This window comes from Carassius carassius, chromosome 23 (assembly GCF_963082965.1).
Source record: "Carassius carassius chromosome 23, fCarCar2.1, whole genome shotgun sequence".
NCBI classification, from domain to species: domain Eukaryota; kingdom Metazoa; phylum Chordata; class Actinopteri; order Cypriniformes; family Cyprinidae; genus Carassius; species Carassius carassius.
Window position 1 is genome coordinate 7699809 of NC_081777.1, and position 127438 is coordinate 7827246.

Below are 127438 nucleotides of genomic sequence, written 5' to 3' on the forward strand. Positions count from 1 at the left end.
GGATTTCAAAAAATGTCTAAAAGATACATTTTTAGGCTGTTCTGCCTAAACAACGCTCGTCAGTGGCAAAATTATTGAGATGGGCAATCGAGTCAAAGTAGACAGGTTTGCTCTGTACAGAAGCAGAGCACAAATTCCAGCATGAAGTGTCAGTTTTAACGTTTGAAGAGAGGGTGGTGAGATTAAAGCAGTGAAACATTTTAATATTTGACAACTTTTGTAACATTACAAATGTAACAACTGGCAGTAATATTTAAACTATTCAACTTTTTCCTCCAATATGACAGTTTTCATAAAAAATATAATATATGTTTTCCTGCGGCACAGTGGTAGAGTGTTGCGTTACCAGCGCAAAAGGTTGTGGGTTCAATTCCCAGGGAACACATACTGATAAAAAAAAAGAAAAAAGTATAGCCTGAATGCACTGTAAGTCGCTTTGGATAAAAGCATCTGATTAATGTAAATGCAAATATTAGAAATACAAATATATGCATGTGCGTATTTTAAAATATAACAGAGTTCAAAATGATTACTTGCCAACTAAACCTAGAATTTTAATTTATTTCCTTGCTTTATTAAACATGGTGTGAGACATGGTTGCAGTCTTGCCCTTAACAACTGATTAAAGTATCTTGTCACATGCATCTTTAGCGTTAGCCATAAGTTCACAATTCACAATGTTTTGGCAGGTCACAAGGTCAAGCAGTTACAAAGGGAGGTCACATTTTCACGTGGAGGAGGAGGACATAGAGAAACTAGAGATCAAGTGAGTCCTCTTCTCTTCTCTTCTCCTTTATTATTATGCTTTCATTGTTTTATCTTTTGTTTTGCTTTGGACTTTTGTTTTGTTTTATAAACAGCATATAACTGTACAAACCAACTGTTTGTGGATGACTATGGTAATCAGGGATGAATGCTTATTTGATTTGGCGACTGTATGTTCTGTTACAAATGTTTTGATGAATGTGGCTTTGATCTGATTTGACACATAATGTGCCACTCTGAATTGTCCCATATAGCCCTCTGCAGAAGCTGACAGGTAAGAGTAGGTCAAACCACCAGACGGCACATTAGATCATGACACTAATGTGTGTGTGCGTGTGTGTGTTTATGCATGGTTTTGGTGTGTTGTTGGTTTTTATTTTCCACTCAGATGCAATTTATTTGTGTGCATGTTTGATGCTTCATTCGATAGTAGAGAAAAAAATGACTAACCCACTTTGATGCAACTGTATATGTGCTCTGCGTGCTGAATTTCCAATTCAGTTTGACTGAAAATGGGAGAAGTTCAAACATGTGATTATACATTGATTACAGACCTCTGTTCGTGTTTGTTTATTAATATATAAATGAACATTTAGCTAATGCGTACTCTCTTGTACTCTGCCATGCAGGGTGGAGCTGTGGAATAATGGTAACTTGGCACAGGACGTGTTCCTCGGAGAGACACGAGTATCTGTGAAAATCCTGAGAAACGACAGTGTTCACAAAGCATGGTAAGAGCTCACATACTCCGGAGTAGGACTGGCCAATGAATTGAATATTCAGTTTTCTGGCGCTATAAATTATGCAAATGCGTGAACTTTTTTTTCTTTTAAATTAGCGTAAATAAACCTTGACATAAAAAAGGGCCCTCACATTTATTTTATTTATTTATTTTAAAAAAAATAGTATGAGCTTACTACATAAAAAATGTACTCCGATAAAAAGGGAAAGTGTACTAGGAATTTTCTGACAGGACACCATCCATTATTTTTACAGACATTTCTAACTTTTAAACAACAAAATTCAGCTAAAACACCTGTAAAAAAAAAAATCAATACAGAAAATACCTTCATTTTAATACAGTACAGCAGCATAGATTTAAATATTACAATTTGAAATAGAAAGACTGAAATGGTGTTTTCTTGTAAAGCATACTTTTTTGTCACATTAATGTGTTTTATAAACACTGTATGCATGCTAGTAAATAATGAGAATTGGCACTTTAAAACTTTTTAAAATAATTGTATCGCGGTATATACTCTTGATACAGAATTTAATAAACTTTGATAATGTTTGTTTGTTACTGTTCATTGTTAGTTCATGTTAGTGCAAGTCCATTAAATAATATTAACAGATTTTTGTTTAATAATGTAACAGTAATTGCCGGTATTAATGTTAAGTAAGACTGTTAAGTGCTTCAGAATTATTTTTATTTTTTATTATTAGTTATCTAATGTTAACAAATGGAACCCTTTTGTAAAGTGTTAACCACTTTTTCACTCAAATTGTAATACAATAGACAAACTGTATGAAATAAAGGTGTATAAAGGTGCCTGCTCACACTTCAATGCGGTACTGCAATATGCTGATCTCGGTGTCTGAGTGAGGTATACAGATGAGGAAGGGAGATAACAGCCAATCCCAGCTCTGCACTGTCCTTATCTGCCCAATCAGGCATGAGAGCAACACCTCTCTGACATCAGAGCTTAAAAGAATATAATACTTCAGCATTAATTTACTGACTCTAAAGGCCTTTGCTTAAAGCTACGCATTGTGAGATAATCAAAGACCGCTGACTGCAACAATCATAATATAAATTTCAGCTGCAAATTTGTCTTATCTCTGATAATTTTTGTCGAGAAGCGTTCGAAAGATTGTGGGTGTGTTTAGGTGTGTGTGTGTGTGTGTGTTTTGGGCGGATTGCTTCCGTTGCCCGCGTCTCTTGTGTCCTCAAACTGTGGATCACAGCGTCCTGCCGGTAGTGTTGTGTAAACATCATATCTGCGTGCATTTGTGTGTGTGTGTGTGTGTGTGTGTGTGAGTGTGTGTAGACAGAGAGGGAACTTGTTGATACTGATCTGCATGTTTTGAATGAGGGCAGTGAGTCTACTGCGTGGGTGAGCTTTTGCATGTACCTAGCATAAAACCAGCGCACGTACTCGCACACAGACGCTGACACTCTTAAATACAATCTTGCCACACTAATTCCTGTACTTTGTAGTTTGAGCAATGCAAATGACACTAAGGATAAAATTATATAGATGTCAGACATGCATATCGAAAGGATTAAGCTGCCAGGAAATTTTGTGGTTATAAATTAGCACTGGGCAACCGATCTAACAAAACTTGTATCTTAAAAATGTTCATCATTTTGACACCATTCACCATTTAATATATCTCTATTCAAATGTTTTTGAAAGAAGTCTTTTATGCTCACCAAGGCTGCATTTATTTGATCAAAAAAAGTTTTTTTTTTTCTTCTTATATTTTCGTTATGAATATATTTGAAAATGTGATGGTTACACTTTATTTTAAGGTGTCCTTGTTACAGTGTAATTATACATATAGCCTAAATACTGAGTAAATGTATTAATTACATGTATTTACTATATGGTTAGGGTTAGGATTAGGGTTTGGTTTAGGGTTACTTGCATGTAATTATGAATAATTAATTGTTATTATTAAAGTAAGTACATGCAATGTGTCTAACAAAGATGCCTTAAAGTGTTACCAATGTAATTTATTTTTACCAATACCAATGCACAATTGCTTAATATTTTGGCAGAACCACTGATACACTTCCATTCAAAGGTTTGGAGTAGTAAGACTTTTTCAAAATGAATGTGGACAAAGAAATTGATGCAATAAATTGAACAAAGTTGGCAATAAAGATGTTTACAGTATAATGTTACAGAAGATTTTAATTTCAAATAAATGCTGTTCTGTTATATTCATAAAAGAATCCCCAAAGAAAGTCTTGGTGAACATAATAGAATCCTTTCAAAAGTATTAAACAAACCATGATGATTCCAAACCATGAGTACCGGTTGTGTGTGTGTGTGTGTGTGTGTATGTATGTGTATACTATATAGTATGTGTATACTATACTATATATATATATATATATATATATATATATATATATATATATATATATATATATATATATATATATATATATATATATATATTATATAGAGAGCGAGAGTATAGTATATTAGTAATATACAGCAAGATTTACCTACATATATTCAACTAAAACATTTTACTATGTTAAAAGTCATTTTGTGAACATTTCTGGTTGATGACACAATGTTTAACCAGAATTTTCTGATGCTACATTTCCATTTCAATAGTTTGAACTGATTCATGGAAACTTTACAAAATGTTTTTTTTGTTTGTTTGTTTTTTAAATGTCACTTTCTTAACACCCGTCATTTCAATGACACATTGAATGACAGAATCCTAATGACTAAATAAAAATGACTTCATAATCATGTAATAGTCAAAGTGTTGCTTTTTTTGTATCACCAATGGAATAATTGTGAATGTATTGTTAATATTTTATATTACAGAGTGTGTAATCTAACAATACAACATATGAAATGATGAAGCTGTGCAACACAGTAAAATGGCTTATTAAAAAAGGGATATTGCTTTTGATTTGTGTTTTGTAGGTACTTGCTACAGCCGAAAGGAAATGGTACAAAGTCTAAGCCAGATGATCTGGGTTCTTTACGTCTGAAGGTAACATACACGGAGGACAACGTCCTGCCCTCTGCCTGCTACACGGACCTCCGCAACCTAATACTCAAATCCCCGGATGTCAAGGTACTATAGTGCCTTTTTTTATCTGGAAGACTTTGTGCACTTTGAAACAAACCACAACCCAAAAGTGAAAATTCTGTCATCATTTACTCATCCTCATGTTATTCCAATCCAAGTTGTCCAATACTATAGAAGTCCGTGGGGACACATTCTTCAAAATATCTTCTTTTGTGTTCAACATCCATTCACGTGTGGAACAACTTGACAATGTGCAAATGATAAATGAGAATTTTCAGTTTTGGGTGAACTTTCCCTTTAAAACCATCAGCCACACTTCAATGGAAAATGTCACTTCTTTTCATTTCTTATTTTGTGTGTGTCTCTAGCCGATCTCAGCATCAGCGGCTCATGTTCTGGGAGATATCTGCAGAGAGAGTGTGGGCTATGAAGCACTGCTTCCTGTGGTCAGACTGCTGCTCCATCACAACAGACTGCTGCCCTTTCTCACCTCTGTTGCTGCTCTGGAGCTGGAGAATACACAGTTCAGTATCCCATTCACACACAAACACTTATACAGTTTTGGTTTGGTTTTGTTAATATCCATATAATATTTGTTTTTATTTTTTGCACATATTTTTTTATGTGTGTATAGCTTTTGTTTAACTTTTTGTTTGATTAGTTGTTTTTGTTGATATGCATATCGTTTGTTTGTTTGTTTTTGCTTTCTCCATATTTTTTTTTGTTTTCTTAAAATGTAGTTTTTTATTTTTATTTTGTTAGTGCTTGTCTGTTTTGATATTTTTTTTATTTTTGTTTTGTTTTTGTTGTTTTGTTTTTTTGTTTTGTTTTGTTAGCAACCATCCCCCTCCCCAGAGTCTGAAAACACAGTTTCTTTGTCTGTTCTCCGTCTCCCTCTGCAGAGAAGCCAACACCATATTCAGAGGCAATTCTCTGGCCACCCGCTGCATAGATGACATGATGAAGATTGTGGGCAAAAGTTACTTGACCGTCACTCTCAAACCTGTTCTCAATGAGGTAAAACACACAAGATTTCGTAAGGTTTTTTTTTTCTTTCTTTTAATGTTAACTGAACATCTATATAAATGCATTGAAAGCTGTGGCTCAGATTTGCTACAGCTGTTAACTCAGACCAACACTGTAGAAAATTGTGTCTTCATTCTGCTCTTACAGATCTTTGAATCAAGTAAAGCCTGTGAGATTGATCCCGTCAAACTGAAAGAGGGCGATAATGTGGAAGTCAACAAGGTGAGATGATGTTTGTTTTTTGGTTGAATTTTGATACATAATTTGGTCATATATGTCAGTTTTTGAAAACTAAAAGGGTGACTCTGGAAACAAAAAAGCCACCAAATCTGAAAAATGTAGTTGCAATTAAAAATGTCCCTGTAATGACTTCTTCTGAGTGATAGCATCTGATATAGTTCTTAAATGCAGTTTTATGTCTACCTATGTATAAGATGATGTTGCTTTAATTTGACAGATTGGATGTAATAAATTAAGACAATAGAAAAATAATTGTCCTCCAAAGAGCAAAGTATTTTTTTTTACATATCATGTGCATGTGTTTGTGTGCTTAGGAGAATCTTCAGGGATATGTACATAAGGTTTTTACGTCTATAACACAGTCCAGCTCCAGCTGTCCTCCCCTCATGTGTGACGTCTTCAGATCACTCAGACAGTTGGCCTCTAAACGCTTTCCAGGTGAGACAGCACATTCACACAGACACACTTTCACTCTCATTTACTTGTGCAGGGTGCATGCATGTATTTTGTCCAGCTACATATTTAATGACCTCTCGCTGGCTTCTCCTGTATGCATTCCTGAAGTACTGTGTTGATTCACCACTAGGAGGAGTCAGATACTCAGTCATGACTAATAATCTCTCTCCGTGTGTGTCTCACCACAGCGGATCCTCATGTGCAGTACTCAGCGGTCAGTAGTTTCATATTCCTGAGGTTCTTTGCGGTGGCTGTTCTCTCTCCACACACCTTCCAGCTGAGAACCCATCATCCTGTGAGTGTGCAACAAGAACAGCCACGTCACACCACAGCTGTAACAAACTACCTAGATGAAACAAACAAGATCTACTTCCTTTTTTAAACATGTGACTCATTTACTTATGCCAGGAAAGACTCATTGAGACTCTCCAGTCTTTTCTTAGAATGCTTTCATTCAACAATGCATGTTATTTGTAAGAGCGTAAAGTAATTGCCAGTAAATGAAAGCAAGTGCTTTAAATTAAATATGAGTTGGTAAAATCACCTAACGTTACTTTCTCTCTCAGGACCCCGAAATTTCCCGCACTCTTACTCTTATCTCTAAAACCATCCAGTCTCTGGGCAGCTGGGGCAGCCTTTCCAAGAACAAACTGGTACGTCAGCTATTAGTCAGACGGTGTGCTGAAGGAACCAACCTTTGGAAAGTTTTACAATAGATATTGTAAAAAAAAAAAAGAATATTTGTACACTCTTTTTGTTTTTAATTCCTGTTCTTGTTTCTGTTGTGATGATTTGTATTTTTATTTTTCAGGCTAGTTTTAAAGAAACCTATATGTACGATTTCTTCAAATTATTTCAAGAAGATGACTGTATAGAAAAAGTTAAAAAGGTAAGGATTTTTTAACTAACCAATTGAGCGGTGTTGCTACAATCATATTTCTTTATATTTTGATTTTTTTCTGTTCCCAATAGATTGAACAAATACTTGTTCATCATGTCGAGTCATGTCATTGTGGGTCAATGACATTATTCTCTTTTTTTTGGTCCAGATCTAGTCATTTATCCAGAAATATATTTAAATGCATTTCTGTAATTAGCATGTTTTTAATTTCTAAATTAAATTACATATTTTTATTATTATTATTTTTATTGTCAGCATGATACAACTGTCTGGTATCATAATTATTATTTAAATTTTTTTATAAAGACCACTGAAGAAATTCATAGTTAAAAAAAATATATTTATATATATATACACACACACACAGTTATGTAAGTCCTATTTAAGTTTTATTTATATATATATATATATATATATAATAAAATTCAAACATCACACACTCACATTTGATCTTGTCTTGAAAATGCTGTAAAATTCCAGTAACACTTTACTTAAAGCCTTTATGTATAATGCATTATAAATGGCTAATAAAGGGTATATAATTATTCATAATGTCTATTGTAATGTATTAGATCTTGTCGTAAAAGATTACAACTGAATTTAAAAGTGTTATAATGTATTTATTGTGGTTACAGTTATTCATGAGACTGTATAATGTTTTATAAGCTGTATTACAGGGCATAATTAATGCATTAAACCTACTTTATAATGAATTATTCATAAATGCTTTAAGTGAAGTGCTACCAAAATGTATTTTTCAAACCAAATAAAACCAACATGAATACAAAGGTAGTACAGTACTTGTCTAGGAATTAGCATACGAGTGTAAACAGCATATTGTGTATGATGTCATGAATATGCTCGCATTGCCAAGCTCTCAATGTGCATGATTTTTTTTTTTTATTGGGCTTCATTTTGAAATAACCTTTTTTCTTCTGTCATGTTTTTTCCATTAGTTCTTAGATGAGATCTCCTCTAATGTAAGCAAGGAGTCCAGTGGAGTGGAGGACTCATTTGTCCTGAAGGAGGGGTGAGTGAAAGACGCCACAGTTCTCAGATTAGTCAAAATAATCGATTAGATTTAGAGTAGCATCAGATAACTATAGTTCAGTTTGATTGAGTTTTACCACATTGTTTCCAGGAAATCTAACAGTTAGATGTGTACATATGATTTTTAACAGAGAGGTGCATAAGCGGGCCCAGGGCAGAAAGCGAATAGGAAAGAAGAACTTTAAGAAACGCTGGTTACGAGTGACCAATCAAGAGCTGACCTATCACAAGCAGAAAGGTGAGTGATCCTGAACAGCAGTTTGCTCCATGATCCAAAGAGCTTTGTTTGTGAGCAGTCATCCAGTTCACATCTGAAATGTGGGTGTCCAGACAGTTGTTTTTGCTGGCGGTTTTTTCTATGCTAATGGAGTTGAAATAACATGAAAAGCATCCCTGGATTCTTTTAGCTTGTCCTTGGATTCACATTCTTGTTTGTGTAGCTCCTGTACATGAAGTGTGCTCGGCCAGTTCTGGATGTGAAAAGTTCTGTTTCCCCTTTTGATTTATGCAGTTGGCTTTATGTAATGGTCACTGATTTTGGTGGATTTCGTGGATTTGGCAACGTGTTTGAGCACTGAATATGTGTGTATCTGTCCACTGAGTTTTAAATTAGTGACCATTTCTGACAATAGGATGGACAGTGGCAAATATACTGCTGATATAATGGATGTGATATAGTTTAAAACCAGTGAGAGGTCAAATGAATGGCTGACATGCATTATTTTAAACAACTGGAAAAAGCTGTTGAGGCTGTCAGTAGATTCTGGACATAAAAGGGAATTAGGTCTTTAAATTATATAATAACAGGAAGGATATTCGATTTTATATATTGATCCTTTTGAATAATAAAGACATAGTTTTTAATTGAGGATCACTGGTAAGAATAATATTTGTATTTATTCAAATATTTACACTGCAATATTTACCTACAAACACACTGCCACTAAAAAGTTTGGAGTAAGATAAAAATAATAATAATACTTTTGTTTAGCAAGGACACATTAAATTGATCAAAAGTGACCATAAAGAAACAAAAAATATTTGTTTCACATACATTTTTTTTTTAACTTTTAACTGATCAAAAAAAAATGGTTCAATTATGGTTCTTGCCACCAAAATATTAAGCAGCAAAAATGCTTTCAGTGTTGATAATAATAAGAAATGTGCATATTTTTGCATATTAGCATGCTGGAGCAGTGTCTGCAGAAAATTTAGCTTTGCCTTTATTTATAACTAATAATATTTCGCAATATTTTTATGCTCAAATATATATGCAGCACTGGTTAGCATTAGAGACGTCTTTAAAAAATATGTGTACGGTAACTTCTCTACAATTTACATGCATTAGCATTTGTCAGTTTGATACATTTCCACATTCTTGAGTGGAGTGAGAATGAATCACTGTGACTGAATCTTTGTGTTTTACCTGGTTCACTGAAATGGGAAGTTTGAAAGAAATGATTTCCAGACATGAATCACACTTCCCATCTGTATCAGTATTTTTGTTATTGAGGTTTGAATGAGGAGACTATTACAAATATCTCTGTCAACACTCTCACACTTCCGAGTCATGACATGGAACAGGAAACATTCACAGTGTTGGTTAATTTTGTACTGCCAACAAAACTGATATAGTATTAAATAAACTCCAGTATGCAGGTCTCAGCTTCATTGCATCCTAACTACGTAATACCCACATTCCCTTAACGTGAGCGGTCCTGTGAAGCAAGAGCCATGTCAATTCCCAAGGTGTAATGTGAATTTCAAGGTCAGCGATTGCAAATCTGGATGTCCCCGCATGATCCACGTTTACCGCTGTTGTGATAATAAACATCCTTCAGCGTGATAGTCTCAAAAGAAGACCGCATGGTGGCTTCCTGCTGGACCGTCCACAAAGCTGGATTACTGTTGTTGTCTTTTCCTCTGTAGAGCTGAACAAACATACACGACTGAAAAGAAAGTAAGATACTGATAAAAAGTTTGGAATAATTAAGGTTAAGCCCCACCAAGGGAGCATTTATTTGATTAAAAATACAGTAAAAACTGTTAAGATTCCTGTCATGGATGAGCTAAATGACTGCAGAGTCAGTGTCACATGATCCTGCAGAGTCATACATATATGAGGATGTTGACTAATCAATAGATGTTCAGACGGATGAAAGAATTGGTTTGACTAATATCTCCTTTGCAGGTTTTTTCCCTGTGGATTTAGATTTATGTAACCGTGAAATCTATACAAATTAAGCATTGTTTTTTGTTTGTGTTCACACAAAAGGGAAAATTTATCATTTTGTTTCTTGCTAAAATTAAGACTTTTCTTAGCTCTTTTAGGTAAAAACTAGCTATTCTCCTAATTATACCAATAAAGGGATTTTCTGAGTAATATTTGTTTTATGGACAATGTAACAGGTCTTGTACAGCATCTGTATTTTCTAGCGACTTTATGTCCATATAGTGTCCCCAAAAAGTTTTTGGACACCGAAGTCACACTTGAAATGCAATAGTTAAAAAAAATAAAGAAAGAAGTGTTGAGACAAATGGCAGTGGATGTGATTCTACACACCTTTAGCTACTTTGCTAGGACACCCATGTCAAATTGAGGAGAACTGACTTCATACAGCAAAAATCAGTGTGTTATATAATATTCTGAACTTCATTCTTGAAGCTTGAGCTTGAAATTCACCTTAGGATCAGAGAGTGTAGGTTGTATTTTTAGTAGACAGTGTCTTTTGACCAAATGCGCTCACGTCACAGTTAAAAGAGGGAGAAAAGCTAATAACTCATGGTTTCATTTCTTATTTGATCAATGGAGGACTCATGAACGCTGAGCATCTGGACTAAATGATGGACTGTCCTCTGTAGACATGCAGCTATTTGTAAGTTTCCTCCAGATATCAGATCTGGGACAGTAGAGGATGTTATAAAGGTACACTGGCTGGCTAAACTCAACCTGACCTGTTTAATGGTTAGAAATCTCACTGGAAAGAAAATCACAATACTAAAAGTGTTTCACCATTTAACAAACATAAATTAAATACATTTTAAATAAATGTATGCATTTAGCAGACGCTTTTATCCAAAGCAATTTACAGTGCATTCAGGCTATATTTTATCACTTTTGAGGACAGTTTTGTCCCCAAACTACAGCTAAGAGCTTTCTGCTGCTTTACTTTAAGGAGCTTAATATGACATAGCAGAAGATTTTAATCTTCACCAATCTTTAATCTTTGCCCTTTCATGTTAGGAAGCTAAAAAGCATCTGTTTGTGGTGTTGCAGTGTTTCGCCACATTGGAAAACTGCAAAAACGGCTGTTAGAAACTAAGAAATAAGATGATAGTAAAAATATTTGCCAGTGGAACAGGACAAAATATATTCCAAATGTTTAATACCATGGCATTTTAATTCTCAGACAAATAGTGTAAGTAATAAAGTAAAGTTTTTTTTTTTAAAGTTTTTTAGGAACGCCTCACAGCAGCCTCGGTGTGTAACTGCTGTTCTAAACGTTTACTACATAATACAATTTGAATGACTCACTTTCGTTAAAATAATATTTTATTCAAGGAAAGATTTAGCCAAAAACTATAATCCCATCATCATTCAGGTTGTTGTTGGATTTATTCTCTATGTTCTGTGGAGGACAAGACAAATCATATCTGTACAATACAAATTTAAAGGAACTTCACATAAATAAACGAGAAAATAACTTTATACATTTTATAATTATAATATATATAATTATATTAGTGGTGGGCATAGATTAATTTTTTTTATCTAGATTATTCTCACTGTAATCTTGGAATTAATCTTTAAGATTAATCTAGATTAAAATGGCTCATTTAAATTCTGCCGAAGGCATTCAGAATATGTGTGCTACCCAAATAAAATAATGACTAAAAGTAACGTTAAGTCTTTTAGAACAGGTTTCTCAAGCTAGGTGGTGCATTAGACCAGGGGCTCATCTCCTGTTTCCAAAATGCATCACAAACTGCTTGAGAAAGCTGTAAACGAATTCCACATTGCAGAAGGTGCAAACAACCTTACGCCTGTTTCACACATATCTCACCTGCAGTGCGTATGCTTTGCGTATTTTTTTAAGCACCAACGTAAACGGATTCCAGCTTTCACGCGGTTGCGGTCCGTCAGTGCGTTCCAGTTCACGTTCATCGTTCACGTACCGAGTAGCGGACTGCAAACGTGTCCTGTGTGAAAGCACAATGAGTATGAGTCCGTGCTGCTTCTGCAACACATACGTAACGCACACGGACTGCATACACACTAGAGATGGAGTATGTGTGAAACAGGTGTGCGTCTTGTCGAGGTTTCCATTGGGAAGCTTCTTTAAAAAAAAAAAAAAATTCCTTGAAGCAAACCAAGCGACATCTTAGCTGCATCCATGTTAGCACCTCACATTTGATGTGGTAATTTCACAGCAGGCATACACACAGGTGCGAAGATTCGTTCTCGTCCAATACAGATTCTGCTAGGTGTACATCCGCACTACAATATCAAGGTGAAAGTCATCATAGCTCGCCTAGTATAGACCCAGCTCTAATATATATATAAATATATATATGTGTGTGTGTATATATATATGTGTGTGTGTGTGTGTGTGTGTGTATATATATATATATATATATATATATATATATATATATATATATATATATATATATATATTAGTGGTGGGCCGTTATCGGCGTTAACGTGCTGCGTTAACCTGAGACTCTTATCGGGCGAAAAAAAAAATATCACGGTTAATCTATTCTCAAAGTTGGGTTGGAAGCTGGGTCTAAGCAAGCTATGATGACTTTCACCTTGATATTTTATATAACCGACTGGCTGAGGCCAGCCTAAAAAAATGCTCAGGACAGTTGACGGGCCACTGCTGCGCATCGTCACGAAAGCTTATCTTTTTCACTTGTTTTTAAGCCTTACCGCTTGTCGATTTAAACATTAAAGCATCCAAAAACAAGATGCGGAAAGCTGAACAGAGCTGGTTACTCGCGTGCTGTGTTCGGTGCGCACGAGAGAGATCGAGAGCCGCGTATCACGGACAGCGCCACTGAACCGAGCTCTCTACTGCGAAGTTCTCCTCAAAGTCCTTCCTGCACCTGAACGAACAAATACAAATCGCAGTTTGAACAAACAAAAAGATGTGAAAGAGCCCAATTCAGTACTCGCGGTGTTCTGGTGTTCAGGGCTCACGCAGAGAGAGGCGTCTCAAAACACTTGAACATCGAATTTGCTTATTTTTGCTCTTGTGCCGACAAAAACATACAAAATATGTCAAAATATCCACATTGGAAATTATGCTCGAAAAAACTGTCAGTAATTTCTTAAGTGAAAGCAAACAATTGAGGAAAAAAATGGGATGTGTATTATATTGGATGCGTTCATCGTCTCTTAAAGTGACCGCGCCTAATTTAGCTACTGGCTGCTGTATATATATATATAGCAAAACTGTAATAATGTGAGAAATGTTGAAGGTGTCTGAATAAATGTAGGTGATTGTATATTTCATTTTTACATTGAAGACTATCCAGTGCTATTTTACATTTAATTATTTGGTTTCTGTACCTTGACACCTACAAACTTGAAAAAAACTTAAACATTGTGTAAATAGCACAAATAAATAAAAATAAACGAACATACAAATTAAACAATTTCAAACAGGGCCCACTGGTACAACCTTCACCGGGTCCCCGCTGACCCCAGCTACGGCCCTGCTCACGCCTGTTTCACACAAACCGCTACGGCCCTGCTCACGCCTGTTTCACACATACTCCGTCTGCAGTGCGTATGTGTTACATATGTGGTGCAGCACGGACTCGATGTGCCTTCACACTTGCGTTTGCAGTCCGCTACTCGGTACGTGAACGATCGCTGCACTGCTGCAGACGCAAAGCTCCTGGAACGCAACTGGAATCCGTTAACATGGGTGCGTAAAAAAATATGCAATGCATACGCACTGCAGACGGAGTATGTGTGAAACAGGCATAAGGTTGTTTGCACCTTGTGCAATGTGGAATTAGTTTACAGCTTTTTCAAGCACTTTGTGATGCATTTTGGAAACAGAAGATGAGCCCCTTTTCTAATGCACCACCTAGCTTGATAAACCCCTTCTCAAAGACCTATGTTTTGTCAATTTTATTTGGGTAACACGCATATTCTGAATGCCTTCGGCAGAATTCTAATGAGCCATTTTAATCTAGATTAATCTAGATTAATTTCAAGATCACAGTGAGATTAATCTATATTAAAAAAAATAATCTATGCCCACCACTAATATATATATATATATATATATATATATATATATATATATACACACATATGTCTAAACTCCTATATATATAATCAATATATCGGTTTAACTTACTTTAAGGATAAATCTTTTTTTTTTTTTTTACTGGAAAGACAACAATGTTTAGGGTCCTACAATGAGTGGGAATTAATTAATACATTTATTTATTTATTTATTTATTTATTTATTTATTTATCTGCAGTAAAGAGGAACAGGAAAAAAAGCCAGCCAGCCAGCTAGTGGCAGTACACACCTGATCAACGTTCGGGAAGAGAACAAGATGGGCTGACGTGGCGTGTGTGGCTCTGGTTCTCAAGCATCTGTGTACTTTGGCTGTTCTGTGGCTAAAATGCTGCACGTCAGTGGAGGAGATGAAAATAGGAATGTTTCAAATGTGTAGAATGTGCTTGAGAAACGGCTGTGTGTTTGTATTGGCGCAGCAAGTTGGTGTGCTATCAGCTCCACGGGCTCGGCCCGACTAGACCGAGTCATGGGTCAATACAGAATATCATGTGAGATTTAGTGTCTGTCTGAACCACAGTCCCCAGATGTTTGTTGATGTGTGTGTATGCAAAGACTCAAACAGTCCCAGCGGTCTACGCTCTGCATTTACATTTAGTACAAATTTAATGATGCATGTTATTTATCAATATCCTTACACAAGTGCAAAATTGTGTATTTTTAATTAATTAATAAATGTTTCTATTTAAACTGCATGTATGAATATATCTTTGTGTTTGTGTACAGGGAAAGAAGCACTGTGCGTCATTCCTGTGAAAAACATCCTTGGTGTCGAGAAACTGGAAGAAAGTGCCTTTACACGCAAAAACGTGAGTAGTTAAGTTGTATTTATGCTTTTTGTGTGTGTGTGTGTGGGTGTGTGGGTGGGTTGGTTGTTTATCTATGTTTCTATATCTCAACTGGTATAGTATAGCGCTAGCAACGCAAAGGTCATGGGTTTCATTCCCAGGAGACAAACATACAAATGAAATTGAAAATTGTGTGTTGCTTTTGATAAAAGTGTCTGCAAACTTACAGTATGTAGAACATCCAACATATAAAGTACTTTTCAAAAGTGGTTCCACCAGTACCTGTCTGAAATTGTCTGAATATAAAAACTTATTATAGTGATTCAGGATGAGCCAAAAACACAACTTGGAAAATGGATTCACAGTGTACTATCTTATTATATTAATTTTGTAAATTTTTGAACATAAAAAAAGTTAAGGACTGCAGCTTTAAGTTCTGGAAATGTGTATAATGTTTTCCAATATTTATGCTCACCCAGGCTGCATTTGTTTGACAAAAAAATCAGCAGTAATATTATGACAATTAGAATGATTTCTGAAGGACACTGAAGTATGTGTATATTATGTGTAATATCCCCCTTTACCACTCTTGTTTTGCAGATGTTTCAGGTAATCCACGAGAAGCCTCTGTACGTGCAGGCGGGGAACTGTGTGGAGACCAACAGCTGGATCGAGGTACTGAGTCAGGTCAGCCGCTGTAACCCGGATCGGCTGAGCATGTTTCACCCGTCCGCTTACGTGGCTGGATTCTGGTTATGCTGTGGGGATTCCAATGAGAGCGCCCCTGGCTGCAAGCCCTGCACTGCGTAAGGCATCTTATTAATACACACACATTTTATCGCTTTATCAAATGTGTTCACATTCTTGTTTTTGACGTCTGATTCTGTCTTCTAGGGCATTGTTGGCTAATATTCAACTGGACATCGACTGTGATCGAGAAACAGAACGAATCTTCTCCTTCTTCTCCTCCAGCCGCTGCAGACTACAGAAGATGGAGGGTGTGTATAGCCTAAAAACAGAATGAAATTGAAACTGGCCCCGTTTACTTTCTTTATACTCCGTTTGTCTGTTTGTGCATATGATTCATCAGTATATGTTTTCATAATATTTGACCAAAACGTACTTTTCTTCACTAGTGGAAAAGATAGTTTCTTGTCTATTGATGTAACAATGACTTATTAAATAATAGCTAATGTCAAATCAGTTCAGTTGATCCAGGATATTTCCAGCTCAATTTCCAGTTTCATTCCGAAACAGTGAAATGTTTGAACTCGTTTGAAAATGTTTTGTATTATTGAACACAGTTATTTTTATTACTACCAATTTACATAGCAATAAGGCTGGTTTATTTGTCTGTCTACAGATGTCTGTGCCGGTATGTCAGTGTATCTTGGGCAACAGGAGGAGTGTTCAGCCTTCACTATACAGGACCCTAAAGAGACCTTCCGTACTATTAAAGAGCTCGGAGAAGTACTGGACGATCTGCAGGCTCACCACGACTCAAAGGGAGCACTAACTGATGAACCAGGCACTATGTAAGACACCCAAAATCTGGTTAAATTGGCATGAATTAAGACATCACATTTGCAAAGTATATTATATTTTATTAAAAGAATATTTCGCCTAAAACTAAATTTTGCTGAAAATGTACTCACCCTCAGGCCATTCAAGATGTACAGTAGATGAGTAGATGTTTCTTCATTGGCACAGATTTGGAGAATATTAGCATTATATCACTTGCTCACCATTGGTTCCTTTGCAGTGAATGGGTGCCGTCAGAATGAGAGTCCAAACACCTGATAAAAACAACAGAATAATCCACCAGTAATCCACATGACACGATTGTGAAGGGGAAAGCTGCATGTTTGTTATAAATAAATCCATCACCATTGCTTCTGGCTAAGAGTCCTCTATCCATAGTATTGCTTTCTCCAGTAAAAAATAAAAAAAGGCTTCTTGTCTAAATCAGGAGAGAAATATGCTCAGATAAAGCACCATTTACAAGTGAAAACAGTCCAAAATGTTTTGGTCCCCAATTAGTTGGCCTTAATATGTACTTGCATTTAAGTTAGTCATTTGATACAGTGCCCGTATTGTATACATGTTTTTACATTGTACTTGTATTTAGAAATACCTTCATTTAATAAATATTCGTAATTACAATTATAATTACACTGTTTTTACACGTCCCTTAAACCTACCCATACCACCAAACCTGTCGCTAACCTTACCCTGTATCCCACCTAAATATTGCAATATGAAAACAATAATGTACTTATTTTTTTTGCTGTAGTAGTTGTGGCCACCTAATGTAAAGTGAGGTGTGAGGACTTTTTCAATAGACGAAGTGATATTATGGATCATGGACTCATGTTTTGGCAAGATGTGATGGTTTAAAATTAAAATATGAACTCTCTTAAGTGGTACTAAAGTTGAAATGTCATTGACATCTACCTTTTTCTTAAATTTACATATTGCTCTTGATTGCTTCTGTTGTCCTCATTTGGAAGTCGCTTTGGAATGTAAAACGTTTACTTATATTTAGCTTTGCTTCAGGGACATTCACCAGTCGAGTAATATCGATGACGGCAATGCTGGAGTGCTGGCAAAAACCGCTCTGGATATCAAGAAGAAAAGGTTGAAAAATAAAAATAAATTATTTAGGTTATTCTCTTTTATGTGGGTTGGCCACCGGGCCTCAGTGGCTTTCTTCTAGGACAGATAAAAGGGAGCTGGGACGAATTTAAAAGGCTCACAAAAGGAACAATGATATAACTTTGCCAACATTTTTTTTTAAATTATTATTCTCATAAATCAGTCAGTTAACCAAGTTGGAGTCTATTTCAACATTTTATTACTGTTTTGACATAAGGTTTGAAGTGCAGATGTTTTTTGTGGAATAGGTGGAAATTTTATTCTCAAAATATTATGACTTTCATCTTGAAATATTAGATTTATTTAATATTTTTTATGTGCCACTAAAATGCTGTTGTAAGAAACCAACTCGTCTACATCTCGGCTGGCAAATCCATTTCAAAGTACATTTTCAGCAAACATTTTTCGTTAAAAAGTACTAAATAAAATTGAGTGTGGGTATATGTGCAGTAAAGTTGTTTGACATTCTTTTTACTCTCATTTATAGCGAGAATCCTATAGTTGGAAAGACAGCGTAACATTGCGACTGCAGGACCAGGTGGTGCTGATAGAGGGCGCTGTGTTTGTCGACGTAGAGGAGCACGACCGTGCTCTGATTATGCTCAGAGAAGTGCTGCGGTTCCACATGGGACTGAGTCTTACCTCTCCAGCGATGGCCTGTTTGGAGTTACAGTGTACTTAGAAGAATTTGGCAAGTCAGGAGTCGAGTGGTGTATCCATGAGTTGCTAACATTGGAAAAAATCTAGCTCTTTTCTCTGTGTGCCTGTTTGGCCTCTGTCTTATATCAGTTTTTAAGATGGTTTAGAAACCTCAATCGCCAGTCCGCACAGTAAGAGAAGATTCCAGTCACCTCTTATTCGTTCCTAAACAGGCTGTGAAAGTCCAGACACCAGAGTTTGTCTGAGAAATTATAGCTGCTAAAATAGTCTTTGAAAGAACTCAACCTTTCTTTATAAACCATCAGTTGTCGTCTGATGTTTTGACAGGAAAAATAACCATGTCAAAGGGAATCTTAATTGTTCTTTATAGATATAGTATCATCCGTCTCACCCATGCTTTTGAGTGTGTGCATGGTTTTCTATCTGTAGTGGATAGAATTAATCTGTCTTATACTTACAATCCTACACTTGTGTATGAATTAGGGACTAATGCAGAAGCACTTTAGATATTTGGAATATTCCAGATGAGATTGTTTTAGATACGTCGTATCAACCTTTTTTCCTGATATCGATCAGTTACATGATCAACTCTTGTGTAATGTTCTGTAGATAACATTCATATCCTGTAGAGTTTTACCAGCTATTTTTCTTACGCCAAAGATGTTGTTTTGTAGGTTTTCATGACTTGAAAATGGTATACATGTAGTTTTTTTTTTTAAATACAGAACTTTTAAAAAAGGAATATGGCTCTCTGTATTTCATGGACCCACATTTTGGGAGCGTCCAACATTTTGATAAACATGAAGAAGATTTCATTCAATCGATCTTTGTCATTTTTCCCCATATAAAACAATGACAAATGTTTGGATATTTTATAGTATGCTGTAAACTCTTTTCCAAAAACCTAGTGAGCTGCCTACAAAGACGGCATTTTAAAACTCAAAAAAAAAATCTAATAATGGAAGGTCTGCCTCCTTTCCAGAGATTGCATTCCCATAATGCACTGCAACAAACTCAGTGGAAAAAACAATCCTATAGGCATTTGAGAAAATGCTTTATTTTTATACTATACTAAAAAAGGGATAAATAGAAATATTTCACAATATTGGTGTAAGCTATTTTGCTTGAGTATTTAGCTGTTAGCTTAGCAACATGCTAATAGCTAAGTCTAATTGTAATCATTTGGATTTAATGATATTTGTGTGTCTTGCAACACACCGTTTGGATGCTGAGGCAGCTCACTAGTGTTTTGAATGGAGCTTTAAACATAGATTGTTTAGTAAGAATTCTGTTTGATGAGTAACAATCACCTGCATCATGTTTGTTGCATCGTGTGCAGTTATGTGGTAGAATTGTCATGTCATTTCCTGGTAACTACCTGCTGTTTATTACAGGTCTACCGTTCACGGTTTTGTTTTAAATGACCCCGTTCTAAACTGTACAGAAGGGTTTTCTGTGTCTTTGCGGTTACATTGGAGACTGTTATGTTCTGCTTGGCATACTTGTGTTTTGCGTATATTGTTAGTACTCTACTCAGTGGTTCTCGACTGGACGGTCAAAAATATTCTAAAAGGGCCATGGGCCTAAATGAATATACAGTATGAAATGCAAACAATAAAATAGTGAGTAGTTGAGACTTAACTTTTAAACTTAAAAATAACACCCTATGTAATGATGCAAGAAATATATATAGGAATGAACATTTAAACAGTTTAGTTCTATTGATCTTTAATTATGAAGAACATTCTTCGGTTGCACTTTATTTTACAGTACGTATACTTACATGTACTTATAGTGTACTTATAGTGTATTTATATTAGAAAGTTCTGGTAATACAAGGTGACTACATTGGGTAGGTTTAGGTTTAGGGGTAGGTTCAGGGTTAGTACCTAGTTATTACATAGTTATGTAATTACTATAATAAGTACATAGTATGTACATGGGGAACAGGACTGTAAAATAAAGTGCTACCCATTCTTCTTTCAAACTATAGCATCACTTTTTCATTCTTTTATCATTTTTTGATGTAGACGAGTTTCCTGTTTGACATGATGATGTTTAATGTCCCCGACAACTTCTACTGTATAGTCCCATTTAGCCACTTGTTACCAACTGCCTTTTTCAAGACAAGATTTAAAGTACCTTGAGATCTTACTTCAGGCATTCAACCAAAAACCTATTGAAAACAACTCCTTGACTTCAGGATGGTGGAATGGGAAGTAATACAATTCGAAGTCATTTCTGAGTTTTGGCCTACAGAAATACATCATCACTGCGGTCTATAAAAGTGATGAATTCCGAGTTCTGATTCTGATCTGGGAGATGCCAACATGGACTACTCCCAAAGAAATTAAATATGGGTTGCAGTGAGGACATGGTTCGTCAAAATCTCAATGATTTGAGAATAATTTGCTGCTGAGAGCATGAAACCACTGAACATTTTTACGATACACAATTTTGGTACCACTATGGGTGTCCAATATAAACTCTGGGTCATGAAGCAAAACCACTTGAGAACCACTGATCTAAATAAACTAAAAACCTGTTGATATGTCACATAAAATTAAAGTGTACTTAGCATGATCATTTTATATCCTTTTAAAAAGACACCTTAGCGATATGAGAAAAGAACATGTGAAAAATAATAAGCTAGTCTTGCTTTCTTAGGCCTGGGCATATCAGAAAAACCTAATTGAATTCTGTCACACCTCAAACTCCACTGTAACATTCCATTCGGGAAAAAAAACACAAGTAAAACTACAGAACATGAGTCTACAAGTGATGTGCCTCTCAACCAGATATATATATATTTTTGTAATCGTGACATTTTGAAAGCTGAAAGATTGTATTGAGCATTGATAAAGAGGCTTGGAACACAATTTGCCGTTTCAGCACGAACAATTATGCAACATTCACCTTCCAGTTATGGTCTCAGAATATATGTATATATATTTGTATTCGGTCCATCAGATTTGTGTGTATTTATCTTTTCTCACATGTGATGTGTAGATGTTTGTAGCACACTGTGAACTGAGTGTCGTCATGATATGTTGATGCATTGGTTGAATGGTACGTGGATGTTTATCTGGTACTTGTGGCTCCAGTGAGCTTCAGTTGAAATGTGGTACTGATCATCCTCAACAACGAGCAGTGTGGGCTCGCTTAGCATTGCGGTGATACCGCAGACCTCCTCCATTCATTAGACCTGTCGGATTGAATTTAGTGGTTTCTGTGTAAAGCCAACCCAACCCCACCCATCTCTGAAATGGGCATATTTTCATCTCGTGTAAACATACAGGAACCATTACGACCAGCATCTAGTGGCCTTTAAGACCCCCAAATCCCCCGGACTAAAGGTTCTTCTTTAACGTTCCCAATTTAGCACTTATCTTTGAGTCGATGGAACAATGCAGATGATGTCATTTTCCTTTTCTTGAATGTATATTGGTACGAATCTTCAATCAACATATCAGAAGAACGTTTCAGATGTACTCCTGTTGTGATATGTGTGCTCGAAATTCCACCCCGTTGCTGTAATTGGGTCTGCAAGTCGCATTTTGAAAACCTTGTAGTTTAAATAATGCATTTCTTAAATTATTATATTTTTAAATCAGTAATGTAGGTCTGTAAAACTGCTATAAATATTTGCACAAATCTGACCACTTTTTTTTTTTGTCTACCCATTCCCATTCCTCTTCCAATGTATTACTAATTGTACTGGACATGTTTGCTTCATTTTGTTATTTAAATGTTTTTATACCATTATTTTCACAATACAAGCTCACGTAATTCCTGTTATTAGTTCTGTGGAATTAATTTGCAATAAATATATTGTTTGTGTGATTCTGTTTTGTGTGTGATTATCAGTGGCTCTGTACCAAAATTTAGATTTGAATGATTTTCACAGTTCAGATCAATAGCACATTGAGCTGTTGTGGCACACTAGTTCATTTATGCTCTAATAACTTTTGAATTACTGTTATTTATTTAGAAAAATGCAACACATCTATCCCCATGCAAAACATTTGGACACCTCAGTCATGATTAAAAAACATACATCCATATACATAAATCAGGAAAGAAGCCGAAAAGACAGAAGAAAACAATTTAACCATCACATTGTAAATAATATTAAACTGGCCGACTAATCATAAGAACATATGATGTGTAAAATCAGTTGATTTGTGTTTAAAAGAAAGCACATGTATGAACTTGGCACATTTGAACAAATTGTGACCATCAAGATTGTTCGGTTTCTCAACAGAGATGCTGAGAAACCTGTAAAATGTGAACTCAACTGGCAATTGTCTTTACAATGCACATGGTGGTTGCATGTGGATTGAATTGGAGACGTGCACAAACTCTTCCAGATTTCTGTAGATTTCTTGCACGACCTTTTCCCGTGGCCTTCAATCTATGGAAATTCAGTGCTGAGTTTCCCTACTTCTCCTTACATGAACTGTGATTAATCGTGTATTATCAGAGGCCGGGAACCGCTCCAGTGCAAATGAAAACATACGAGAGAGCATTGTTTGTATGTTTTCATCTCAAACGTTTGCTGTCAAGAATAATACGAGTGATATCAGTCGAATTTAAACATTGCAGAGGATAAATAGAAAGTCTCATTGATTGTAAAACCATATGGTTCCACTTTGTTAGTATCATGCAGTAAAATGGCTTTTATCTATCACAAAATCAGCAGCATGAAAATTAGCTCGTTTTAAGCACATCAAATCTCTGTACATCACTTAAAATGTTAACTTTGCCGAGATCTTGACCTCCTCGACCGTATTCCACAAATAAATTCACATAATGTCAGCATTTTGGCATCTGTTTGTAATAAAATAAAATAAATCTACAGCATTACAGGATGTAATTAGATCATTTTTACATTGCAAAATGTATGGAAAATCTAAGTTTAAAAACTGAAAACCAACATTTTAGTTTACACCAACTATTTAGTTTAAAAATGTGTGTTGACAGGTTTCTGAACTCTGTTCAAAGCTGTAACATGGTTCGATTTTTAAAAAAATCGAAAAGAAAAATATATATAGTCATATAATTTATTTCAACCTCGGGTTGGGCCAACATTTTTTGGCCCTGTTTTGTACCTGATTTTGTAAAATACAATACCTCTAGGGAGCCATAAAATGCTGGCGTCTAAATATTGAAATTCGTAATTGTTTGCCAAAGTTATACCAAAACAACCATGTTTTTTTCCAAAGCAGTGCAGTTTAATAGTTCAGTAAAATCAGAAATGATGACTTTTAGCATGTTTAGCCACCAACCAGTCACACAACTCGTTAAGATCAGTCCAATGACTTTTCATTGCATATCTCACACATTTTAATGGTCAAACCGGTGAAGGCCAGCAACAATACCTGTTCTCTGTCAAAGTAAAAAAAAAATGCTATTTATAACAGAATGTGGTTGAGGAAACTGCAATGCACACAACATGTTCAACAAATTCCTTCAGACCATAAACAAGACAGGAAGATATAAACAATAGCAGAACTGTGAATATTTATACAACTAGTTATTGTACAGTGAGGTGATGTAAAGTTTGTGTATATATAATGACTAATGACAAACAGATTTCTTAATGCAAAAAGTACATTTTCCTTGTGGACCTGGATTTAGGACAGCAAATGAATGAGGGAGAACTGGCTGTTGCTCAGCTTTTGGCCTGAACAGTGAGGTAACTAAAAATAAAGGTGGTCTTTCATTTCTATCATTAAACGGTTTCCATTGTATCATTCAGAGTCTATGTTTTCCATTGTAACTGTGTACTGTTCACAATCTTTCACAGGGCTTTCCTGTCAGATGTAAAGCCAATGCAGATGCAGACTTTTCATCGGAACATCAACATTTGTAAGATTCATTTCGTGAAGTTAAAAAAAAAAAATTAGGTTAAATTATCCTAAAACTTTGTATTTGGATAATAATCAAGTCAAACTTAGTCCACACATATGCAACTTTAGAGAAATAGCTGGGAAATTATATATTAAATTGCAAAGCTAAGAGATTATATATTTCTTACTCTGCGATGATAAACACAATAAAGGAGTTGAGAAATGCAATATAGATTCATTCTTAAATATATAACTCATATCATTTCAACCAGCTGGCTAATCATTGAATCTGAATTCATGATTTTTTTTTTTATAAAAAAGATGATTTGAATACATTTATGAAGTGTTCAGATAGATCTCTGACTAGAATTTTGATGTTTAATTTGTCATTCAGTTATATTTATAAAAAACAAATCTCACATTTACATCAACTAATAAATTCATATTTTACCTAAATGACACCTTTTAAATAATTAGAAAATGCCAAGTGTATTAACATATTCTACAAAAATCTGATTACATCTGGCATAAGTTTACCCCATTAAATTAGAAATGTATTTTAAGAATAATAATCATCATCATAATCTTATTTATGCATGCTAAAATCATTGCTTAAATTTTACAATTTAGCAGTTAACGCTCACTTTTCATAAAATGATTACCTTACATTTCTATTTATTGATAAATGTGTCCACTTTTATGATCATGTAATAAATACATTATGTATGTGCATTCAGGTTTATTTGAAAATGCAGGCCAGTGAGGAAAAAGATTTTATTATGTATAGTATTATTGAATTTATGTATCTATTATATTGTGTGTGTGTGTGTGTGTGTGTGTGTGTGTGTGTGTGTTATATTATATTTATAATATTAGATTAGATTATTTACTGCAATATTTTGGATTTTAAAACTCATATATCCTCTAGATTTGTTTGTTCGAATCTTTTCACCCATCAGCCAGAGCGATGAAAACACGTTCTCATTCCCAGGCCAAGTGTCCCAATGTCCAGCTGTGAGGTTCATGTTTGCCCTGGCATGGATCTCACTTTGAACTCAGTTTCTCTATCATTCCTTCCCTCGGTTTTCACTCAATTCTCCTCCGTGATCTTTGCTCTTGACATATTTTGTGTCTGTCTTCAGATCTCTCAAGGCCTGTTCCCTCCGTTCTCTCCGCTGCTCAGGAGCCCATTCCAAACTGAACAGCCAGTAAAAACTGTGAAAGACAGCTGACAATAAAGATGATGGTTTGCAGCTCAGAGACACAGTGTTTGGAGAGACGCTTACCCAATCCGAGATAAAAAACTTCCCATATATCCACATATAAACATCATCCAAACAACAGAGAACACACACGCACTTCCTATTAATCTAAAGGCAGCGCTGAAACACATGCTGCAGACAAAGTGAGCCCGCTGATTTCAGATAGAGTATATTTATTGGAGTTGGCTGGTATGTCATCACACATTTCGAACTGCCAAGATGCATTACTGTAGTTCATTAAACTCATGTTTCACATTTCCATGCAGGAGTTTCTCTGTTACTTGTTTCCTGACTGATGATCAATGAATCTGCTGTACACAGAGGCACCCAGCAGCAGGAGTCCCTGTTTTTCTGTGAACAATATATTGTGGTTTGTGTTCGCGGCTGTAGCTAGGTATTTAATGTTACATTATTTTAATATTTATTATGCAATGTACGGTACTATTACAAATGAACATTCTGTTTCACACTTACTCATTCCAAACACAGATGATTTTCTTGCTAATCGTTTAGTTAAATGTACGATACTTGCATTGCCTTAGCCTTTGAATGAGCTTCCGAATGCAGACTGGGATGAAAGGTTCGGTGGTGTAGGAGTCATGATCACCTTCTTCGGGATTTGAAGAGTGATAAATTCCAAAGATGTCCTGTCTCGATGGTGATTGGGAGTTTCTTCCCAGTGGAAAGAGCTAAGAGAAACATCAACTGAGATCTTAGGATCTTAGGTGAATGAAAAGTGAAGGCCGAAGGCCGATGACGTCCTCCTCATCCTCTTAGGATTTAAAAGAACTGCAGACTGAACTGAGGCAGGGTCCTGATGTGAGAGCTTTATCTTCTATAGAGGTCACACCTCTGGGATTTGAGTGAGCCAATGAGGGATGGTACCTTTTGAAGGGAAGTTTTACAACTCTTTGTCTCTAACATGGTGCTTTGCATATGAAAATAGATTGGGTGTTCAAGAGAAGAATCTTCAAGATTCTTATAATACTAATGTGTTGCATAATGGATCAACATATAATATACACTCTCATTTAGATCATGAAAATACGAACTCATAGATACCAACTATTGTATAGATGAGGTTATATTAACCAGTGATCTATCATAAGCATGCATAAAAACATACACAGTACACAAAAGATAATATACAAGAACAGTAACAACATACACAATGTAAGTATATGTGTGTTCATTCAAAGAAAGGTTTTCCTATGAATAAATCAGAGAAGAGTCCATTTTGCTGAGCATTATGTGTCTTTCCTATGGAAAATTGAGACTGAGATTGAGAACTCTTTTAGGTTTATCTGATCTGGCTGAGATCCCTTGGCTGCCATGGTAGCAGGGGCCCTGTGTCGTTCACAGACATCCTGGCACCCAGTATGTTTATGTTCATTTGTTAATATAATGGATAATTGATTTGTTAAATCAAATAACAAATGGTGTGTCTGATTGGTCGAGACACTTCACACAGCTGCACTTTGTTTTATATAAAGAGAATTTGCCAGAGCGCAGAATTCAGTCAGCGAATGCACACATTGAACAAAGCACCGGCATTTCTACTGACTCATCTGCACGCCTCTGATTGGCCATTGCATTCATAAGCTCAACAGAATCTTGTGTGATTAGTTATAATGCGCAGAACTCTAAAACGCGTCTGTCTCTGGGTTAGCGCCAGCCACAGCACAAGCGTAGATTTGAATTTGGCAGCTGATGATGTGCCGCACTGAACATTCTATTCAGACCAGTGTGATCATATCAAATATATAAAATATTATTAGGCTTTTTCTTTAAGGCTGCATTCAAAATCCACTTGGCTCAAAAATCGAAGGGGCATGGGGCACGTGGTCTGAAGGACCACAAAATGAAAACAATCCACTAAGACAAATACACAGCAGCAACCAAGCTAGGGAACATGGTATAGTTGAGCCAACTAGGTAAATTACAAACAGCTGAAAGCAATGAAACATGATAAGGTTAATGCAAAGGTTGCATACATTTGCATCAGTTAACCAGCTCCATATACCTATGTCTTTTCTGACGTAGGACAACTTGCTTGGTGGCTCACCTGATACAGCACTGCACTTGTGATGCAGTATTAATTGGTTCTAGTCACGATTAAAGAATTCAAAGACGCAGAAGTAACTGTTTCTCATATTTGGAATATGGATGATTTGGACTATACTGTTTGTGTCGCAGGGTGTTTTGTTGTCATTCTGAGTTGAATTAGGCAGTGTTGGGGGTAACGCATTATAAGTAATGCAAGTTACTTAATCAGATTACTTTTTCAAGTACCTAGTGAAGAAATGCATTACATTTTAATAAAAAAGAAAATATCTGAGATACTATTTCTAATAAGTAAAGCCAGTTACTTTCTTCTCCTGCATCTTAGTCTTCGTGCAATCCATAATGGCATAACTAAAAGATCAGAGTAAAAAGAAATGCAAAAGTAAAGTAATGCATTACTTTCCATAAAAAGTAGCTAACAGAACTTTTTAGGGGTGACACAATATTGTAATGTATTACTTTTAAAAGTAACTTTCCCAGACAGTGGAAACAAGCACATCACAATACCTGGAGGGACGCGGTATGATCCATCAATAATCAGTCAACAGCACAACTGGATCCAGTTCCTCCATTGGGATGAGGACACCCAAAACTCCTTCCGTTATCCAATTACAGGATTGATGACAGCAGGGAAACTTCAACACCCATAACCCATAATGCTGGATCCTGGGCACTGGGCAGTGATATAAAAAAAAAATTGTAGTTTTAACAAAAGCCCTGAAGCTGAGATTTGGGTAAAGTTCTGGAGAAAAATACACATCATTCATATACAATATACTACCAACACTGTAACAATACAAAGCTATTTTGGCCCAGCTATTTATTTCATATTCCCTCTGCAGTCATCTTTGATCCATCTATTTTATTATGAATTTGTATACTTAAAACTTAAACATATGTAGAAAATAACAGAATAATGATGGCCTATTTACAACATTTCTGTCTTCAGAGCTGGGTAGTAACTGATCACATGTAATTTGTATTACATGATCCGATCCCAAAAATTAGATTACTTGTAATTAGATTAAATTATATTTTAAAATACTCTAAATCAGACTACAGTTATTTCTTGTTGGTTACATGATTACATTTTATTTACTCAATAGCAATAAATTATTCATAACTTATTGATTCTTCCTAATTCTTCTTTTTCATCTTTTAAAATTTCCTTGCTAAAATAGTCCAGTGCTTATATCAGAAAGTTTCTAGTTTTGCAGACATTAAGAAAAATACCAGTCAGTTGTTAGGTGGATATATATAGCCTACACAGGATACTGAGATGCCACACTGCATTTGAACACTGGAGTTACAAAAATCATTTCATCTTTAACAGGGTCATCAGATGCCCATTTCCACAAGATTCCTTATGGTCTTAATGAAAAGTCTATAACATACTTTGGTTACAATTTCTCAATGGTAGTGTAAATTGACACCCTTTTACCTTGTCAAAAACAGCTCTGTTTTCAGCAACTCATTTTAGTGCATGTTCCTTTAAATGCTAATGAGCTCTGCTCACCCCGCCCCTCTCTTCTGTGTGGTGATATCCGCTCTCATGATTACTTTTGCCGCATTTAGCTGCAGAACTTGATAACTATAGCATGTTATTAGAAAAGGCGATTTACAAAGATTTATAAAAGAACTAGGGCTGTCAATTTAACACGTTAATTAAATGAATTAATTATGGAGAAAAATAATGTGTTAAAATTATTAACGCATTGCCCCGCCCCAGACCATCTGCCATTTCATACAGTCGATTGATGATTAATATGAGGCAGGGAAACAGTTTACTGCGTGATGAAGCCTAGAGAATATCCCTGAAAATCAAGATATGGGGCAAAATCCCCATTTGAAATTTTGTCTCATATTTACATCACATAGTTAAGAAATATCACACGAGAAGTAGGCTAAGTGCAATAGTGCAAATGTGATATCTTATACAACAGTTCATTAAGAAGTTAATATTGTGTTATTTAAGACACTATGTTGTCTGTTTTTCTCAATTTTGCCAACCAAATGATAAAGACAAAGCAGAACTGTTCATCCCCGAGCAACCCACAGAGGCATTTCATTTCTTAATCCACATTCGGAACGAATTTGGTAAACCATTTGGCTTTGAACCATTGGTCATAGTCACGTTGGCTTTGAAGTGGCGCTGCACAAACCATCGGTGTATGACATCAAAGTACCGCGAGACTGATTCAAAATCATAAGGAGCCGTCTGATCTCTCTAGCTCTTGCGGTACTTTGATGTCACACACCGGTCGGTCTGATGGTGATGACCCGCTTCAAGTCAAACAAGTCAAATGATTCAATGAAGCATTCATAAAGAACCATTTACTTCACTCCTGAATGAATCAGCCATTTGAACGAATCCAACGAACGAATAAATGACTTGATGACTTAATCATCAAGACATTTACCACCACCTACTGGCAGTTTTAGTTTATTATTTAGAGTATCATTTCATTAAAGAAATAATTTAAGATTTCCATAGTAATAATAATAAAATTAATAAAATAAATTTAAATTATAGTTCACCCAACCAAAATGACAATTCTGTCATAATTTACTCACATGGTCCAAAAGAGTATATGTAATAAATTTTATCACAATATTTCTTGCTGAACCTACTTTGATGCTTTGCACAACACGGACTTTAAATTACCTTTTAAGACTAATTTCTCCAGATTTGATGTGCAATTAATTATATTAATTTATCACCACATCATGTAATTAATTAGATTAAAATGTTTAATCGCTTACCAGCCCTAAAAAGAACCTTTTACTTCTTCTGTAGGTGTGACTGGATCACGAAAGATTTGTATGAACATAAATGCATTGAGGTAGATCGGGGGCATATTCCCTTCAAAAACAAAGGTGATCCACTGCGTCCACTTGAAATAATATAATGTTCATGCTCTTTATGTTGTCAGTAACAACAACTGGAATATATTTATATCGATATGGTAACATGATTATTCAATGTGATAAACGAGTTAGGTCAAAAGTAATCAAAAAAGTAGTTTGGTTGTAATACCGAAAATGTGCAATGTAATGGATTACATTACTGACTACAATTCTTGTCTTGTGATTTAGAATCAGTAACACATTACAATGTGTAAATAATCTGCCCAGCTCTGTCTGTCTTTCATCAGAAATAAACCATAAACTTCAATACGCTGCAACATAAATCAAAACAACATGAATCAAAACCTTCAAAAGTAGGTTGTCGCCGAAAAAAAAAAAAAAGAGGACAAAGACAGAACAAACAATCCCTTTCTGTTGTCTTTGCACATAGGGCTAGTGGACACATGTAATATGTATGAAACCTGACATTAATTGAAACGACATTGTAATTGAAGCAGGTAATGATTCAAAATGCATGATGTCAGCTAATGAGGTCCATTTGTGGAGTACAATGAGCAGAAAACTGACTTGCTGTCAGACTCGGAAACCTCGAACTGAACACTCTGCACTGTTCTGTGCTCAATACTGTACTCTCTCAAAATATAAGATATCCTTAATGCAGTTATTTAGAGTCTTTTGCTGCTTTTAACTTATACTTTTAACTTTTTGATTAGATGTCTATATAAGTCACTGAGGTCAAAAAATACTATAGTCTGTGGAGTTTCAATCTCAATACAGTACAAGAGTATCATTTGAATCATTAGATTCATGTCATGCGATTGTGTCAGTGAGAAGCAAAAACGTGTGTGGATAAAACAGCCTGAAATTTATTTTCAGCCTTAAAATATAGCTTTAAGAGAGTAAGAGCTGGTCCTATTATACTGCCAAGTACATAGCCTTTGGTATAAAATATAAACTGATTCTTCTAACAGAGCTTGCACAAAAATAAGACTTGTATAAAACTAAAATACATCAAAGTATAAAACCTTACATAGTGACAACAATTCATGTTTAAAGAAACATATACACACATCATATACAAACATCTAGATTACATTTTGAAAGTTTGTTCCTATCCCTTGCTTTCAAAAAGTGCTTCAAGAAAACCTCAATTTGTGATTTTGAATTATGGCAGAATTAAACAGATTGATGAAAATGAACATTATCCTGTGGAGAAGTTAGTTCAAAATGAGTCACAGTCTACAACTGATTGTAATGAGTCTCTAGAGTTATAGCTTTTTTAATTTGTTTTATAATGTGATATTTACTGTATAGCCATTGCAAGAACTAGACTTGGCAGCCTTATATGACTTTTAAAGACAACATGAAATGACATTAGCATTGCATTTCTTCAATAAATGTCTATAATATGGCATATTTATAAATGAAATGAAATATCCACCAGAAAACAAGGTAGAGCGGGGTTTGACTGGGTCATGAAAAGTAGAAAAATACAATTAGTTAACATTATTTTTTCCCATCCACACAAGCTTGCAATAGAAAAGACATTGTTTCACCATTGTTTTCATAAAAGTGAAGAAAATGAAAAGCCATTTTGATGAAAGATTATGAAAACAACCCATTTTCTTGAGAACGTGCTCAGATGAATCTTGCACAATAAGACCATGGACATTTATTCAGAAAGCAAACAGCTCATTTTGATTTCATGTTGTGTTTAAGGGGAGTGCAGTCTCAAGGGCTTGGGTTTGGATTCAGATGTTCTAAGCTGAGAAGCTGGAGGTCTTGTAGGGTAGCAGGTTGTAAAGGGGGGCAAAGGGAGGAGGGTTGGGCTGTGCATGGGATGCATCTGCTGATCCTCCTGGAGATACACTGGATCCTGCAGCAGCTGGAGATACACTAGATCCTGCTGGAGACACATACAGCGACAACCTCTGGAGAAAAGAAATTGTTTTAATAATTTAATTATTTGTAGCTTTTAAACTGCACATTTCACTTTTTCAAGATTTCTGGCCTGCACACTGAGGAGATGTTTTTCATCAGCTCTTTTTCCAGCAAACTATTGTCTTCAGGTCTGTTGTGTAACCTAGTGAGCTACTTCATTGTCTGCTGTAAATAGAGCACACAATAGAAAAACACTGGGTTAAATGGTGCATTTGATTTAAATGTAGATTTAGCAGTACTTTTTCAGTACTGAATAAAAAATGATAATGTCAGTTTCCTCAGTTTTACCCTGATATGACCCGTCCACAATCTTGGATGAAAGTTTTCGTTTAGATTGCCATGATGGATTCTGTAATTGGAATTCAAGCCAAAATGAGATGTTGAATAGGTGGGCCGCTGATTGATCCTTAGAAATAAAGATTTCAGAATGGGTTTTCACTGCGATGCTATAGAAGAATTGCTTGGTTCCTCAAAGAACCTTTCAGTGAACTGTTCCTAAAAGAACCATTACATTCCTAGTGTGAAGAATAATTTGGTAATCTAAAGAACCTTCAAAGATCCTTCAATGTTCAATGTTTTTCATGAAATCATTGATGCAGAACTTTTATTTTTAAAGGGAAAATTCACCCCAAAATGAAAGTTCTTTCATTAATTGCTCACCTTCATGTTGTTCCAAACCTGTACGTCCTTTGTTCATCTTTGGAAAACAAATTAAGTATTTCTGATTAAATCTGAGAGCTCTCAAACCCTCCATAGACAGCAATGATATTACCATTATCAATGCACATAAACCTAGCAAGGACATCAATAAAATAGCCCATGTGACATCTATACATGTATTCGGTAATGCGATATATAACGGTAATAAATATGCACGATATTGTTATCATGGGTACTTCTAAATACCTTGAATAGTTATATATTACAAATTATTCAGAATTTGGAATGTATTTTAAGAATAATTTTCCCATCAGCTGGTCAAAATGCACAACACTGCTGTATGCTGCTTGAAAGAGTGTGGCTCTGATGTAAACAAGAATGTATGAGAAGCACATGGGGGAACACAAGAGAGATGCGCTGAGTGAAAGCATATTCACTCTCTGACAGCAGATGGCACTAAACTACAGCAAATGCAGCCCTTACCCTGGAAACCCCATAAATAAAGCAGCTTCCTTACTTTCTAATACATATATATTTAAATAATTTTTAATAGCCATTCAGATTTCTGTATTCTATGATGCTCGTCACAGCGCCAAATTCTTAAATATTTAGACTAAATAGGCTATTTATTTTCAACCTTTTTTTTATTTGAATCTGGACTACAACATGCCCTAGATATTGTTTGAAAGTGTTTTTTTTCTTTAGTGTTCATTCACACTTTACATTAGGGCTATTTTTTTTTAAGATGGATAACATCTGTAGCAAATGTTAATGGTTAACTAATGAGGTCTTATTGTAAAATGATATCGATTGGTCTTTATAGTTCTTTTGCACTTTAATCTGTGTAAAACTTTTAACTTTATATATTTTTCTGTATTGCTTTATTGTATTAAAATTTTCTGTTATTTTTGTTATAAGAAGAAAGCTATTTAACCAGTTATACTGTATTATGACCACTTTTTTAAAACAAAATTTCATATACAATGTATACCATGATAAAAGCATTAGCAATTAATCACAACACGAAAATTTGCTCTAAAATTTCATATCCCAAGAGACATCAAGGGCTGATGGAGCTACGACAATTCTTTTTGTGAGCAAAGAAAACAATAATAACGTAATAGTTATTGTTTTCTTTGCGCATAAAAATTTTCTCGTAGCTCCATCAAGCCAATGTATTCTTGAATGTCTTACATGTTTGGAACGACATTAGGGTGAGTAATTAATGACAGAGTTTTCATTTTTGGGTGAACTATCCCTTTAATAGTGTTGAGCTGATCATGTAATAATGTGATAATTTTTCTCAGTAACTGTTATATGTTTAACTTATTAGGCTGTATAATCCTATTCTCTTAGTTTATTTGTTGCGTTCATGATGAGAACGGCTGATCAGATGCTTAGTGATGTGTGTTTGAGTTGGCCAGAGGAACTTTTGTGGTGATGCTTCCAAAAGAAACTTCAGATCACTCAGCAGGGGTGAGAGTGCTGGAAGATCCATGATCTGGGATTGGTTGGACTTCTGGCTGGCGTTCTCGGCAGGGCAGGGGTGTGATCGGGACAAGCCCAAGGATCAGTATACTTAGGCACAGTTTTATAAGAGAATGCTGTGGGATTTTGGATGGGGATCACTCTGTGAGCACACACCGCATCCTCAGGGGATTTGATAGGGACACTAATTTTATGGTACACAAAAAATCTGCAAGTCTCCGCAACTGAATCATACCATAAAAGACCATGAGTTGAATCTGTCTGTGTAAGTGAGCGTGATCTACTGACCGGGTAGAGCTGGTGTCCTGTGTGTGAGTTTGGATCCATTAGCAAGGGTGCAGTGGGAGAAGAACAGCTGGCCCCATCAAAAGAGAATAGAGATGAACCTCCCAACTGAGACACATCAAGACCGACCACCCCACTCTTCTGCTAAGAAGAAGAAAAAAGTATAAGATCCTCTCTGGCTGCCATATGCCAAAAAACATATTTACCAAAACAGTTTATCTATACAATTGCACCAGAAAGTATAGTTTACTTCTGCGTTCCAATCCCGGAAATGTGAAGAGGGTCCATTGTTTATTGGTATATCTCTGTTGCACCGAGCAATTTTGTGTGTTTGCATAAAAGCCAATGGAATCAAGTTTTAATTTGATTTATATGTATGCAAGCAATCTATTTTGTAGCTGATGATCCTTTAAGTGACATGCAGGTCTTGAATTTTAAAAGCTAGCTTAAAAAATATAGAATGGAGGACCACAGATGTAAACATAAAAGTGTGTACATTAAAGTTTATGCAGTCTTTTAAGCTATCGTAAACCCATTTTGTGACTTATGCCGCAAGCCATATATAACTCGACTGCTCGTCCTTGGGAAAAATTCATTTAGCAGCGGCTGAATTGGCACAGTTTCCCCCATTGCTGAGACACATTTCCTGAAAGCAATACCACATTAATCAAAACTATAAAAACAAAGCCAAAACCACCAACTCAGTGTTGCAAACCTCAAGCTATTAAGACAAAATTAAACACTGTGTTAAAATTTTTTTTCAATTCAAACACAAACCATCAAATACACTGAATGCAATTACACACGGTGAGATCTGTTTAAACGAAACAGTTACAATGGTTAAGGACACTGAAATGAATATAAGGTCGTTCAAAGAAATTCACTGTATAAAGTAACATTTCTACAAGTACATATAAATATCAAGAATTTTCTGTTTACAGTTGTGGTTTTGTGTTTATAGAGCCATAGTTTGTTGTGTATTTGCTATTGAGAAAACAGAATAAACATGTCAACTAGTAACTTTAAACCGGACACACAAATGGATTAACTGGTCACGAAGAGTAAAGATCCGAGTGATGAAGACAACACTGAAAGTGTCAGAGATATTTAGCTGAATCAGCAGAAAAATGTCCAAACATTTACAATGTCTTCACACGGATTTCCCAGTTGATAAATTATGCCACACATAAGCCCAGAAGTTTCTCTTCATTGTACTTTGCTGACAGATTTTTAAAAGCCTTTCCAGTGGTCCAACAGAATTGTGGTGATTTATGTGATACGCCATCCAATTTTGCCCCACTTATATGCCTCAAAGCAACGTTATTTTGACCTTTGTGAAAAATTGGACCAATAAAGGTAACTGTTTTCCTTTCTTTTTCAGAAGTGATTCCAGAAGAACATCTGTGCCTTCAGCACTAATCCAATGAGAGAAGCCTTTAAAACGTAGTTGGACTTCATCTGTCATTTCATGTATGGATTCTGAAAGATTGGAATCTCTGTAGTTATTACCAGGGTGGACGTGTCTGGATGTGGGTGTTACAGAAGGTCATGTGCTCAGGATGTGTGCAAAACATAACTTACTGAAATAAGACTTATATATTAATATTAATATTAATCAATTAGAATAACATAAGTTATTTTACTCAAGTTAGGTCCGCAAAATATCTTTAGCTTTAGTTAGTCTTCGAAGAACGGCAAGGTTGTGTGAGGCAAAAAAAGTAATTTGAATAGGATTAAAAATCATAAGATTTGTTTGTGAAACACAAATTTCCCATGAAGTCTGGTCCACTTTAGAGCTTATTATGGCCATGCATGAACTGGCAAGTCAGGTTTTCCAGTACTGTATAAACACCAAGTAAATAAGATATTCTTTTTGTAGCCAGGTCTGACAGGACCTTCGCAAGAGCATGGAACTGAGCTAACGCTTAACTTTTAAATTTAAATTAAATTAAGTGATTGAGAGCTTTACTGACTATAAAGGGAGCACTCTTTTTGTTTTTCTTACTTCTAACAGAATAAGCGCCCATGTATTATATAAAGTGTAAAGAGATAATCACATTTAAATGCAGCAATGAATTATCATTCCTTGTGTCACTCTCAAAATTGGAATGATTGAGAGTGATAATCATAGCAACAGATTGGACAGAAAATCTTATATGGCAAAATAGATCCATGCATTAAGTCTCACCGTGTACATGCAAATGCAAAAATGTAATGCAAGATTTGCCACAGCAATACTGAAATCCGAAAACAGAGTCAGAATAAGGTTAGAATAAGTTGGCATGTTCTTGCAAAGTTACTTAAAGTCTTTAGAAAGTCTGTTTAGGGTCCATCACAAGAAAGATTTAGCAGATATTAAGCAGACAGTTTACTAATACTCTAATGAGAGTTAGTAGACATGTTGGTGCAACATTATTTATTGTCAACAGAGTGTTCAAAAGGGACCATCAAAATAAAGTGTTAGCATTACTAGTAGGCATGCACGATAAATATCGACACAATATTTAATGTGCATCTCATCAGTAAAGGCAGTTCTGTAATCAGCGGTAAATCTCTACACGTGTGCTTTCACGTGGAGCAGCATTAACTACGCAGAGCCGTTGTTCACTGACAAGCTGTACAAAACCTGCGCAAAAAATGATAGTGGTTTTGCGCAGCTTGTCAGTAAACAATGGCTCTTTTTCACTAATAATAACATTTTATTCATTTATTTTAAAGAATTTTATAATAATATAATATAATAATAACTGATAGTTAAAGTGTATTTTCCAACAAATTTTGATCGTATAGAAATTGGTGCAAGTGTATTGGAAAATCGTACTGTTACACTAGTACTACATTACACATATTTAATGTACTAATTAAAAATTAGGTTAGTGTAGAATCTGTAGATGTGTAATATACAGATATGATTTAAAAATGAAAGAAAAATAAGTAGGCATAACCTAACTACCTTAAAACAAATAAATCCTTCCTCTCAGGTAACACATCAGTCAAACGTGGGGATGACCGTTTCTGTTTGTAGGAGGAACTAGAAAGCTTGTTTGTATCAAGGACAACATGGACAAAACTAATACACAAGCATCCTTGAGCAGAATCTGGTTTAGGCAGCCAAACATCTGCACATAAAATAAATAAACTACATTTCCCGTCCTTCAACACAGGAGGATTTTTAAAAAAAATTCTTTGCAGCTGTTTTTTCTTCAATCAATCAACAAAAGCAGAAACAAGAATGTCACCATAGATTCCCAAGAGATCACACACACTTTCTCTCTCTTTCATAGCTGAGAATGTCACTTTCAGTTAAACACATGCCAGATACCTCCCGGTGGGCCTTTAAACCAGCGTGACTATAAGCTCTGCAGATGATCCAGCAATGATCCTGGGCTTTAATCAGCCAGAGAGGACCCACATCACACCCCTCCTGATCTCACTCCACTGACTCAATGCAAGGGTTTGATGCTGTCTTCCAGGACAGCCACTGGAACAGCACCTCCACACCTCTGCTCCTGCAAGTTAATTTTCTATTCTCCAGCTTAGGTCACTGAATGAGCAATGCTTTGTTGTTCCTTCAGAATAAGGCTAAAATTTACTTTCCAAAATCTCTGTTCCTCTCCGGTGGAATGAGCTGAGGCCATCACTTCTTTTAAAAAGCAGCTGAAGACAGACCTCTTCCACATGTTAACCATCCCACACACATTTAAACAAATGCACTTACCAAAAAAAAAAAAAAAAAAATATATATATATATATATATATATATATATATATATATATATATATATATATATATATATAAAAATCTCTACATGTCTGCTTTTCTCTTGTTTGCTTCCTCGTCTAATTTTCTGATAAACCTGGAACTTCTCTTGTTGTCATAATCTTTGTAAGTCATAGATGAAAATTAAACTCAATATTGGCCAATCTTAGATTTTTATAGGATGAAAACACTGCATTAAACCATTGTAGATCTTTCTGGATTTTGGAAAGTATAAATTTGTCCTGTATAAAACCTGTACACTTGCAAATACAATCTCTAAAGTATTAGAGTTGTACAAAGTGCCCTAGTGAAAAATAATTATACCTAAATTTATTTGAAATACTTTTATTTTATGCTTAGTTTACTACAAAAACACACTGTAAACATATTTATGTACTTAATATAAATACACTGCAGTTTTACTTTTGCTATTCTAAACTGATATACTTAAAGTCCAGCTAAAGACACCTGTACAATTGATTGCGCTAAAGTATACTTCAGGTACACTTTAAATGTCTTGCATTTAAAGGCTGATATCATTCAAAGATCATACAATCTCATTATTAGTCACATTAAAACATATAGGCTTAATATTAATAAATGTGCATTGCTGCACAAGTAGTACTCCAAAAAAAAGTTAAATTATATTTTTTTCATCATTGAGTCTCAAGCGATGTGTCAGTAAATATGTTAATAGATTTGAACTATAGAATGAAATAATTAATTCCTTATTTAGAAAATTCAGATTTTAAGAAATGGACTTTTGATGACTGCTAGTTATTTGCATCCTGTTTGTTAACTCTCTGTGAGTTTTTCCGTGCCTCACCATGTCTTTGATACTGCCCAGTACAGCAGTTGTCAGGATTCCACACACGAAGGCCAGCAGGTTAAGTGTGGTCAGGACCCAGAGGAGAACATACAGAGAGAAGACCTCCTGACAGCTCTGCACACCAACAAACTCATAGTAATTGTTCAGATATCCTCCACTGAAAAAGAAAGCAAAAAAACATTGTATTATACGTTTATGTGCTATTAATAACTTATTGATACTAGAGATTCTCAAGAAAGTGTAGGTGGTTCATTGCCGTGCAAAACTCACTGTAGTGCAAATGGTATGAAATGAAGTCTATCATGAGAACGCTGCTGCTGCAAACCAATTACACTTACAATAAATGCTACTGCCAATTCATACGAGACATACTGCTGCTGCACAAATAGCATATATAATGACTAGGGCTGGTTAATAGGGCCACATGATGTGGTGATTAATTAATTGAATTAATAACAAATTAATAACACATCAAATTTGGCTGAGAGATTACTCCCAATAGATAATATAAAGTCATTGTTGTGTAAAGAATCAAACAGACATTACAAAACGTAGCTTAAGTGAGAAATATTTTGTTTGATATAATTTATACATATACTATTTTGGACCATGAGGGTGAGTAAATGATGAGACAATTGTCATTTTTGGTTGGGTGAACTATACCTTTAATCATTTGTTTATTAATTTTATTATTATTACTATGAAAATCTTAAATTATTTCTTTAATGAAATGATACTCTAAATAATAAACTAAAACTGCCAGTAGGTGGTGGTAAATGTCTTGATGATTAATTAATTGAGTCATTTATTAATTCGATTTGTTCAAATGGCTGATTCATTCAGGAGTGAAGTAAATGGTTCTTTATGAATGCTTCATTGAATCATTAGGCTTGTTCGACTTGAAGCGGGTGTGTGACATCAAAGTACCGCAAGAGCTAGAGAGATCAGACGGCTTCTTATGCTTTTGAATCAGTCTCGCGGTACTTTGATGTCATACACGGATCGATCTGTGCAGTGCCAGTTCAAATCAAATTAGTTGTCATTAATCATCTGTATGAAATGTCAGATGACCCATGTTGGTCTGGGGCGAGGCAAGTGCGTTATATGTGTTAATAATTTTAACACGTTATTTTTCACCGTGATTAATTAATTGAATTAACGGGTTAAATTACCAGCCCTTATAATCTGGGGTGGATTTAGTGAATTGGGGGTCCCAGGCAAAATATAAGAATGGGGCCCTATACATTTTCACATATTTTCTTAGATCAACCTTGAGGTTCCTTTTTTGTAGAGCATGGTCACAGATGAGAATAAAACAGCGTTGGATGAAGTGGATTAGAGCCTAAAAAAAAAGTTATACTACTGCTTCAGCTATTAAAATAGTTAAGTTTTGTATGTAATGGAAAAGTGGTTATATTTCGTTTAGTTTTTTTATAAATTAAATTTAGAAAAGATTTTGGAGCAATTTTTTTTCCACTAAATGTAAGTTGTTGGGGTTTTTTTACAGCCAGCGGCAGACCGTGAATTGATCATAGCCTATATGTTTGATCAATTTAGCCTTCTCAAATCATCACGACTTGCCTAAAATAAAATCTATTAGTTCAAGCATATCACAATGTTAGTTTAAATGTTTAGCTTAGACGTTTGTGCGTAGAGTTAAAGCTGAGGCACGCTCTACAGGACATGGAGGCACCGGCATGACCACTTGCAGTTTTTCTAACAGTGGAAAACACTTCATACCCAGTCATTTTTGCTAATAAAGTTAGGAGTAATACCTCATTCTAAACTGTAAAGGGGTTAATTTTATTTTTGTGCACTAACAATATCAACAAAATGTTGTGCTTTTATAAAATAAAGAAAACAAATGCTTTCTGCTGTCTGGGGTTTGAACAGGAGTGATTCACAGTGATGAACCTAAACTCAGTGAATTTCCTCACAGACCTGATAAAAACTAAAAAAAAATAAAATAAAATCTAAACAAAAAAAACAAATTATAGAAAGCTTTAAATTACTACTTTAAAACAAAATATTTCAAATCAAAAATAGAAACTGTTTCATTTTGAAATCCGTGGATTTCACTTTAAAGGCACATCCAATAAGGAGATGGCGAGTCATTTTTTCATCACCATAACTGATGGATATCTAAAAGATAAAAATAAGGAAAAGCCTAAAACAGGCCTGATTATAATTTGCATTTTATTTTATAATTTCGTACAATCAAAAAAACTAAAACAAATTATAATGGCATATATAGGCTATTTAAAACTTTGTCCTATAATTGTATAGCTTGCTTTTTCAGATTTTTTTTTATGTTGCTCTGTTCTGAATACCTTGACATTTAAAGGATTTTCTGCAACACAATTTTGTATGATATGTAAATTATTTATTAGCCTTTTAATTTTTTTTTTTACCCATGTGATGAATTAATTGTATTCCCATTTGAAAAATAGCCAACAAATTAATTGTTGTAGGCTAACCTGATTTCATGAAAGTGCTTATAGCACGATTTTCTGCTTCTGTTTGGCATAATATTTCTATGCAGAAATTTACTTCAGCATGCAAAAGACTGATAAAATTCCTAATTGATGGCATGGCTGGTTCAGCAAATCGGAGGTCTGAGCACTCATGGTACTCTGTACAGCTGTAACACCAGGCACCATGGACTCAGACGGTTGTTGTGGTAATAGCACTTAATGCACAACTCTATATGAAAAGTATTTTAGGGGGTCCTCTGGCTTTAGGCACCCAAAGTGGTCACCTACCTTTGCTTAATGGTTAATTCTGCCCCTGCTAATAATAACCTATAGCAGATCTATACAGGTGGAGCTGGGGAAGTGGAGGGATTCAGAGAAACTCTCAAAGCACACTGCTTTTGTGAATGCTAACCAGCCATTTAAATGTAAAGCAGCAAGCTCATTGGTTGCACATGCAAAATAAAACAATCAGCCTGTACCAAGCAGTTTAACATTGTGAATATCATCAGTTTGCGTTAAGGACCCATCAGCCTGCGCCATCAAGAGTTTTATGACAGAACTTGGTATTTATATGCTATTTTTAATACTCATAGTAAGAGATTTGAACCCTTAAAACTAAAAGTATGAATAATATTAATAGAGATACTTGCAAAAAATAGAAAAAAACTACTAAAAGAATGAAATAAATTTTTGGTTACTTTGATGTTCTGCAGTGGACAAATAACAGCTCGTATTAAATTATTGTTGAGTTTTTCAATAAAGTGTCTGTGTTTCTCCACCAATATGTGAATTACTTACTTGGCGCAGTCATACAAATCACAACAGTAACACGTTCCACTCCGAACTTTCATATCACATGACTCTGTTAGTCCTTGACATGGAACCTACAAAACAATTGAGCATCTTTTAGAAATTAAACGCTATATACAAAACTCACTTTTTTTATCCAAAACAAAATGTCCAAAAAATATCCAAAACAATCAGCTGTCTCTAGTTATAACTAACTACTTTTATAACATCAAATTATGATGCTAAATTAACGGCATGTAATAGCTCAGAGCATCAATTCATCCTCCAAGGAACTAAATCAACTTAAAACAGGACTTTAGTCCTCATAAAAAACCTGGTTGAAAGACAGCTGTTCAGGTGGGCATTTTTGATAAATACAGTAGACATACAAATATATTTTACAGAGCTGTAAAATATACATAGAAATCAGGAGGACTTGACTCACTGTAGCGTAGTAGTTCTCATAGATGTAACTATTTCCACTGGTGTAGAACTGACATCTTCCTGCCTTCATTGGACGCATATCCTGTTGAGAGTGCAGGTAATGTCTTCAGTTTTACATTTTCTTCTGCAACTGCATTTAAACTTTTTTTTTTCTTTAATACAATGCCTCTTCCTTTCTACCCCTACTATGTACAACCACTACAAAAAAACCTGGGGAAAAAATCAAATTTTTTTTTCTCTACATTTCCACTCTAACTTGTACATTGTTCATGAATATAAATAAGAAGCTCAAAGTGGGCATTTCTTATCATCACACTGAGTTTTCCCTCAAACTCATCAGTCCATCATTCTGATCTTCATGAGTCACATTCATGCCGGTTAAGATGGATGATCTGAACACTTAATTTTTACACAAATACTCATCTCTCCGAATGCAGCTCTTGAATATTGACACTGAAAACTGAACATGTTTTGTAGCCAGCTGAATAAACAGTCATTTGGTTAAAAAGACTTTGACTTAAGAACTTGTATGACCAACTAACAGTTAGCCAAGAGGTTATCAGTCTTACTTTTTGGTATCAGATTAGACCAAACTATGTTTTTATGTGTGTAAATAGTTTAAAGAAACATTTTGATCACTAAGGGCCAGATTCCCTAACAACTTACGCCAGCGCAAACCCTCTTTTAACATTAAAAAACAATTATTAGGATAAATAAAAGATTAGTTTTGAAAAGATGTGGACACAATAATTTTTGCGGCTGACCTTATGCATATGCATTTGCAGGAGTTTCCTTTTCAGATGCAAAGTTTATGAGAGGAGGGTGTTTAAATGAATCACGCAAACTCCATTTACTATGGTTTGTGCCAATCAGTTTACTGGTATTTGTGCCACTATTTACTTTCCCAAAAGCATGTCTTAATCCAGCTAATTTGCGCTACTCTTGGTAGATTGTGTTAGTCATTACGAAAATTATCCGTCTGCGTCTGTGTTCTTTTATTCATGAAATGTCAGTAAATCACCTGCAGAACATTCCACTCCCATCTGTACTTTTATGGGATTGAGCTCTCACACTAATTTGCCCTGTTTAGTAAATCTGCCCCTAAATTGGCTATATCTCCAATATAGTAATGGTTGCTTGGGTATTCTGTTTGCTTGATGCTGCATTGATAAGACGTTCTGAACAGTGTATAAATGTTTCATAGTTGATGTACTTACAATGTTGAGTAGGATGAAAATGCCATCAACCACAAGACACAGGAAACTGGAAATTATCCCAAAACTCAGGAACACAATGGCCGCAATCAGCTGGACAGAGAAAGAAAAATGGTTTACGATGCAATCTTTATTTATTTATAGTACATTTTCCCCAATATTAATTACCTGGAATATACATTTTTATTTCTTTTGATTTTAAAATAAATAATGGAATAATAAATAATAAAATATAAATAATACACAATAAGTCAATATAATAAATTATATATTCATATAAACATTTATAAGACATTATTGCTTTGATTAAATACCAAATGTGTAAACATAGAGCTATTACATGAAGCACTACTGCACAACAAGTGAATTATTATTGCATGCTGATGATCACAGTCATCTTAAATAATACCTATATAAAACTATACAGCTTTATTTGACATGAACTGTAATGTAGTATATATCTTTTAATAAATATACTCATACATGTGCACATACACACAGTCTTTGTCCTTGTCCAAAGCTGACAGATTTTTATGTGATTCCTGGGGGCGCAATAAAAACTCATCCAGCTTTGAAACTAACCATAAATTAAGTATAACTGACAATAACTCAACCAAAGTTCATAGTTTATTTATTTTAACATATGATATCCACAGGGACACATCTCTTCTCAGCTGATCAGAGACAGACTGGCAAAAAAAGCTCAACCCACCAACAGAGAAACAGACGCACATACAGAGAAACGTGAACAGAGACAGTAAATGAATGCACTGTATATAAAGGTCAACAGTGGAACAGAGAGCAGAGTAACAGGAAGGAAGGAAGATGTAAGGACAACGTCAACACTTAGGACCTGTGCTTCTTGTTCAGTTAAGTGAAATCTATACCAGATGTGAATTACAGTTCAAAGATGGGAATGAGGACGATATTCAAATTAAGCAAAACATTAACAAGCATACATTTCTGACCAAACTATGACTATATGTGTTTTTTTTCAGTTGACTCTTCGTTAAGATCTGCCTTGGGGCAGAATCTTGTCTCACCAATGGCAGATGTCCAGAATATTCAGAAACCTGTTTAAAAACAGTTCATGACAACTTTCACAGGGTTTGGAATGGTAGTGTACATGAGAATGATAACGTGTTGCTGCTGACATGCTGCTGTGAGCATATGAGTAATATAACATATATGAAATAATCCCCACATATAGCATACATGATTCACCGTGTAACAGATCTATACAGGTGGAGCTGGGGAAGGTGTAGGGTTTCTGAATCACTCTTACAGCAAGCACTAGCCAAGTATTTGAATGTTGAGCAGCAAGCTCATTGACTGCTGATACAAAAAGAACCAGCTGCACCATGTAATAAAAAAAATTGACTCCTCTCAAGTGATATTTAACTTTTTGTTGTCTTCACATATCAGATGCACCATATTTCTCTCCAAAACATTATAAAGTGCTACATAATTGTTGTTGGGGGAAGTGGAAATGGTGGAATGGTCAAATATTTTGAAATGAACATACAATAAATATTTAAAATAAGTTTATTAGATAGTGTCATATTCATAGAACAAAAAGTGAATTTGAATTTGATTAAATCTTATTGTTGAATTTAAATCCTGATAACATTTTCTAAAGAAATGTCAAAATGTTGCTTTGAGAATTAGGAATTTCATTTTCCAATTTTTCCTATCTCAACGTTTGCTTTATTTTTTAAATCTTGAATTTAAATTATGTTGGCTTAAAGTGCGTCAGCCACCAGCAAACCAGCCTGCCTCAAAAGAACTGCTTCAGATGGCCATTTAAAACTCTTTTTTTTCTGTCAATGGTTTTGTTCTATAACTGCCAGAAATAATGAAGAATACATGCAATGTTTAGCAAGAGTTTTAATTACCACAAAATTAGGCTTGTTTTGATTTTTGTCAGGATTAAGATTTCTTCAGGGCAGAAAGATGTTTGTCATTTAGAACTAGCAATGCATCATTTTTATTATTATTATTATTATTATTATTATTATTATTTTTGATTATGTGATTACAGGTCTTCAAAACAAAGGTCGGCATATGACAAACAAAGTTTTATTGGTGATTATCTAATGTATCACATTTTATCGGCAACTATGAAAGAATTTATTAAGTGAGTTTTATGCATTTAAGATGAAATAATTGTTTGTTGGTGCCAGCAAACTTTCAGTGCCAAGCTCTGAACTCAAGTTATTTCAACAAGTAGCACATGAAAACAAAACTCAAGAACACAATAAAAGTTATAGCAAGATGTGGTACATTACCTTTTTTTAGACCTCACACCATATGTTTTTATCAAATCACTTAGCTACTATTATTTCTTTTTTTTGGTTGGAGCCTAATGATAGATAGATAGATAGATAGATAGATAGATAGATAGATAGATAGATAGATAGATAGATAGATAGATAGATAGATTTAAATATATGCATTTTAAAAGACACATAAGTGATGGGGAACAGGAGCACTATTCTGAAATCAATAAGAAATTAAAATTTTAAAATCTTATTTGCATCAACCAACAGCCATGTCCTCATTAGAACTTAGACAAATATTAACTTAGAAATAACTAATAACTTTCCTCCAAACAATGGCAGTCAAGTCACCACAGCTTCAGTTACCAACACTTTTCAAAACTAGCACTTTTGTGTTCCACAGAAAGGGAAAGTGTATGAAACAACATGAGGGTGCGTAAATGATGAAAGAATTAATGTATCCTGTTACTGTTCTTTGAAAACTATCTCAACAGCTTGTCCAAAAAGCCCAGATTCTGCCTGTCCAGAGAAACACTCTTGTGTCTTAATACGCTCTCCCTAGTATAACAAATGTTTTCTGGTCTATGAAATCTTTTTCATCAAACACTGGAATTACGGGCTATGAAATTCCCATCTGATGTGGAACATTTTTCTCATCTGTCTGGACACTTCATGCTGTGCAAAATGTTCTTTCTCCACCTCACCTTGCATTTATGTTTCTCTCTTTCACGGACATGTAACAGTCCATATCTGGTTTAAGACTTTTATGTTTGTAGCATCTTTTCCAGATATGTTCAACATGCTCCTGAAGCTGGACCATGATGATCAGAGAGTCACTCCCTGTTTGTTGTTGGCGGCTGTACTGCGTTTGAGCTCCGTCACTATATTCTTTTCATTGACTATTTTTAACTCAAAAATCAATTGTATACATCATCGTTTCCGTTTATATAACGTGTGAATATATCCTCTATTGTATTCTACAACAAAAACAATCAGAGCGCCTCGCTATCACTAGTTTTATTTTGATCTCCCGGGTCCGCTATTAGCTTTTAGCCCGTTAGCATCAGCGGCGTGGTTGCAGCTAACTGCGCTAACATTGCTAATACTTTATTCACACACATTACCACTGCTGTACTCACTGTTACTTGCTTTAATGGCGGATGAATGTCTCCACTCTGTGCAGCTCGAGCTCGAGGCCGTGGGAAAGCAGATTCGCGACCTGGAGGTGAGGCAGGCCCAGCTGAGAGAGCGGAGAACCGCGCTGGAATCATCCCGGGCTGACGCTCACAAGTCCGGGGTAAGTATACAGCGATCTGTTAACAGTCCCACCACGTCTACTCCGTGTGTTTCTCTGCACAGGCCCGGTGCACCCAGGACGCGATCTTCCCAGATGTCCTTCACTGCGACGCCGGGACACCACGGACCCTGGGTGCATCCACAGCGGAGGACGCGAGCCAGGTCCCGGGCGACGACTTCTCCCCCTCCTGCCTTCGACATCTCCATCCGGAACCGCTTCGCTCCCCTCCGCGAGACAGGACGCGACGCTGTGATCATCGGAGACTCCATCGTCCGACACGTAAGTGCTACGTTAGCCGAAGGTAAAGTGCACACTCATTGTTTGCCTGGTGCTCGTGTTCTCGATGTTTCTGCGCAGATACCCGCGATCCTGAAGGTCGACGAGAGCCCCAGAGTGGTCGTGCTTCACGCCGGGGTTAACGACACCACGCTGCGGCAGACGGAGACGCTGAAGAGGGACTTCAGGAGCCTGATCGAGACGGTTCGCAGCACGACGCCCGCGGCGACGATCGTCGTGTCAGGACCACTGCCCACGTATCGACGAGGACACGAAAGGTTCAGTAGACTTTTTGCTTTAAATGAATGGTTGTTGTCATGGTGTAAAGAACAGAAACTGCTATTTGTTAATAACTGGAATCTTTTCTGGGAGCGTCCTAGGCTGTTTCGCGCTGATGGATTACACCCCAGCAGAATCGGAGCGGAGCTGCTCTCTGACAACATCTCCAGGACACTTCGCTCCATGTGACTAGTAAGACAATTCTCTAATAACTATTATGATGAGTTTTGTTCCACCCGCTTAAATGATAAAAGTACTTGTGCTGTAAAAACTATTAAGACTGTGTCTGTTCCCCGAATAGTGAGGTCAAAATATAAATGTAGGATCTAGAAAAAATCTTATCGTAATTAAACCAGAAAAATGTAAAGTAAATGAACAAAAACAATTTTTAAAGTTTGGGCTCATAAATATTAGATCACTCACACCCAAAGCAGTTATTGTAAATGAAATGATCACAGAAAATAGTTTTGATGTACTCTGCTTGACTGAAACCTGGCTAAAACCAAATGATTATTTTGGTCTAAATGAGTCTACTCCACCAAACTACTGTTATAAGCATGAGCCCCGTCAGACTGGTCGTGGTGGAGGTGTTGCAACAATATATAGTGATATTCTCAATGTTACCCAGAAAACAGGATACAGGTTTAACTCTTTTGAAATACTTCTGCTAAATGTTACACTGTCAGACATGCAAAAGAAATCTAATGTATCTCTTGCTCTGGCTACTGTGTATAGACCACCAGGGCCGTATACAGAATTCCTAAAAGAATTTGCAGATTTCCTCTCAGACCTTCTAGTTACAGTTGATAAGGCGCTAATCATGGGAGATTTTAATATTCACGTTGATAATGCAAATGATACATTAGGACTTGCGTTTACTGACCTAATAAACTCCTTTGGAGTCAAGCAAAATGTCACCGGGCCCACTCATCGTTTTAATCATACACTAGATCTAATTATATCGCATGGAATCGATCTTACTGCTATAGATATTGTACCCCAATGTGATGATATTACAGACCATTTCCTTGTATCGTGCATGCTGCGTATAACTGATATTAACTATATGTCTCAGCGTTACCGTCTGGGCAGAACTATTGTTCCAGCCACCAAAGACAGATTCGCAAATAACCTGCCTGATCTATCTCAACTGCTATTTGTACCCAAAAATACACATGAATTAGACGAAATTACTGACAACATGGGCACTATTTTCTCTAATACATTAGAAGCTGTTGCCCCCATCAAATTGAAAAAGGTTAGAGAAAAACGTACTGTGCCATGGTATAACAGTAATACTCACTCTCTCAAGAAAGTAACTCGTAGTCTTGAACGCAAATGGAGAAAAACTAACTTGGAAGTTTTTAAAATTGCATGGAAAAACAGTATGTCCAGCTATAGACAGGCTCTAAAAACTGCTAGGGCAGAGCATATCCACAAACTCATTGAAAATAACCAAAACAATCCAAGGTTTTTATTTAGCACAGTGGCTAAATTAACAAATTACCAGACGCCACCTGATTCAAATATTCCACCAACGTTAAATAGTAATGACTTTATGAATTTCTTCACTGATAAAATAGATAACATTAGAAATACAATAGCGAATGTAGATTCTACAGCGTCTAACACTTCAGTTTCATCCATCGCACCCAAAAATAAACTGCAGTGCTTTACAAATATAGGACAGGAAGAGCTAAATAAACTTATCACTGTATCTAAACCAACAACATGTTTATTAGATCCTGTACCCACTAAATTACTAAAAGAGCTGTTACCTGTAGCCGAAGAACCGCTTCTCAATATCATTAACTCGTCGTTATCTTTAGGTCACGTCCCAAAACCATTCAAGCTGGTGGTTATCAAGCCTCTTATTAAGAAACCAAAACTAGATCCTAGTGTACTGGCAAATTATAGGCCTATTTCAAATCTTCCATTTATGTCTAAAATTTTAGAAAAAGTTGTGTCTGCTCAATTGAGCACCTTCCTGCATAAAAATGATCTGTATGAAGAATTTCAGTCAGGTTTTAGGCCCCACCATAGCACAGAAACTGCACTTGTTAAAATTACAAATGACCTGCTTCTTGCGTCAGATCAAGGCTGCATCTCATTTCTAGTCTTACTTGATCTTAGTGCTGCGTTCGACACCATAGATCATGACATACTCATAGATCGATTACAAAACTATACAGGTATTCAAGGGCAGGCTCTAAGATGGTTTAGATCCTACCTGTCCGATCGCTACCATTTTGTTTACTTAAATGGGGTGTCATCTCATTTATCATCAGTAAAATATGGAGTGCCACAAGGATCCGTCCTAGGTCCCCTTCTATTTTCAATATACATGTTGCCCCTTGGTAATATTATTAGAAAATACGGAATTAGCTTCCACTGTTATGCTGATGATACTCAGCTATATATTTCAACGAGACCAGATGAAACTTCCCAATTATCTAAGCTAACAGAGTGTGTTAAAAATGTAAAAGATTGGATGACAAATAATTTTCTCCAATTAAATTCGGATAAGACAGAGATATTAATTATTGGACCAAAAAACACCACACAGAATCTTGTAGATTACAATCTGCAACTAGATGGATGTACTGTTACTTCCTCTACAGTCAGAAATCTGGGTGTTATATTAGACAGAAATTTGTCTTTTGTAAATCATATTTCCAATGTTACAAAAACCGCATCCTTCCATCTTAGAAACATTGCCAAGCTACGAAACATGTTATCTGTTTCTGATGCAGAAAAGCTAGTTCATGCTTTCATGACCTCTAGACTGGACTATTGTAGTGCACTTCTAGGTGGTTGTCCTGCTTCGTCAATAAACAAGCTACAGGTAGTCCAAAATGCAGCAGCTAGAGTCCTTACCAGGTCAAGAAAATATGATCATATTACCCCAATTTTACAGTCTCTGCACTGGCTACCTATTAAGTTCCGTATCTGTTACAAATTATCATTACTTACCTATAAGGCCCTAAATGGTTTAGCTCCTGCGTACCTAACTAGCCTTCTACCACGCTACAACCCATCACGCACCCTAAGGTCACAAAACGCTGGACTTTTGGTAGTTCCTAGGATAGCAAAGTCCACTAAAGGAGGTAGAGCTTTTTCACATTTGGCTCCCAAACTCTGGAATAGCCTTCCTGATAATGTTCGGGGTTCAGACACACTCTCTCTGTTTAAATCTAGATTAAAAACGCATCTCTTTCGCCAAGCATTCGAATAATGTATCTCTTAAATTGTGAGTGTAGTTGCATCTGCATTTTTATTCTTTAGCTTGGGTTAAACTAATTTTACTTTGTTGGATCAGCAGCTATGCTAATGATGTCTCTATTTTGTTTCTATGTTTTGCCACGGGATTTACATCCCGTGGTAACTAGGATTTACACAAGCTCCAGTCTGGATCCAGAACACCTGAGAAGAGATGATGCTGACCCTCAGAGGACCCCAGATGATGCTAACCTTGAATCAACAAACAGAACTAACAATTATTGCTACATGTGTGACTGCATCCTATAATTACTATTAATTAATAATATTGATAGTTCATCATCTAGCTGACTACGTCTTGTATTATTATTATTATTTTTATTTTTCTAAAATCCTGTCAAACGTGCACAAACTACTAGCTACTACTAAATATTGTAGAAACATAATTTTCTGTAAAGTTGCTTTGTAATGATTTGTATTGTAAAAAGCGCTATACAAATAAACTTGAATTGAATTGAATTGAATCAGAGACAGACTTTTGGCTATCCTGTCAATTTTCCAGTCAATTCTCATGCCTCCTCAACACAGAACAATCTACCAACCAACTAGTCCTACAGCACAGCAATGCTCTAGAATGGGGTGGCATTTCACATGGGCAAGCAGCATTCACATTAAATATCTAGTTTCTCTGTAGTACACATCAAGTCTTTCCTGTGACCCCAGTAAATCTTTCAGTGATGTAAAATGTAGTTTATGCATGAGCTGAGCACACAGACTGACACCAGGCCATAAACACAGGGCAGGAAATCAGCTCATGCTGTGTCTGCACTCCGTTTATTACAGTGACCCTTCAAATACAAGAAGAAATGGTTCAGCAATTTCCGAAAGTACAAGATCTGGAGGCCCAGTTAGATATATAGTGTACCAAATTTGCCTGAAACACCAATCTGGAGCAAATCATGTGGCCTGGATATGTATCTGTCCCACTACAACCTTTTAAACCTTTTTTTTTTTTTAAGTAGGAAATTTAAATGTTCTGATAAAAGCGGTAATGGCGGAATACAAAACCTAACAGCTACAAAGATAAAATGTTCTGGGTGGTAGCAAATGTACCATGCATTCAAATATGGGTGGTCTGCTTAATTTGGAGTATTTTCCTGAACATCATTATTGTATAAAAGAAAATTGTTTTCTGTTAATGCATGCAAAAATATTTTGGTCAAGAATAAAATGGATTGTGTTACATTGCAATAAGGCCTATTACCTATAAGGCCCTAAATGGTTTAGCTCCTGCGTACCTAACTAGCCTTCTACCACGCTACAACCCATCACGCACCCTAAGGTCACAAAACGCTGGACTTTTGGTAGTTCCTAGGATAGCAAAGTCCACTAAAGGAGGTAGAGCTTTTTCACATTTGGCTCCCAAACTCTGGAATAGCCTTCCTGATAATGTTCGGGGTTCAGACACACTCTCTCTGTTTAAATCTAGATTAAAAACGCATCTCTTTCGCCAAGCATTCGAATAATGTATCTCTTAAATTGTGAGTGTAGTTGCATCTGCATTTTTATTCTTTAGCTTGGGTTAAACTAATTTTACTTTGTTGGATCAGCAGCTATGCTAATGATGTCTCTATTTTGTTTCTATGTTTTGCCACGGGATTTACATCCCGTGGTAACTAGGATTTACACAAGCTCCAGTCTGGATCCAGAACACCTGAGAAGAGATGATGCTGACCCTCAGAGGACCCCAGATGATGCTAACCTTGAATCAACAAACAGAACTAACAATTATTGCTACATGTGTGACTGCATCCTATAATTACTATTAATTAATAATATTGATAGTTCATCATCTAGCTGACTACGTCTTGTATTATTATTATTATTTTTATTTTTCTAAAATCCTGTCAAACGTGCACAAACTACTAGCTACTACTAAATATTGTAGAAACATAATTTTCTGTAAAGTTGCTTTGTAATGATTTGTATTGTAAAAAGCGCTATACAAATAAACTTGAATTGAATTGAATTGAATCAGAGACAGACTTTTGGCTATCCTGTCAATTTTCCAGTCAATTCTCATGCCTCCTCAACACAGAACAATCTACCAACCAACTAGTCCTACAGCACAGCAATGCTCTAGAATGGGGTGGCATTTCACATGGGCAAGCAGCATTCACATTAAATATCTAGTTTCTCTGTAGTACACATCAAGTCTTTCCTGTGACCCCAGTAAATCTTTCAGTGATGTAAAATGTAGTTTATGCATGAGCTGAGCACACAGACTGACACCAGGCCATAAACACAGGGCAGGAAATCAGCTCATGCTGTGTCTGCACTCCGTTTATTACAGTGACCCTTCAAATACAAGAAGAAATGGTTCAGCAATTTCCGAAAGTACAAGATCTGGAGGCCCAGTTAGATATATAGTGTACCAAATTTGCCTGAAACACCAATCTGGAGCAAATCATGTGGCCTGGATATGTATCTGTCCCACTACAACCTTTTAAACCTTTTTTTTTTTTTTTAAGTAGGAAATTTAAATGTTCTGATAAAAGCGGTAATGGCGGAATACAAAACCTAACAGCTACAAAGATAAAATGTTCTGGGTGGTAGCAAATGTAACATGCATTCAAATATGGGTGGTCTGCTTAATTTGGAGTATTTTCCTGAACATCATTATTGTATAAAAGAAAATTGTTTTCTGTTAATGCATGCAAAAATATTTTGGTCAAGAATAAAATGGATTGTGTTACATTGCAAAACAGTATGCATCTGTTAATCATTAAAGGAACCCACTATGTTCTGGTTATGCTATCAACGGCACCTCTGAAATGCTTCTGATTATCAAAGACAATAATAGTGTCCATCATTTTGAAAAAAAACAGCAGATTTGGTGTGTGGTTCTGGTGTTTGAGTGTCAGGTTTCAGAAACTGTGAAAACTAAAGATTCTGTGTGTAAGCAGTTGAAAAAAACTGTAATCAACCCAGCAGCATCTTGGGCTGTTTCAGTAATTGGAGTAACCCTGAATTCACCTGCATTTCTGAAAGAAATCAACAGTCCCCATATGGATGCAGGCTTAATAATGTCGTAATTAAAATGCAAAAGAAAAAAAAATGCTGAAAAGTTTATGTGAGGGTTAGGTTTTGGAGTTGGGTTAGGTGATGGAAAACATCTAAGTTAAGTGTATGGACAATAAAAGTCAATGGAAAGTCCCCACCAAAAACCAGATGCGTGTGTGCGTGTGTGTGTGTGTGTGTGTGTGTGTGTGTGCAGGTTTGATTACTTGTGAGGGCCAATTTTTTGAATATGCTCTCACAAATATAGAGAAACATGTCAGAAACCCAACTGTGATGACATTTAAAGTGTCCACAGTATTTTAAAGGCTCATAAATTGGACAAAATATGTTTTTCATTAAATCTGCTTCAGGTTTGTGTGAGGGTTAAGATTAGAGGCAGATCTGATCTTGTCAAACCTTTGAAACCAGTGTGAAATTCTGAACAATTATGTGTGCTCTTAGCTATATACATGACCTACACAGTAGTCTCCTTTCTGATTATTTTGGTATAGAGTTTATGGTTTTTTGAAATTCCATATATTAAAACATTTAAACATGTCACTAAAAATTATTACAATCTTAAAACAATTTATGAAACATCACTGAACATCATTTGGCAGATCTGTGGTATAAAAACAGATAAATTGTATATACTGTATATTATTATATTAGATATTAAATCCTTGTGCTTCACATATTTGCAGATTGGAAGCGTGAGATTAGAATGTTTTCTTAACCAGAGCAAACTAAAAGGAAAATAAAAAAGAATACATATTTAGTGAACTATAACTAGAAATGACCATGGCAGGATCATGTATCATGCTGATCAGCATCATAAAACAGGAAGACAAAACCCTACTGAAAATGTTACATTGTGATATCTACCAGCTGCTTGCGGTTTTCCTCCAGGCATAATCCAAGAACTCCCAAGAATGATCCAAACGCCAACTGCAATCAGTAGACAGAAGTGAATGTAAAAAGAGAAACAAATGATGCAAAATACTCTAGAGAACATACGCATGACCTTATGAGGACTGGGAATCATTATCATGTTTTTTTTCCATCTTAAATGACAAGAAAATATGAAGGGGAAGTCTGAAACAAAAACATTTCAAGGATCATGAGATCCTTATGTGTTGTGGAACACATAACCTACCGTCTCCTCAATATCACGCTGATAACTAATTGTAGAATCCAATCACTTTGGATGCAAAACTTCTTCATGGCCATCAGCTTATGAGAGGTTACACACTCTAGCTATACTCATAGTCTTAAGTCTCCAGCAGGGTATCTGTAGGAGTTGTGGAAAGTTTCACGGACCATCCAAGTTCACATATGGAAAAGAGATGTTTTGGTAAAATTTGCGGTTTACTTCTCACTGTCAGACTGATTTTATTGTGTTCTTTTTCCTGCTGTGAACCCATTGATAACATTTGACATTGTATCAACAAGAAGGCCGTTGTTTATAATGCCTTGAACTCACAGATGAAGTCACTAATGCAATTCATTAATTGGGAAAATGTTTGAGTATTACTAAGATGCAACCACTGACACTTGTTGAATTGGTTCATAAAAATGGGTGGGAAATTCTGTCGTTTTTACTCATGTTATTCCACACCTGTATGACGCAAATTAAGAAAATTGTAAAACTTAGTTGCTATGTAAATGGAACTAGAGTTTTTAAGTTTCAAAAAGGATTCATTGTATAAAAAAAAGTGTATTAATTTGTATAAATTCATGGATAATCTCTTTTGGATCAATCCAAAAGATATCATCAGTGAACTGAAGGGCCAACAATACTTTAAAAAAAAAAAAGGTAGAAATTAATTCCCACATGATTCATTTAGGGACATAGCATTTAATACTTATATATATAAGATGATTCTGTATTATACAAATACAGAAAGTATTGTTCTGTGATGGCTTGCAACCTTAGTTATAGTCCTAGGTGTCATAATAGGACTACAAATATGAGACGTTGCTTGGCCATTGACTGCCTTGTACTCTAGAAGTGTTTTGAACCTGATTCTAGCAGTGATAGGGAGCCATTGACATGAAACAGTCATGTATTGTGATGTGGAAGTACATGGGAAGCTTGAACAGCCAGTCTGAATTATTCTGGGTAAGCAGCACAGGTCTCCTCATATGCTGCCAGAAATCAGTTGTAGTAGTAAGAACAGGTCTCGGTGAAAGTTGTGGTTAGCATGTGGGGTGCAAATGGCTTTATTTGTGGGTGAGCTGGTTGAGTTTTTGATTGAAGTGATAAGGTCTTAACACAGTTGATTCTTTATTGGAATGAACAACAACATGGGATTAAATGAATTCATTTTTAAATGATTTGTACTATAGTACTATAACATTTTTGAGAGCTGATGTTGCTAAATATAGAGAGAATAAAAGAGGTCCAAGTACTGAACTCCAGTGGATAGTTTGATGTGGAGATGAAGGGGATCCTTTCTATCTGACAGATTCAACTCAAAACAACAATAGACCATACTGACTTTCATTGTATGGGCAATTTTCAGAAAATCTTATTAGTTCATGTTGTGTTCCATAGATTAATAATAATACAGGGTTATATGCATACAGGCGACGACAAAATGACAAAAGAGTAAAGGTGTAGTCACATTTATCAATGACTGATGAATTTTAATTTGCACAATCCAGTCATTTAGTATGATTTTCCTACATGGATTTTGCAACAGGTTCAAGTTAAACATACCGATTTGCCATGTTGACCAATAGAAAGCAGCTTGGTTTGAAATTAACTTCTGTATGAGTTGTGATTTATACATCACTACACTATTGACAAAATACAATTAACCTTTTTTGCCCACAAAATTAGTATGTGACAAAATGATAATTGTCATATTCATTAAATGAGAAATTAACTTGTTACTATGTGTTAAACTTGGTTCTGTAAATGAAGGGAATTAAGGTGTGGGTCTATAATCACATCTCAAAGACCATGAAAATTACAAAAACCCACATCACACACTTTCTATTTTCCAAAAGACAGTTTTAAATAATATTTGATTTATAGCATTTACTGTAAAACATAATTTCCTTGGCCATGACCATAATTTTGTCATCTCTGAACACAGGGTAAATCATAAAGTTCTGTGCAAAGGAAAACTGGCTTTCGGCAACTGGATCTTCACATCAACTGCCTCAAAATGCTGTCGGTATGTTGGGTCTGACTTTCCTGCCAGACCTGAGGGGACACCACATTCTGGTCCGCTCAAACAGCATGACTGTGGTGTCCAACATAAATAGCTAGGGAGGGCTTTCCTCGAGGCACCTTTGTGCTGGTAGAGCACCTCCTGTAACGAGCTCAACCTGCACTCGCTGAGAGCAGCGCATGTTTCGGCAAACTGAACTAAGGAGCTAACATGTTGTTATGAAGCAAAGTCCCCTCAGAAGAATTGATGCTTCATCCGCAGATGATAAAAAAAAAATGGGAGACCTTTGGCAAGGAGAAAGTGGACCTCTTCGCTTCCAAAGACAACTCTCATTGCCCAATTTATTATTCCAAGGACAAGGACATGTTTGCCCATGACTGGCCCAACCTCCTTCTCTATGCTTTTCCCCAGATCGCGCTGATCCTGCAGGTAATCTGATGAATCAGGGAACAAGAATGCAAGGTTCTCATAGTGGCCCTGCTCTGGAGAAACCAGCATTGGTTATCAGAGCTGTCGCAGCTGCTCATAGCAGTCCTGTGGCCCATTCCCCTGAGGCGGGATCTCCGCTCTCAGGCCAACAGGATGATATTGCACCCCAGCCTGATCTGTGGGCTCTGCATTTTTGGCCACTCGACGGGAGCCTGCAGGCCTCCTAGAGTGTGTTCTTAACACCATTTCTCAGCCTAGAACTCCATCTACAAGACGCCTCTATGCCCTTAAGTGACCAGTGTTCTCCACCTGGTTCCTAACCTGTGGCGAGGATCCGTGCATCTGTGATGTATCAGTGATTTTGTCCTTCCTGCAGAAGCTGTTAGGCTAAATCCACCCAGTCCCCTCACTGTCCCTACGTGGGACCTGCCCATTGTCCTGAGGGTCCTGAAGGGTCCTCCCTTTGAGCCACTGCAGTCTGTTGACCTTCGGTCCCTGTCATTGAAAAGCGCCCTCATCCTTATCATCATTATTATTATTATTAATATTGAAAAGAGCTGAGAATATTTTTTCAGGTTTTTTTGGGGGTTAATTGAAAGAACATCATTGTTTGTTACATTTGTTACATTTACATTTATTTGTTACATTTATATTATTTACATCAAGCTTTTGAATGGTATAGTATCAGAATCAGAATCAGAATGAGCTTTGTTGCCAGGTATGTTTACACATACAAGGAATTTGTTTTCGTGACAGAAGCTCTGCAGTGCAACAGAATGACAATATACATTCCTTACCTACAGTAGTGGTGTATATTGTTTTGAAACTTCATAATGTTTCACTTGATTATACATTTAGTCAGAAATTTTTATGTTTGGATAAAGTCTAACTAGTAAAATGTTTACACATTATGTGAACCCTAGTACAAGTATATAAATAAATAAAAAGAGACTTACTCATGTTTATGATCTCTGCAGAATAAAGCGCTTCATACTTTTTTCTGAGGAAATCCAAATCTCAAATCCTCAACCACATCACATCCTTTTGGTGTGAATTATGTCTTATTCCTCTCATGGGAAGCAAACAGTAAAATAAAACTAGATAGTAAAGTTTGTGGTCAAACTTTAAGTTGGCTTGAAAAAGCCTGGCCAGAAAGTTTGAAAAACTCAGAAAGTTTGAAAAGTTTAAAAAGATGTAAAAGTTTGAAAAGTTAAGAAGTTTAAAAAAGAAAGTGATTAACATATTGCTAGCATTAAAAGCAAGTGACTACCATGTCATTAGCATGATTAGCAAAGTTGCTAGCATTATTAGCAAGTGACTAGCATGTACTTAACATGATTAGCAAGGTATCTAGCATGTCACTAGCATGATAAGCAAGTGACTAGCATGTTGCTAGCATGATTATCAAGTTACTAGCATATCGCTAGCATGTTTGTAGCATGATAAGCATGCGGCTAGCATGTCTCCAGCATGATTAGCAAGTTGTTAGCATGATTAGCATGTTGCTAGCATGTTTCTAGTATGTTGCTAGCATTTTTCTAGCATGATTAGCATGTTCCTAGTATGTTGCTAGCATGTTTCTAGCATGATTATCATGCAACTAGCATGTTGCTGACATTATTAGCATGTTGCTAGCATGTCGCTAGCATGTTTCTAGCATGATTAGCATGTTGCTAGCATGTTTCTAGCATGATAAGCAAGTGACTGTCATGTCACTAACATGTTACTAGCATGTTCCTAGCATGATTAGCATGTTGCTAGCATGATTAGCATGTTATTAACATGTTTCTAGCATGATTAGCATGTGGCTAGCATGTCTATAGCATTTTTCTAGCATGATTAGCAAGTGACTAGCATGTCGCTAGCATGTTTGTAGCATGATTAGCAAGTGACTAGCACATTGCTAGCATGTTACTAGCCTGTTCCTAGCATGTTTAACATGTTGCTAGCATGTTTCTAGCATGATTAGCATGTTGCTAGCATGTCACTAGCATGTTTCTAGCATGATTAGCATGTTGCTAGCATGTTTCTAGCATTTTTCTAGCATGATCAGCAAGTGACTAGCATGTCGCTAGCATGTTTGTAGCATGATTAGCAAGTGACTAGCATGTCTCTAGCATGTTACTAGCATGTTCCTAGCATGATTAGCATGTTGCTAGTATGTTTCTAACATGTCGCTAACATGTTGCTAGCATGATTAGCATGTTGATAACATGTTTCAAGCATGATTAGCATGTTACTAGCATGACTAGCATGTCATTAGCATGATTAGCAAGTGACTAGCATGTTATTTGCATGTTGTTAGCATGATTAACAAGAGACTAGCATGTTGTTAGCATGATTGGCAAGTGATTAACATGTTGCTAGCATGTCTGTAGCATGTAGCTAGCATAAGTAGCAAGTGACTAGCATGCTGTTAGCATGACTAGCATGTCTCTATCATGTTGTTAGCATGACTAGCATGTCTGTAGCATGTTTCTAACATGTTTTAGCATGATTAACAAAGTGACTAGCATTTTGTTAGCATGATTAGCAAAGTGACTAGCATGTTTCTAGCATGACTAGCAAATAGGTAGCATGTGCAAGTGAGTAGCATGTGTGTAGCAAGTGACTAGCATGTTTCTATGCTAATCCAGGTAAAACCAGTTGATTCAGTTAGAAACCAGCTAAGACAAGCGTGACAGTCGCCAAAACTACACCATGTTAAAAGCATGTTTCTAACCTGATTATCAAGTTACTAACATGTTGTTAACATGTTTCTATGATTTTTGGTGGCCTGGTTTATGAAAACCATAAGCCGGATCAGTTAGAAAAGATATAGCAACCCGAGTCAGACCAGTCTGAAGGTCTGACCAGAGTCAGTAGGAGATAGTGTTTAAAATTTGGCTCAGAAAAATAATAATAAGATTAAATAGTAGATCAGTAAGTTGGCTTTTTCAAGCCTGACCAGAAAGTTTGAAAAAGTTGGAAAGGTTTAAAAAGTTTAGGAAGTTTAAAAAGTTTTAAGTTTGACAGTGTCAGTCTGAAATAGTAAAAACCGGGAGGGTTGCTAAGGTGTTGCTATGCTGTTGCTAGGGTACCTGGGATTGTTGCCAGGGTGTTGCCATGCGGTTGCTAGGGTACCCGGAGTGGTTGCTAAGGTGTTGCTATGCAGTTGCTAGGGTACCCGGAGTGGTTGCTAAGGTTTTGCCATGCAGTTGCTAGGGTACCCGGAGTGGTTGCTAACGTGTTGCTATGTGGTTGCTAGGGTACCTGCAGTGGTTGCTAAGGTGTTGACATGCGGTTGCTGGGGTACCTGGGATGGTTGCTAGGGTGTTGCAATGCGGTTGCTAGGTTACCCAGTGTGGTTGCTAGGGTATCCGGAGTGGTTGCTAAGGTGTTGCCATGCAGTTGCTAGGGTACCCGGAGTGGTTGCTAAGGTGTTGCCATACGGTTGCTAGGGTACCCGGAGTGGTTGTTAAGGTGTTGCTATGCGGTTGCTAGGGTACCTGGGATGGTTGCTAGGGTGTTGCAATGTGGTTGCTAGGGTACCCAGAGTGGTTGCTAGGGATGTTGCTATGTGGTTGCTAGGGTACCCGGAGTGGTTGCTAAGGTGTTGCTATGTGTTTGCTAGGGTACCCGGAGTGGTTGCTAAGGCGTTGCCATATGGTTGTTAGGGTACCCGGAGTGGTTGCTAAGGTGTTGCTATGTGTTTGCTAGGGTACCTGGGATGGTTGCTAGGGTGTTGCAATGCGGTTGCTAGGGTACCCGGAGTGGTTGCTAAGGTGTTGCTATGTGGTTGCTAGGGTACCCGGAGTGGTTGCTAAGGTGTTGCCATACGGTTGCTAGGGTACCCAGAGTGTTTGCTAGGGATGTTGCTATGTGGTTGCTAGGGTACCCGGAGTGGTTGCTAAGGTGTTGCCATGCGGTTGCTAGGGTACCCGGAGTGGTTGCTAAGGTGTTGCCATGCGGTTGTTAGGGTACCCGGAGTGGTTGCTAAAGTGTTGCTATGTGTTTGCTAGGGTACCCGGAGTAGTTGCTAAGGTAATACCGTGCGGTTGTTAGGGTACCCTGAGTGGTTCCTGTTTTTAAAAACACTCTTCACTGTCGATATCTACCTACCGGCTCCTATCACAGTTTTGAGGTGCAATTGTTACAATTAGTCTTAGTTAACCCCATTGCCATAGCTCTAATTTATCGTCCTCCTCAGCAAAATAAGGACTTTCTAAGTGAGCTTGCTGCTCTAATGGGTGATTTAGTTATTAAACATGACAAAATATTACTGCTGGGTGATTTCAACATTCATGTTTGCTGTGCTTCCAAACCATATTCAGCTGAATTTCTAAATATGATTGAGTCTTTTGACTTTACTCAGTGGGTTTCTGGTCCAACACATATCCATGGCCACATCCTTGATTTGATTCTAACCCATGGTTTCTCTATTTCGAATATAGAAATCAACAGTGCATCTTTCTCTGACCACATGCCTGTACTTTTTACTGTTCCTCTCACTGGACGCACACTTAAAAATCCATCGCTGGCACGTTTAACTCGTTGTCTTACCCAACGCTCTAGTGAAGATTTTTCCATAGCCTATCACGATGTACGTAACTGCCTGGAATCTGCCTCTACCCTGCATAACCTGGATGCTGATGCACATCTTAATCTTTTTAATTCCACCTGCGCAGATATCATGAATTCTATTGCACCTTTGAGGTTCAAAAAGCACAAGCCTGCACCAGTGCCCTGGCACACTGACACTACACGTACCCTTAGACGGGTATGTAGTCAGGCGGAGCACCAATGGAAAAAGGACCATCTGCAGGTTTCGTATGAAATCATGAAAAATGCCTATAAGATGTTTCAGAAAGCTGCTAAGTCTGCAAAATGCAAACATTTTTCTGAACTTATTTCTAATAATTGCCATAAACCTCAAGTTCTCTTTGCTACTATTAACCCTCTACTGCTCTCGGTGACAATTATGCAAAGTTATTTGTTGATAAGATCACAATTTTAAGATCTCAATTGTCTAACTCACTGTATACACATGATGTTCCATTATGTTTTTACATCTTGTCTGAGTTTGAGCCGATTGATCTGGACACATGTAATGAAATTGTTGGTCACTTAAAACCCACTATCTGTCCACAGGATATTATTCCACCTTCTTTCCTTAGGCAAACTATGGACACAGTTTGACCTGGCCTGTTACTTTTAATTAACAAATGCCTGTCAACTGGTTCCTTCCCTAACAGTCTGAAAGTTGCTGTGGTGACGCCATATCTTAAAAAAACTAAACTCGATCCTTCCACTCTTTCTAACTTTCGTCCTATTTCTAATCTACCTTTTATTTCGAAGATCCTTGAGAGAGTTGTAATGATTCAACTACAATCATACTTATCCGCAAATTCTCTCCATGAAACATTTCAATCTGGTTTAAAAAAGCTCTATACAGTACTGATTCTGCTCTTTTAAGAGTGTCAAGTGATATTTTCACTGAAACTGACTCTGGGAAATCAATGGCCTTAGTCTTATTAGATTTGAGTTCTGCATTTGACTTAGTCGACCATGAGGTCCTGTTGCTACGTCTGGAGACATCCGTGGGCTTTCAAAACGTTGTCTTGCAGTGGTTCCGCTCTTATCTGAACAACAGATGTTTTAGTGTCCGTATTGGTCATCAATCCTCCACTAGTGTACCTCTGAACTGCGGAGTCCCACAGGGATCAATCCTCGGCCCCATATTGTTTATTCTGTATCTGTTACCTTTGGCTTCCATCTAATAAATATGAAGTATCCTTCCATTTGTATGCCGACGATACTCAGATTTATTTTCCTTTAAAACATAATGCTAAAAATGGTCTACAACCCTTGTTTGCCTGTTTAAGTGATCTTAAACTTTGGCTTTCAAGTAACTTTCTAAACCTAAACGAAAATAAAACTGAAATAAATATCTTCGGGCCCAAGGAAAACTGTGTGTTTGATGTTGACCGTGGTTCCCTCGCACCGTATGAAACCCACTGCGCAAGAAATTTGGGCTTTCTGTTTGACCACAACTTAAAATTTGAGAAACAGATCAGTGCTGTTGTAAAGTCATGCTTTTTTCAGCTCTGCCAACTCTCTAAAGTGAAACCGTTTTTAACTCAGAGTAATCTTCAAATAGTGACTCATGCATTCGTAACATCACGACTAGACTACTGTAATTCACTTTACCCTGGTCTATCTCAGTCTTCTCTCTCTCGCTTACAGCTTGTGCAAAATGCAGCAGCTAGACTCCTCACTGGGACACGCAAGTATGAGTCGATCACCCCTATCTTATTCAAACTCCATTGGCTACCTATTAAATTTTGAATTGATTTTAAAATCTTACTTTTTGTGTATAAAGCTCTTAACAATTTGGCCCCTCAGTACCTGACTGATCTGCTCTGTCTGTACACTTCTTCTCCTACTTTGAGATCCAGTGATCACTGCCTTCTTATCGTGCCTAGATCCACGCTTAAAAAACGAGGCGACCGTGCTTTTGCGACTGCAGGCCCAAAACTTTGGAACAGTCTGCCTCTCTATATCAGACTGGCTCCTTCAGTTTCCATCTTCAAATCTTCTTTAAAGACTTTTTTGTTTTCTCTTGCTTTTGATGCTCATTGATTCTGATACGATTACTGCTTATTTTTTCTTTTGTTTTATTTTTTCAGTTGTTTCTTTTTGTCCTGTACTTTTTATTTTATTCTCTGCTATGTACAGCACTTTGGTCAGCCTTGGTTGTTTTTAAATGTGCTTTATAAATAAATATTGTATTGTATTCTATTGTACACAGGGTGGTTTTGAAGGTGTTGCTATGTGGTTGCTAGGATACACTGGGTGGTTGCTAGGATGGTTTGGATAGTTGCTAGAGTGTTGCTATAAAGACAGATAGATAGAAAGATAGAATGTTCAGGTGAGCAGAGACTTTTCAATGTAAGTCTATGGGATTTTTATGATTTTTAATCATCATTTTTATGAAAACCGTAAGTCCGATCAGTTAGAAAAGATATAGCAACTCAAGTCAGATTAGTCTGAAGAGCTGGGCCGAGTTTGGAGTCTGTAGAGATAAAGTTCTAGGAGGAGTAGCAGTCGGAAATTTAGTCTCAGAAGAATAATAATAAGTTTAAATAGAATATCAGTAAGTTGGCTTTCTGAAGCCAACTTAATAAGTTTAAATAGAATATCAGTAAGTTGGCTTTCTCAAGCCAACTTAATAAGTTTAAATTGAATATCAGTAAGTTGGCTTTCTCAAGCCAACTTAATAAGTTTAAATTGAATATCAGTAAGTTGGCTTTCTCAAGCCAACTTAATAATAATAATAATAATAAGATTAAATAGTAGATCAGTAAGTTGGCTTTTTCAAGCCAACTTAAAAACTTGAACGGTCTTCTCTGCATTGTTTTCTGTTGTATGGGTGTATTCAATCCACGCGTTTCAGTGAAACATTATAATCTCAATAACGCGTTCAGCGCGTGGTCATGGTCGCATTAGAGTTAATGAAGGGAGAAGTAAAAAATGGACATCGCATTGTTTTCATATGGATTACTTTATCACAGAATATTTGTTTTCGGCAGCACTTGTTTAGTTTAAAAGTATATATTTCAAGCTTTCTATAGATATATCTCTCATGTCTCTTCGTTGAAAACAATGCGACATCAAACCAAGATGGCGCCGCACATGGCTGCTTCAGTGCTTGGCTCTCCAGTGTTTGTACTGTTTTTGTTCATTTTTCCTGTTTTTTGTTTAACAAACACGATCAGTTTCACCAGGGATGAACTGCTGAACATTCGGCAGAACACACCACATGATATTTTTCCGGATTTCTATTATACAGACGTTTTACTGAACATTGTTATCGGAGGAGCAGCGGCGCTGATCAAGCGCTTCAGGACGCGCAGGCGGGGAAAGCGAGCGGGAGCGCTCGTCAGACTCAGGAAGCGCGGATTTCGAACGCCGTTGCCTAGCATCCATCTGGCAAATCTACGCTCTCTACCCAACAAAACGGACGAACTCCTTCTGCTCTCTCGGACAAATAAGGATTTCTCTCACTCTGCTGCTCTGTGTTTCACGGAAACCTGGCTGAATGACGCCATACCGGACAGCGCACTCCATCTGCCAGGCTTTCAGCTGTTCAGAGCGGACCGCGAAGCAGAATCAACGGGGAAATCGCGCGGCGGCGGGACATGCTTTTACATCAATGAACGGTGGTGTACAGATGTAACTGTGTTAAAGAAGATGTGCTGTCCTGATCTAGAAACGCAGTTTATCAACTGCAAGCCATTCTATTCGCCGCGGGAGTTTCACTCGCTCATTCTGGTTAGTGTTTACATTCCACCTCAAGCACATGTGAGATCAGCTTTACAGAAACTCGCTGATCAGATCACAGACACAGAACAACAACACCCGGACTCTGTTTTAATCATTCTTGGGGACTTTAATAAAGCCAATCTCTCCCGTGAACTGCCAAAATACAGACAGCATGTTACCTGTCCCACCAGAGACAGTAATATACTGGATCACTGTTACACCACAATAAAGGATGCATATCACTCTGTTCCACGAGCAGCTTTGGGACGTTCTGATCACTGTCTGGTTCATCTTAAACCGACCTACAAGCAGAAACTTAAATCTGCTAAACCTGTAGTAAAGACTGTGAAGAGATGGACCAGCGAAACAGAGCAGGATTTACAATCTTGTTTTGACATCACAGACTGGAGCGTTTTTGAAGCTGCTACCACCGATCTGGACGAACTCACAGAGACTGTAACATCCTATATTAGTTTCTGTGAGGATATATGCATTCCTACCAGGACTTATTTAACATTCAACAATGATAAGCCATGGTTTACAGTAAAACTCAGACACCTTCGTCAGGCCAAAGAGGATGCCTACAGAAATGGGGACAGGGTCTTGTACAATCAGGCCAGGAACACGCTGAACAAAGAGATTAGAGCGTCTAAAAAGACCTACGCTAAAAAGTTGGAAGACCAGTTTACTTCCAACGACTCTACTTCAGTTTGGAGAGGACTGAGAGTCATCACAAACTACAAGACACCATCCCCTTGCACTGAGGCTAATCAACGACTTGCTAACGACCTGAATGAGTTTTATTGTAGATTTGAAACCCCCAACACCCACTCTGACCATCTCCCTACACAACCATTAACACCTCCTGCAATCCCCCTCTCCATACCTCCTGCTCTTCAAATCTGTGAAGATGATGTGCGCCAGGTCTTCAAGAAAAACAAAAGAAGAAAAGCACCAGGCCCAGATGGCGTTACACCAGCCTGTCTGAAAATCTGTGCTGACCAGCTGGCCCCCATCTTTACACAGATCTTCAACAGATCTCTGGAGTTGTGTGAAGTGCCTTCCTGCTTCAAACGCTCCACCATAATCCCCATTCCAAAGAAACCCAAGATAACAGGACTTAACGACTACAGACCTGTGGCTCTAACGTCTGTCGTCATGAAGTCATTTGAAAAACTGGTTCTGGCTTATCTGAAGGACATCACTGGACCCTTACTGGACCCCCTGCAGTTTGCGTACCGAGCAAACAGGTCCGTGGATGATGCAATCAACATGGCATTGCACTTCATCCTGCAACATCTGGACAAAACGGGGATTTATGTGAGGATCCTGTTTGTGGACTTTAGTTCGGCTTTCAACACCATCATCCCAACAACCCTCCAGACCAAACTGACCCAGCTCTCTGTTCCTAGCTCTATCTGTCAGTGGATCACCAGCTTTCTGACAGATAGGCAACAGTTAGTGAGACTGGGGAAATTCATGTCAAACAGCTGCTCCACCAACACTGGTGCCCCTCAGGGATGTGTTCTCTCCCCTCTGCTCTTCTCCCTGTACACCAACGACTGCACCTCTAAAGACCCCTCTGTCAAGCTCCTGAAGTTTGCAGACGACACTACAGTCATCGGCCTCATCCAGGACGGTGACGAGTCTGCTTACAGACAGGAGGTTGAGCAGCTGGCTGTCTGGTGCAGTCTTAACAACCTGGAGCTGAACACGCTCAAAACAGTGGAGATGACTGTGGACTTTAGGAGAAACCCCCCTGCACTTTCCCCACTCACCATCATGAACAGCACTGTGGCTGCAGTGGAGTCATTCAGATTCCTGGGAACCACCATCTCTCAGGACCTGAAGTGGGACAATCACATTGGCTCCATTGTGAAAAAAGCCCAACAAAGGTTGTACTTCCTTCGCCAGCTGAGGAAGTTTAACCTGCCACAGGAGCTGCTGAAACAGTTCTACTCAGCCGTCATTGAGTCAGTCCTGTGTAGTTCAATTACTGTCTGGTTTGGTTCAGCTACAAAATCAGATATCAGAAGACTACAGAGAACTTTTCGGACTGCTGAAAGGATTATTGGTGCTCCCCTGCCCACCCTCCAAGAACTGTACACATCCAGAGTGAGGAAAAGGACTCAGAAAATCACTCTGGATCCCTCACATCCAAGTCACCCCATCTTTGAACTTTTGCCATCTGGCCGGCGCCTCAGAGCCGCAAATACAAGAACAGCAAGGCACAAGAATAGTTTCTTCCCCCAGGCAATCTACCTCATGAACAGTTAAATGTTTCCCACTTAAACTTATGCTTATGCAAAAATGTGCAATATCCTTATATTTATTTGTTACCCCTCCATCCTAGAACATTCCTGCATCTCACTCAATCCTATTCCATTATCATTTGTAGCACAATTGTTTATACACTTATTTATTTGCCAATTTGTAATTCTCCTGTAAATTTGGATTTTTTTTTTTATTTTTTTTTTTATTTATTTATTTTTTTTTGTCTGTGTGTTGTTGTCTCTGTTTACTGGAAGCTTATGTCACTAAAACAAATTTCTTGTATGCGCAAGCATACTTCGCAATAAAGCTCTTTCTGATTCTGATTCTGGGTTGAGTATTCACTGAGTAACAGTTCATTTTAATGATGCGTTTGTAAATGAAGATCACAGCAGAAAAAGGCTGCAGACAGCACACTTTGTTTGTTATCTTAATTTTATAAATGCACAAAGTTTTGTTGTTATTATGTCGGTATACAGAAAAAGTAAACCCTTTACAGATTCGATTAATGTATTGCTCTTATCTGTATGATCAAAACTGAAAGTGTAATTTAAGTTCTTTTCGGGGTTATCAGGATAAAATGCCTCATAACGCGTATACACATTAATCGACTCCAAAGGGTTAAGCATTCCACCCCGTTTAGGCAATTTCAACAGCTCTTTGTTTGCTTCGATGGCCGTGCTAAAGGGCATCTGGTCATGAAAGCAGAGACTTTCTAAGTGGAAGTTGACACTATTATGCTATCCTACTCTTTCTTGGGCCTGCAATGCCCCGTTGGAGTATGAGCCCATTTAACTAGAGGTATTGCCTCTTCTTGGGCATGGTCTAGTGGTGTGTCCATTGCTGAAATTTGTGCAGCAGCTGGTTGGGCCTCATGTCCACATTTGCTAGGTTTTATAACCTGGATGTCCCTGCCTTGCAGGCTATGGTTCTTTCTCTTTAACTGGCATGCATCAGCTTGAAGCAGCTTCGAGTAGGAGTTTGGCTGTAACATTCGCAAATCCATCAGTAGATTTACTTGTGAGCTTTTGGCCCCTCATAAGTCCCAGGGCTGTGCAAGTCTTCTGGAACAATCATTCGGGCCGGGTATGACATCTGTAAGCTTAGCCCTTTTGCCTTGGGACATGTTTACCATTTACTTCTGTCCCCTTGGGCCCTGAGGTGCCTAGGGAAAGGTTACACATGTAGTCGTTCCTCTTCCATAGCATGGCGTGATTGTACTGGTTCCCATGGCATCTTAGCAGATGCAGTACAAGTGAAGTATCAATAGGGAACGTACTCGGTTACAAATGTAACCTCGGTTCCCTGAGATACGGCAACGAGTACTGCGTTGTTAGCCGTGCTATGCAGCTGCACGACTCAGTTGTCGCTTCAGCCAAAGTAACCTGAATCCTATGGCAAAGTGCCTGCTTATATAGCCAGATGGCTCCGCCCATTCTGGTGGGCTTTAGTGGGCTTCATTGCCATAGGTTTGTGCAGCAACGCTGCAATTATTGAAAAAGGTTTCAGTTTAGGAGAAAAATTACTTTTTCCCCATAGCATCTTTCCCATTAGCAGAGTGTGTGGTTTTCTCATGAAAATTTGTCTTGGAAAGATTTGGCTGGTCTATTTGGTGACTTCTATGAGTTTCAAATAGTCAGAGCAGTGGATTTGCTTGGGTTGTTAAAAATTTGTGTTCTTCTTAACAGACAATTAATTTCAAAGGACTACTTTCTTATCAGATTATGGTTCGAATGAATGAGGCATATAAGTACATTTTCATCTCGCTGAATAGAATCTTCACTGAGACCAGAATAAACTCTAGTTCTCCAGGGTGTGTGCAAAAAGATCAAGAATGTCAGTGGGTCTAATAGTTAGAATACCAAAGAAAACAAATACAAACAGCAACAAATACTGAAAAAAAGAACAAACAAATACCGATCCCCCCCATCAATGAATGTGATTATGACACTTACAATAATTCCTGACATGTATCCGGTGATGCTGACGCTCTCAGTGCGTGTGCTGGTGTAGATACCCATCACTACAATGAGCAAAGACAGACTTAACATGCCTGAAACCAGCCATTGAGCCTTTCTTCGCCTCATCCTCACTGCATCTAGAGAGAGTTTAGGAGTTAACTATTTTTAAATGATTGCAGATCAATAACATAAACACAGTTTAAATTTGTTTAAATAGGCTACATCGTTTTCCCATCTTAACTGACAAACTCAGTTGAAGTATGAAAGATTTTTAAACAACAATCAATGATAAATGTTTTGTTTTATTTTATTTTTTTGGCCAGATTAGGTCTCACTGTATCTAATTTAATTAAGTACATTTATTAAATACACACTAAAAACACATATCCACATGTTGAAGCTTGATCCACTATGAGGTTGTCAGATAATTAAACAAAATTTTCAAATGAATGATAATTATTAATGGTAGCCTATATATGATTGACTACTAATATTTAAAAGACAACAATCATGAAACAAATCGTTCCATTTTACCTGAAGTCCCACTCACTTTACCTGAGCTGAACTCTCTCAATACACAGCCAGTCTATGTTTATCAAATTCAGAAATATAGTCGATCGATAAAATAGTTTCGATTGGAACACATATTTTATTTTACTGTAAAAATGAGATGTGCAGGTTAATGCAGACATTCTGTTTCTTTCATTAACACTAATACTTTTTATACAGAAACTACTTTCTATTTCTCAATATTTAAGATATCCTTTCTTACGCTACATGGACTATATTTTTGAAATCTGATTCATCTCTTACCTGCAGCAGCGTGTGAAGGAGTGGCGTCGCGTCGGGTCGTTTCCTGTGCGTTTGTCATCTCTCCTTGTTAGTGTTTAGTATCCAGCTGATCTCACTCGCGGTGTAAGTCCAGACTGCGCGCGCCAATGCAACTGTTAGAGCTTTTATACACGTGCCAGCGCCCTCCGGAGAATTCAGGGACGGAAAATTAGCGGCTGATCAAAGTGATCAGCTCAACTGAACCTCGTCTTACCTGGTAGCGTTACGTGATATCATTTTTAGAGTTTGAGACAAAACCTTATTTTTGACTTTTTGATGATGGTTTTGTTGTAATGCTTCTTCAGAAATTGTTGCAGATTATGCTTATTTGTCACCTTGTACTACTGCAGTGGACATTTCTAAGGGTGGTTGTATTTTAATATTTCTGTAAAGACACAAACTTTAATGTTTTGATTGTAAAATAAAGTAACACTTTATTTTAAGGTGTCCTTGTTACATATATTACATATACTCACTATTAAAATAACAATTATGCATAATTACATGCAACTAACCCTAAATCAAACCATATTATTCTAACCCTAACCATATAGTAAGTAGTTAATTATTATTACTCAGTACTTAAATATATAATCACTAAAGTGCAACCTAAAAAACGGTTCAGGAAAAAGATTATTGTAGTAAATTCATTAAACACATGTTCTTTTGTGATAACAAAGGCCAATAAAAGCCACTAATAAGCAAAATTCTTCAGTTTTCTGTCTCAGTGTCAAGATTATATATAGAGCAATGTGAGTCTCACTACACAAATGGGCAACTGATCATATGTAGATTTAATCTCTGAACACTTGCCAGTTTCTTGCATGCTGTTGGGAAACTCACCATAATGATTTGTATCAGTTTTTTTATTCAACAGAACATGCAAAAAATAATTTATGGAAGGAGGTTCAGATGTGTCTGGTCTTTTTTCTTTTACTAAAAACAATTAAACATTAAACCATTTAAAAACTTGCCTGCTGTACAAGAGCAATACACCCTATAGTGAAAAACAATATACTTTAATGTATTTGAAATAATTTTTTTTCATGCCAAGTATGTTAAGTATATAAGTTTTACTTAGTCTGCTAAATTGGAACAACAACTTTTGTTTTTAATACTTTAATTGTGCAGAAGTAGTGTTGAAGTCCAACTAAAGATATACTGAAGTATATTTGATTGTGTTAAAGTGGATCTATTGCAAGTATACAAGTGCACTTTAAATATCATGCATTTAAAGGTTGATATTATTCAAAGATCATACAATCCTCATCATGACATTAAAACACATTTTGTGCTTAACATTAAGAAATGTGCATTGTGCATGAGCAGTACTCCAAATAAAGTTTAATTATAATTTCTATATCAGTAAGTCAGTAGAGTAGGTTAATAGATTTGAACTATATATTTAGTATGAAATAATTGCATTTTAAATACAGGCTATTAGTTTTTTTACTACAGCATTTTTCTAAATTAAAAATTGTCTTAAGGTGTTAACAAATTTATTGAAAACGGTGCTATAAAATAGCAACACTGAAGGTGTTGTACTGTTTCTAGCCTTTCTGCATTAGTTAAGGTCTTAAGTGTGCAGCATATGCTTTTCTATCTGGGATTCATTTAGAAGTCACATTCCTGCCAGGCTATAAATTATTTCTGTTGTTCATCAAGCTCCTCTATGGATAGCAGGTGGATCTAGTTAGCAGTGAAAAATGACCTGCCCAGTTGCTTCTTAAAACTAGTCCAAAACTAGCCCAATCGCGTTTCCAAGAGGTTCCCCGATAAAAATTGCTTCCCGGGGTTAAAATATATATTTTCTGGAAGGGTTGCCTTGGTAAAATTCGCACTTTAGGGGCTAAATATCCCGTTTTTTGTATTGGGGTTGCTTCAAACCGCGGACATGAAAAACAATCGCAGACTTGGCAACACTGGTTCAGGTTGAGCGGCAGTTACTGCACAGAGCCGTAGTCTACCGACAACTAACACAAAATCGTTTTCAAAATCGACAAAGAATCGCCTGCGATTTTAACATCGATTTTGTGTAGATGCCAACCAGTGTTGCCAAGTCTGTGGTTGTTTTTCATGTCCGCGGGTCGAAGCGACCCCAATACAAATAATGTGATATTTAGCACCTAAAATGCGAATTTTACCAAGGCAAGCCTGTTAAAAAACTTATATTGTAACCCCGGGAAGCAATTTTTATCGGGGAACCTCCTGGAAGCGCGATTGGACTAGTTTTGGACTAGTTTTGAGAAGCAACTGGGCAGGATCTGTTGTGAAAACCTGGCAACCCTGATCCGAACGCACGTGCTGGAGATATAGCCTACTTCTAATTACAGGACAGGAGCGTCTTTACTGATGAGATGTGCATGAAAATCGCATTCGATTTTTTGCACAGCCCTAATAAAAGCTTAGATTCTATAAATGTAACTAGACTTTTAAACTCAATCCGCTGTCTACAGTACACTGAAACAATTGTTCATACAGTATTAAAAAAAATGGTGTAATGATTCACATCTATAAGGGCAAGCAATTTTTTTTTTAAATAGTTAAAAAAATAGTAAAAAAATATAGATGTGAGTCATTACCCTTCAGTTTTTTTAATTGGATGAATGAAACTTTTTTTTTCAGTGTATATCTCTTGCCATATTGCATATTTCATTGTTTAAATTCACACAAGAATGCATAATATATTTGATAGGTGTGAGGAGGGTGATGCTTTTCCTCTGCCTCCAGCTAGAACCTCATAGGGCTAAAAAACAGCATCTCAGATTTCACTGCATGAAACAAAACTGATGAGACTAAGGATGCTTGTAACACCTTTTCCCTTTAACAGCTTTAACTCATTTTCCCCCATGTTCATCTGCTACATATTAAAGTGGTTGTGAAACCAACATTATCCTTGAACTGTATAAAGTAATGTCAAATAATGCAAGTAAAGAGTGCTGTTATTACAATGTGTTCCAATACAAGGGTGAAATGTTGATATTTCGTTCTGGAAATTGGTTTTTGTCAAGTAAATCATTTAAATGTGTCACCTCTAATTTCTAAGTGGGTAACCTGACAGTGTTACAACTCGTACTGTGTTAAAACCATATAAATAAGTTTTTACAGTGCTGTTTAATTATGTAAAATGTCCATTATAGAATATACATTTTGAAACAAGCAGCTTTCTGGTATAAAAACAAAAATCCCATCAAACATCAACTTCTAAATCAGGTGATTTGATTTTTTTTCGTGGGGTATAATACAGCCCTAGTAATCCATGATGTGATATTTCATTTAAGCAATACAGCCATCATATTTAATATGGGGTTGTGAAACAAGCAGTGGATACAATCAAAGACATAATGGATCATGGCTATATGTAACAAAAATAATGATCAGCTGAGGAAACGTTTTGTGTCACACTTTATTTTGGATTTTAGAATTTTTAGGAAATGGTGCAAAATTGCAATAAAGGCAAAATTTCACAGTAGTCATTAAGTATCTTAACAACACATGGTTTAACTTTCAAGCTAGGATGCTAAAATTGGGCCTTTGACATTCTTCAAAGTTTCATCGTCCTGGAATTTCCTGAAAATCTTTGACTTTTATAAAAGTATTTCCAGTAATAATAGATGTTTTGATGCCAAGGAGCCCAAATATAATTATGCCTTAATGAGGAACCCCCTTCATAAAAAGTTATGGAAGCTATACATTTCATGTGTAAAGACCCAATTAAACATAAGAAAATGCTTAGAAAAAGCAGTATATAAACATGTTGCCCACAAATGTAAATACTTGTCTTTTATATTATCACTGTATTGACGCCAAAGTGAATTATGAAACTTTTTTCTGAAAATAATACCCATTATTACAGTAATGGTGGATATGTAAAGCGCACTTGGCTATAGATTTTGTTTTCCTGGCAAATTTTATAGTTAAACATAATAATAAAATTGCCCAGACTCCAGTTTGAAACCCCTTATAATCTAAATTAGGTTTAGCTTAGACTAACCAACAGGCACGATCTAAAATTTCATTAGGCTGTGTCAAAAATAGTGGATCTATGAAGATTATGTCACGAGTCTTCGAGGAATGAGAAGAGCAAACGAAGATGCATAATTCCAAACAGACTTTACTGAGAATTCTGACTTGGCACAACACATAACATAAGCTAATAACCACCGAAGGATAGAACAGAATCAGGACTATAAGTACACATATGGTAAATTAAGGAACTAAGCAGGAACAGCTGGGAAAGGATTAACTAATTGTAATGAATTAAACTTCCTAATCGTCGGGAAGAAGGAGGCGGGAACCGGCGGACAATCAAAATGAAGCTTTAATTACAAAACAAACACAAAACAGCGCACCAGCCCCTCACGGACGAATGGTGCGCGCAAATAAAAACCAAAACACAACTAAAAGCCCAGGCCTGGTCCTCTCTCGTCCTTCACTGTCGTCGCTCCAGTTTTATATCCTTCCATCTCCTACGTGGGACTCGAGACCGGCGGTGGGCCGCAGGTGCCACTGATTTGCCCAATCACTGCCAGCCTCACTCGTGTTCCCACGTGCCTCGGCCCCGCCCCACTTGCCACATACCCCCATCGCCCCTAGCAGGCCGGGGGGTACCCACGAGACTGCGCTCTACTCCCCCCCCCCCCCTCTCTCCGGGGGGGGGACCGCTCACGGGAACCTGCGGGAGCCTGGGGGTAGGACAGACGAGGCGAGAGAAAAGGAGATGGAAGGAGGAGCGACAGAGACGAGAGAGGGGAGAGAGAAAGGGGAGAGAGAAAAAAAAAAAAAATTCCGGTTCCCAGACGCACTGCTGCTCGGCCCTCCACCGGCTGGGCGATCTCCTCCGCGGTGCCTGGCGGTGGCACTGGACGGCCCTCGGCGGACGGCACGACACTCCTCCGCCGCCCGGTGGACGGCGACGGCTCCTCCGGTTTTGGGCAGCCGGCAGGAGTCCCCCGTTCCCTGCTCCTCCGGATACCTTCACGGAGGCAGCAGGCTCCGGCCCCCTGGCGAACGGCGCCGACTCCTCCGCTCCCTTACGGACGGCAGCCGTCCCTCCTTATCGTGGGCGGTCGGCAGCGAGCTCGCCCGTCCCCGGCAACTCGCTCCAGTCCACCGCCTTGAGCGTCCATGGCGGCATCCTCCTCGCCTGCTCGATGGCACCGCGGATTCACCACAGCGGCGAGGGATCTTCAGAAGCGCGTCCCTCCTTCTCCCGGGCATCGGCACCACTGTAATGAATTAAACTTCCTAATCATCGGGAAGAAGGAGGCGGGAACCGGCGGACAATCAAAATGAAACTTTAATTACAAAACAAACACAAAACAGCGCACCAGCCCCTCAGGGACGACTGGTGCGCGCAAATAAAAACCAAAACACAACTAAAAGCCCAGGCCTGGTCCTCTCTCGTCCTTCACTGTCGTCGCTCCAGTTTTATATCCTTCCATCTCCTACGTGGGACTCGAGACCGGCGGTGGGCCGCAGGTGCCACTGATTTGCCCAATCACTGCCGGCCTCACTCGTGTTCCCACGTCCCTCGGCCCCGCCCCACTAACCAGATAGTAACTAATGGTAACTAATGAGAGCTCATAACAGACATGACAGGAACTGAACTAAACTGAACATAATCGTGGCAGGTTAAACTTGGCATTCTTAAAACCACATACTGGAAATTTGGAGTAAAGACAATAGCATTATAACATGTAATTTGTGCACTTGTCTTCAGAGACACATACTCATATGCTTCAAATTTGTCAAACTGATTTTTTTTTTTTTTTTGAAAGCACTCACCCTAATACCATACAGACACAAACCCGTACACTCAACTCCTGAACACCTATCTGACTTACCAGGGGAGATGGATCCTCCCAAGCCTTACAAGGTCAAGAGCAGAATGCTAAAGTACTTGAAGCCCTTCACAAACAAGTACAAAAGTGCTCTATAAACATGATCTGTCTTGATCATTTTATTTCTATAGCTTTGTCTCGTTGTTGGTGTGAGATCCTCCTCAGTTCTGTGAACATCTTCTCTTCATAATCCTCTTCATAACATTTTTCATGAGGGGAGGCACTTTAGTGAACAGAAAGCAATACATTAAAACCCCTCCTGCTTTAATCCAGCTGTAACAGCTTTGTAGGTGGGATCTATCTATCTATCTATCTATCTATCTATCTATCTATCTATCTATCTATCTATCTATCTATCTATCTATCTATCTATCTATCTATCTATCTATCTATCTATCTATCTATCTATCTATCAGAACAACTCTACTGTACATAGTGCAACTTTGCATGTCCCCATTGGATGCAACAAATGGCTCGTTTGTAATGGGTTTTATTGATTTTGTCTCATTGTGACAGTATGGTAAGGGGTGTAACATTTCCGTCACACGCTTGAGGCATTCGGCCAATCACAATGCACTGGATAGCTGGCCAATCAGTGCACACCTCGATTTTAGAATGATGAGCTTTGTAAAAATCTACATGTTTCAGAAGGCGGGGCATAGAGGAGAAACAATAATGTACAGAATGTGGAAACTAATGTGTTTTTTAACCCTTAAACTGCAAAAATGCATTTCATTACACCAAATACACACACACACACACACAAATATTTTAAGCAACATCACATGACCTCTTTAAACTTCTGATACAATTTTCAAAGCACACACATTCGAAGCACATGCACAGAAAGCAGTTGTCACACGGCAAATGAGAATCTCATTGTGCTTAAACTGTTAATTACAAACAAGTCCATGTTAAAGACACACATAAGTTACAAAGACACCACCTGTTTTGTCTGTGAAGGTAAACAGTAGGGAAAGAAATCTCATGCTTACAGTAGGTTACAGCTGTGTATGTACCCACCAGGAAGAGGACATCGATATAACATCTGTTTGATGTTGGATATGACATCAGACAGATGTTGCATTTTGGCTGAGAATAAAAATTGGGTTGATGTCAGTATTTGATGGTTGTGGTGTTGGCGCAGTGGATAAGACATATGCCTTTGGTGTGAGAGACCCGGGTTCAAATCCACTGTGAGACACCAATGTGTCCCTGAGCGAGACACCTAACCCCTAGTTGCTCCCGAGGCATGCGACCTCTGACATATATAGCAATTGTAAGTCGCTTTGGATAAAAGCTTCAGATAAATGTAAATGTGATGCCAATTTGACATTGACTGGATTTTGGTTACAAAACATAAAAACAACAAATATCAACATCAGCTGACGTTGGTATTGGATATCAAATTAACATTGACATTAGATGTTGAATTGACATTGAATTTTGGTCACCCGATCTCCCAATCGAAATTTAACCAAATATCAATGTTTTAAGATGTTGTGTGCCTGCTAGGAGGGGACAGCAGCATAATACACAGTACCTATGTCTACAGTGTTAACATGACTGAAACAATCAAATAAAAGCAGAAAATCACTCACCGCTTTTTAATGAATCATATCTGGATTCCCAGCACCATCAGTGGACCCTCTGAAGGGGTGAAGCAGGACAATGTCTGGTTCGTTCTGGCTGAGGGACAACCAGTCTAATACTACAAGTATATAACTAATTTTAAATGCATTTAAAGGTATTAAACATGAGCTCTTTTCTGTTGTTTGGCTTCTGGTAGAGGCCCAGAAGAGACCTCTTTCATATCATGGATCTCCCTTGATTTTCGTGGTATCTGTGGTTGTGGTTTCAGTAAAACTGTGGCTGCACAAAATGCCACTTATGGCATTGATCAAAATGGACACATGACATGTTTTCCTCTGCATTTGCAGAAGCAGGTTTCTAAAAGGTGAAGTTAGGGGGACATTCTAAAACGCCTAACACGAAAAACGCTTAACGTGGTTTAATGTACCAATACAGTGATATTAACAGACCAAACTCACTAAACATCATACTAATAATCTACAAAAAAATCAGATGAGCCCTGAATATGAATTTGATGCATTTAATAACACGTTAAGCCTTTTCCTCCCATAGAAAACCATCATAAGGCTTAACAACAAGGAGTTGAATTCATATTCAGGGCTCATCTGATTTTTTTTTGTACATAGTATACTTAATTAGAATAATGTTTAGTGAGTTTGGTTTTTTAAAATCACTGTCTTAGTACATTAAGCAATTTCTTATAACAGTTTTCTATGGGAGGAAAAGGCTTAACTTGTTTTTAAACGAGTTGCATTCATATTCAGGGCTCATCTGATTTTTTAAAGATAGTACTTTATTAGTATAATGTTTAGTGAGTTTGTTCTGTTAATATAACTGTCTTAGTACATTAAGCTACGTTAAGCGTTTTAGAATGTCCCAAGTTGTGCAATGTTGTGTCTGGCATAGCCTATCATTTTTTAAAGTCTGTCATACAACACTGACACCCCATAAATTCACCAGATTTCGTTACAAAATAAACACATTCGAGGAATTAGTTCACCCCCCCCCCCCCCAAAAAAATGAAAATTAACTCATTATTTATTCAGACACAACTCCAATTTTTACCTGTCAAACGTAAGAAGACATGCTGACTTATATGCTATTTTCTTTTACGTTTCACAGACTCGAGGGTAGGCTAAATGATGACAATTTAAATTTAACGTGATAACAGAAATGGTATAAACACAGAACATGAACTGCATCGACGGAGGGAGGATCTGTTTGCCTTTGGTGTTACTACGACAACAGACACAGTGCCGTGGAGAACGCTGACACGTTCCAGAACAAAGTTGATAAGAAAGTTGATAAGTTTTCAGTGCACTGCATTCAATTCGTTAGATAAACTCTAACGTCAACACATCAATTGTTACTAATTAATTATTTTCCTTAAGGTGTTTAGTATCGTAATGCGAAAGACGCAGTCTGCAGTGTCGAGCGCCGCCGGTGATGAAGTGCTGCAGCTCCGCGCGCTCTGGAGAAGATACGAGCATCACTGCACGCGGACTAACAGCTGTCCCAGTGCACTGCTCAGACAGGACATCCTTCACCAAATCGACAGACGCGAGCCTCTCAGAAAGGTAATTTGTCTAATGAAGTCGACTGGATACGGAAAAGTTATTCAGGAACCAAAATAGTTCATGAACGGTTAGCTTGGATTTTCAAGATTAGCCTACTCAAGTAGGCCTATGTAAAGACACTAAAAGGAAAAGTTGACGGGAAAACTTAGTACTACTTTATTCTGTCATGGCGTTCAAAACTCTCAAGCTTTTCTTCATGTAGTGCGTAACACAAAATATATTTTGAGGTATGTGTAAGCTTCTTTTGTCCACGTAATGACAGTCAAATACTTTGTCCATGTCAAGAAAGTGCTTCAAACGTTTCAAATGTGAAATGAATCCACTTCACTACTTTCCATTTATATTCTGTTATGTTTTGTTTTGTATAGCAGCTATATATAAAATAGGCCTGTAACTGCAAATATGATGAGCCAAAATATGACACAAGACGCCAAATACAAATAGTAGGCGCCTTCCCCAAATGAGCCTTTTACATTTTTCAGAACGTTAATTGACTTCATTAAAATAATGAATTTTTTAATGAATTTTTTCTTACAGAAAGTGTTTTAAAATAGATTTTTGAAAACAATGGGCAGCAATGTTATTTTCTAATTTCCAAAAACATAAAGAGTAAAATGTTCATTGGATAAATATTATGTAATATCTTTAGAATTTTAAGTGAGTCTTCCTAAAGCCATGACGTATGGGATGAACACATTCAAATTTAAGTCTTTATTCACTTTTAAATCAAAGTGTTGACCACCTTATGACTTCTGAAACATCATGATGTTTAGTCACATGATCTGCAGGAACCAATGGGATTTCTCTAAATATTTAGCCCCTTGGGGTGAAATGGACATGTGCATTGACAGATTTAATGAACTCTGTTTTAATTAATGTTCTGCTAATGTATGCATCTCCTTTCCTCTCACTGCCTCTGTCTGTCCCTCTCCCTCCGCTGTAGATAATGCTGTCATTTCCAGATTGTGGGCCTTCAGACTCCGTTCTACCCAGCCTTCAGCCTCTGTTAATGGCTATACGAGATGAGCGTTACACACATGCACAAGAATTCCACATCTGGAGTCTGTCTCTCAAGCAAAAAGATATAGTTGAGCTGGTAAGCACCGATCCCACTTTACTGTATATCCTAGTTTTGTGATTGGCATTTATGGAAATCATCTAGTTTCAGGATGCGTGCTCCAGCACACGGGAGAGAGAAAGAGTACACCAGGGCAGCCAAGTCTGCTGCAATAAAACCCAAACCTTTCTGTGCAGCAAAAAAAAAAAAAAAATATAGGAAAAAAAAATTTGTTCAGCGACATCATTCACAGTAAGATATGCGTCCTTTATTTCAGCAGTAAATGGTAATGAGGCATAACTGTTAACATTTAATCTTAACACCAGATCAGTTTAGCTTTGGAAAGAGTTCTGCATTACACAACAATTTCAGGTTCCAGATTTTTTTCTCTTTCTGTCATCTCATCATTTTGTTGCAAAACATTTTGGATTTACATGTTAAATGCACCTGCTTTCTCTTTCTCCCTTTCCATAATTCACATTCTTTTTGTGTGTGCATTTCCACATCATTTTACATAATAAAGACAATGTCTTTAAAAACTTTATTAATCTGTATATCTTTAAGGGTCAATTTCATGATAATTTAATGCAGGGTCAGAAATTAACTTTTCCATTAAGCGACAATATTTGCATTCTGGAATAGATTTCTTGAATACAGGTTTTTCAACAAGTTCTTGTTGAAAATACTGGTCTGTTTTTTCAACAACAACCGCAATACCTCTGAGGCTTTGTGGGTTATCAAACCCATGAAGACCTAAGAGATTTACTCAGCAACTGCCAAAATTTGGATTATTTTTCCAGCACTATAAGACTTGTAACTTCTATAGGAACATGAGAGAAACCAGAAAGATGACATCACATGATAAACAATATTTTATTTTGTTTAAAACTGATATATACATTATGTAGGCCTATAAGCAACCATTTGAAGCCAACTTGCAGTGTCTTACCATTTTTCAGCCTTGTTTTGAGCCAATGGGGTCTTTGAGTGCCAAGGCCCTCAATCTGAAAATAGCCTTGCAGGTTACAGATGAACTCTGCTCCTGTCCTGTAGATTTTAATGTGGAAATTGGAACTTGAAGACTTAGTTCAAATTGTTTAAGTGTTCTATTTTAGTTGGAGAACAGTGGACCTCATACATGAATTTCAACTGTAGATGTAGATATTTCTATGTACATCACTTGAATTTGTGCTGATAATATCATCACTGTATAACCGTTGAAAAGCACATGCTTCTGCTTGTAATATGTTATGGCTTCTGACACACATTTATTATCCTGTGGTCCACACCCGTTTTTATTCCTTTCCAGGGGCAACATGTTCACACTTCGGCTCACAAAATCGGAAAAATCTGTCCAATTAAAGGGTGAGATTTACTTCCCAAACAGCTTTGATGCTGTGAAAATCACTGCCATATGCCAATGACCTGCAGACAATGAATGTAAGGAAAACAATATGGTGGATAAGCATCCAATTGAAGTTCTGCACCTAACATATAAATTTTGCACACACACAGATTTATATGTGCCGGTCAGATGGTTATAATATAGAGCCTGGGAGTTCTATAGGAGGTCCTCATTTTTTAAGATGTTGAGATGTAGGCTACAATAGATACCTGCATGTAATTATTATCTTTCTTACAGTTAGAAAACGACTACACACAGCTGTTTTGTCAAGAACTGCAGCTTTGATCTCTATGTATTTATTTCATTAAGCCAGCCACTCTTTCAATTGCTTAGCAGTGACTGTGAGTGCACAAATCAGCCTAAAATCTCTATGACTGATGGAAATTGTGCTATTATATGGTCTTACTGTTGTGTGCATAAGAAACAGTTGTATTACTAAAAGAAGTGTGAAGAAGTGTAGAAAAAGTGAGTTTCTGCATGTGCAAAACTCACCATAACAGCATTATGGTTGGTTGTCAGCACATTGTTGTAATGCAAATGCAGGTGACTTTGTACAAAATAATAGAAAATGTTAAATAAAGCAATATTCACAGGGCTTATTGCTTTTTATAAAACAGTTATTCCATATACGTAGTAAGGTTTCACAAAAAAACAGCAAATAAAGTGTGATCATATTAATAAAAACAGTTTTCTTCCACCAAACAATGTAGTTCCTCAGAAACAGTTGTGGTTTACAACAAAGTGAACAGAAACAAAGGTGTATGTTTGTAGAGTAATTTACAACAGCTTTGAATGTGGCTCAGCCAATCAGAATCAAGGACCGGAACTATCCGTTTTATAATCCATGATTGTAAATTCACCACATGAGATGCATTTTATCAACCCAGCTGTATAATTAAATGCACATGCATTTGTTCTGACAGTGTCTTCTTTTGGAGAAGAAGGAGAGGACAGTTTATCCCTTCAAATCACTGGAGCTACTTGATTGCAAACTAACTGAAGGGTCTCTGGCAAGACTGGGCCAGGCTGCAGCCGTCAGCTACCTCACCACTCTCTGCCTGGACTACACCCGGTGAGTGTGAATGTCCTCAGATGCACTGTGAATTCCTGAAAGCTTGAGAAATTGCCCAACGCTGTGCATGTGCAGTCATCACTGTTATTGATATGACAAACAAAATCTTCAGAATCGGCTCTGGGATGTGGTTTGCACTTAAAGCTGCAGTCGGTAACTTTTGACGCTCTAGCGGTTAATAAACAGAACTGCTTGCGTCTTGCGGAAGAACATTGTAGCCGTAGCTACTTCTCTCTGTTTATGTCTATGAAGAATCACAAAGGTACCGGGTTACTCCGCCGCGGTACCCCCGAAGCAATGTAAAATAGTCCGAATATAAACACTTATTATAGATGTACCCTAGTGATACTGGACAGGCTAAAAACACGGTTTGGAAAATGGATTCATGGTGTCGAGCTTATTATAGTCTTATTATAGGTGTACTCGCATATTCTACTGTCAGGACATAATGACAGGTTTCACAAATACATTTTTACAAAAGTTACCTACTTCAGCTTTAACTGTTTTGGAAAAAAAAGCAACAATGCTTCCACTGAACTATAATCAAAGAAGCTGTTACTGTGAATTACACAGTCTCATAGTTAAGCACAAGCTCACTAAGAGTGTCCTTATACGCTGCGTTAACATTTTGTGTACCACAAGCATTCCCGTTTGCCACTGCAAAGTGTACAGTATATTGAGTATTACAATGTCTACATTTCAGAAAATGAAATACAATGGATGGTGATTGTAACAATGCTCTTTAAAAAAACATGTTGATACAATCTCATAATTTCTTTTTTTTTTTTACTGCTAAAATCCTGGCAATCAAAATGACATTACCTTTTATTAGGGGCCTTTCGTACAGAACACATTTTTGCATTTAAATGCATTGGTTTTCTATTGGTTCCCTGTTGTGCTCACATCACATTTTTTGTGTGTGCTTTTTCAGTAGTTTCAACATATACTTTTTAAAGGTTTAATAATGGCCTTTATGTTCTCTCTGTCTGTCTTTCTCTCTCAGCGTGGATCTGGAAGGGTTGAAAGGTTTGCTGAGTGGAGGTTTGGGGGCCAGTCGAATATCCTCCCTGAGTTTGTGTTATTGTGGTTTGGGTTCATGGAGTGGAACTCTGCTAGCTTCACTCCTCACCAACAGTTCTGTGAGGTACAGATTGTTATGACCACTGATGCTTACGTTTCCCATGAATCTCTGTGACTCATGGGATCCATCAGCTTCTGCAGAAACATTTCATCACATATTAATACATGAATGTGAGCTTCAGCTGATGACTGCTTACAGCTGAGAGCTGACGACATCTTACTGGGTTTCATGAGTGGACATGAGTTACAGGGCCACTCTTATGTGGAACTAAAGAAAGGCTGTTTTGACAATCCAATAGATCATCCACACACTTTCAGTTTCCACCACTCTACTCTGTCTGAGACAGCTTGTAGGCACATACAGTCTCAAGAATTTCTAGAAATGCATCAGTCCTGCCATATCAGTTGCTCCACCTCTAAAGATTAAGTTCATTAAATGTAGTGTTGAGTGTAGGCCTTTCTGTGATGGGAAAGTTAAGAGAGACAGGAAACAACAGAAGACGAAAGAGGAGAATGGGATCTGGAAAAGGTTATGTGAGCGTTCAGGACCAGGCCAATTAAATAGATTGTGTGAGTTGAGTCCAGCCTAATTTACAGTGAACACTAGCGCTAATGTGGTTCAGGAGCTGCCAAGACTAATATATGAATTACTGTGGTGATACTTCACAGTCAAGCCAGTCATTCAGATATGATAAAACTCGTAATGCAATTCCTTTATAGCAGTGGTTCCAAAAATATTCTTGGTTTTTACATGGAGACCAGAGAACTGAAATATATGACCCATAAAGGAAAACTGAAGGATTTGTGTGCCAATCTATTTGTACGCATATCTTAACTTTGTAGGCTATATTATGGCATCTTCCTGGCATCTCACTCCTGTACTGGGCGTAAACAGTCAAACTGTTATAAGGCAGCCAATTGAGTGGGACTTGCACTTACATTTGGGAAAGTTGGAGGTACCCTGGGATCTGAAGTTGTCCTCAAGTGAGGGGGAATATGTCTCTGAGACTTATAGAATAACTCTATCTGGGGAATTTCTGGGATGTGCATTTGCTGTAAAAAGCATAAATTCGAGGGAAAATGTTTCAGTAGGACCAGAGCAAGACCAGTAACTTTTTAGCATATTTTCTATTAAAAAAGGAAGTGTATTTCAAGTTGGTCAACAGAGTATCTCAGCAGGGAGTTGAATCGATACAGACAACACTTCACCACCATGTTTGCATAGCTGGTGATGTATGCATGATTATTACTGCTCACTGGCCTGTTGTAGACTGGCCTCTAGCCAGGAGAGATTTTTTTTTGTGGTTTTGAAGTTTGCTTGATATCATGCTGGAATGTCAGATGGAACAAAAAGTTATCTAGGCAGGGCTCAAATCCTACATGTCATGTTGTCACACAATAAGTGGCATAATGGAGCACTCAAGACATGGGTTAGGTAACGTCTCAATGAGGTGTTCAATACCATGGCAGGAAGGAATTATTTCCATTCATGCAGTCCATCAAATTAAAGCATGTGGATCATCTAACTGTGTCCACATTGTGCTTCAGCACTCCAAGAAGAACAGTCCCAGTGAGGACAAAATGAGGCTATAAAATGAGTGTGAAGTTAATACTTTCAGGCACCCAGAAATGTTGAAGTCATCTCAAAGCACAAGGCCATCCTGGGTGCACTTTTCTGAGAACAAGCTGCTTGTAAATCAGTTTCATAAGACCACAATACCATAATGCCAATAAAAGCGCAGGTTCTATAAAAATGCACTTTATAAAGGTTAAAGTGAAGCCCTTTTCCGATGCAATCTGCATATGGTATTGTAAAGAATTGAATTCATCAACCATGAATGAAGAAGAGATTGAGCTAATGAGGGCTTTTGTGACTCAAGATACAATTAAAACACCTCTCCTGAATGCTGTCCTATTTGCAAGTCATTACGATTGAGAAAATACAGCAACTTGTTTATTTTTCATCATCATTTACTAATAAACATGGGCCTAATTTGTGTCGGTGTGTATTGAACAAGGACCTCTGACATCACATCACACATAACAGACTCTATAGTTTAATGTTAAATTAAATGCATTCATTTTTCACTCCATATCTTTAGGGAGCTCTACCTCAATGGCAATGAGCTGCAGTGTGAGGGTGCCACAGAACTGCTGAAACCTGTGGCTGAAAACAACCAAAAGCTGGCAGAAATCCAAAACAGGACCACATCCATCACAGGTGTGTATATGAGTTTGTCTGCTCTCACCTAATTCATTCTATCAGTAGTAAGACTGCTGAATTAATTGTGCCTCAGGGAGTTGTTTTATCCTAAAATGTTAAGATAAGACGTCTCTCTTAAGGTTTTTCTGTTTTTCTAAACCTAATGCGACCTCAGAGTTCTGTATGGTATACAGTTGTGTATGAGTGGGATACATTCATGCAGTGTGTAATGTTATGGAATGGAATGTGTTAAGAGACTAAATTATTAGATTGATCATCTCCTCATACTTTTTCCAACACTTACCGGGAGACATAAAAGGGAGCAAATTAACCCTGTAGCATTTCTTTCTTTAAGATGAAACAGAGTTGATCTCCCAAAGGAGCAATACCACATCTTCCAGACAAAAGAAAGCAAAGAGCAAAGGTACCACTCATTTTCCGAACTACTGAGTGCATGTGCATATTCACACAGTTATTACTATAATCACTAGGAGCTCTTATCGGCTCTTGGTTTTTTCCTCTTGTTAAACACACTTGCACAAAACCTCCTTTGAAATCACCTGAGCAAATATACTTGCTTAGGACTCCTATTACAGCACCTTGACAACACAGCACATCCACAGAGACAATGTCACATGTACAGAGCCGTTTTTGTGTGTGTGTGTGTGTGTGTGTGCATATTTGTCAACACTTAAAAGATTCAGATCATCAGACAAATTTTAATATTACACTAAAATAATGCAAGTAAATATAAAATGCGGTTTTAAATGATTTCATTTATTAGGGGAAAAAACCTATCCAAACTTAACAGGCCCTACGTGAAAAATTAATTGCCCCCTCCTGTTAAATCATGAAAGAACTGACCAGAACTGCCAGACCCGTTGAATCAAGAAATCACTGAAAAGGAACCTGTCTGAAAAAGTGAAGCATGCTTAAAGAGCAAGACATCATGCCGCGGTCTAAAGAAGTTACTAAAGAAACTAAATGTATCATGTATCAGTCATTGACATGTATCAGTCTGGAAAGGGCTATAAAGCCATTTCTAAGGCTTTGGGACTCAAGAGCCATTATCCACAAATGGAGAAAACTTGGAACAGTGGTGAACCTTCCCAGAAGTGGCCGGCCTAATAAAATTACTCCCAAGAGCACAAGGACGACTCATCCAGGAGGTCATAAAAGAACTCAGAACAACATCTAATGAACTGCAGGCCTCACTTACCTCAATTAAGGTCAGAGTTCATGCTTCAAACAATAAGAAAGAGACTGGGGGAAAACTGCATCTATGGGAGAGTTCCGAGGCAAAATCCATTGCTGACCAAAGATAACACAGTCTCATCTCCCATCTGGACAACTTGCCATAATTGATGGAACCATGAATTCTGCAATCTCTCAGAAAATCCTGAAGGAGAATGTCTCGCCATCAGTTTGTGACCTCAAGCTCAAGCGCACTTGAGTTTTGCAGCAGGACAGTGATCCCAAAAACACCAGCAAATCCACCTCTGAATGGCTCAAGAAAAACAAAATTAAGGTTTTGGAGTGGCCAAGTGAAAAGTCCGGACTTAAATCTGATTGAGATGCTGTGGCATGACCTTAAACAGCCTTAAACATGCTCGAAAACCTTCTAGTGTGGCTAAATTTAAACAATTCTGGCCAAAATTCCTCCACAGCGATGTGAAAGACTCATTGCCAGTTATCGTGAACGCCTGATTGCAGTAATTGCTGCAAAGGGTGGCACAGCCAGTTATTCGATTCGGGGGGCAATTACTTTTTCACTTAGTGCCATGGAGGTTTGGACCTCTTTTTTTCCCTTAATAAATGCAATTATTATTTCAAAACTACCTTTCGTATTTTTGCAAAGAGGGTTCACAACCCATTTAGGGTTTGTGAGATGAAGAGAAGCTAATAAATAACTGAATCAAATGTAGCATTTAAATGAACAACTGAGGGTGCTTAATCAATTGAAATAAACCTGATTCACGATTATTAATTTAAAAGCTGCAATTTAATGAAAAAGTACATAGTTGTTTCAGCTGCACTGCATATCGGAGTATAGAGCACTGTGTTCATTTACAATATGATTTTTTTGGCCAAGTCATCCTAGTGAAAAATAAATATACTAAAATGTATTTAAAATATACATTTTTTTCATGTTAAGTATACTACAAATACATTTACATATTTATGTGCTTAGTAAAAATACCCTGCATTTGTACTCTTGCTATACTAAGTTGTTATACTTGAAGTCTCCTAAATTGGAACAACTTATTTTATACATAATGCACTTTAATTGTGAGGAAGTAATGCTGAAATCCAACTAAAGATATACTGAATTATATTTGATAGTGCTAAAGTTGAACTATTGCAAGTAAACTTTATCTTGTATTTAAAGTCTGATATTATTCAAAGATCATACAATAATCAACAGAGACATTAAAACACATCTCAGGCTTCTGGATACAGACTGGATCTGGTGGCTACGGTGACCTCGGAATAAGAGAGAAACAGACAAATATTAGCGTAGATGCCATTCTTCTAATGATGTAGCAAGTACATGGGGTGTTATGGGAAGTGTTTCCGGTTCCGGTTTACCTAATTAATGCAGCCTAAAAATCCTTTAACGGATTTGGATATTAAAAGCATATTAGTTTGTTATGTGTAAGCCAGGTTAAAGAGATGGGTCTTTAATCTAGATTTAAACTGTAAGAGTGTGTCTGCCTCCCGAACAATGTTAGGTAGGTTATTCCAGTGTTTAGGCGCCAAATAGGAAAAGGATCTGCCGCCCGCAGTTGATTTTGATATTCTAGGTATTATCAAATTGCCTGAGTTTTGAGAACGTAGCGGACGTAGAGGATTATAATGTAAAAGGAGCTCATTCAAATACTGAGGTGCTAAACCATTCAGGGCTTTATAAGTAATAAGCAATATTTTAAAATCTATACGATGTTTGATAGGGAGCCAGTGCAGTGTTGACAGGACCGGGCTAATATGGTCATACTTCCTGGTTCTAGTAAGAACTCTTGCTGCTGCATTTTGGACTAGCTGTAGTTTGTTTACTAAGCGTGCAGAACAACCACCCAATAAAGCATTACAATAATCTAACCTTGAGGTCGTAAATGCATGGATTAACATTTCTGCATTTGACATTGAGAGCATAGGCAACATTAGAGAATTACTTCAAGTAAATCACTTATTTCTCCAGGGTTTGGCTGCTAAAATGTTTTTTCTATAATGAAATTAATCCATAATGTAATAATAAAATTTGTAAGATTATTCGACAGATTTAACACATTTTGTTAAATAACTTTTAAACTAAATTTACTATTTTAAACTAAGAATTACTATTAAAATGTATTACTATTTAGAATTACTATTTAACATTTTTGATTTCCAACAGAATATCACAATAGGGAAAAAAGACTATTGCAACTTTTGACTTTAAAAATGAAGGGAAAAAAACAGAAGTATGTACAATAAATGTGTGGACAGAAATATTAAATAGTAAGGGTCTTGAAGCTCATTTTCTATGTCAGCTTCACAGTTCACACACATTACTACACAAATAACACATATTGAATGTTCTCACACACCTGCATTGATCATGTTCTCTTAAAACCAGTTCACACTGCACCAACAAACAGCAACAGATAATGTTTTGTTGGCTCACCCCATCCATGTCTGTTGGCAAGGGTCAGTGCTTGTTTTTGCAGTTGAACATGCTGTTTGGCGGGACTCGGAATGTTTGAGAAGTGAAGTATTGCACTCAGTCAGCTGTCAGCGTTGATCTGCCTTTGTTGGTGCGGTGTGAATTGGACTATGGGATGCCACAACTGAACTGTCCCATTACTCTATAGGCCAATTGGAGAAATCAGGGAGTGATATCTTTCTGCCATTGGGTGTGTTTTAATTATTTAATGTGGTTTCCCAGTTTAATTTGATCTTGTTTTTTATGTGCTGTTATCATAAAAATGTATTCCATCCATTGATGAATGGGAGAAGGCAGTGAGTCATGTCTTTTTAGTAGATGCTAGAGTTATTCTCAGCTGTGAATGTCATGTTGTGGTTAGGGAAGAAGACAAGGAAGAAAAGAGAAAAAACCAAGAGCGGCCATGGCGCCACAGGAGGCCCGTGGCTAGAGAAGCTGCACTTGTGTGATAATTCCATTGATGGCTCAGGAAACGAGGGACCAAATCAACTGAATCACTTCCTGGATGTCCTTTGCATGTAAGTGTCATCTCCTCAGTACATGACTGAGTATATATTGTCCAAAATGTCAACTGTCTTTTATTGGGGACTAGAATCGTCAACACATAATCTATTTCTGACCACAAAACATCACACAGATACATTTGAAATGCTTTGACAGGTTAATGTTTACTTGCACCAGACTAAGCTACAAAATTAGCTTGTCTTCGCCCTTGGTTTAAAAGTCTGCACCTTTGATGAGCAATCCCTATTACCCTTGTGAAAAAGAAGTGTGCTTGTAGTGTAAATGATATTGTATAGACTTAAAAACTGTATTTGCAGATAATATAATATCAATAACATAACAGGCCGCTTATGTTAAAGAGAACACTTCCATAACTTTGTTTCATAACATACTTATGTCGTGTGTCTTATCTCATGTCATGCTTTCAAGAATTACACTTATTTTGATGTACTGTACTAAAGCACATGTAAGGTCCTTGAATTATAATTTTAACTGTAATGTTTTGAACAATATTCATTTTAAAGTTAATATATTTTAAATGTACTAAATTTAAACTTCTTTATTGCAAATATGCAATTAAATATATATTAAAATACATGACATAAAGCATTAAAGTATATTTTTAAGTTTACCATAAATGATTGTCAGTACATTTGGAGAAATGTATTATTAAATTACATATAAAGGTATACTTAAGACATACTTAAGGGGGTCAAAAAAGCACTGTAAAGTTCAGGATTTAATATAAATTGAAAAAGGGTAAGGGATTTACTCACAGATGCAATTTAACAGTTTAAGCATGAGGCTTAATTTATTTTAAAAAATCAGCATGGCAGCATCAGGGCACAGTTGAGAGTAAATGGAGGTCAAACTAAATCTAACTCTAAAAGTCATTCAAGTCTATTTGTCAACAGTCCCATTACGTTAGTGCCCATAATTTTAAAAACAATTATTTAAAATGTACTTTAAAGTAGAGCCCAGCTGATATGTTTTTTTTGGGGGCCAATACCGATATTAGGGTGTAAAAAGAAAGGCTGATACCGATATATATCGGTAACAGGCTCATATCGGCCGATAATATCAGCAAAACTATATATCGCTCGGGCTGTACTTTAAAGTAAAACTCATAATTTGACATTATTACAAAGTGCACTTAAGTGACCTCTGACATTAATTTTATATTATCTAAATGTAAAAATACTTGAGGTTTTAGGTACACTACAGGTGCACTTTTTATAAGAACGTGCTGTGAGATTTAGCTGCGTCTGTTCTGTTTAGGAATAAATCGTCTTTTGCTTCCTATAAGTCTTCACCGTCTTCACATCATATTTAACCCCCAGAGGTCAGATTTAAAATAATGGTTGACCTAGTTATTAGAAAGTAAGACATTTCAGTCAAGAACTTCTGCTTTTTAGTTTTTTGTCTACATATGATTTATTTTCGGTTAGATTGCTGATCCCATAGCAGCACATAATTCTACATTTACTGTAGGAAGTTTTCTAGACAGATACTGACATGTGTAATATGTTATATGATAACTGTGATCGTAGTAGCTATTAAAAAAATAAAGCATTTCCTTCTCTCTTTCAACAAGCCCAATACTGTTTTAGTGAACTGAAAAGTTTCTAAATGGTCTTATATAAGGCAATTCTTGCATCACTGATTATTTTTTTCCCCAAAGGTCAGTGAACAGACTTTTGGCGCTGCCATTACAGCAGCAAAACACGGCCTAGTTCTGTTTAACACAAGCATCAGCAATACATACTTGTTTATTTCTGCATCCATATGAACAGATTGCAGCATTCACTGCTGTGTAGAAGAAGCAGCATTGCAAGTAAAGTTTTATGCATTGCATGCAGAGCTCAGAAAAGAAAGTCAAAATACATGAGGTGACATACAAATATTTAGTTTCTATTCGGTAAATCTGACTGAGTTAAATAATATAAGTCCTTAGTGTTGTAAAGTAATTTAGATATAAATGTGGTTCCCTTTCTCATATATATTAGACAACTTTCCCGTCTCTCAATTTATCATTATGACCACTTCATATTATATAGGAAATAATCAATTTCATCACACCAGAGGAAATCAGCATGAATGCACAATAGGAAGCTGCTGTTGTAGTTATGCTGCTACTTTGCTTTTTGCCAGAGAGGAAGTGGAAAATGATCATGAACAATTAAACTATCATTGTTTTTTGGCGCAAAATACCTTTGGCTAACGTGTGAACCAGAAACTGATTTATTTGGCAACACACTGAATATTTTTTAATTAACAATGATTAAAATACAATCTGTCAGCATTTACGATCAAAATCATGTACAGCTGTTCCTGTTTCTCAGTATGTTTGTGTTAATCGTTTAGTTAAATGGTAGATTTAAGATTGGATTAGCTACACTGAGTAAATATTTTAGCACATGTCTGAACTGTTGATCCTGATTCATCAAGTGATGCTCATTGAGAAAATATAAAATGTTTGCACAGTCTCATTATACTGTTTCTATAAATATCTTTCAAGTGTTGTGAAGTTCTCCAGTTCCCTGACAGAACTGGATCTCGGTGAGAATCACATCGGAGAAGATGGTGCAAAAGTGTTTTTAGAGGCCCTGAGAGAGAGACAAGCAAGTATGGGTTTATAGAAATATGGAAATACAACATTAATAAGGCAGCAGTGTCCCACTTTTAGTTTGGCAAAGGGAGTTTGTAAATATTTTTTCCGTCTTTTCGACAGCTAAACTATCTCCAATAAAAATCCAGGTTTCAACACGCATGTCCACAAAAACATTCAGTGCCATTTTGAAAAGTTCAAAGGAGCTTAAATCTGGGAAAAAGAGAAGAAAGACTAAGGTGCAGTATAAGATTTTCTGATGCTACACACTTACAAATGAACTAATTTCTCTTTTCTGAGTCATTTCTAGTCATAAGGCTTAAAATCATTTGGGGGACACTGTAGCTTCTTACAATTTCATGAAAATGTAATTGAATTCATGGAAGTATGAATTCTGTCTGCCACAAAGCTAATAACTCTCTTATTTTATCATTTATAAAGGGAAAAAATAAGTAGTCCATCTGGAGGATATTGAAGGACATTGCTGACTGACACAAGAATGTTTTTCCACGCTCTTTCTCCATGTTTTCAATTTGTCGCCAAGGTTTTTAAGAATCATCTTCTTTTTATGTGGTCTGAATTGAATTGGACAACATCCGTGCATCAAATGTGACCGCACAGCAGACTCCCAGATTGTGAACCACTTATTTGTTAGCGGTGCACTAGCAGGGGTTCGGGAACAGATCTTATTTTATGTTGCTCCACTGGGAGATTGAAATAGCAGAAGGATGTTTGTTCTTAAGTGCTTCTTTCTTTTTCTTGTCCCCTTCAAGTACATACTTGCTACCAGAATGTTATAACAGTTTAATACATGCAATGTTTATATTTTTATAATAATGTGAACGACAGAGTTAGCATTTATTCACGTGTTTCTGTGTGCACTACCTGTTAATTGAATAGAAGACTAGATATGTCTTCTGGTAAATTTGGTTTTGTCTCCACCCTGTGGCCAAGAATGATAATGCACTGTTTCGCGTTCATTTCTATGGATTTACGTTTTACTTCTGCCTCTGTAGTGGAACATCACAAACATTAAATTGGACTGCAGAATTTCACTTGTTTAGATTGTATAATAAGGAATGCCTGATTGTACAAGGTACTGTATCCGGTATTCATAAATGGCAGATCTTCCCAAAGAAAGAATGAGCTCTCTTTGACCCTCATCTTGTGTTCTGGTTATTTTGACCTGTCCTAACTGAAAGAAAACAAGTTGGCAAAATGTATATGCAAAATATTTCTGTACAAGTTGACAAGATTATATATGAAGATATAGCATTATTAAGCGGTTTTCGGTTGGCCAGTCATTTTTGACCGGGAATATCACAAGAAGTGATGTACAACAAGAAGAAGCTTGATAAACATTAGCCTACTGTTTTTATCTTATTTAATATTGCCAGAATTATCCACAAATAATGCCTTTTAACTAAAGAAGGAGCTCAGATCAATCAATCAGCTCCAAAAGGAAATATGAAACCGGTCCTAACTGACCCTGAAAGAAAACAAGTTGATAATCAGAATAAATGAAAGAGCGTTGTTTTGTCCTCCGCCGCGAGGAGGCGCTGTGATTGATCTGTGCAGCAGTAAGCGCGGGTCACGCATGCGCAGATTGCGCTCAAGCTTCTGTTTCTAGACGAGTACCATTTCGACAGAGTGCGATAGAGCTGTTGTCTGTTATCCCTCATCTCTAAAGCCCTTCATATAGAGCTACGGTGACTTTCTGATGGATCTGGAAGGTGGCTCGTATGAGCCTGGGTTTGTGGGCATCCGCTTCTGTCAGGAGTGGTGAGTTTAGACGAGTTTGGCGGATCGTGTCGCTAATCTGATGTGTGTGTGTGTGTGTGTGTGTGTGTGTTTGTTTGTTTGTTTTGATGGCAGTAAGTTAGTTGCTCTTCTATAAATCTCTCTCTTTTTACAGTAATAACATGTTGTATCCTAAAGAGGATAAAGAAAACCGCATCCTGCTCTATGCTGTAAGTTATATGACAGATGCGATCATAGTTATGATTACAGTCAAATATTAAGCGGACTTTAAAGAGGCTGGTGTTTGGTTTGGTAAAGTGCTTTAACAGAGAAGTGACGGAACACTCTTACTTGGTCGTGTATGTTTTCAGTGCAGAAACTGCGACTACCAACAAGAAGCCGACAACAGCTGCATCTATGTGAATAAAATCACCCATGAGGTGGAGTGAGTATCTATCTCGCCGTTTTATTTACTGAGAAACCACGCGTTAGTTTGAGAGGGAAAAGAGCAATACCTGTTAATTCTGGATTCTTCTATGATGTCTCTAACCTTGACCCTCTTCTCTGACAGTGAACTCACTCAGATTATTGCAGACGTGGCTCAAGATCCAACACTGCCTCGGACAGAGGACCACCCTTGCCCAAAGTGAGAGTTAAATATGTTTCTTGGTGTAGATGTATATTAAAAATAAAGTTATTTTAGTTCCCGTTCATTCTTATACTGGGCTATTTCATAACGAATGTGTGGTTTTAGGTGTGGCCACAAGGAGGCGGTGTTCTTCCAGTCTCACAGCATGAAGGCTGAGGTGATGACAGCACAGTCACTGTACATTACTGCAATGAAGAATTACTTTTAAAACAGTTTTCACTCAGAACTGCTAGTAAGGTTCACAAATAGTTACAAAGAAATGACACACTGAATTAAACAGACAATTGTAGTATTTTCTTGCCAAATGTACTCTAGAAATATTTATTTATTATTTCTTAACATATTTTGTTTTCCTTTACTAACAATAACTTTCATTCACATTATACGTTGCATCTACCTGACAGATTATGTGACTGATACTAAATGTTTGCAAGAGTAGGCCTTCAAATGAAATAAATTCCTATATGTGATTTTTAATTGCAGCTAAATCATAAATGCTATCTAGGATCAAATTGAACTTTGACATGTTTGGGTTTTCTGAATGCAGGATGCCATGAGGCTTTACTATGTGTGTACTGCCCCACACTGCGGCCACAGATGGACAGAATGAGGAGGATAAAGCCACGAAAGACACAAGATGGGGTCGTGCGTCTCTATGGTTCCATTCCAGAGCATCATTTCTCAGTTTAGGGGACGTCTGTTGTGGAGTGGACATGTCTGACTGATGACCCAACTGTAGGTCACTGATGCATTCGTGAATAACCTGGTGTATCATTTTAGTGCACGGACACCACTGACTCGTCCTTTGACCCGAAGTGTTTATAGTTTTTCATTTTAATTCTACACAGTGTATTTTTTTTTTTTGAAAGATTGTAATAAAATATAAAAAAAATGTATGTTGAGTTTTTATTTGAAAAGTTAAGCTATGGCTATAGTTCTATTATCATATCCAAAATAGAAGTTTTTGTTTACATAATATATATATTTAGATATACATGTGTGTGTACTATATTTATGTATATAAATACACACACATGCATGTGTATATTAAAATAAATGTTACGTTTATATATTAGATATTTTAATATTCTATAAATTATATGAATGTAAATATATGCTGTATGTGTGGGTATTTATACATAATAAATACACACACATATTATGTAAACAAAAAACTTTATTTTGGATGTGATTAATCATTTGACAGCACTAAAATAAAACCAAAATGTAATAAATATGGTTGTCCGTTCACCTTTTAGTGCTTAATCGCATTCTGTACACACATAATTCACTAAAACATGGAGGTTACAACCAAATTAAAATACAGGTAGTGACAACTGCACTTACAGAAATTCTAAGCAGTGGAACCTTTGTGTGATTAGTAATTTGCAGTTTAATTAAATACATAAGCTGTGTGTTTCAGAGGTAAGCGTGACACTGATCATTTACACACAAGCAGCTCATGATCTCGTTTTCAGTGTCTTGAAGCAGTTCAGTTCACATTAAATGCTGCTCCACACAAACTCTGTATCTCTGAGTGTGGGTCGCTATTAATGTGCATTTGGAAAGGTTTTTATTTATTTAATTTTAACAGTGGTTCTACTAATAAATCACAAGATGTTTGACTATACTCTGTAGCTGCACAAACCCTACAAAAAAATAACTGATGTTTTTATCAGGGGGAAAACAATTTAGTTGCATTTCTCTCAGTCCCGGAATGGATCTGCGTGGAGTGACTAACTGAACGCTCCACTCAAACAAGCTGTTCCTCACCAGCTTTCAGTCTGTTGACACGCAAAACCTGAGGCCAGAGTTTCCGAGTAAAGCTGGGAAGTTTGTAAAGCGTAATGACAACGTCAGGTCAAATGTTTCTCAAACGTTGTATGAATTCATTGTTACATAAAGCGATGTCACACTGTCAGTCCTGCTGAAGTTCTGATTGCCACCGAAAGCCTCGTGCCTCTAGCTGAATCACAGTAAAAACTAATTTATCATCAACATGAGAACAATCACAAGGTTTGACTTTTTCCCATTGTACTTAGAGAAGTGGTTGTGTAATTGGACACAGCGTTCATGCAAGTGACTGCCACATTTTATCTTATGCAACTCTGCCAAGCTGTCACTTCTGTTATTTCTGCAATGGTAAAATATCGCCTATTCATAGTGGCATTTCCATTATGATCTATAAAAAGCCCGTGCAACAGAATTTCTTCATATCTGCCTGCAGGACTCGCGACCTGAATTTCCGCACGAGACAAGGAAAGTACGCGGAAGCTCGACATGTTTGTCCCTCCCAGTCATTCAGGGCTATTAAACTTGTCAGCTTGCAGGTCATGTCAGCCACATTCGCCGGGTTTGAGAGAAACGCTGATCGATGGACGGACACACACCTGGAGAACCCGTGGATATGAACGCAGGTGAAAGCAAGCGTCCACGAGCGACCGCGCGCATGATATAAATGCCATTTGTGTGTTTATCTGAACGCACTGTTGTTTTGCAGTGGCTGTGGTGAGTCGTCGCGGGTGGAACGCCCTGAAAGCTCGGGACAGGACAGAGATGAAGAATCCCGCACAGACGGTGATCGTTCACCACACAGCGCTCCGGTACTGCGCGCACCCGCGCGACAGCGTCTCTGAGCTCGCGCACATCCAGCACATGCACATGCAAGAGAGGGGCTTCGACGATATCGGTTACAAGTAAGATATTATAACAAAACACTGCATTTAATATCTGACCGTTCTTTATATCACAGTGTTATTAAGTTATAAAAATATACATTACACTCTTAAAAAATTACACTCTTAAAAAATATTCATATATATTCTTTTTTATTTATTATACAGTATATATATATATATATATATATATATATATATATATATATATATATATATATATATATATATATATAAGACCTCTAACACTAACTAACACTAGCTCTATTCTTTTCCTATTCTATCTGTTTTCTTTTTATTTATTATATTATTTAAAACCCCTTGCTACATGTACTACGTTTAAGCTAACTGAGACTTGTTATAGCACTTATATATCATTGCTCTTTTGTTGTTTTTGATTGCTTCCTCATTTGTAAGTCGCTTCGGTTAGAAGTGTCTGCTAAGTGACTAAATGTAAATGTAAATATATGTATGTGTGTATATATACTATCAATGTATAGTATATATATACTATATATCAATGAACAATGCTGTTAATTGATAGATAGAACAGCATAAGTATAGCCAAATAATAGCAAAACAGGCAAAAAGCAAAACAGAAAAGCAATTTTGCTTTAAAATATTAAGAATATCTGCTTTAATATATGCTTTAAAATATTAAGAATAATTTTCCACCACATGAAAGTCAGTGACATGTTAACTAATATATATATGAAGCCATTTTGCCATGTGACCAAAAAAGAAAAGATAAAAGAAAACAATGTTTTGTCCTGTATGAATTTTGCTGACATAAGACTGACCCCAGTCCATACCTTACACATCAGCTCTGTCTGTCTTCCTCCAGTTTTCTGATCTCTGGAGATGGGACGGTGTATGAAGGGCGAGGATGGGGGATTGTAGGGGCCCACGCAAAGGAACACAACTTCAGTTCTGTTGGCATCGCATTCATGGGCAACTTCAACGGTGAGAACGCCTCTATCTCTATTATCACATTACATTTCATAATTCAATTATTTGTGGTGTTCACACTATATATTACTGTATTTATGGTTCTGTTGTGATTTTTTATTTTTATCTTTTGTGGATTTGTAAATAGAAATAGAGTGTGCGTAATAATTTAATTGTATTTTAGCAATGAAGTATTGACTTGTCTAAATGAAGCAAACTATACAATACATACATTAATTATACAATACATTATAAAGCAAATTTCTGTTTGTCTGTAGATGAATTGCCCAGTTCTGCGTCACTGTCTGCTCTGCTGAGACTGCTGCACATTGGAGTGCTTCACGGTCATGTGCAGCCCAATTTTGAGCTTGTGGGACACAGAGATGTGGCAAAAACTGAGTGTCCGGGGAAAAATATATATGCTTTACTACCAAAACTAAGAGACCAATTACAAAACCAGTGACCTCTTTTGTGTGTGTGTGTGTGTGTGTGTGTGTGTGTGTGTGTGTAGCAGTGTGTGAATGTGAAAATGTATGATGGGTTTATTTTTGCACTAAAATGTTACATTTTACAGTCTTGCGTGCCTTGTTAAAATCCCTTGTCAGAAAATCATGAAGTAATACTAATGTGTAGATTTTATCATAATTTTAAAAAAAAAAGTTCTGATATATAAAAGTTCCATATAAAATTCTGTTTATCCAGAGGATTCATCTTGTTTGATCCCTTTCAAATTAATATAAATAATCATAGAAATCCCATTAGCAGTCTTTATTATTTTTGGTGAAGGATATTTTTCAGATGATTTCTTTGAAGACTAGATTTGAAATCTCCAAAATTGTATTAAATTATTGTCAATCATTTCTTCATACCGAAAAACCTCAGGTAGTTCAAATGGACTGTACAGTAATGTGCAATAAATTAAAACTCAGGTGTGGCCAATTAGGCGTGGGTGTCAAATATCCTAAAAAATGAAAAGGTTTCTATTTTTTTAAGCCTTTTTGTCCCAGTGACATGTTGTGCATCAGTGCCTTTTTATGAGGTACAATCAATGATCACCTTTGTGTCTGTGATTTTATCATTAAACTCTTATATAGCCTACTGTTTCCCTCCTTGTATTTCCTCTTCTACCTAATTTAGACTTGTTAGTATGCATTGAAATATTATTTTAGTTCATCTTTTAGTTTGTTTAGTCATTGCTGCAGGCACTGAAACAAAACATAAAGGTTTTGAATTAGAGAACAAAACATTTATCTTGTTTAATTTCATACATTACATATGCTTTCAAGTATTTTAACATAAAGCTAAATTTAATTTGAATTTCTAATGGTATTCTAATTTTGTGCAAAATGTAAAATGCGTGTTTTCTAGTGTTACAACTCACTCTGATGACAGAACAGACTCCACAGTAGCTACTCTTTGTACTTGACGTTAATTTAGCTACAGTTTAGGAAATAGATTTCAAAACAACGTTGAATCAAACAAACAAATTAGGCTTATATCAAAGTCTGAAGAAAGAGGAGTTACAGACGTTAAAACAAAATGTGTTTCAACGCTCCCTAGTCACGGGCCTACACGCAGCCAGCTCATTCAGCAGTAGTAGGCTATAGGGTCAGGCCTACTGTATTTTTTGCACTGTAAGTGCACGACCCGCTCCCTCATGAAGCCGAGGGCGTCCTCCAGAGATTAGGGTTCATGTCCATCCTGAGCTGTTTGTTTACTCACATCCCCAAGTGTTGTCGCACATCTGAACTCCTCAGCACGACGTCTCTTGGCCTCGCTCGTATCTGACAGGCGTTCAGTCGGATGAATGTGTAAACAGAAGGGCGGTCTCAGGTGAGAGGCTTGAGTTTCAGCGGCTTCCGAAGTCTTATAATCGAGCCATCGAGTTCATCGATCAGTCAGAGAGATTGCCTGGGCTGGAAACTTATCAGATCTTAGTTTTGTTTTTATCGAGCGTTTCTGAAGAATGAACGGCCACCTTCTATTGTGCCACTTTGGTTGAACTTTTCAGTTCTGTTGGACACCTTTAGGAGCGTGTTTGTACATTTAAACATGGAGGAACTAAAATCCCCCGTGGGCTTTTTCCACAAGTCCTCATTCAGCATCAGCAGCTTACTGCTCCGACACGAGCGCGCGAGGACCGACGCGACCACCGCGCCAGAAGCACCGCGCTCCCGCGCCGCGAAGCCGCCTGCGCGCTCAAATCAGCCAAATGACGGAAAAGACAAACCTATTAGAGAGCGGAACGACTCAGCGACCATACCGGCTAAAAAAGAGATAGTAGGAGAGCCAAAGTGTGAAGGAACTGATGGACAGGAGAAGAAGAGTAAACCCGATAAGCCTCCGTTCAGTTATAACGCGCTTATCATGATGGCCATCCGCCAGAGTCCGGAGCGACGGCTCACCCTCAACGGCATCTATGAGTTCATCATGGGCAACTTCCCTTACTACCGAGAAAACCGGCAGGGCTGGCAGAACTCCATCCGACACAACCTGAGCCTCAACAAGTGCTTCGTCAAGGTCCCGCGCCACTACGATGACCCTGGAAAAGGAAACTACTGGATGCTGGACCCGTCCAGTGATGATGTGTTCATCGGCGGAACCACCGGGAAACTCAGGCGGCGGTCTACCGCGGCGTCCCGCGCCAAGCTGGCCATGAAGAGAGGCGCTCGGCTGACCTCCACCTCCGCCGCCGCCGGGCTCGCGTTCGCTGGCTCGTTTTACTGGCCCGTCCCGCCGTTCGTGACGCTCCAGCATCGCCAGCCGAACGCCGCGGCGCACCACAACAACTACGCCGCGTCGGTTCTGTCCCAAAGCTCGCGTCACTTCAGCTCGGTCGGTCCCGCAGCAGAAAGACTTCTTCTCCCGCCCGGTCAAGAGGCAGCTTATTGTGGGATGGGTTGTGACCAGATGACCTCCGCCTCCTCCTTCGCCACATCTGCGTCTGTGCCTCTGTCTCTCTCTGCGCCCTGCTCTTTTAATTTACTCTCCAATCAGTCCAGTTACTTTTACTCCCAATCAGTGCCTCACACAGCGGGACTGTCGCCCTGGTCGCACGAGGAATCGTACTTCTCCAAAACATCTCCTTCTGGACAGTTTTTCCCGGGAAAGCCATCTCCTTCTTCCGACTACATTGGAGGACTATGTACAGACATTCCCAGTTATTTTCCTCATTTTAACACTGCCACCTCAATGCACTGAGAAGCTTGCAATTTGTTTTTATTTGATTAAAAACTTTGTATCTTTTAAATTATTATTTATTAATATTATTATTATTTTTACACTACCGGTCAAATTGGAATAAAGTCTCTTCTACTCAAAAATAGGCTATAGTAAAATAGTAATTATATAGTAATAAAAATGGTATTATGAAATATTATTGCAATATAAAATAACTTTTCTATTTTAATATTCATTTTAAAATGTGATTTATTCCTGGCAAAACTGAATTTTCAACATCATTACTCAATTTTTCAGTGACACATGATCTTTTAGGAATCATTCTAATATGCTGATTTGGTGGTCAGTTTTTATCGATTATTATTGGTGCTCAATTGCAAATAATATTTCTTGTTATTATCAATACTGAAAGCATTGTTTTTGCTGCTTAATATTTTTGTAGCAACCAATAAACGTATTTGAATTATTTTATAAATTGAAAGTTCAAAAGAACAACATTTATTTGAAATAGAAAAAAGGAACTTTTGTAAAGGCATTAAAAATGCCTTTCACTTTTGGTCAATTTAATGTGTCCTTGCTGAATAAAATAGGAAATGTTTCTTGAACAGCAAATCAACATATTATAATGACTCCTGAAGGATGATGTGACACTGAAGACTGGAGTTATTGCTGATGAAAATTCAGCTTTGACATTAAAGAAATAAATACAGTTTTACGATATATTCAAATTGTAATAGTATTTTACAGTATTACTGAATTTTTTCATCATATAAATGAAGCCTCAATGAACATAAGAGACTTTTTATTAAAAAACGTAAAAAATCATAATTATTTCAATTATTTTATCCCAAAATCTGTTGTCGACAAGCAGTTCAATGTTTTAATGCATTCATTTTCTGTGAGGCCAAATAAGGAAGTAGCTACAGGAAACAATCATGTTTTGTTCTGCTGACCACATATGTCTTTTTAATGCTGTCTTGTTTGAGAACAAGTTTTTTGTTTCGTTTTGTTTTTTAATGCCAAGTAGTTTGGGAGGCATGTACAATGCAAAAAGCTTAACTGCATGATTCTGTCCGGACTTTTCCATATGTCAGGTGTCTTCGTATTGTTCAGCATTTATAGCCACTCACATAATCCTGATTGTGTGACTATTTCATACAATGCATTAGCTTTACACATCCTGCAGGTCTTGGCCTGTAATTTTGTTTTTGCCCAAACATGTATCCACTTAAAGGAAATAAACTTTTTGGAGCAACAGTCCTTTGTTGTTCATGAATATTAATTGTTTATTAATTGTATAATAAAATAATTTCCCACTGCGACTGCAAATTAGTATATATTTTTTTCCACATATTAAAAAATTGTACGCAACAATGTTTTGATAAGTTATCATTTTATTCGTTTCAGTAGGTTTCTTTTATCTTATTAAATTTTTAGTTCACATCTGCAAGACTCAATGACTGAACCTATATGTGCACACACACAAATATATAAAACTACTTTAACATTTTTAAAATGTTAATAATTTTTATTTTGTAATATGCTTTATTTATAAAGGACAGAACCGATGAAACCCCCTAAAATGCAAAGCAGAGTTTTGAAAAATTGGGAGCTCAGTCACATACCGCCTTCTTAAACTCATCCTGAATGAATACATCATCTATTTTTTAAACAATACAGAGATACACAATTTATGGAATTTATAATGTCAACGGGCCTATGATTTCACATGTTATGTGATATTTTATGAAATGGTTTATATGTGTGTTACATAACAATATGATTAAACAGGTGTAGCTTCAAATTTATAAAACAAATCTGAAAACACTATACAATGCTTTGTATTTCAAATCTTTCTCCCCTTCTGTCTCCCAAACACACACACACACACACACACACACACACACACAATGTCTGAGGGTCTCGAGAGTGCGATCACAGCCTCAGCTCAGTAATGAAGTGGATCTCCTTTTTCAAATGGCTGAGGAGGGGAGAGATAAAAAGAGATGATAGAGGAAATTCAAAGAGAAAGAGAGAATTCAACCACAACGCACTAGAAAAAAAAATCACTTTCATCAGATTACACCACTTCAAATAGACACAAGTGATTTTTCACATTTGTACAAGTTGCGGTAACTGAGTGAGCTCGATAAAATGTGCTGCCCTTGAACCAAGGAAACCAGTTAGTGAGTACAGATTTCACCTCACGGAAAGAGCTGATGAGCAGACCTTACATGCCCTCTCCAAGCCACCAAGTCTCTGCCATTTTCCAAATATGTGATTCAAATAAATTTATATTCATTCTGTTCATTTTTATTTGTTATTGAGTTGATAAAAAATGAAAACGTAAGTGCTTTGAAATATGAAATCCTGATTCAAATTTTAGAAAATCTAAAATAAAGTCAAGAATCATTTACAGTGAATAAATGGGGTAAAAAATTTTTTTTACGATGTCCTTGTTAAACATGTTACATGTACTTACTATTGTAAAATCTGTAAATTATGCATAATAACATGATATTAACAAAATCAATTAATGAAGTTAAAGATTCTGGCCAGTGAAAAAGTCCATGCCCTGTTGTCCTCTCACTGCTCTGTCTGTGCATATTACTCTCCTGATTCAGATGAGACCAGTTTTTTTTTTTCACTAGAGAAAGCAATATTATGGATAGAAGTATCATATTTTGGCCAGGGGCAATGGATTAAAGTTTAAAACTTTGTAATAATGAATTTACTAATTACAAACACTTAGCTTTTCCCTTCGCAAGACATTAATGGATGGACTGGAGTCATGTTGATTACTTCTGGATTATTGTTATGTTTTTATCAGCTGTTTGGACTCTCATTCTGACGGCACCCATTCACTGTGAGCAAGTGATGTAATGCTAAATTTCTCCAAATCTGCAATGATGAAGAAACAAACTTGGACGGGCTGAGGGTGAGTAAATCTTTTGCTATTTTTCATTCTTACATTTAGTCATTTAGCAGACACTTTTATCCAAATCAACTTACAAATGAGGACAATGGAAGCAATCAAAATCAACAAAAAAGCAATGATAAGGGTTATAACAAGTCTCTGTTAGCTTAACGCAGTACATTTAGCAAGCTTTTCTTTGAAAAATTATATAATAATTAAAAAGAAAACAGACAGAATAGTAAAATAAAAGAGCACGCTAGTGTTAGAATTCTTTTTTGCGTTTGGTTAATTGTATACTAAATAAAAAAGAAGTTGCTAGTTCTACCATTAGTGTTAGTTTTTTTGGTTAGTTAATTAATGTGTAAGTCTAAAATTGGCAAGTTTGTTTGTTTAAAGAATAGAATTAGAATAGAGAGTGCTTGAGTTAGAGGGTCAAATAAAGATGAAAAAAACCTACCTGTATCCTGAAGACCTTGACTAGCTTGTTCAGGTGTGCTTGATTAGGGTTGGAGCTCAACTCTGCAGGGACACAGGCCCTCCAGGATCAACGTTCCCCATGCACCCCTGATTTAATGTAAAGGTCTGTGAAAGTGATTTTGTGCTTCCTTGGGACGACACAATCAAACGATGTTCACTTGTAGAATGCAAGCTTCTAGAGGCACTTCTAGAGGATGAAATATTCCTAGACTTACAATGTAACAAGTAAACAAATAAAGTGGAAAAGCATATTTTTGACTTAAATTGGCAAAAATGTAGAATACACAGTAAACATTTACTGCAGCCTACAATCATACACATTACATTACACTAAACACTGGTGAACTTCACTTCACCTCTCAATATAACCTGAGAAGATCAGGAACACACAGACGTGTAAAGACGCCTCTCAGGACAGCTTCTCTGTAACCTAACTGAAAAACTATTGGCAAACTATGATCTCTGATGCAAAAGATAACCGTAATATTTGCTGAGTAATTATAGAATTTGTCTGCAGGGCAATAAGAGGCGGAAATGAAGAGAGAATTTGAGAGGTTAACATACAGACAGGTGTAGAGACGCCCAAAGCAAGCTGTAAGTTGATACTATTTTCCTTTCATTTGTGTTATAAATATCATCATATTTTTGACAGGTATGAATAATGGTTTCTACACCTCCATCACACTATGAACATCCTGCAAATAAAACAGCTGAGATATAAATCTTCTCCACATGATCCCCTAAAGCTGGGAGTCCATTGACACATGTGTAAGACCACACACACACACACACACACACACACACACACACACACACACACACACACACACACACACACACACACACACACACACACACACACACACACACACACACACACACTTACTTAGGTCGTCAAACTTTCAAAATTCAAAACAGGCATTTTGATTTATGCAACTCATAAAATTGTGCAACTAATAAAAATAAAATGAAATAACTGGCTTCTATTAGTGAAGCCAAAGCAATGATAGGTTAAAATTGATAGCCTGAATGCACTGTAAGTCGCTTTGGATAAAAGCGTCTGCTAAATGCATAAATTTAATTTAATTTAATATATATATATATATACAGTACAGACCAAAAGTTTGGACACACCTTCTCATTCAAAGAGTTTTCTTTATTTTCATGACTATGAAAATTGTAGATTCACACTGAAAGCATCAAAACTATGAATTAACACATGTGGAATTATATATGGAATTATATACAAAACAAAAAAGTGTGAAACAACTGAAAATATGTCATATTCTAGGTTCTTCAAAGTAGAGATGCTTAGCACTTGTTGGCCCTTTTGCCTTCTGTCTGCGGTCCAGCTCACCCCTAAACCATCTCGATTGGGTTCAGGTCCGGTGACTGTGGAGGCCAGGTCATCTGGCGCAGCACCCCATTACTCTCCTTCTTGGTCAAATAGCCCTTGATGCCTTCAGTGTGACTCTACAATTTTCATAGTCATGAAAATAAAGAAAACTCTTTGAATGAGAAGGTGTCCAAACTTTTGGTCTGTACTGTATATATATATTAAACTAATATTAATAAAATCTAATATTAATAAAAAAAAAAGTTTGGACTATATCTAAATGGACATGCCAGACATTTAATTTACACTACAATTAATTAACTGTTATTATTAATTAACTTTTATTATTATTATTAATTATAATTTTTGTTATTAATAATATTTATATATATATATATATATATATATATATATATATATATATATATATATATATATATATATATATATATATATATATATCTTCTTTCTTCTTAGTGTTATTTAATAATTTTTTTCTCTACAAATATCTACAAAGGGCAGTTTTGAGAAATCTTACAAACTATGAATGTAATTTATTGAATGTAAAAATATTTACTATTTAAAAGTTCAATAATTAAGTTTTTTTTATTTTTTAAGAAAACTGTTTTTACTGTTAAAGACCTGTTTAGCTTTGACTAGTAGTGTATGTTTTGTTTATGCATAAATGGAGGTCTTATCAAATATAATTAACTTCTTGGCACACACTGTCCCCAAATATAGCTAAATAAACCCACACACAGACTGAAAGAGGTTTTCAGCGCAGCCGCTCTCCTTGAACAACTTTGATCATGGTTAGATTCCATGCTCTGGTTTCTGTTAGTAAAGAGCGCTTGTAAGAGTCTAAAGATGCTTGGTGGAAGTCGAGAGAGAATCCAGTCCGGGAGGAAGGAAGTGATCTGGAGAGGTGAAAACATAAGCCGATGTACTTGAAAGACTCTGGGCTCGGTGTGCATTTCTCAACCATAGTTAAGCTTTGTAAACCAATTCCACAGACATGATCCTCAAATCTCCACACTATAGGGTGCTATTATCCTGAGCGAACTCACCACCCTGTGAAATCACATGGGTGGGATAGTGGCTCGTGGGCGCCCGCCTGTCTCTAAGCAGTAAGCCAATCCCCTGGAGTCTAAGCGCTGTACAGACACACATCTTTGTCTGTCTCACAAACTCACCTCATCATACAGCCGTCTTCCCTGTCAGTCATCACACATAACAAAGAGATGTCTGTTGGTCTACACACCTGACCCCTGCCCCATGAATATTACCCCACACCACGGCTAAGAGGCCAGACACATGCTTCTGTTATCGATACATGAATACGTCAATGAGGGAGATCACATCAGGCTGCTCCGTTTCATGACAGCATAATATTGTAAAAGTAACAAAGCATTAAAAGCATATAGTGTCTCAGAGAACACACACATACACACACACACACACACACACTTTATTACCAATACATATTTTGATTAACTATTTGATATGACTATTTGTATTGATATAATATATCTAAAGATAATATAATATTTAATAAAATGTAGAAATATTATTGCCATTTAAAATAAGTTTTCTGTGTTGACCTACTTTAAAATATAATTTATTCCTGTGAAGAAATACTGAATTTTCAGCATCATTACTCTAGTTTTCAGTGTCACATGATCCTTCAGAAGTCAGGATTCTTTGATTTTATATATAATTTAGTGTTAGTGATTTATATATATATATATAGTGTTACAATATACTATTAGTGAATCAGCTTATTAGAAAGATTTCTGAAGGATCACGTGACACTGAAGACTGGAGTAATGGTTGATGAAAATAGGAAACCAAAATTAGAAATCGCAATAATATTTTACAATATTGCTGTTTTTCCCCCTGTATTTTCAATCAAATAAATACAGCCTTAATTAGCATTAGAGACTCTATTAAAATAAATTAAAAAAATCTTACTGATCCCAAACGTCTGAACGGCAGTGTACGTCAGAAAAATAAAATTACCTCACTTTTGAACTAAGTTATTATTATTATTGTTGTAAATTGCATTTTATATTTCTGTAGGCTATCAAATACAGAATATCATACATTCTTAATATTAGTTTAAATGACATTATTAATTATAATTAACCTAATACAATTCTATATAAACCCTAAAAACATCTCGGTTACTGGATGTAACCACGGTTCCCTTTTATAGGTCACTTTGATGCTGCGGTGACGTCACCATATGGGAACACCTCTCGGTGTGACGAATGTCTGAAACCCTATACCATCCCGCCAATCCTATTGGCCAAATAGCGCTTGGCACCACCCTACGCATGCGTACGCATCGTATACCTGAGTGCCGCGCGCTATTTTGCTCAGATTTCATGAACTGAAGAAATGCTATCAAGGTACGGAACGGCCGGGACCGCAGCATCTCGTTCCCTATTCAGGGAACCGTGGTTACATACATAACCGAGCCAATGGGACATGTGCTGCTTTGTGACAGCATGGCCTCTATTTTGTGTCCTAACAGACAAAGCTGGTCGGACTCACACCATGGGGCTGTTAGATCAACATAAGTCTTCAGCGTTCTGACAGGGCAAAGACTCAGATCTCCTGACCCCGCCTCTGCAGGGGGTAAAGCCTCCAAGACCACTTGTTGAAAGCGAAAAGGGTTCGAAGCGACCTTAGGGACAAAATTAGGCCTCAGTCGCAGCAATATTTTCACAGAGCCTGGTGCAAAATCCATGCACGAGGGCGAAACAGTAAGAGCCTGTAAATCCCCAACTCTCTAGAAGGAGGATAAACCCAGCAAACATTTGGACGTCTTTTGACCGTTGAAAAGACATCCATCCGACACGTCCCGTCATGGTTGAAAAATAGTTCCAAAATGAAAGTTGAACCGATGTCTTTTCTGGACGTGAACTGCACGTCTTTTCTGCACGTCTCCTGGACGTCTAAATGAGTCGTCTTCTGGACGTCCAAATGCGTCGATTTCTGGACATCGTCGTTTAAATGTTTAAATGCGTTGCTGCATAGTTTAAGTGTATGTATATATAAGCCTGCATATAAAATAATCACACACCCATTGTGTAACATTGTGTCTTGAGGTTTAACACATCTTGACAAAAGTTCTAGATCGGTCCAGACAGACATGAACGTCCATAAAACATCTTAATCAAGTGTACATCACAAACAATAACACATTATTTGTGGACATATGCAAAAAAGAAGCATGCTCTGATTTAGCACATTTTATTGTTTTTAAACAGTTTAGCATCTGCTAACCACACTAAAATACCAATTACAAAATACTGAATTATTATATAAAGGGGAAATTCTGTTATTTACTCACCCTCATGTTTCAAACCTGTATACCTTTCTATGTTCTGACGATATTGTTTTCACGTTTGCTTTACTGGGTCAATGACAAATAAGAATCTTCAAGATGATAAAAATCTATTTAAAAAATTAGTTTTTCAATGTAATCTTTGTATCCATTTTGGATTTCTGAAATAAGTTTACAGGCCTACCATTTTCGTCAGAAATATGATTTAATGAGGGTCATCACTGAATAAAAAGTGCAGAAATACTCAATCTTGAAGTCCATTATTTATTTATTTTTAAATACTTTAATCATATAAATAATATAATATTAAGAATATTCTATTTGAACGTGGCATAACCACCTTGCAGGAGCCATTGTTTTCATGTGACAAGAAAATCATAAAACATAGAAGACCCTCATCATAAAATATGTTTGAAATCATTGCTATTTATAAAATCAAAGTGGTTTAAATGATGTTAAACTGTATAGAACCGACATGAATTCAAATATTACATTTCTGAGAATGCGTTCATGTGTTTTCGACTAAAATGTTAAAAGATGGTTTCTTTTTATCATGTCTTTATTAATCTTGTCATTGCCTTACACAGTTGTCTTATAAACACAAAGATACAACCCCTGTCAAAAAGTATGGAATCACCCCTCTCAGAAGATGTTCATTCAAATGTTTAATTGTGTAGAGCAAAAACCAAGCACATATATGCCACAAAACAATTTTCACTCAACAAAACAATATTCTGGCTGTATAAAACACTTACAAAAACAACAAAGAAAGATAGCTATAGTCAATTACAACTGTTTTTACAGATCAAACAGAGGAAAAAAATATGGAATCACACAAATCTGAGGAAAATTATATGGAATCACCATGCACTTTGCATTTGTAAAACAAACACCTGTATCTGATTACAACTAATTAGTCTGCAGTTACAAACGAGTGCTTGCGCACATTAGTGATGTGTTGAACCAAGATGATTGACATAACTCATGGCTCCAACACGAGAGATGTCAGTTGAAACAAAGGAGAGGCTTATCAAACTTCTCAAAGAAGGTAAATCTTCACAGAATTTTGCAAAAGATTCTGGTTGTTCCCAGTCAGCTGTGTCTAAAATCTGGACCAAGTACAAATCAAATGGAAAGGTTGTAAAAGGGAAGCGTACTGGTAGACCAAGAAAGACATCAAAGCGCCAAGACAGAAAACTTAAAGCAATATGCATTGAAAACAGAAAATGCACAACAAAACAAATGAGGAACAAATGGGCAGAAAGTGGAGTTCATGTCTGTGACCGGACTGTAAGAAATCGCCTAAAAGAAATGGGATTTACATACAGAAAAGCCAAACGAAAACCATCATTAACATCTAAACAGAAAAAAACAAGGTTTCAGTCGGCTAAAGAAAGACAATCTTGGACTGTGGATGACTGGATGAGAGTTATATTCAGTGATGAATCACGAATCTGCATTGGCCAGGGTGATGATGCTGGAACTTTTGTTTGGTGCCGTTCCAATGAAATTTATAAAGACAACTGCCTGAAGAAAACATGCAAATTTCCACAATCATTAATGATATGGGGTTGTATGTCAGGTAAAGGTATGGGAGAGATGACAGTCATTACATCTTCTACAAATGCACAAGTTTATGTTGAGATTTTGGACACTTTTCTTATTCCATCAATTGAAAGGATGTTTGTTGATGGTAGCATCATTTTTCAGGATGATAATGCATCATGCCATAGGGCAAAATCTGTGAAAACATTTCTACAGGAAAGACATATAATGTCAATGGCATGGCCTGCAAATAGTCCGGACCTCAATCCAATTGAAAATCTGTGGTGGAAATTAAAGAAAATGGTCCACAAGGCTCCAACCTGCAAAGCTGATCTGGCAACTGCAATAAGACAAAGCTGGAGACAGATTGATGAAGTATACTGTTTGTCATTAGTTAAATCCATGCCTCAGAGAATTCAAGCTGTTATAAAAGCCAGAGGTAGTGCAACAAAGTACTAGTAGTGTTTTTATTTGGTGATTCCATATAATTTTCCTCAGATTTGTGTGATTCCATATTTTTTTCCTCTGTTTGATCTGTAAAAACAGTTGTAATTGACTATAGTTATCTTTCTTTGTTGTTTTTTTTAAGTGTTTTATACAGCCAGAATATTGTTTTGTTGAGTGAAAATTGTTTTGTGGCATATATGTGCTTGGTTTTTGCTCTACACAATTAAACATTTGAATGAACATCTTCTGAGAGGGGTGATTCCATACTTTTTGCCAGGGGTTGTATTTGGAAGAATATTTGTAACCAAGCAGATCTCACAATCCATTAACTGCCATTGTAGGAAAAATGATTATGATCGTAACATGAGGGTGATAAAATTATGACTATTTTCATTTTTGGGTGAACTAACTGTTATCCCTTAAACACATTACAGTAGTTTGGCTCATTTCTTGTAACCTCCACCCTCAGCTCTTCCTGGAGCAAGCTTCAGGTGTTCTGCCATCGCTGCATCAGTCTCAGAGACTCTACCTCTTCACAGCAGCTGAGGGAAGAGAGTATATTTATTTTTAAAATAAATAAAATAAAAAATTTGAGATAAATGACATGCACTTATTTTCAAAATATCTTTATGGTCTACAGCAAAAAAAAACAAAAACAAAAAAAAACCTTGGAACAAGATGAATGAATCATGAATGAAACATTAGAAAAAGGCAATCAACATGCATTAGATTTTATTTTTATTGTATAAAAGATGTTGTGTTTTAATGTGTTGCCGTTGAGAAACACTCTTAACTGGGTGTGTAACTGTGAGAAAGTGAACAGGACATTTCTGATAAGACAGGAGGGCTGTGATGTCCCTCGAATAATTAATTAAAGCGTACCAATAGAAATTACATCAATATAAGTAACTTTTAGCTTACTAACGTTAGCGAATTTTAGCCATACTCAGTGAATTTCAGTTGACAACGTGGGCATCATTTCTCTCGGTTCCTTCGTGTCAAACAAGTAAAACTCAAGCACGTTAATTAAATAATACAAAATGTACTTACCCAACAGTAGATTTTATATAATATATATCGATACATCTCCCTCCTCGAGTGCTCTTCGAGTCCTCTCCTCATGGTTGCCTGCTGGATGTTCCAGAGATCTCGCGAGATAATCTATCCTATCGCGGGATTTTGTAATTTTCTTTTTTTTTTTGACTTTTTTTTTTTGACTTTTTTTTTTTATTTAACAAAATGCACAGGGGATACAGAATCAAGCACAAAATAAATAAAATAATACAGTAAACTCAGAGTAAAGCAAGGCAGTAGATAAGGGATAGTCTACCAAAAAAAATACAATTCACAAAAGATTCATAGACATTACAAATACAAAGGATGAAAAAAGGATTTTGTAATATCACGAAATATATTACTATGTTTTGTGTCTACATCTTGGCAGCACCGTTTTGGCAATTACATACAACTCAGACCGAAATGGTGAGCGGATATATATCTGTTTTACATGTATATGCATAGATTCCATAAAAATAATAACAACGAATACATAAAACAGGTTGAAATTATGACTAAATTGTAGCATGGCAATCACTTGACCACACTGGGCGGTTTGTGATTATAACTTATTTAAACAAGATATAGTAAATATATTTACTTTGTATAAAAAATTTTTTTTTCCCTGTTAGTCTTGCTTGGAGTCTTTTCACAACCGTGACGAGACGTGTAAAAGACGTCAGTGGACGTCTATTCACAACCTCTTAAAAACTACTTGGTGCACTTTAATTATTTCAGTATTAATCAAGGTGTAAGCACAGCTTTTGCATATTCCACAAGGAGTTCATAGAGGGTCACAATGGACGTGTAATGCACGTGTAAAAGATGTCAAATAGTGACGTCCTCTCACAACCGATTCACAACATGGGTAAATATTGAACTACACGCAGCTAAAAGTCAAAGTTACAATTATACATGCAACCCCACAGAACTATAGACATGTACAAACGTATCTGAATGCATTTTTAGGAAATGTTCTGTGTTACATATTTTCACCGATTTATGCCGTCCTACCGCGACTATTTTTGGCCGGGGACACGACGTCGCCGTCGGACCAATGTTTGCTGGGAAGCCACAAGAAGAACTGTCTTTAAAGTCAGGATTTTATCCAGTATAGTTTCAGAGGGCTCAAACGGATGCCCTGATAAACCTTGCAACACAATGGATAAATCCCATGAAGGAACTCGCACAGGGCGGAAAGGCTTCAGCCGTCGCGCACCCTGTATAAAACGAGAGACCAGCGGATGACGGCCCACTGAAGCACCATCTATATATACGTGGTTAGCTGAAATGGCTGCCACATAAACTTTCAGAGTGGCTGGCGTTACTCCATCAGAGAAACGGTCTTGAAGGAACTCCAGTACTGAAGCTACTGGGCAGTAAACCGGATCCATATTACGAATTCCACACCAGGTCGTAAACAGTTTCCATTTGAAAGCATATAAGCGTCTCGTAGAAGCTGCCCTAGAATTCATTATAGTCTCGGAGGTTTCAACAGAAAGACCGGGACATATTAACTCACTCCGCTCAGAGGCCATGCCCACAGCTTCCATAGATCTGGCCTTGGGTGCCAAATCATTCCCTGTGCTTGCGATAGTAAGTCCTGTCTGAGGGGAATCTCCCATGGAGAGCCCGCTAACAGACTGACCAGGTCCGCAAACCACGGCTGTGTGGGCCACCACGGAGACACCATCAGCAGCTGCTCCACTCTGTCCAGCCGTATCCTGGATAACACCGCTGGAATTAGATGAATCGGGGGAAAAGCATACAAGCTGGTTCTGGGCCAATTGTGAGCTAACGCATCCAAGCCTAGGGGCGATGGAGGGCATAGGGAGAACCACAGCGGGCAATGCGTAGTCATGCTCGACGAGAATAAGTCCACTCTTGCTTCTCCAAATATTTGCCATAAAAGGCTCACCGTTTGGGGGTGCAACCTCCATTCCCCCTGCTCCAGAGTCTGTCTGGATAGCAAATCCACTCCGAAGTTCAAACGTCCGGGGACATGAACCGCTCGGATCGACAGAAATCTGTTCTGAGACCAAAGAAGAATATTTCTCGCCAGCCTGCACAGGGGGCGAGAGCGTAATCCTCCTTGATGATTCAGATACGACACAACCGCTATGTTGTCTGACCTGAGTACTACATGACGGCCGATCAGCAGATTCGAGAAATACTGGAGAGGTAGAAAAACCACCAGTAATTCCAACCTGTTTATATGCCAACTGCGTTGTGCGCCGTCCATACTCCGTGAGCTGGGCGCCCTTGACAAACAGCTCCCCTACCAGTCAAAGACGCGTCCGTCGTGACAGTCTCTCGGGAAGCACAAATCCCCAGCCAAACTCCAGCTAGAAGGAATCCGGTTGACATCCATTGTCTTATTGACATAACACACCTCCGTGTCACCGAAATCGTCAGATGCAGAAGAGAACGGGGTGAAATTTTCCAGCTTGGCGTCCACCACTGAAAAGGGCGCATATGAAGTAAGCCCAGACGGATTACAGGGGATGCCGCTGCCATTAGACCTAAAAGTCTGAGGCACAAACTCACCGTCACTGTGCGACCCACTTTGAAGTGACGCACGCATGACGCGAGAGACTGAGTGCGCGGGAGAGATAGTCTTGCTGTCATCGCGCGAGAGTCCAAGTCTATTCCCAGAAGGTTATCCGCTGAGAGGGAATTAAAACACTCTTCTAGAAATTCGTGCATAAGCCCAGGCTGTTTAGATGATTCAGCACAAGATCCCGATGGGAGTGTGCCTGAGTCTGCGATTGTGCTAACACCAGCCAATCGTCCAGGTAATTCAATACACGAACGCCCTGGAGCCGCAATGGGGCCAGAACTGCGTCCATGCGTTTCGAAAATACTCGATGAGCCAAGGCTAAGCCGAAAGAAGAACACAGTATTGATACGCTTTGCCCTCTAAAGCGAATCTGAGGAACTTCCTGTGTCTCTTGATGATCTGAATATGAAAATATGCATCCTTCAGATCGATCGTGACAAACCAACTGTTTGGTTGAATCTGAGACAGAATAGACTTTACCGTTAACATCTTGATTTTGCTCATCTTGAGTGACACGTTTCATTGTGTCTAATCCTGAAGCGTATCCACGGCAGAATTAAATCCAACAAAATGAACATCAGGCCAAGCCGCTAGAGTGATTACGGCAGCTGTGTGAGCCGTCATAAACAGGCCGTCTTAGTCAGCCTCTTGTGCCGTCCCTCAAACTCTGAAGGCTGGATTGTGCAGAGTGTCTGAGGGGGCGCTCAAGTGATAGCTCGATCCAATGATGCTCGAGGTGCCTTTGCTGCGAGACAGTCAGTGTTAGAGCATTGGGACTGCAGTGAGAGGGTTGGATGTGCATTAGTGGTCCAAAAGCGCTTTCTAATGGAGGGCACAGTCCCTGACGAACAGGAAGGGAAGCGCATGTGTCAAAGTCGCTGCGTTTCATTGTGTATAATCCTGAAGCGTTTCCACGGCAGGATTTAATCCAACAAGATAAACATCGGGCCACGCTGCTAGCGAGAACGCGGCAGCCGCGTGAGCCGTCATAAACTGGCCGTCTTTGTCAGCCTCTAGTGCCGTCCCTCAAACTCTGAAGGCTGGATTGTGCAGAGTGTCTGAGGGGGCGCTCAAGTGATAGCTCAATCCAATGATGCTCGAGGTGCCTAGGGGGGTTGGGGGGGGGGGGTAGTTTATCCACCACACGGGTAACCACATTCAACAGCTCATTGAGGAAGGGGAGGCGTGTTTCTCCTGTCCGCTCGGAGGGAGAGAACCGCATGTGCTGGCCAGAGCCTACTCTGAGTCCGAAGCCGCGGTGGACAAACATAGTTTGTAAAAGCAAATCTGCTGATTAACACACTCGAGTGGGGGAGAGCGAGCAAAGTGGAAAAAACTCCAGCGCATCGCTGTATTCATAGTCCAAGACGCACACATCGCCCCAAACCACCACCTCGTGCGGCATCTCGGCGACCGCAGAAGCGTAACGGTGGGGGTTAGACGCGAGGCGACCTATAGAAAATACACTCCAGAGCGCAAAACTGTAGCCGCAGGCTATCACAGAGAGAACTTGTAGAGAGGCTGCTAAACGAACCTTTCATGAGTGCCTCCCCGTGATAAACCCATTATACGGCTCTTACCTTTCGTTAACTCATCGCGTCCGCGAAGAGGAGTTGAACACTGCTCGAAGAAAAAAACGCTGAGAACGCGAGATGGTTTCCTTAGGGCACAGATGATTCGCTTTCCTGAAGGAAATGAAATCTGAGTAAAATAGCGCGCGGCACCCAGGTATACGATGCGTATGCATGCGTAGGGCGGTGCCAATCGCTATTTAGCCAATAGGATTGGCGGGATGGTATAGGGCTTCAGACATTCGTCACACCGAGAGGTGTTCCCATACGGTGACGTCACCGCAGCATCGAAGTGACCTATGAAAGGGAACATGTTGATAAATTTACATCGCGGGTGAAAACCGGAACCGGAACTTACTGCTGAGTAAGGCGGCACAGATCCGGAAGTGACTTTATCGTCGAGGAAACGTGAAGCGCCTGTGTGTAGCTGCTCTCATTTCACTAAAGACAGTTGAAACGCCGAAACCTGCTAAAACATGTAAGTTAACTCTTCTGCACACCGTATCTCATTTTAAGTGTTTGAGCGATACTGCCGAGACATAAATAGTTACTTTGTAGTGTTGTGACCGCTGAAGAAGTCACTTAGCAGACTAATGCTAATGTTAGCAGCCACAATGCACCTTCTATTGTATTATTTACTAGGAGTCTCCTCTTTAAGTGAACAACGTTATACATACAATCTTTGTGTTTGCTTTGTAAGTGTTTTTGTTGTTATTTGTGCATTTTTTTCCAGAATCGTTATACTATTAATTTGCTGTTGTGTTTAACGTTAATGTTTATCGATATTTCATTAAACATGAAAGAAAGCTTTTAGATTTGTGGTATTTTAGGTATAAATTCTTCATAACTAGTACCTGTAACGTTAGATATTCGTCTCAGCTCTTCATTCAGACATTTTCCACTCTCGAAATTCATTCCTTTTTTCTCTTGATCAGGAGTTTGTTAAACAAGCCCAAATCTGAGATGACCCCAGAGGAGCTCCAGAAGCGAGAGGAGGAAGAGTTTAACACGGGTCCGCTCTCAGTGCTCACCCAGTCTGTGAAGAACAACACACAGGTTCTCATCAACTGCCGCAACAACAAGAAGCTGCTGGGCAGAGTCAAAGCATTCGACAGGTACCTGATGTCTTCGAGTTATGATACACGTTGTTGTAACTATACACTAGCTTTAGTTGCATGCACACTAGCTTTAGTTTCTGCCGATGTTAATACACTGTTCCTTTAACACACACAAAAGCTTGCAAAGATAGTGGATCTCATTCAATAATAATTGTGTGGATTATTTCAGATTTGTACATGCAGGAAAATGTAATCTCAATTCACAGCATGTATTTACAAGGATTTGTACTTTGCCTTATTCTAAAGTTAATGAATTGTGTGAGTGATCTAAATGAGTGAGTGCACTCCCAAGGTTATTAATTTGCATAAAACATCCCCAATTTATTGCTATGTAAGTGCTTTCCGTCACTTTTAGTAAACCTATGACATGCTCTCTTGCCTACAAAATGCACAGCAAGATTCTCAAGTGATGCCATCACATTCACATTTTTTAAATCTGATTATAATTGTACTTCACGCTGCAATTAATATAATATTATTAATAATATTAACATATAATTTATGATTTCTGTCACCTCCGAAAGGATTAAAATTCAGATTTATCACGGTCAGAAGGAAAAGACACATGCTTTTAATTCAGCTGTAGATAAACAGCTACTGAAAAATATATGGGGTCATATTTAGATAAAAGTGGTAAAAAAAATCATAGTTTTTATAATTTAGGTGCTCACTGTTTTTCTCTCCTCTGGATTTTCAGGCATTGTAACATGGTTCTAGAGAATGTCAAAGAAATGTGGACAGAGGTGCCCAAGAGTGGCAAGGGCAAGAAAAAGTCAAAGCCAGTGAACAAGGATCGATACATCTCAAAGATGTTCCTGAGAGGCGATTCAGTCATCGTGGTGCTGAGAAACCCACTCATCACTGGGAAATAAATCTTACATGTATCTGTTCAAGTACAGGACTCCTGGACACTCACACACCAGCTCCCCTGTGAGCTCAACTCTCATTGACCATCTTAAAGTGTTTGAGCAAATTAAGTGTTTTGCATTTGAGGAACAGTATATCTTTTTGATTCGAAATGTTTAGCATCATTATGAGAGATTGTCTAGTCAAAGGAAAGACACAAAGTCATTTGTCATTTGAACCTTTTTTTGTTTAAGTTGTATAAAAATGTGCTTTTTTTTCTAAATAAACTTTTGGATATTCAAACCTCTGAATCTATTGTATGATCTTTCAGCGTGTTCGTCAGACAAAAGTTTGATGTTTCTGTTTGTCCTCTTTCCTCCCCTCTCGTTGTCTGGTGCTCCTCTCCTCCTCTCTGTCCCCCTCCCTCCATCCGACTCTCATTTGGTAGAGTTCCCTTGGCAGCAGCTTGGGTGTCAGTGTAGATTTCAGCAGGCAGCACTCAATAAGTGACAAACTGCCGTTTAAAGCTCTCTGCATTATTGATGTGACCAGATGTGCTGACTGTCACTTCACACCTCTGCCCTCCACTGCGGGCTCCGCTGACCCCTCTGCTTTAAACCATCCCTTCTTGTTTAAACTGATTTCTCTAATGTTTTTGAAAATGACCGAAATGTTTGTTTTGAACAATAAGAATGAGCTTTCTGAAAGGGGTTTACCATGGAAAAAAGAAAATCTCTAAATGTAATTGTGTTTTAAAGTGTATAGACAAAAGGGTTATCTCGGGACTTGACCTGAGAGGACAGTCTCAGTCGGGTTACTTAAATATTCAGTGGAACAGTGAAAATCTAACACTGTATCAGTTTAGTGTTATCGCCTGGTGTCATATTTATTAAATTTGTTTATTCATTTATTTTAATGTGTTTTAATAAAAAACTGGATAAAACAAATATAATCTATAATATATATATTTAAATTTACACTGCTGTTCAAAGGCTTGATGTCGGTGTGTTTTATTTTAAATATTTCAACTTTTTTTGTAAGAAAATAATTATTTTATTCAGCAAAGATGCATTAAATTCAGCAAAAGGGACAGTAAAGAATTTCTATTTCAAATAAATGCTGTTCTTTAAGCCTTATATTCATCAAAAAAAGGAATTATTTTATATTAAATAAAAAATCAGGATATTAGAATTATTCCTGAAGGATCATGTGAAATTAAAAACTGAAGAAATTGCTGCTGAAAATTCAGCTTTAATAACAGGAATAAACTGAGTGAATATATATATATATATATATATATATATATATATATATATATACAGTACAGACCAAAAGTTTGGACACCTTCTCATTCAAAGAGTTTTCTTTATTTTCATGACTATGAAAATTGTAGAGTCACACTGAAGGCATCAAGGGCTATTTGACCAAGAAGGAGAGTGTTGGGGTGCTGCGCCAGATGACCTGGCCTCCACAGTCACCGGACCTGAACCCAATCGAGATGGTTTAGGGGTGAGCTGGACCGCAGACAGAAGGCAAAAGGGCCAACAAGTGCTAAGCATCTCTCGGGGAACTCCTTCAAGACTATTGGAAGACCATTTCAGGTGACTACCTCTTGAAGCTCATCAAGAGAATGCCAAGAGTGTGCAAAACAGTAATCAAAGCAAAAGGTGGCTACTTTGAAGAACCTAGAATATGACATTTTCAGTTGTTTCACATTTTTTTGTTATGTATATAATTCCATATATAATTCCATATGTGTTAATTCATAGTTTTGATGCTTTCAGTGTGAATCTACAATTTTCATAGTCATGAAAATAAAGAAAACTCTTTGACTGAGGTGTGTCCAAACTTTTGGTCTGTACTGTATTTAAAACACTTGTTATATAATTGTAATATTTCAAAATATTGTTTTTCTGATATTGTTAGTATTATTAAATTTAAGATCATAATTTCCACCACACCATGTGGACATGTACAATACCTCAAACTGTACATCTTTTTACTTTAAAGCGATTTGAATTTATGCCTGGCACACAATACATTTGTTTTTTAAAAAAAAAACATTTTAAAAAGGATTACTGTACCATTTACAGTGTTTTAGATAATCAGTTGATGAGATTTTCCCAGGCTCCTGAACTGAGTTGTGCTCTGCACCTTGAGGTACTTCTCCAGTTCCTCGTGTCCATCAGCGGAGGTTTCCCCGTGGGCCGGTGCACCTGGGTGCTGCGTGTGGGTTTGCCTGAAGCTCCAAATACTAGAGTCCTGACTTACAGGTGACGCTTCAGCCTGAGATCTTATCACCAACTGCTGTCACAATTCTGATTTATAGGCTGAAGTCTGCAGTGTTTTGGTCATGTTTGAGTTGTCCTTTTTTTTCAACAAAGAGTGATTTTGTGGGGAACTGTCTATTGGACCTTAGTTTGTTTATACAATATGATATGTACCGTCTAAATATTAAAAAACCCATCACTCAGCAGTAAATATTAATCCTTACTTGGCAGGCAAAACAATAAGTGTCTGTTATTAGTAATAATATTTTCTCCACTTTCTTGACAGCTACATGATTGTACACAGAAATAATCCCATAAAACAATGGTTAATGTAATATTCTGAACAACCCACATAACACACACCTAAAAAGTGAACTTTTAATGAGGTTTTGGGCATTTTGACTTGATCCGTTGTGATTTCTGGCTTATTTTATACAAATATGCAAACAAATGTTTAGAACTGACATAATTTATTTGTGCTATTTCTTTTTCAGTTACACTTAATCAAAACTGGGTTTTGGTGATATTTGTTGGATGTATACTCTCTTCAAGTTTAACAGGTGTAGAAAATCTCATGAACAGTGTGAAATGGGTATTTTTGTTGTTTTTGAAAAAGGGATAGTTGTAAAAATGTAAATAGTGTAAACAAGTAAACTGTACACATGGCAGGTAGAATGATTTCAATGTCAATGCATTTTCATTTACATCTAAAAATATCACAAATGTTGGTATAAAACCATATTATACTTTAACAAATATTAATAATATTACAAACACTGGTACTAAAAAGAAAAATATAGAAAATATAGAATGTGAGGTGGAATATCATTTTTTTAAGTAATATTTGCATGGTCCTACTGTATGTTAGATGCCTTTTTTCTAACTTTATTTGAAAAAAACATATCCTAAAATATATTCAGACATATTATTTCTGTTACTCCTCAATTCATCACTTGAAATTAAGCTTTTATTAAATATTACTTTTAGAAAAGTGCTCTATTTCCACGAAAAATGCCACAAAAAATGCATTTAATTTTGATAGCTCCATTTTAATTCATTCATTTCTAGGCTCTACATTTGTATAAAAACGGACCACAGAGTATTTACATTGAAAAATATTAGTTTTATATAATGTTGAAGGTAACACAAGAAGTCAGAATGTTATAATTTATTCTACAAGAATAAAACCTTAGAAATGTTGGCCACTAACACATATATATATATAAGATTATAATATTACACTAAAAATGGTGTGGAAACAATTTTCACTCAGAAATCAAATAATTAAAACCAATCAGTGAGTAACACATTGAAATTAACCTTGTTGTTTTTGTAAAACTTAAATAGCTTATCTTCCTGTAATACTCAAATAATCTTTTTATTGACAACTTCGAAAAACGCCCTCCCTCCACTGAATTATTATTATTATTATTTTCATTCATCCACTTAAAAAGATTTAAGGTAATGATTCACATCTATATTTTTTTAACTTGAGCCAATTGAAAAAGCCCTAAGGGCAAGTTATTTATTTTTCATTTACTCAAGTTTAAAAAGATCATTACCCTATTTTTTTTACGAATGGATGATTTTTTTTTCAGTGCCCATACAGAGCACTATTATTATTATTATTATTATTATTATTATTATTATTATAACTAATAGAAAGCCTATAGTTAGCCTACCTTTGTCAAATACAGACCTCTGATCACTGACGGATCTTGTCATATGCGTTTCTCCAAACCTTCATTTAGTTTCTCTAATGGAAATGTTTCAGAAAACACGTTGAAAAATTCACCTGACAAACCACGAAACAAACACCTAATGGAAATTATGGAAACATTTTCATGCCATTGTTAAAATTAATCACGTTTTTGAGTCAGGCAAGAGCATATTTCTTAAAATCCGCTTTATATAGATAATACTTGCAATTACAACACAATAAGCTATTAATTTAAAGTTTGAACGGCGCTTTATTTCAGGATTTATCCTGTTTTTCTGTTTTCCCAGAGAGTGTGAAATCTACTTGAATAAGTTTCTCGGGGTGACTGCTCTTGGCAGGAAAGCGCTATGTTTTATTCAGCAAGTTGAGGCGATAAGAGGGGAAGTGTGATTATGATAGCGATCGGTCACGCGTCGATACTCAGTCTCCCCTGCGCGCGCAACGCGATACTGTCGCCCGGCGCGCGAGGCTCTCTCACGTCAGCCATCGATCGCGCGCGCGGTAACTCGAGACGCCGCAGTTTGTTTCCAAGCAGCTCCGCAGCGCGAGATCAGGTGCGCACTGAGCAGGACAGTCATGATGCGCTTGAACTGTGCGCTCGCCCTTTGGCTTCCTCTGGATGTCTCTCAGTCTGTTTGAGCGCATTCCTATTGTAGCCTATTCAAATAAGTGTATATGTGTTTAGGGTTATTATAGTTAACTAAAACCATAAAATAATTGTTGTTACTTGAAATATGCTACAATAAACTTTAACTGAAATAAAATAAAATAATTTTCATTTAATTTATTTTCAAATAAATTAATTTCATTTTCATTTAGTACATTTTGATGTATACTAAAATAACTCGGACTAAAACTGAAATAAAAATGTATGAAATCCATATAGGCATGCATATATATATATATATATATATATATATATATATATATATATATATATATATATATATATATATATATATATATATATAAATGATCTCATCAACACTAAAAAACACTGCTTTGCGTATTTGGAAATATTTCTATAAAAGTGTACTCCGTTTTAAACATGATTAATTTAACACTATTATTTGCCTGGATGGGAAATAAACAATATAACCTACATAACATGATAAAAGTGGAGATTTAGCCATTGCTTAGAAGGCCTACGTGGTTTTAGGTGACAACCGATTTAAATTTTCTCAGCCATCTTTAGAAATTTCGATTTTCTCATACAGGATAAGATGTTTTAGGGCCCCATAAACTAGCTAACACCACAAAACGTCACAGAATTAATCACAACCATCGCTACTAACAAACAACATCACAAAAAAATAAAAGAAAAGAAAAAGAAAAAAAAATCACAAATTAAAATAGTATTTGCAAACATGTTCTGTTTAAAACATTGTTTTTAGAAAAAAAAAATCTTAAAATGGTCAGTTTTTCGATACTATAGCACCCAGAAAAAGAAAGAAAGAGAGAAAGAAAGAGGAAGAAAAAGGAAAAAGATAATAAATTTTTTTTTTCTGATCAGGGACATGGCCAGTTGCTCAAACAATTTTTTTTATTATTATTTAAAATGTATTTAAATGCGATAATATTAAGCAAACCAATCCTTAAAAATTTGGATATTTATGTTTAACATTTTATCCAGTATATACATTTTTGAGGGGGACAAATGTCATAATAAAACAAACAAACCTTATATAATACGTTAATACTAAGTTAAAAAAAAAGTATATATATATATATTAGAAGCTGAACCATGTTATTTAAATTGTGTTGAATCTAATGTGGGCTGAACTGAAGAAGCTCTTGTCTCGTTACAATAATAAGACTGTCACATTTTAATGTAACAACTGGTTTAAATGTTATTATTTTTTTTATTGTGTTTCTTCATATTTGTGCTTTTTAACAACTTCAGTTTCTTTATTTACATCTGTTTCAGTTTCCTTTCTTTTTTTATGTATATTTAATGTCTCACATTAGCTTCACTTTCAAAAACACTGCAGTGAATAGAGCAGAGAGACACCAAACATATAGGCTAACCAGAAAAAATTGGACATATAATATATATATAACAGATAAATTTTTTTACAAAGATATTTTCCTTCAACATTTAAATTTTCTGGGTCATTTTGTCACTTTGGTGGCATTTTTCCACGAGCCCAAGTTGATTTCTTGGCTCCGGTGATATCTCCTGGTAGAGACAATACTTACATCCCCATCTAGTGGTAAACATGATACATGACTTACTGTTAATGCACAACCAAAGATTGTCCACTAGGTGACGTAATATAACTATCATTTAAATTTGTCATGGATTTGAAAATTACTTTGTAAATATTTTTTGTAGGGAGAAGAATAAAACAGACTGATTTTCTGTTTGATCTACAAATGTCAAGACTACAGATTGCAGATTGCTCATATTTGTTA

At 37.0% G+C, this 127438-nt stretch overlaps 8 protein-coding genes across 9 annotated transcripts in view; 7 read left to right on the forward strand and 1 right to left on the reverse strand.

Moving 5' to 3' along the window:
• LOC132101290 (ras GTPase-activating protein 2-like) overlaps positions 1-19473 on the forward strand; it is a 49489-nt gene extending 30016 nt beyond the window's left edge. Inside the window, exons 8-24 of the mRNA XM_059506130.1 lie at positions 690-766; positions 1395-1496; positions 4443-4596; positions 4920-5074; positions 5454-5568; positions 5725-5799; positions 6132-6255; positions 6462-6568; positions 6840-6926; positions 7085-7162; positions 8131-8204; positions 8356-8462; positions 15277-15359; positions 15939-16144; positions 16233-16336; positions 16702-16873; positions 18481-19473. Coding sequence (XP_059362113.1) covers positions 690-766; positions 1395-1496; positions 4443-4596; positions 4920-5074; positions 5454-5568; positions 5725-5799; positions 6132-6255; positions 6462-6568; positions 6840-6926; positions 7085-7162; positions 8131-8204; positions 8356-8462; positions 15277-15359; positions 15939-16144; positions 16233-16336; positions 16702-16873; positions 18481-18511 — 1851 coding nt within the window. The 3' untranslated portion in view covers positions 18512-19473. The remainder of the gene's footprint in view (positions 1-689; positions 767-1394; positions 1497-4442; positions 4597-4919; positions 5075-5453; positions 5569-5724; positions 5800-6131; positions 6256-6461; positions 6569-6839; positions 6927-7084; positions 7163-8130; positions 8205-8355; positions 8463-15276; positions 15360-15938; positions 16145-16232; positions 16337-16701; positions 16874-18480) is intronic.
• Positions 19474-31545: 12072 nt separating this feature from the next.
• On the reverse strand, positions 31546-72091 carry LOC132101872 (transmembrane protein 255B-like). Its single transcript, XM_059507094.1, has 9 exons — positions 71954-72091; positions 71135-71277; positions 55879-55941; positions 44587-44676; positions 43371-43451; positions 42935-43020; positions 39660-39819; positions 35077-35214; positions 31546-32630 (listed from the first exon to the last, which is right to left on the reverse strand). Exons 1-9 carry the CDS (start codon positions 72009-72011, stop codon positions 32460-32462), a joined length of 990 nt encoding a protein of 329 aa, XP_059363077.1. The 5' UTR covers positions 72012-72091; the 3' UTR covers positions 31546-32459.
• LOC132101871 (uncharacterized) lies at positions 48127-52229 on the forward strand. 2 transcript variants are annotated; one of them, XM_059507090.1, is made up of 2 exons: positions 48127-48906; positions 52104-52229. In XM_059507090.1, the coding sequence occupies exon 1, from the start codon at positions 48253-48255 to the stop codon at positions 48901-48903; it is 651 nt and encodes a 216-aa protein (XP_059363073.1). In that variant the 5' UTR covers positions 48127-48252; the 3' UTR covers positions 48904-48906; positions 52104-52229. The 2 variants fall into 2 exon arrangements, with proteins under 2 accessions (XP_059363073.1, XP_059363076.1); XM_059507093.1 differs by lacking the exon at positions 52104-52229 and having other exon boundaries at positions 48130-48438; positions 48517-49631.
• Positions 72092-80503: 8412 nt separating the features above from the next.
• LOC132101284 (uncharacterized) lies at positions 80504-96090 on the forward strand. The gene is made up of 10 exons (XM_059506114.1): positions 80504-80984; positions 81928-82080; positions 84370-84518; positions 85522-85662; positions 87701-87819; positions 88157-88225; positions 91866-92022; positions 94527-94633; positions 94740-94855; positions 95058-96090. The coding sequence occupies exons 1-10, from the start codon at positions 80814-80816 to the stop codon at positions 95070-95072; spliced, it is 1197 nt and encodes a 398-aa protein (XP_059362097.1). The 5' UTR covers positions 80504-80813; the 3' UTR covers positions 95073-96090.
• A 116-nt stretch (positions 96091-96206) lies between these two features.
• On the forward strand, positions 96207-97928 carry polr2i (RNA polymerase II subunit I). The gene is made up of 6 exons (XM_059506115.1): positions 96207-96398; positions 96532-96586; positions 96728-96801; positions 96928-97002; positions 97111-97162; positions 97553-97928. The coding sequence occupies exons 1-6, from the start codon at positions 96337-96339 to the stop codon at positions 97613-97615; spliced, it is 381 nt and encodes a 126-aa protein (XP_059362098.1). The 5' UTR covers positions 96207-96336; the 3' UTR covers positions 97616-97928.
• Positions 97929-98741: 813 nt separating this feature from the next.
• On the forward strand, positions 98742-101721 carry pglyrp5 (peptidoglycan recognition protein 5). Its single transcript, XM_059507095.1, has 6 exons — positions 98742-99021; positions 99233-99422; positions 99506-99701; positions 100525-100643; positions 100907-101109; positions 101140-101721. The coding sequence occupies exons 2-5, from the start codon at positions 99380-99382 to the stop codon at positions 101089-101091; spliced, it is 543 nt and encodes a 180-aa protein (XP_059363078.1). The 5' UTR covers positions 98742-99021; positions 99233-99379; the 3' UTR covers positions 101092-101109; positions 101140-101721.
• Positions 101722-102130: 409 nt separating this feature from the next.
• On the forward strand, positions 102131-104091 carry foxg1c (forkhead box G1c). The gene has a single exon (XM_059507096.1). The coding sequence runs from the start codon at positions 102681-102683 to the stop codon at positions 103827-103829; it is 1149 nt and encodes a 382-aa protein (XP_059363079.1). The 5' UTR covers positions 102131-102680; the 3' UTR covers positions 103830-104091.
• A 15309-nt stretch (positions 104092-119400) lies between these two features.
• On the forward strand, positions 119401-121336 carry snrpd2 (small nuclear ribonucleoprotein D2 polypeptide). Its single transcript, XM_059507097.1, has 3 exons — positions 119401-119547; positions 120005-120184; positions 120885-121336. Coding segments are annotated over exons 1-3 (357 nt in total). The 5' UTR covers positions 119401-119545; the 3' UTR covers positions 121060-121336.
• Positions 121337-127438: the final 6102 nt, after the last annotated feature.

What these genes read in the sequence shown, in the direction of transcription:
- LOC132101871 (XM_059507090.1), top strand. Translation starts at nt 48,253, where the DNA reads ATGTCCTTCACTGCGACGCCGGGACACCACGGACCCTGGGTGCATCCA.
- LOC132101872 (XM_059507094.1), bottom strand. Translation starts at nt 72,011, where the DNA reads ATGACAAACGCACAGGAAACGACCCGACGCGACGCCACTCCTTCACAC. An exon ending in TCCTTCACACGCTGCTGCAG is followed by an intron (nt 71,278 to 71,953) that starts GTAAGAGATGAA and finishes AACTCTCTCTAG; the next exon opens with ATGCAGTGAGGATGAGGCGA. An exon ending in TTTTCATCCTACTCAACATT is followed by an intron (nt 43,452 to 44,586) that starts GTAAGTACATCA and finishes CACTCTCAACAG; the next exon opens with GATATGCGTCCAATGAAGGC.
- LOC132101284 (XM_059506114.1), top strand. Translation starts at nt 80,814, where the DNA reads ATGCGAAAGACGCAGTCTGCAGTGTCGAGCGCCGCCGGTGATGAAGTG. An exon ending in CAGGACCACATCCATCACAG is followed by an intron (nt 87,820 to 88,156) that starts GTGTGTATATGA and finishes TCTTTCTTTAAG; the next exon opens with ATGAAACAGAGTTGATCTCC. An exon ending in AAAGAAAGCAAAGAGCAAAG is followed by an intron (nt 88,226 to 91,865) that starts GTACCACTCATT and finishes TGTTGTGGTTAG; the next exon opens with GGAAGAAGACAAGGAAGAAA.
- polr2i (XM_059506115.1), top strand. Translation starts at nt 96,337, where the DNA reads ATGGATCTGGAAGGTGGCTCGTATGAGCCTGGGTTTGTGGGCATCCGC. An exon ending in AAAATCACCCATGAGGTGGA is followed by an intron (nt 96,802 to 96,927) that starts GTGAGTATCTAT and finishes CTTCTCTGACAG; the next exon opens with TGAACTCACTCAGATTATTG. An exon ending in CTCACAGCATGAAGGCTGAG is followed by an intron (nt 97,163 to 97,552) that starts GTGATGACAGCA and finishes TTCTGAATGCAG; the next exon opens with GATGCCATGAGGCTTTACTA.
- pglyrp5 (XM_059507095.1), top strand. Translation starts at nt 99,380, where the DNA reads ATGGACGGACACACACCTGGAGAACCCGTGGATATGAACGCAG. An exon ending in ACCCGTGGATATGAACGCAG is followed by an intron (nt 99,423 to 99,505) that starts GTGAAAGCAAGC and finishes GTTGTTTTGCAG; the next exon opens with TGGCTGTGGTGAGTCGTCGC. An exon ending in ATTCATGGGCAACTTCAACG is followed by an intron (nt 100,644 to 100,906) that starts GTGAGAACGCCT and finishes GTTTGTCTGTAG; the next exon opens with ATGAATTGCCCAGTTCTGCG.
- foxg1c (XM_059507096.1), top strand. Translation starts at nt 102,681, where the DNA reads ATGGAGGAACTAAAATCCCCCGTGGGCTTTTTCCACAAGTCCTCATTC.
- snrpd2 (XM_059507097.1), top strand. An exon ending in AGAGTCAAAGCATTCGACAG is followed by an intron (nt 120,185 to 120,884) that starts GTACCTGATGTC and finishes CTGGATTTTCAG; the next exon opens with GCATTGTAACATGGTTCTAG.